This window comes from Pistacia vera, unplaced genomic scaffold (assembly GCF_008641045.1).
Source record: "Pistacia vera cultivar Batoury unplaced genomic scaffold, PisVer_v2 Contig60, whole genome shotgun sequence".
In the NCBI taxonomy this organism is placed as follows: Eukaryota; Viridiplantae; Streptophyta; class Magnoliopsida; order Sapindales; family Anacardiaceae; genus Pistacia; species Pistacia vera.
The window spans coordinates 169,956-279,785 of NW_022196446.1; the positions used below are offsets into that span (position 1 = coordinate 169,956).

The 109,830-nt window shown below is 36.4% G+C and overlaps 11 protein-coding genes and 1 long non-coding RNA gene across 18 annotated transcripts; 8 read left to right on the forward strand and 4 right to left on the reverse strand.

Annotated features, from left to right (window-relative positions):
- Positions 1-34,591: 34,591 nt before the first annotated feature.
- Positions 34,592-35,705, reverse strand: LOC116110275. The gene is made up of 3 exons (XR_004124864.1): positions 35,482-35,705; positions 35,221-35,295; positions 34,592-35,102 (listed from the first exon to the last, which is right to left on the reverse strand). It is a non-coding gene; the product is annotated as an uncharacterized LOC116110275 (long non-coding RNA).
- Positions 35,706-42,191: 6,486 nt separating this feature from the next.
- LOC116110319 (ectonucleotide pyrophosphatase/phosphodiesterase family member 1-like) lies at positions 42,192-44,087 on the forward strand. 3 transcript variants are annotated; one of them, XM_031396549.1, is made up of 2 exons: positions 42,192-43,219; positions 43,256-44,087. In XM_031396549.1, exons 1-2 carry the CDS (start codon positions 42,439-42,441, stop codon positions 43,909-43,911), a joined length of 1,437 nt encoding a protein of 478 aa, XP_031252409.1. In that variant the 5' UTR covers positions 42,192-42,438; the 3' UTR covers positions 43,912-44,087. The 3 variants fall into 3 exon arrangements, with proteins under 3 accessions (XP_031252409.1, XP_031252408.1, XP_031252411.1); XM_031396551.1 differs by having other exon boundaries at positions 42,741-42,858; positions 42,984-44,087; XM_031396548.1 differs by having other exon boundaries at positions 42,198-44,087.
- A 10,435-nt stretch (positions 44,088-54,522) lies between these two features.
- On the forward strand, positions 54,523-56,445 carry LOC116110307 (ectonucleotide pyrophosphatase/phosphodiesterase family member 1). 3 transcript variants are annotated; one of them, XM_031396527.1, is made up of 2 exons: positions 54,523-55,497; positions 55,534-56,445. In XM_031396527.1, exons 1-2 carry the CDS (start codon positions 54,717-54,719, stop codon positions 56,187-56,189), a joined length of 1,437 nt encoding a protein of 478 aa, XP_031252387.1. In that variant the 5' UTR covers positions 54,523-54,716; the 3' UTR covers positions 56,190-56,445. The 3 variants fall into 3 exon arrangements, with proteins under 3 accessions (XP_031252387.1, XP_031252386.1, XP_031252388.1); XM_031396528.1 differs by having other exon boundaries at positions 55,019-55,136; positions 55,262-56,445; XM_031396526.1 differs by having other exon boundaries at positions 54,523-56,445.
- Positions 56,446-57,822: 1,377 nt separating this feature from the next.
- On the forward strand, positions 57,823-62,073 carry LOC116110296 (thioredoxin-like 2, chloroplastic). Its single transcript, XM_031396513.1, has 4 exons — positions 57,823-58,268; positions 60,037-60,216; positions 60,938-61,102; positions 61,710-62,073. Exons 1-4 carry the CDS (start codon positions 58,068-58,070, stop codon positions 61,839-61,841), a joined length of 678 nt encoding a protein of 225 aa, XP_031252373.1. The 5' UTR covers positions 57,823-58,067; the 3' UTR covers positions 61,842-62,073.
- A 595-nt stretch (positions 62,074-62,668) lies between these two features.
- LOC116110297 (uncharacterized protein At4g29660) lies at positions 62,669-66,646 on the forward strand. The gene is made up of 2 exons (XM_031396514.1): positions 62,669-62,948; positions 66,208-66,646. The coding sequence occupies exons 1-2, from the start codon at positions 62,766-62,768 to the stop codon at positions 66,316-66,318; spliced, it is 294 nt and encodes a 97-aa protein (XP_031252374.1). The 5' UTR covers positions 62,669-62,765; the 3' UTR covers positions 66,319-66,646.
- Positions 66,647-67,424: 778 nt separating this feature from the next.
- Positions 67,425-68,024, forward strand: LOC116110278 (PRA1 family protein F2-like). The gene has a single exon (XM_031396495.1). The coding sequence runs from the start codon at positions 67,425-67,427 to the stop codon at positions 68,022-68,024; it is 600 nt and encodes a 199-aa protein (XP_031252355.1).
- Positions 68,025-69,404: 1,380 nt separating this feature from the next.
- Positions 69,405-70,471, reverse strand: LOC116110290 (cytidine deaminase 1-like). Its single transcript, XM_031396505.1, has one exon. The coding sequence runs from the start codon at positions 70,437-70,439 to the stop codon at positions 69,513-69,515; it is 927 nt and encodes a 308-aa protein (XP_031252365.1). The 5' UTR covers positions 70,440-70,471; the 3' UTR covers positions 69,405-69,512.
- A 4,347-nt stretch (positions 70,472-74,818) lies between these two features.
- Positions 74,819-78,787, forward strand: LOC116110293. Of its 2 annotated transcripts, XM_031396508.1 has the most exons (8): positions 74,819-75,107; positions 75,513-75,580; positions 75,784-75,931; positions 76,016-76,096; positions 76,622-76,708; positions 77,485-77,570; positions 77,808-77,928; positions 78,378-78,787. In XM_031396508.1, the coding sequence occupies exons 1-8, from the start codon at positions 74,841-74,843 to the stop codon at positions 78,453-78,455; spliced, it is 936 nt and encodes a 311-aa protein (XP_031252368.1). In that variant the 5' UTR covers positions 74,819-74,840; the 3' UTR covers positions 78,456-78,787. The 2 variants fall into 2 exon arrangements, with proteins under 2 accessions (XP_031252368.1, XP_031252370.1); XM_031396510.1 differs by lacking the exon at positions 75,513-75,580 and having other exon boundaries at positions 74,919-75,107.
- Positions 78,788-79,073: 286 nt separating this feature from the next.
- LOC116110294 (tetraspanin-2-like) lies at positions 79,074-81,311 on the reverse strand. Its single transcript, XM_031396511.1, has 2 exons — positions 80,681-81,311; positions 79,074-79,727 (listed from the first exon to the last, which is right to left on the reverse strand). The coding sequence occupies exons 1-2, from the start codon at positions 81,176-81,178 to the stop codon at positions 79,416-79,418; spliced, it is 810 nt and encodes a 269-aa protein (XP_031252371.1). The 5' UTR covers positions 81,179-81,311; the 3' UTR covers positions 79,074-79,415.
- Positions 81,312-83,876: 2,565 nt separating this feature from the next.
- On the forward strand, positions 83,877-85,682 carry LOC116110310. The gene is made up of 2 exons (XM_031396530.1): positions 83,877-84,188; positions 84,274-85,682. Exons 1-2 carry the CDS (start codon positions 83,896-83,898, stop codon positions 85,565-85,567), a joined length of 1,587 nt encoding a protein of 528 aa, XP_031252390.1. The 5' UTR covers positions 83,877-83,895; the 3' UTR covers positions 85,568-85,682.
- Positions 85,683-86,702: 1,020 nt separating this feature from the next.
- On the reverse strand, positions 86,703-88,044 carry LOC116110311 (1-aminocyclopropane-1-carboxylate oxidase 1-like). The gene is made up of 3 exons (XM_031396531.1): positions 87,925-88,044; positions 87,618-87,841; positions 86,703-87,510 (listed from the first exon to the last, which is right to left on the reverse strand). Exons 1-3 carry the CDS (start codon positions 88,024-88,026, stop codon positions 86,931-86,933), a joined length of 906 nt encoding a protein of 301 aa, XP_031252391.1. The 5' UTR covers positions 88,027-88,044; the 3' UTR covers positions 86,703-86,930.
- A 7,905-nt stretch (positions 88,045-95,949) lies between these two features.
- Positions 95,950-106,445, forward strand: LOC116110314 (K(+) efflux antiporter 4-like). 2 transcript variants are annotated; one of them, XM_031396541.1, is made up of 20 exons: positions 95,950-96,408; positions 96,714-96,757; positions 97,130-97,185; positions 97,331-97,409; positions 97,573-97,634; positions 97,735-97,810; positions 97,936-98,010; positions 98,201-98,272; positions 98,357-98,440; positions 98,778-98,846; positions 101,912-101,989; positions 102,107-102,195; positions 102,553-102,649; positions 102,793-102,846; positions 103,107-103,202; positions 104,548-104,736; positions 104,835-104,912; positions 105,073-105,117; positions 105,659-105,748; positions 106,052-106,445. In XM_031396541.1, exons 1-20 carry the CDS (start codon positions 96,201-96,203, stop codon positions 106,079-106,081), a joined length of 1,671 nt encoding a protein of 556 aa, XP_031252401.1. In that variant the 5' UTR covers positions 95,950-96,200; the 3' UTR covers positions 106,082-106,445. The 2 variants fall into 2 exon arrangements, with proteins under 2 accessions (XP_031252401.1, XP_031252400.1); XM_031396540.1 differs by having other exon boundaries at positions 95,952-96,408; positions 105,894-106,445.
- The last annotated feature ends 3,385 nt before the right edge of the window (positions 106,446-109,830 follow it).

The window sequence follows — 109,830 nt, forward strand, 5'->3', positions numbered from 1 at the left end:
GGTTGGCTCTTCTTAAAAGGGTATGGGTACGCCAGGAATGCATTGGAACATGGCTTCCATCTCGGTGAGCTATTTGGTTAATGTTTGCTCAATAGGGGTTGGCATCAGGTTGTATAAGTTGTTAAGGAATTGGGGCATCAGCTAGTGATTGCATGGGATATGTTTGTGGAAGGGCGAAGATAGTGTTTAGTTGTTGGAACGGGGTAGTTTGTGTGCGTGTTCAGCGGTTGAAAGGTTAATGGGTTGGGTGCTATCAGCGTGGCTAGGTTCAGCTTGGTTAAGGGGACTGTGGTGGTTGTAGTTGTGGTGTGGAAGAGGGGTTCCATGAGGGTGCCATGATCTAGGGGGGCGAATAGTTGTCGGGGGTGGATAGATAGCCGAGAAGAGGATGCATGATGTTGATTCAAAGACCAATCCAAAGGGAAGAATTGAGTTATCTTTTCTTGGAGAGCTTGATTCTCCGCGTGGATGGCAACGTTCTGAGCTTCCAAGGCTTGGTACTTATCGTTACTTTCTTGCACTAGTATGGTGAGAGTCGCAATTTGAGCCACAACGTCGGGTGTGTGTGCCTCCACTGATTCAAAAGGTGGAGCCAACTCCAATGGTGATGGTTCTTGATGACGATAACGTGAAGATCATCATCCCGTTTGATACATTGGCCTACTCCAACACTTCTTTCGTTGGAGCGTACTAGAATCCTTTCCCTACCCAAGGACGAATGCTAACTTGGGAGGATCGGCGTAGTGCAGGTGGCTGAGTGGACCACTACTCGTCTTTCTAAGTATTGGATAACTTGTTCATTTTTCATACTCACTTGTAGTTTTTATACTTAGTGTAATTTTGGTTCTTTGATCACAACTCTTTCTAAAGGTGTCCATCTGCAAAAGTTGGTAACCTCGCAAGAAAGGAGAACAAGGATCTGGAAAGGTGCAACAGAGACTTGTCGACTATAGCCCCTCTAGACGGCAAGCTATCAGCTGTGCAAAGAATGGGAGTTTGAGAAATCCTAGCCGACCTAACACTCTAACTTCATAGCCCAAGCCAAGTGGGAAGCTAAGATGGCTTCTTTGTTCAGGCTGGAGATCGTAGCCACAAAGTGGTCCTGAAAACTCATTCGAACTGAGGGAAGGGTTTAAGGAAGGAAGGCAGGAGAGGGAGATGGACGAGGAATAGCTAAGTACAAAGCCTTCCTACTGAACAGGGGGTTGGATCTGAGTCGGAAGGTTGCAGTGCCAAGCCTGTTATTTCTAAGGCTCGTTCAAAGGAGCTTGGAGATGGGTTGAAGGAACAGCGAGAGGAGCCGATCGTGCCGGAGTCTCACTACCTGGGATAGCACCACTTGAGTAGCAAACCGAATGAAGACATTCAACCTTAGTCTAACTTTATGATCCCTAAAAACAATTTATGATTTAACTTTTGTAAGTGTCGAGTGCATTGGATAGTGTATTTTATTTTCGACTTGTGATATATGTTTGGGCGCCTCCATTTCGTTTCCTTTTGTAATGTTATTTTTCTAAGTGTCTTTGTATGTTTTTTTTTTTCGATTTTGAGACTTGACCATTTGATCAGTCAATGATGTAAGAAGGGATGACCATTATAGCCCTTGGGGTGTTTATAACAAACAAATAATCCAACAATTAGACATACTGAATATCCCTCGATTTATTAATGAATAAAGAAACAAGTCTTCTACTGGGGCAGAGTTTAAGTAAAAAATTAAGGAGAGTGGATAGGCCCCCCCTAACCCCAATTTGAGAAGTTCTTAGTATTCTATGATTGGTAAAAGCGAGTAAAATCCTATCAGAAGTGATAGACTTTTAAGTGGATTGCGTTCCAACTATTGGTGATGTTTTGCGTTCTGGTGATTGCAACGATAGGCTCCTTTCCCAACAACTTTAGTGATCTTATAGGCCCCCTCCCACGTGGGGTTGAGCTTGCTGGCTCCTACTCTTTTGTGTTTTGAAACACTTGGCGTAAGACCCAATCCCAACCTTGAAGACCCTGGCTCGACATTCTTGTTGTAGTGTCGAGTCATCTTTTGCTTGTAACGGTGCTGCGGATGAGGGCTTGATCCTTAACTCGTCGGCGGTGTCAAGGTTGTGACGAAGTTGTTATCCATTGGTGTCTTCGTCTATCCATTGTAGTCGAGTCAAGGGAATCGACACTTCTGTTGGGATTACTTCTTCTGAACCATAAGCTAAAGAAAAAGTGTTTCTCCGGTGGGAGCTAGTCGTGGTGCGTAAGACCATGCACCCTTAAAGCTCATCCGCTCAAGCTTCCTTAGCTTTTGGAGCTTTCTTTTCATGTTTGGAGGAGGTCTTGTTGGACATTTGGCTTGCCCATTGCTTGGAGGTAGCATGAAGTGGATAAGCTTAGCTTGATACCCACATTTTGCAGAAGTCTTGAAAGCCAGAGCTTATGAATTGGGAGTTGTTGTTAATGAAATCTTCTTTAGTGGACCGACCAATAGATGATGTTCTTTCACACAAACTCTTACTTCTCAATCTCTAATTTTGGTGAAGGCCTCGGCCTCTATCCACTTGGTGAAGTAGTCAGTAATCGCAAGCATGTAGACTCACTATCCTGGTGCGGTTGGGAGCTTACCTACTATTAGACCTGGCAAAAGGGCCGGTGGGCTAGGTTCGGTCAGGTCTTCACGGGTACAGGTCTATAGGTCTAAATATTAGACCCGTACCCTACTATGTGGTATAGGTGGACCTGCGGGTACCCTTTTTTCTCTCTCTAGGTTTTAATTTTTTTTTTACCCCTAATAGTTTTCAATTATGACAGTTACACCCCCAAAATTCCTACAATTTTAATTTTTTACATTTACACCCCCAAAATCAACTCCTCTAAATTCATTCATAGAATATAACAAATAGGAACTAAAATAACAAAAAACACATAAACAAACACAATAATCAATAACATATATACAAAACTATAAATACCAACCAAATAAACAATACATAATCACTAATAGTACTACAAATCACCAACCCAATTAAGTCAATACATATAATACAAAACTACAAATACCCACAAAATAAACAATACATAATCACTAATACACATAAACAACACAATAAGTCAATAACGTAAAATACAAAACTACAAATACCAATTAAAATAACAAATCTTTTTTTTTTTTTTTAATGGGTACCCCACGGTTGACCCATAAACTCGTTGGATATACGGGCCGGGGCTGTTACGAGTCCAAAAATGTGTCAAATGTATTGGACCCGTAAACTATATTTTTTACCTGGGTACAGGTCGACCCGGAGGTCTGGATCTGTTTGCTAGGTCTACCTACTGTGTTCATCCCCACTTCATGAATGGCCAAAGGTGAGGATGGAGTTGAGCCGTTCCGGGGAATGTGATATCGGAGCAAAACTGTGGCAGCTATCATAATGCTTGGAGAATTTGGCCGAGTCTAAGCGCATTGTGGGCCAATAGTAGCCTGATATGAGCCCGGTTGGCAAGGCTGCATCCCTCGGCATGGTTGCCACACTCGCCTTCATGTGCTCTGCAAGTACAAACTTCGCTTCCTTCACGATGATGCACTTAAAATATGGACCTAAGAAGGATCTTCTAGTAGCAACCATCATGGATGGTGAACTAAGCTTTGGCCTTCCCCTGGTGTTCGTTCTTGTTTTTTGGGAGCTCGTCATTCTCCATGTAGTGAAGGATGGGTGTCATCCAAGACTCTTCCGATCCACTGGCAAGACCTTAATTGGTCAACCGCATTGGCTGTTACTTGAAGGTGAACCAAAGGCATCAGGCTAATGGTTTAAAGAGCTGAGCCAAGGTCTGCTTGTGTGTTCTCAGTCCTTGGGCTTGATGAGGGTGATCTCTTCAAATGCTACCTGGAGCCCTTTGGCTATTGAGGTAAGAGGTTTTCTTGGCGTCTCGAGCTTGGTAGTTCCTGGAGTTAATTCACCACCTTTAGAATTAGATTTAACTTTGAATTTTTTGACCCTATTTCCTTAGCGAGAGAGAGATCGGTGATCAATGCCTCATATTCGTTTTTTGTTGTTGTCCCTTGAAGTCACACCAAACAGACTACTGTATGGTATCCCTTTCGGGAGAAGTTAAGACAAGTCTTGTATCGCTACTTTGATGTTGCTTAACCATCTACTAAAAGGATCCACTTGGATGAGCCCTTGTCAGTCAAGCATAAGCTCCCTCTCCACCTGAATAGAAGTGCTAGGTGCAAAGCGCGATGAAGTCACTAGCACTTACAACTTGATAGCAGTGTGGGGTTGGAAGGAGATATCAAACTTGCTCAGCTCTAAGTCCACTAGATGAGTGACTCAAGAGATCTGGCTTATGGAAGACCTTCTTGAGGGGGTGAGAAGTCAAGACCAAGATTGGGTGGCACTAGAAGTACGGTCTCGTTTCCTCGCGGTGGTGATAAGAGTGGGTGCGAGCTTCTCGAATTGGCTATAGCATGTCTTGGCGTCGAGTAGAGACTTTGTTGTAGTAGACCAATAACTGTTTTCTTTCCTATTCTTGATTATTGACGGAGAAGACACATTAGACATAGCTAAGTAAGTGAAGAGTCATTTCCCTGTTTTAGGTTTAGAGAGCAAAGGAAACGATGTTAAGTACCTTTTTAGGCGAGCCAGTGCTTCTTTACATGCTGGGGTCCATTTGAACTTTTTTGATTTTCTAAGGGAGGCGAAGAAGAGATGGCACTTTTTCGCCGACTGGGAAATGAATCGGCTCAGCGCGGCTATTTTTCCAATGAGGCATTGTGTTATGTTGAAATTACAACATGCAATTTGTAGTAAGTGCACTAGTCGCAAAAAGTAATAAAGTGATAAGTAGAGTATCGTTCTCATGAGGATTGCTTTAAGCACCGATTTTCTTAGTTGTTTATCAAGTTGGAGAAACCGAAAGATATTTGGATTTGCGGGAGAAACAAGCTAAAGTTAAAACAAAATTCACTACGTACTTTAAAACTAATTATGACAGCAAAGCTAATTCAAAGAAATATCGATTAAACAAAGCGGTTAGGTTGTTTGACTTCACTAGGATTTTATGAATTAATCTACGAATTCTATTACTTTTACACACACATGCACGTATTATAAATCACACCCTCATGTGTGAAACATACCTTTTCAGGCTAGTTTTCCTACTTATTCTATTAACTCCTGCACCCAACAAATTGAAGATTAATAGTTCTAAGTTCGTTAAGCTAATGGAATCCTAAATTGATTTCATTGATTCTCAAACCTATCTCTAGCGTTCAATAAAACAATGGCAATTACCCTAAGAAGCTAATGCATGATTCACTTTCTCAGTCTCATCATGCTCAACAAGTAATTTTAATAAAACAAGAATAATCACACAATCCAGCAATAGAATGTAAAAGCACACATCAATCTATTGATTAAACATTAAAATCCCAATTACATCAAAACCTAACCCAAAGTGGGTTAGTTCATACTAAATTAACACAAATTGAAATAAAAACGGTAAACATGCATTCAACATGTTGGAATAAAGAAAAGAGAACAAAATCTTCCCTATTAGATGATCCAAGGAGTTCAATCTCCAACCTTATATTCTTTCTCCCAAAAATGTTGAACTCCTTCTAAATGAGTAAGTCTCCTTATATAGGTCGTCCAAAAAAACCTAAACCTCTCGCCTAAAAAAACGCACAGTTTTGAAAAACTGAAACTTGGCAATGAGTTGGTTTACAATTCTTTATCTTCCCGAGAGATTAGCGCCAGCGAACTTTTTTGAACAATTATGAGATTACGAAACTGCCCTCCCCTTGCTTCCTTGCTTGAATCTTCAATCTTTGGTGCTTCTAATAGGAACAAGCTTCATAGTGCTTCAAATCCGCTTCAGAACTTTCTCGAATCCTAAGATTCGCTTGCTTCTGGGTCTAGAAACTCAATTCTGCTTAGAGGTGGAACAAATGGCCAAGTTAGGCGGGTCGACCCTAACCCGGCCTGCATTAAAGAGGGTTTAACCTGGACCGCCAATAAGGCGAGCGGGGTTGAACCGACCCGCATGCAACCCTCGGGTGGGCCGGGTTGCTGTTTTGTCCTTATGAAAGGACTGCCAACCCGCCGGTGGACCCACGGTTGCAACAGCCAACCCGCTGGGTTGGCCGAAAAAAAAAAAAAACTAAATTTTTTTTTTTTTTGGAATTCCCCTTTTACCCTTGAATATAGCCGTTTTATAGCAATTCGAGTGGTCTTTTTCGTCATTTTCTTTTCCAATTTTTCTAAATTGGCCCTAAACTCTCATATTTTCTCACAACTCAAATTCTCTCATTCTCTCTAACCTCTAATCTTTATTGAAATGTCTCAATTATCTCTTAATCTCTTATTCTCTTTGTTATCAATTTGCTCTTATTTTAATTTTTATTAGTTTTTGCAATTTTCAATTCATATTTCCATTTCCATATTCCAATTCTCCTTCTTTAATTTTTTATTCTTCTACATCAATTTTTTTTCAACTACAATGGATAGATATTCTCTTCCATCAATTTCAATGAGGAAGGAAACTACTATCCTAGTCCTTTCCCCCTGAATTTACTACATGAATGCAGAGGAGATTCAAATAGTCTCGCTTTCCTAGTTTTAGAATCCGATACACCTCAAAATATGCCCTCGATTCCTCCCCATGCTGCTACACCTACAGCCCCCGGTGGTTCTAGAAGTCGTCCTCGCAATCGTTGTCCTCGTCCAACTTCATCTCAAGTTGAAGCGGGTTCATCAACTGCTGTTTGAAAGTGACGATAGCACACATCAAACGTTTGGACGCATTTTGATAAGTTTACGAGGCAGAAAATAGAGTTCTGAAGAAACAATGCAAGTATTGTGGAAATGTTTATAAAGCTGATTCAAGTAATGGTACTAGTACTTTAAAAAGGCATGCTAATAACAATTGCTCAACATGGAAATAGAGAAACCAATCAACTCAAATATAATATGGGTACTACTTGGCGTTATAATTCTGATGTATATAGGGAACAATTAGGCTTATGTATTGCTGCAACTGATCAACATATTAATGGCTGAAGATAAATATTTTGAAAGATTTATTAAAAATTCATTTTTTCTAGGATTTAAAAGTTATCTAAAACTGCAACTAAAAATGATTTAATAAAATTGTTTAGGAAAATGAAATTGGAATTAAAAAATAAATACATACTTGTCATGTTAGTGTGGCTCTAACTGTCGATATTTAGAGTGGTAGAGCTAAACAAGATTATATTTGTGTGACTAGTCATTATTTTGATAACGAATGTAAATTAATAAATCTTTATTAGGATTTAGATTAATGGATGGGATCATAGTGGTCAACTTTATAATAAAATTGTTGAAGTTTTAGAAGATTATGATATTTTTACAAGTGATAGTTTAACTTTAGATAATGCAGTGCTAATACTCATCTATATATTTTGTCAAAGTAATTATCCTTTTTATAACAATTTGAAGTTTTTCACCAACGTTGTGCATGTCACATTATTAATTTAATTGTAAAAAGTGGTATGAAAACATTAAAGAAATATTGATAGAATTAGAGATTGTTTAGCTTGGATTACTGGTATATAAAAAGAAATGCTGAATTCAAGATGCTGTATAAAATCAATTACGTCTCCTAAAACTTTTGCATTAGACATGCCTATTAGATGGAATAGTACTTATTTAATGTTTGATTCATGTTTACCTTATGCTAATTTAATTAGTTATTTTATAACAAATAATAGAGTCCTCATTATTTGATAGAAAATGATTAGCAATAGCTAAAGTATTTCATTCTTTTCTTTAAATTTTTTACCAATCCACTTTACAACTTTCTGGTGTGTATTATCCTACCAATCCATTGGTAATACATAAAATTATAAAAATTTCAGAGTTTTACAAAAAACAAACAATGAAATTTTAAAAGAACTAATAAAGGCAATGGAATTTAAAAAAAAAAATATTTTAAACCCATTCCTTTTCTTTATTGTTTAGGTGCTATATTTGATCATAGAATTAAACAAGAAGGTTTAGAAAATGGTTTAGAGACATTAACTGAAAATTTACAAAACGTAGCATTTGCCAATCAAATAGAGAGGTAAATTATCTTGCAGAGGTATATTTCCAATATGAAAATAGGTAATGACCTGCAAAGACACGAAATACACAGGGAAGTTGCATCAGAAGAAACAAATGAGATTTCTACACCTGGAGTGCATTTAATAGGCCGAAGAGGAACCGACCTGAAGCACAGGCACAACCTCCTCTTCAGAAGCACCAACGGCAACAACGAATCTACTGTCCGCCATGCAGTCAAAGAGTAACGAGCTTCACAATATTTGAAAACTCTCGAATGTTACCAACAGATCCACAAAAGAGCCAACTTTGATGTCTTGGAATATTGGAAAATCAGAAAATGTATTTTTCCTGGTATTATCAAGACTTGCCGGATGTTTTTGTTGTTCCAGTCTCAACCGTCTCATCCGAACAAACATTTAGTGCAAGTGGAAGAATTTTAAATGAAATGAGGACTAAAATTTCACCAAAAATGATTGAAGTCCTCACATGTCTTCGAGATTGAGAATGGTCGCGCCATCAAGATCAATACGAGTTGTCGACGTACTTTAATAATCATCTCATTTTTGTAATATAGATGAACGGATGAGGGAGGTCCTAGTCAACCCCAAAATTAGTTGTTTTGTAAATTAATTGTCAATTATTGCACTCTTTTTTCCTTACCAAGTTTTGTCCCATTGGGTTTTTCTTGGTGGGTTTTTAACGAGACATAATTATTGTAATTTCTTATTTTATTTTTTAATAAATGAATAAATTTAATTTTTCTTATATTACAATTTTAATGTATAAAATTGAATTAATATTGAAATGTTAACAAAAAAAAAATGAATTGAATTGAATTATTGATATTTGAAAAGAAGTTAACTAAAAACAATTACATTTATTCATTTGAAAAGTTAATTAAACAAAACAAAACAAAATAAAAAATAAAAAAGGGGGTTAACCCCGGCCACCCCAGCTTAACCCTGCGGGTTAGGGTTGGCGGCTGGGCTGGGCTACCAATCCCCCAAATTGGCAGGCCTAACCCGGCCTATCTTGTTAGCGGCGAGTCAGGACCGACCTCCAAAATGAGTAACCAACTGCGGGCCGGTCGAGCGGGTTACTTTTCCACCACTAATTCCGCTCATTATTGCTCTAACTGCACGTTTTGGCCTGAAACATAAAATATATGCAATTAAGTTGCAATTCAGACACAAACGAAATAAGAAGTATCCAAAATCCAGCAAAAAAGCCTTGATAACAGTATAATCCTAGGATTATCACATTGAACATCTTTAATGCATGTAAGGGATGGGATGCTTAGGACGCCTTGATCTGATCGGGTTAGCTTCAATCCCGCATTGGTGTACCATGTAGCCAAAACTTTCCAAATGAGACGCCGAATGAGCATTTGGCTAGGTTCAGCTTCATGTTGTATTTTTGCAACACCTCAAAAGCTTGCCTAAGGTGGCGAGGTGCTGCTCTACAATCAATGACTTCATCACACTATCATCGATGTACACTTCCATGGAGTCCCCTAGCAGTTGGCGAACATCTTGTTCATAAGCACTGTAGGCGGCACCAACATCTTTAAGTCGAATGGCATTACCTTGTAATAGTAGATAACCCTCTTAGTGATAAACACGGTCTTCTCCTGGTCATCCAGGTGCATCAATATCTAATTGTAGCCTGAAAGGTTTCCATGAAACTAAGTAGCTCATGCCCGGTGGTGGCGTCCACTAACATGTCTATGTAGGGAGAGGGAAGGAGTCCTTAAGGAAAGCCTTGTTCAGGTCTATGAAGTCGATGTAAACTCTCCACTTCCTGCTTTTCTTCCTAATACCACACGTTTGCCAACCGTTTGGATAATGAACTTCCCAACGGAGTCATTACTCAATAGCTTCTCTACCTCTTCATTAATCATTTTGTTTCCTCTTAAGATTAACCTAGGAAATCCCGTTGTCACATTAATTAAATAAATTCATTGACCATAGTAAATTGAGGGGTGCAAAGAAGTCATAGATGAGCCTGAAGTCTTAGCCGTTTTCTCTCATTGAATTCTTAATTTTAGTTTTACTGCAATTCGTTTCTAATATTTCAGATTTTAATATTTTCAGTTTTAAAGATCACCATTCTAAGTTTTGATTATCTAGATAAAGTTAAGACTAATTAATATTTCAGTACTTGTTTACGCAATCCCTTGGGTATGATAACATGTATTTTGTTATACTATATTACTTGAGACTAGTGCACTTGCTAGTAGTTGTTGCAAACGACACAACATATATGTATAATGTATCGTTTGATATATTGATTCATCATAATAAATCAATAAATCATTATAAATATTTTTAATACATAATAAATATGTTATACATGTGTAATGTATTGTTTGATATACATAATATATAATATGCTATGAAACAAAAATTATACATTATATATCCAAATATGGACTAACTAAAATGGTGAACGTATAGTAACAACTAATTCATTATCTTCATCTCCCCAATTGTCTAACTTAGTTAAAGCAACAATCTTTTCTTTCAATGAACTCAAATCTTTGCAAATGCTGGCAAGAATAGCCGGTGCAAGTGCAATTCTAGTCCCTCTAGCTAAACGTACCGCAATAGGAAATACAAATTTGACAATTAGATTATAGGGGCTAAGAACAAACCTTGAAAACCACAAGGCAAGAAAAGCTTAGTGTTCAATTTCGCTTCCATTATCCATAAATTTCTTCATCCATACACTATGTTCTGCCTTCTTTCTTGTACTCTTGTTGATTTCTGATCTTGCTTCATTCAATTTCTCTTCCAAATTCTTCAACTCATCTGTTTCTCATTCCATTTGTGTTCTTAAATGAGTTTTGGGTACTTAGATGTTGTTTTAGAAGTGTTTTGGTCTGTGTTGAGTCTAAGAGTTGAGGTTTCAAAGGAAAAGTGGTTTTTGGGAAGTTTTTGGTGGTTTTTAAAGAGAAGTGTGGTTTCTGGTTTCGATTTGAAGAAAGAAGAAGAGAGGCAAATTAGTATTTTAGGGGATTTGCTTGGTTTGGGTTAGCTAATCTGAGTGGGAGATAAGAAAATTAAGGTTTGGGTTTGTTGTAACAGTGGCGCCAAACCATGTGAGAAGTCGAGCTTTTCTTGATAACGTCGGAAGGGGTTCGGAGGCCTAGTTAAGTGAAGATGTTTGGGGGCAGCGAATATTAAAATGCACCCACCATGGTAGTGCTTCTAGAAGGTGGTGAGACGGCTCCAACTAGAGGAGCAAACGTAGCTTTCCACGTGGGGCACATGTCGAGCGGTCGTGGTGCAAAGTCGAGCGATGATGGCTCTAGCAGTGAAGGTTCGATATTGGATCTGAATAAGAGAGTACTAATGATGCAGATTGCGTAGATGGAAGTGAGGCTCCCTCGACCAGTGGTGGTCATGGAGACAAGCAGAGCTGTCTTGAAGTGGGATGCTTGTAGATAGTCTGCCATCTAGGATTGAACCGAGGTAGATGTTGAAGATTAGGTACAAGATACCTGATTCTATAGAGATCTGAGCTCCGACCAGGCATGAGCGGTTGGACTGGTCCGTGTCGAGCTGGGTTAGTGTCTATGAGCAGACCCTAAAAGAGGGAATGTGTTTTCCTATCCTGTGATTGGTGCACGACGTGCTGAATCACTATGTTATTGCTATGAGCCAACTGATGCCGAATGTTCGGCAGTTGCTCATGTCCATTGAATGTTTATGCGTGCGGCTTCGCATAGAGTTTAGAGCCATAGATATGCTCTATTCATATTATTTGGAGGAGCATGATAAAGAAAGAGGTAGGCACCTCTTTATGCTACAACACGATCGGAGGTACTTGGTGACGGGGCTGAAAACTTATGATAAGAAGTAGAAGGATGACTACTTCTTTGTGAAGGGGGAACTAGTCTTCGAGGGAGTGAAGTTGAGAATATCTCATTCTTTTGGCAGACTACGGGTGAGTGAACTTAGTTTTTGATAAGTGTTTGTGTACTGAATCTCATTGTTTTTTCTTTTACAGATTTGAATTACAATCGAGCACTGTCGGGGCTTCGTGCTGAGGAGAAGAGCTAAGTGATTCTTGTAATCCATGAGGAAGAGAGGAATTATCACCGAGTGTTGGACGAATCCAACTTAAAGGGAAGTCATTTGTGGGAGCATGTCTTTGAAGTGCAGCAAGGTACCTTGTTTCCCCTTTGGAACATGTTATTGTACTACTTATCAGATCTCCTTGTTTTTAGTAAGTCCACTCATCACCCTTTAGCACGTGAAGAGTTATACCTTGTAGAGGAGAAGATGGCTAGGGAGTTTCACGTGCCGACCACGAAGGAGATTAAGGAAAAGTGTCGAGCCAAGTCAACGAGGAAGAGGAGGAGAATAGAGTAGGGGGGACCTTCTTCAACTACCGTTGTCTGAGTCTGAGCTGTGTGCCTCCACTGATTCAAAAGGTGGAGCCAACTCCAATGGTGATGGTTCTTGATGACGATAACGTGAAGATCATCATCCCGTTTGATACATTGGCCTACTCCAACACTTCTTTCGTTGGAGGCGTACTAGAATCCTTTCCCCTACCCAAGGACGAATGCTAACTTGGGAGGATCGGCGTAGTGCAGGTGGCTGAGTGGACCACTACTCGTCTTTCTAAGTATTGGATAACTTGTTCATTTTTCATACTCACTTGTAGTTTTTATACTTAGTGTAATTTTGGTTCTTTGATCACAAGCTCTTTCTAAAGGTGTCCATCTGCAAAAGTTGGTAACCTCGCAAGAAAGGAGAAACAAGGATCTGGAAAGGTGCAACAGAGAGCTTGTCGAATAAAAGTCCCATCTAGACGGCAAGCTATCAGCTGTGCAAAAGAATGAGGAGTTTGAGAAGATCCTAGCCGACCTAACACTCTAACTTCATAAGGCCCAAGCCAAGTGGGAAGCTAAGATGGCTTCTTTGTTCAAGAGGCTGGAGATCGTAGCCACGAAAGTGGTCCTGAAAACTCATTCGAAACTGATGGAAGGGTTTAAGGAAGGAAGGCAGGGAGAGTGGGAGATGGACGAGGAGATAGCTAAGTACAAAGCCTTCCTTACTGAACAGGGGGTTGGATCTGAGTCGGAAGGTTGCAGTGCCAAGCCTGTTATTTCTAAGGCTCGTTCAAAGGAGCTTGGAGATGGGTTGAAGGAACAGCGAGAGGAGCCGATCGTGCCGGAGTCTCAGCTACCTGGGGATAGCACCAGCTGAGTAGCAAACCGAATGAAGACATTCAACCTTAGTCTAACTTTATGATCCCTAAAAACAATTTATGATTTAACTTTTGTAAGTGTCGAGTGCATTGGATAGTGTATTTTTATTTTCGACTTGTGATATATGTTTGGGCGCCTCCATTTCGTTTCCTTTTGTAATGTTGATTTTTTCTAAGTGTCTTTGTATGTTTTTTTTTCGATTTTTGAGACTTGACCATTTGATCAGTCAATGATGTAAGAAGGGATGACCATTATAGCCCTTGGGGTGTTTTATAACAAACAAATAATCCAACAATTAGACATACTGAATATACCTCGATTTATTAATGAATAAAGAGAAACAAGTCTTCTACTGGGGCAGAGTTTAAGTAAAAAATTAAGGAGAGTGGATAGGCCCACCCTAACCCCAATTTGAGAAGTTCTTAGATTCTATGATTGGTAAAAGCGAGTAAAATCCTATCAGAAGTGATAGACTTTTAAGTGGATTGCGTTCCAACTATTGGTGATGTTTTTGCGTTCTGGTGATTGCAACCGATAGGCTCCTTTCCCAACAACTTTAGTGATCTTATAGGCCCCCTCCCACGTGGGGTTGAGCTTGCTGGCTCCTAACTCTTTTGTGTTTTGAAACACTTGGCGTAAGACCCAATCGCCAACCTTGAAGACCCTGGCTCAGACATTCTTGTTGTAGTGTCGAGTCATCTTTTGCTTGTAGACGGTGCTGCGGATGAGGGCTTGATCCTTTAACTCGTCGGCGGTGTCAAGGTTGTGACGAAGTTGTTATCCATTGGTGTCTTCGTCTATCCATTGTAGTCGAGTCAAGGGAATCGACACTTCTGTTGGGATTACTTCTTCTGAACCATAAGCTAAAGAAAAAAGTGTTTCTCCGGTGGGAGCTGAGTCGTGGTGCGGTAAGACCATAGCACCCTTAGAAGCTCATCCGCTCAAGCTTCCTTAGCTTTTTGGAGCTTTCTTTTCATTGTTTGGAGGATGGTCTTGTTGGACAATTTGGCTTGCCCATTTGCTTGGAGGTAGCATGAAGTGGATAAGCTTAGCTTGATACCCCACATCTTGCAGAAGTCTTGAAAGCCAGAGCTTATGAATTGGGAGTTGTTGTTAATGATAATCTTCTTTAGTGGACCGAACCAATAGATGATGTTCTTTCACACGAAACTCTTTACTTCTCAATCTCTAATTTTGGTGAAGGCCTCGGCCTCTATCCACTTGGTGAAGTAGTCAGTAATCGCAAGCATGTAGACTCACTATCCTGGTGCGGTTGGGAGCTTACCTACTATTAGACCTGGCAAAAGGGCCGGTGGGCTAGGTTCAGGTCAGGTCTTCACGGGTACAGGTCATATACGGGTCTAAAATATTAGACCCGTACCCTATCCTATGTGGGTATAGGTGGACCTGCGGGTACCCTTTTTTCTCTCTCTAGGTTTTAATTTTTTTTTTACCCCTAATAGTTTTCAATTATGACAGTTACACCCCCAAAATTCCTACAATTTTAATTTTTTACATTTACACCCCCAAAATCAACTACTCTAAATTCAATTCAATTTAGAATATAAACAAATAGGAACTAAAATAAACAAAAAACACATAAACAAACACAATAAGTCAATAACATATAATACAAAACTATAAATACCAACCAAAATAAACAAATACATAATCACTAATAGTACTACAAATAAACAAACACAACAATTAAGTCAATAACATATAATACAAAACTACAAATACCCACAAAAATAAACAAATACATAATCACTAATACACATAAACAAACACAATAAGTCAATAACGTAAAATACAAAACTACAAATACCAATTAAAATAAACAAATCCTTTTTTTTTTTTAATGGGTACCCACGGGTTGACCCATATAACTCGTTGGATATACGGGCCGGGCTGGGTACGAGTCCAAAAAAATGTGTCAAATGTATTGGACCCGTAAACTATATTTTTTACCTGGGTACAGGTCGACCCGGAGGTCTGGATCTGTTTTGCTAGGTCTACCTACTGTGTTCATCCCCCACTTCATGAATGGCCAAAGGTGAGGATGGAGTTGAGCCGTTCCGAGGGGAAATGTGATATCGGAGCAAAACGTTGGCAGCTATCATAATGCTTGGAGAATTTGGCCGAGTCTAAGCGCATTGTGGGCCAATAGTAGCCTGATATGAGAGCCCGGTTGGCAAGGCTGCATCCCTCGGCATGGTTGCCACACTCGCCTTCATGGTGCTCTGCAAGTACAAACTTCGCTTCCTTCACGATGATGCACTTAAAATATGGACCTAAGAAGGATCTTCTGAGTAGGCAACCATCATGGATGGTGAACTAAGCTGCTTTGGCCTTCCCCTGGTGTGCTTCGTTCTTGTTTGTTGGGAGCTCGTCATTCTCCATGTAGTGAAGGATGGGTGTCATCCAAGACTCTTCCGATCCAACTGGCAAGACCTTAATTGAGTCAACCGCAATGGCTGGTACTTGAAGGTGAACCAAAGGCATCATGCTAGTAATGGAGTTTAAAGAGCTGAGCCAAGGTCTGCTTGTGTGTTCTCAGTCCTTGGGGCTTGAGTGATGGTGATCTCTTCAAATGCTACCTGGAGCCCTTTGGCTAAATTGAGGTAAGAGGTTTTCTTGGCGTCTCGAGCTTGGTAGGTTCCTTGGAGTTAATTCACCACCAGTTATGAATTAGATTTAACTTTGAATTTTTTGACCCTATTTCCTTAGCGAGAGAGAGATCGGTGATCAATGCCTCATATTCGGTTTTGTTGTTGGTCGCCTTGAAGTCACACCAAACAGACTACTGTATGGTATCCCTTTCGGGAGAAGTTAAGACAAGTCTTGAATCGCTACTATTGATGTTGCTTAAACCATCTACTAAAAGGATCAACTTGGATGAGCCCTTGTCAGTCAAGCATAAGAGCTACATCTAAACCTGAATAGAAGTGCTAGGTGCAAAATCGGCGATGAAGTCAACTAGCACTTACAACTTGATAGCAGTGTGGGGTTGGAAGGAGATATCAAACTTGCTCAGCTCTACAGTCCACTAGATGAGTTGACTCAAGAGATCTGGCTTATGGAAGACCTTCTTGAGGGGGTGAGAAGTCAAGACCAAGATTGGGTGGCACTAGAAGTACGGTCTCAGTTTCCTCGCGGTGGTGATAAGAGTGGGTGCGAGCTTCTCGAATTGGCTATAGCATGTCTTGGCGTCGAGTAGAGACTTGCTGTTGTAGTAGACCAATAACTGTTTTCTTTCCTATTCTTGAATTAGTATGACGGAGAAGACACATTTAGACATAGCTAAGTAAGTGAAGAGTCATTCCCCTGTTTTAGGTTTAGAGAGCAAAGGAAACGATGTTAAGTACCTTTTTAGGCGAGCCAGTGCTTCTTTACATGCTGGGGTCCATTTGAACTTTTTTGATTTTCTAAGGGAGGCGAAGAAGAGATGGCACTTTTTCGCCGACTGGGAAATGAATCGGCTCAGCGCGGCTATTTTTCCAATGAGGCATTGTGTTATGTTGAAATTACAACATGCAATGTGTAGTAAGTGCACTAGTCGCAAAAAGTAATAAAGTGATAAGTAGAGTATCGTTCTCATGAGGATTGCTTGTTAAGCACCGATTTTCTTAGTTGTTTATCAAGTTGGAGAAACCGAAAGATATTTGGATTTGCGGGAGAAAACAAGCTAAAGTTAAAACAAAATTCACTACGTACTTTAAAAACTAATTAATGACAGCAAAGCTAATTCAAGAGAAATATCGATTAAACAAAGCGGTTAGGGTTTTGACTTCACTAGGATTTTATGAATTAATCTACGAATTCTATTACTTTTACACACACATGCACGTATTATAAATCAGACACCCTCATGTGTGAAACATACCTTTTCAGGCTATGTTTTCCTACTTATTTCTATTAAGCTCCTGCACCCAACAAATTGAAGATTAATAGTTCTAAGTTCGTTAAGCTAAATGGAATCCTAAATTGATTTCATTGATTCTCAAACCTATCTCTAGCGTTCAATAAAACAATGGCAATTACCCTAAGAAGCTAATGCATGATTCACTTCTCAGTCTCATCATGCTCAACAAGTAATTTTAATAAAAACAAGAATAATCACACAATCCATGCAATAGAATGTAAAAGCAACATCAATCTATTGATTAAACATTAAAATCCCAATTACATCAAAACCCTAACCCAAAAGTGGGTTAGTTCATACTAAAATTAACACAAATTGAAATAAAAACGGTAAACAATGCATTCAACATGTTGGAATAAAGAAAAGAGAACAAAATCTTCCCTATTAGATGAATCCAAGGAGTTCAATCTCCAACCTTATATTCTTTCTCCCAAAAATGTTGAACTCCTTTCTAAAATGAGTAAGTCTCCTTTATATAGTCGGTCCAAAAAAACCTAAAACTCTCGCCTAAAATAAAACGCACAGTTTTGAAAAACTGAAACTTGGCAATGAGTTGGTTTACAATTCTTTATCTATCCCGAGAGATTATCGCCACAGCGAACTTTTTTGAACAATTATGAGATTACGAAACTGCCCTCCCCTTGCTTCCTTGCTTGAATCTTCAATCTTTGGTGCTTTCTAATAGGAACAAGCTTCATAGTGCTTCAAATCCGCTTCAGAACTTTCTCGAATCCTAAGATTCGCTTGCTTCTGGGTCTAGAAACTCAATTCTGCTTAGAGGTGGAACAAATGGGCCAAGTTAGGCGGGTCGACCCTAACCCGGCCTGCATTAAAGAGGGTTTAACCTGGACCGCCAATAAGGCGAGCTGGGTTGAACCTGACCCGCATGCAACCCTCGGGTGGGCCGGGTTGCTGTTTTGTCCTTTATGAGAAAGGACTGCCAACCCGCCGGGTTGACCCACGGGTTGCAACAGCCAACCCGCTGGGTTGGCCGAAAAAAAAAAAAACTAAATTTTTTTTTTTTTTGGAATTCCCCTTTTACCCTTGAAATATAGCCGTTTTATAGCAATTCGAGTGGTCTTTTTCGTCATTTTCTTTTCCCAATTTTTTCTATAAATTGGCCCTAAACTCTCATATTTTCTCACAACTCAAATTCTCTCATTCTCTCTAACCTCTAATCTTTATTGAAATGTCTCAATTATTCTCTTAATCTCTTATTCTCTTTGTTATCAATTTGCTCTTATTTTAATTTTTATTAGTTTTTGCAATTTTCAATTCATATTTCCAATTTTTCAAATTCCAAATTCCATATTCCAATTCTCTTTCTTTAATTTTTATTTCTTCTACATCAAATTTTTTTTTTTCAACTACAATGGATAGATATTTCTCTCCCATCAATTACAATGAGGAAGGAAACTACTATCCTAGTCCTTGTCCCCCTGAATTTACTAACATGAATGCAAGAGGAGATTCAAATAGTCTCGCTTTCCTAGTTTTAGAATCCGATACACCTCAAAATATGCCCTCGATTCCTCCCCATGCTGCTACACCTACAGCCCCCGGTGGTTCTAGAAGTCGTCCTCGCAATCGTTGTCCTCGTCCAACTTCATCTCAAGTTGAAGCGGGTTCATCAACTGCTGTTGAAAGTGACGATAGACACACATCAAACGTTTGGACGCATTTTGATAAGTTTTACGAGGCAGAAAATAGAGTTCAAGTGAAGAAAGCAAGATGCAAGTATTGTGGAAATGTTTATAAAGCTGATTCAAGTAATGGTACTAGTACTTTAAAAAGGCATGCTAATAAACATATTGCTCAACATGGAAATAGAGAAACCAATCAAACTCAAATAACTAATATGGGTACTACTTGGAGATATAATTCTAATGTAAATAGAGAAAAATTAGAATAATATATTAATACAACTGATCAACATATTAAAATGGCTGAAGATAAATATTTTGAAAGATTTATTAAAAATTCATTTTTTCTAGGATTTAAAAGTTATACTAAAACTGCAACTAAAAATGATTTAATAAAATTGTTTAGGAAAATGAAATTGGAATTAAAAAATAAAATACATACTTGTCATGTTAGTGTGGCTCTAACTGTCGATATTTGGAGTGGTAGAGCTAAACAAGATTATATTTGTGTGACTAGTCATTATTTTGATAACGAATGTAAATTAAATAAATCTTTATTAGGATTTAGATTAATGGATGTGGATCATAGTGGTCAACAAATTTATAATAAAATTGTTGAAGTTTTAGAAGATTATGATATTGTTACTAAAGTGATAAGTTTAACTTTAGATAATGCAAGTGCTAATACTACATCTATATATTTTGTTCAAAGTAATTATCCTTTTTATAACAATTTGAAGTTTTTTCACCAACGTTGTGCATGTCACATTATTAATTTAATTGTAAAAAGTGGTATGAAAACAATTAAAGAAAATATTGATAGAATTAGAGATTGTTTAGCTTGGATTACTGGTAGTAATAAAAGAAATGCTGAATTTCAAGATGCTTGTATAAAATCAATTACGTCTCCTAAAACTTTTGCATTAGACATGCCTATTAGATGGAATAGTACTTATTTAATGTTTGATTCATGTTTACCTTATGCTAATTTAATTAGTTATTTTATAACAAATAATAGAGGTCCTCATTATTTGATAGAAAATGATTAGCAAATAGCTAAAGTATTTCATTCTTTTCTTTAAATTTTTTACCAATCCACTTTACAACTTTCTGGTGTGTATTATCCTACCAATCCATTGGTAATACATAAAATTATAAAAATTTCAGAGTTATTTACAAAAAACAAAAACAATGAAATTTTAAAAGAACTAATAAAGGCAATGGAATTTAAAAAAAAAAAATATTTTAAACCCATTCCTTTTCTTTATTGTTTAGGTGCTATATTTGATCATAGAATTAAACAAGAAGGTTTAGAAAATGGTTTAGAGACATTAACTGAAAATTTACAAAACGTAGCATTTGCCAATCAAATAGGAGAGGTAAAAAATTATCTTGCAGAGGTATATTTCCAATATGAAAATAGGTATGAGAACCTGCAAAGACACGAAATACACAGGGAAGTTGCATCAGAAGAAACAAATGAAGATTTCTACACCTGGAGTGCATTTAATAGGCCGAAGAGGAACCGAACCTGAAGCACAGGCACAACCTCCTCTTCAGAAGCACCAACGGCAACAACGAATCTACTGTCCGCCATGCAGTCAAAGAGTAACGAGCTTCAACAATATTTGAAAACTCTCGAAATGTTACCAACAGATCCACAAGAAAGAGCCAACTTTGATGTCTTGGAATATTGGAAAATCAGAAAATGTATTTTTCCGGTATTATCAAGACTTGCCGGATGTTTTTGTTGTTCCAGTCTCAACCGTCTCATCCGAACAAACATTTAGTGCAAGTGGAAGAATTTTAAATGAAATGAGGACTAAAATTTCACCAAAAATGATTGAAGTCCTCACATGTCTTCGAGATTGAGAATGGTCGCGCCATCAAGATCAATACGAGGTTGTCGACGATACTTTAATAGAATCATCTCAATTTTGTAATATAGATGAACGGATGAGGGAGGTCCTAGTCAACCCCAAAATTAGTTGTTTTGTAAATTAATTGTCAATTATTGCACTCTTTTTTCCTTACCAAGTTTTTGTCCCATTGGGTTTTTCTTGGTGAGGTTTTTAACGAGACAATAATTATTGTAATTTCTTATTTTATTTTTTAATAAATGAATAAATTTAATTTTTCTTATATTACAATTTTAATGTATTAAAATTGAATTAATATTTGAAATGTTAACAAAAAAAAAAATTGAATTGAATTGAATTATTGATATTTGAAAAGAAGTTAACTAAAAACAATTACATTTATTCATTTGAAAAGTTAATTAAACAAAACAAAACAAAATAAAAAATAAAAAATGGGGGTTAACCCGGCCCGACCCGCAGCTTAACCCTGCGGGTTAGGGTTGGCGAGCTGGGCTGGGCTAGCCAATCCCCCAAAATTGGCAGGCCTAACCCGGCCTATCTTTGTTAGCGGGCGAGTCAGGACCGACCTGCCAAAATGAGTAACCAACTGCGGGCCGGGTCGAGCGGGTTACTTTTCCACCACTAATTCCGCTCATTATTTGCTCTAACTGCACGTTTTGGCCTGAAACATAAAATATATGCAATTAAGTTGCAATTCAGACACAAACGAAATAAGAAGTATCCAAAATCCAGCAAAAAAGCCTTGATAAAACAGTATAATCCTAGGATTATCACATTGAACATCTTTAATGCATGTAAGGGATGGGATGCTTAGGACTGCCTTGATCTGATCGGAGTTAGCTTCAATCCCGCATTGTGTTACCATGTAGCCAAGAAACTTTCCAAATGAGACGCCGAATGAGCATTTGGCTAGGTTCAGCTTCATGTTGTATTTTTGCAACACCTCAAAAGCTTGCCTAAGGTGGTCGAGGTGCTGCTCTACAATCAATGACTTCATCAACATATCATCGATGTACACTTCCATGGAGTCCCCTAGCAAGTTGGCGAACATCTTGTTCATAAGGCACTGATAGGCGGCACCAACATTCTTTAAGTCGAATGGCATTACCTTGTAATAGTAGATAACCCTCTTAGTGATGAACACGGTCTTCTCCTGGTCATCCAGGTGCATCAATATCTAATTGTAGCCTGAGAAGGTTTCCATGAAACTAAGTAGCTCATGCCCGGTGGTGGCGTCCACTAACATGTCTATGTAAGGGAGAGGGAAGGAGTCCTTAAGGAAAGCCTTGTTCAGGTCTATGAAGTCGATGTAAACTCTCCACTTCCTGCTTTTCTTCCTAATAACCACAACGTTTGCCAACCAGTTTGGATAATGAACTTCCCAAACTGAGTCATTACTCAATAGCTTCTCTACCTCTTCATTAATCATTTTGTTCCTCTTAAGAGCTTCTCTTCTGTTTCACATGGGGATGGTTTGGGTCAGCATTTAATAAGTGAACAATAGCCTCAGGACTGATTCCCGTCATATCTGCATCGGACCAGGCAAAATAGTCTTGGTTTTGCTTGAGGAAGTCAACCAGTTTCTCTCAGATGTCAGGTCGGAGTTATGCCCCTATTTGAGTCTTGCGATCTGTGTAGTTGGGGTGTAGTTGCACTTCATCTAGCTCTTTTATAACTGGTTTGTCCTGCTCGGCTCCTCCAGCCATGTGGGACTGTAATTGCTATATGGTTCCTCGCTTAGTCTTGAAGGCATTCTGATAGTAATCTCTGGAAGCCTTTGGATATCCTTTTATCTTCTTAATGCCCTACTTGGTTGGGAAGCGGATGGTTTGGTAGAAGATGGATGGGATAGACTGAATGCCATGGATCCATGGTCAGCCCAATATCAGATTGTACAAAGATGGGGCATCCACTATCATGAAGGTGGTTTGGAGATTGATCCCCTCGACGTAGACATACAGAGCTATCTCTCCTATAGTATACTTCTACTCTGAATTGAAGCCAACAAGGAGTGTGAAGCGGCAGTTGATGCTAGATTCATCCAAGCCCATGAATTTGAAAGCGTCAAAGAACAGAATGCTCACTGAGGAGCCAGGATCTATGAGGATTCTCTTCACGAGGATGTTAGCTATTTGCAGGGTGACGATGAGCACATCATAGTAGGGGTTGAGGAGCGATACAACTTCGTTGTCAACGAATTCGATTGTCAGATCTCTTGGTTTCGAGTGGATGGTTAGTGAGAATGGTATTCGGGATGAGCTGTGGCTCTTGCATGGCATTTGGCTAAGGAATAATTCACATCGCTTACCTTTTATCCTCATGAGATCACACTGCACATCCCATCAGTAGGTGGCACTTTCGGTGGGGGTAGAACTTGGCGGTTCTTATTTACTAAGGTGGCATTTCCTTTATCTGTTAGGAAGTCCTGGAGGTGACCTTTCTTTAGTAACTTTACAACCTCGAGACGTAGAGACATACAGTTGGCAGTAACATGGTCGTGGTCCCCGTGGAATTCACACCACTTAGTAGTATCTCGCTTGGCCCTAAAGTGTGGCAACTTTGCTGGCCATCTAACAACCTTCCTCATCTCTTTCATTACTGCCATTACCTTTACAGGTTCAATATTCAAGTTGTAATCAGGCATCTTGTATCTGTTAGGTTCGTTGGACACTCTATCAATGTATCGAGTCGAGGGACACTTTTGTGGGTGTCTATTATCATGTACAGGGCCTCTCCTTACCCAGCATAGCTCGATTGGTCTTGTATCATGGTGTCTATCAAATTGTTGAGGGTGGCGATCGTCGGCATTGCTAAGCTTGGCTTGGTGGACCTCATCCTCTACCCACCTTATTTTTATCCAGTCTCGAGCTAGCACATCTTCCATAGTAGTGCAATTGAACTTGGTGAGTTCTTTGCATAACTTGCCATCAAGGAGGAGTCCCTTCCTAGAGGCATCCACCGCAATCTCTGGGTTGTAGTAAGGGATACAGACTTTTTTCATGGTTGAAAAATCCCATGTATTCTTGAAGTGGCTCATTCTGGTGTTGGCGAATCTGGCAGAGATCATCGGATAGCTTTTTCAGCTTTTTGCTACTAGCGAATTGCTTCACAAAGGTGTCCGTGAGCTAGGCAAAGGATGCGATAGAGTTGTTGGGGAGGTTGGTGTACCATTGGAGTGTTGGTCCTACGAGGCTGGAGCCCAAGCTCTTACACGTGCATGCTTTGTGGAGATCCCAAGCTATGGCGGCGGCAAACATTAATTGCTTATAGGATGCTGTGTGGTCGTCCGGGCAGTGATCCCATCGTAGAGCTTCATGTTGGGGAAGGTGAATTTTCATGGCATCTCCGTGCTTGTTATGGTGTCTATGAAGGGTGAATCGACATAGCTTTGGAGTTGGCTCTTCTTAAAAGGGTGTGGGTACGCCAGGAATGTATTGGAACATGGCTTCCATCTCGGTGAGCTGCTTGGTTAATGTTTGCTCAATGGGGGTTGGCATTGGGTTGTATAAGTTGTTAAGGAATTGGGGCGCCAGCTAGTGATTGCATGGGATACGTTTGTGGAAGGGCGAATAGAGTGTTTAGTTGTTGGAACGGGGTAGTTTGTGTGCGTGTTCAGCGGTTGAAAGGTTAATAGGTTGGGTGCTATCAGCGTGGCTCGGCTCGGCTTGGTTAAGGGGACTATGGTGGTTATAGTTGTGGTGTGGAAGAGGGGTTCCATGAGGGTGCCATGATCTAGGGTGGCGAATAGTTGTCGGGGGTGGATAGATAGCCGAGAAGAGGATGCATGATGTTGATTCAAAGACCAATCCAAAGGGAAGAATTGAGTTATCTTTTCTTGGAGAGCTTGATTCTCCGCGTGGATGGCAACGTTCTGAGCTTCCAAGGCTTGGTACTTATCGTTACTTTCTTGCACTAGTATGGTGAGAGTCGCAATTTGAGCCACAACGTCGGGTGTGGGGGTTTTGGTGTTATCAATCATGATGGCTGAACGGAGATGAAGGAACGAAAAGAGCAGGTCGCTTTGAATCCAATGATTGTCAGGGTCCTACAGTGATCACCAAACTATAAACGGTAAAATCTATGGTCAATTTGAGAAGGACAAATCTTGTATGAAATGAACCGCTAACAATTGGTTGTACCTGCACAAAGAGCAAAAGGGAACATGAAGGCTACATAGACACCGGTGTGGTGTCTGTTGTATACACTCTGATGCTCAAGTCAGCAAGGTTAGGGGTATTTTAGTTGGGGCTAAGGACGGAAAGGAATACCGAAATAATACGGTGGTTCTTGGGAGCAAGAACTTTGAGAGCTTAACTATTAAGGGTAATTTCTCAATCAAAGGGGGTCTGCCCCTTGCTTATATAGTGAACCCAAGAGCTTTGAATCCTTGAGTCCTATTAGGTAAAGGTGTTGTAATTAGGAAGGAGATAAGATTTCTTTCCTTTATTGGGTTAAGCTTAACATTATGAATGAGATTCGGGATCTTGACAGAAGTTGAAACATAATAGGATTCTGTTTCCTATTCATGAACTGCTGTGGGCTAATGGGCTAATCCAACTTAGCTCAACTTTCAGGATAGCCCAACTCATAGAGAGGGCAATTCGCAAGGCAAATTTGAGCATAGGCCCAATCGGAATTGGGCTAAGGCCTTGGGTCGTAATATGTTCATTTCATTATTGGGCCTCGTCAAGCCTAATACGATTTTCTGCCCATACAATATATATGTTATATATGTATAATGTATATATATGTATTATACATTATACATTATACATTATACATTATACAAAATAATATAATATGCTATTATCCATAATTAATTAATCATATTTTAATACATAATATATATGTATAATGTATCATTTGATATTTTGATTCGTTATAATAAATCAATAAATCATTATAAATATTTTTAATACATAATAGATATGTTATATAGGTATAATGTATCATTTGATATACATAATATATAATATGCTATGAAGCAAAAATTATGCATTATATATCCAAATTTGGACTAACTGCCACGGTGAACGTATAGTAACAACTAATTCATTATCTTTATCTCCCCAATTGTCTAACTTAGTTAAGGCAACAATCTTTTTTTTGAGTGAACTCAAATCTTTGTAAATGTTGGCAAGAACAACCGGTGCAAGTGCAATTCTAGTCCCTGTAGCTAAATATACCACAATAAGAAATATAGATTTGACAATTAGATTATAAGGGCTAAGAACAAACTTTGAAAACCACAAGGCAAGAAAAGCTTCGTGTTCAATTTTGCTCCCACTATCCATAAATTTCTTCATCCATACACTATGTTCTGTGTTCTTTCTTGTACTCTTGTTGAGTTTTGATCTTGCTTGATTCAATTTTTCTTCCAAATCCTTCAACTCATCTGTTTCAACAAGGACAAAAACAAGGGAACCCAACATAGAGTACCCTGCAATCATCAAATCTTCTAGAGTGAATGTCGCTTTACTCCAAGAAAAAATGAAACTTTTAGTTTCAAGACACCATCTCTCAACAAGACAAAGAACCAAGTCATCATTTCTCTTAATATTTATAGACAAAATTCAAGATTGCTTCTCGTATACCAACTTTCTCCCATGTACATTCATGTAAAGCAACCATTTTTTCCACCTATTTTCTCCAATCTATTTGTGGAAACCTCCATGCATGATATGCCACTTTCAAATGCCACTTTTTTGGCTCAAAAGTGGACGGTAAATGATCAAGACAGTGGGAAGGAAGCTAAAAAACCACGCCTTTTGAAGATTTTATGGTAGGTTTGAGAAAATGGGCTAGCTTCTTTGTAGGAATCCCATCACTTGGTGGAACTCCACCATCAACTTTTGTCTCACTTGCAATTCCACCCCATATTTGTTTCGACAAACTCAATATTTTGTTCTCATAGGGATCGGAAAATGAAACAATCTCCGCCAGCGCGTTAGTCAAAGTCTCTCTATAATCGTTTCTCATTTGGAGCAGTTTCTTCAACAACTCATTTTGAGTAAAATCAATCATCGTTTGTGTTTGTTTTATGAATACATAGAAGTAAATCACGTAAGTTGAAGGATTCAAACCTTTTGTGGAGAATTGGATCATTGCATTTAAGATTGAGATCTCTTGCTCTTGACTCCATGATTTTTTGGTTTTGGTTGTGAGAATGTAAGTAGGTTCTATGAAGAATCTGGATTAATTTTTTAATGGGAGATAAATAGACTGATTAAAGGTTGAAAATAGATATAGTTGTACATACATGCATTAAATGAAATAACTTATGTCAAGGAGCATATAATATTAACATTTAATAATTACAAATAAATGGTTTTTTGGTATCAGTAGCCAAAACCAAAAGGACCTCTGCAATAAATATGTTGTTTGAAGTTTCAACATTATAAGACTTCTTTTAATAACATGACAGATAATTTGGGTAGCCAAATAAGATAAGGTACACAATTTTCCAAAGGGAAAAAACTCTCTCTCTTTTGGGATAGTTTTGTTGCAAACTTTTTTACAAACACGTTGGGTGCATTGGCAAAATAAAGGGTGATGCAAAGTGAGAGTGACAAAAAGATAGAAGGCGAGTGTCCCTCGGAAAGAGTTGTTGTTTCATGCTACTCTGATGGTGTGAACGGCCATGAATGGATCTTAAAAAAGGTTAGAAAATCTTTTCATGAATTTTCATAAGACAAAGCTTTGAATCCTAGGTATGAAGAATGGATGGAGGAGGTTGCGAATGAAGCTGAAATACCAATTTCCTACAAAGCTATGTTTACCGAAATGGAGGAAATGAGAAAGGTTAGTCAGAACACCAAGGATGTTTCTGAGCACTTTGAGCATGGTAGAGAAATCCTGGGGATCCACGTTGAGATGGATGAGTTGGGTCGCCCAATGATCATCATCCCTAAAGAGAAGAATCGTAGAATGAGCCAACCATGGACACATTCGCTAATTATAAAACTCATGGGTGAAAGCATTGGATACATGATGTTGAAGAAGAAAGTTGAGCAACTCTGGGCCCATTATGGAAATATTATATTGATTAACCTAGGTTATGAATTCTTCTTAGCACATTTTACTATGGTGGAGGACTATGATTATGACCTAACTGGAGGGCCATGGCTGGTGTTTGATCATTACTTAGCTCTGAGACAATGGCAACCTGATTTTGATCCTGTAGTGGCAAAGATTGACAAAATCTCAGCTTGGGTTAGACTTCTTAGCCTTTTGATAGAATATTATGATGTTGAATTCTTGCAATGTGTAGGTGACTTAATTGGTAATACCATTAAAATTGATGACATTACCACTTCCCAATGTAGAGGTAAAGTGTGGAGTTAAACTTGACAAAGCCGTTGTTAGCTTAATATGTAGTGAAAGATAAGGTCAAGAAAATAAAGTGAGTGCCCTTAATCTGTTTTGGCTATGGAAAGTATGGTCATGATGCTACCAATTGTCCATCCAATATGAAAGAAGCTCAGGAACAAGAAAAGAGAAAAACCATAGGTACTGATGAAGGAACAACCACTTAATACAAGGTTGAAGAAGTTAGAGCCCAGTTTGGGCCATGGATGGTTGCTTTAAGATTAAGGAGGGGTAGAAAGGGCAATTTGCTACAGACAGGTAAGGCTGTCTCGTAACAAGCAACTGACAAGACATAACAATTCATAGCATTGACGGTAAATAGTGGCAAATCCCGATTTGCAGTCTTGGAGGACAAAGTTTGCATGGAAAAGGAATTAGAGAAGCATCATATGGTCTTATCTTGCCTGAACCTAGCCATAACATAAGCCAATTTAGTAAAAAAGCCTCTACAGCTTCCAGAAGAGTAGGTGACAAGACTCTGCACATAAATTCCAATCCTGTGAATAAGAGCAATGGTTACTTAAAGGCCAAAAGTAAGGGGATTTTGACAGAGAAACTTCTGAGGAAGGGCCCACAAGATATAAGTTGTCCCCTAAGGATAATAACCAAGTCCAAATCAAAAGGGATTGGGCTGAGACTCATCGAGCAACAGGCAAAGAAAATGAAAACAAGGAACTTCTTTTGCCCCCAACTAAGCCCACTTCATGGGAAAACACAGAGCAAGGCAAGAGAAATGACCAAATAGAGGATTTTAGGCCAAGTTTTTCATCTTTACCTCATCAACCTATTCAAAGGAGCCCACCCAATCGTCCAAACCTCCTAATGGGGAGCAAGGCCCAACTAATTAGACTAGAAGTTATACAGGAAGATGCAGACATGCAGAATATGCAGGAAGTTGGTCTCATGCATGGGACTGAATATGACATGCTTCATGCTTAGGTGGACTCTTTTCCTTTTATTGGTTTTTTTTTTTTATTTATTTTTTTTTTTTTTATGAAGCTCTTTATTTGGAATTGTAAAAGGTCTGTTAATAAGAACTTTAGTAGATCTTTTAGAGAATATAAGTAGTTGCACAAACCTGATTTTGTTGCCCTTCTTGAAACACGGGTAGTAGATCTAAAGGTGAGAATATCATAAACAAGCTTGGCTATAAGTACTTAGCTATCGCTAAAGCTAAAGGTTTTATGGGTGGAATTTGGGTGCTATGGAATGATGCTGGCCTGAAAGTTTCAGTTATTAAGATTCATGAACAGTTTATTATGCTCCGTATTGCCCCTCAAGGTAAGTTAGAATGGATTTGTTGTTTTGTATATGTGAGCCCGAGATTAGAAGAAAGAGACGAGCCTTGGTTTAGATTAGTGGATTTTGCTCTTGTAAGGGATCCTTGGATGGTTGTTGGAGATTTTAATGACATAAGTCATCCTTCCGAAAAGAAGGGTGGTGCGCCTACTAATTTACTTCACTACCAGAATTTTTCTTCTCATTTGAATGCTTGTAATCTTATGGAGGTCAAAACTTGGGGATCACGGTTTACTTAGCGAGACCCTAAATAGCATAACTATCAGAGAGTTTTCAAAAGACTTGACAAAATTGTGTGTAATGATTTGTAAAGGTTAGAGTTTAGCGAATCCTATGTTAAGGTTCTCCCTAGATTAAACTCTGATTACCACCCCTCCTTGTGCATACAGATGGTTATCTTGCTAGAAGAACTGCTAGACCCTCTCAGTTTGAAGTTGCTTGGACTAATCATGCTGATTTCAAAACCTTCTTGCAGGAAAAATGGGAGTCAACTGATAGTCTCCCAGTTAGTTTAAAATCCATCCCTAGCTTGTTGTTGAACTGGAACCATTGGGTGTATGGAGATATCATTTAGAAAAAAAGAATTCTTGTGGTGAGAATTGATGGTATTCAAAGATTGAATCAGTATGGGGTCAATCTTTTCTTAGACAGACTAGAGAGAAGACTACGTTTTGAACTGGATAATATTTTGGAAAAAGAACTGCTGTTATGGTTTCAAAAGTTCCGTAGTAAATGGTTAGTGAAGGGTGACAAAAAACACCAAGTTTTATCATTTGTAAATCGTCACCAAGAGAAGGAGAAATAATATTGTCATGCTCAAAGATGAAGATGGTAGATGGAAAGATGAGAGGGATGAAATCACCAAGATGATTACTGACTTCTTTAAGAATCTCTTTTGTGAAGAAATCCCTAATAGACCAATGTTCAAGACGAAATACTCTTTCCCTTTTGTTCAGGAATCTAGAATGAGTCAGTTGAATTTGATACCTGACTACAATGGAATTAAGGGAGTCTTTTTTATGTAGGTGTTTTCAAAGCTTCGGGAGAGGATGACTTTCAAGCTTTCTTCTTCAAAATAATTGGGAGATTGTAGGACAATCTATTTGCAAGTTTATTTAAGATGTTTGGAGTAACCATTGCTTGATCAAGGAGGTTAACAAAACTCTTATTTGCCTTATTCAGAAAGTTGATAATCCTGAATTTGTCTCACAGTTTAGACCCATTTCTTTATGCAATGTCATTCATAAAGGAATTACTAAACTGTTAGCTAATCGTTTGAAAGCTCTTCTCAACAACATTATATGTCCTTTCTAATCTAGCTTTGTGCCTGGGAGACATATACAAGATAATATTATGGTCGCTAAAGAGATTACCCACTCTATGAGAAAGATGAGAAGGAAAAAAGGCTTCATGATTATCAAGGTGGATCTTGAAAAAGTTTATGATCGCATCAGTTGGGATTTCATTAGGTGATGTCTGGAGGAAATTGATTGCCCTATGGAATATGTGAACCTTTTGATGTCTTGCATTTCTTCTACTCAACTGGATATTTTATGGAATGGGAATAGAACTGAGAATTTCATCCCATCTAGGGGGATTAGACAAGGTGACCCCATATCCCCTTACCTTTTTGTCTTGGGCATGGATAAACTTTCCCATCTCACTGCAGAAGCAGTGGAAAGTAAAGGATGGAAACCACATAAAGTTGGAAGAAATGGTCCCATTGTCTCTCACCTTATGTTTGTGAATGATCTCATTTTATTTAGCGAAGCGTCTACGGTACAACTTTACCAAATGCAAAAGATCTTGAATGCTTTTAAAAATATGTCTTGCTTTCGTGTTAATGTGGCAAAAACTAGTATACACTTTTCTAAGAATGTTACAAAGCATGATAGGGACCTTTTAATCGAGAAGAGTAGATTCAAACTGGCTAAACATCTTGGCCGTTATTTGAGAGTTCAATTAAAAGGTAGGTGCAACAAAAAGGAACTTTTTCATGAAGTTGTTGCTAGAGTTCAATCCCGTTTAAGTTATTGGGAAAATTCAAAACCTCTCTATGGCAAGAAGAATAACCCTTGTGAAATTTGAAAGTTCAACCATTCCTTTATACCAAATGCAGTGTACTAAAGCTCCTTTATCAACTTGTCAACACATTGAAAGGTTGCAGCATAGTTTTATATGGGGTGATCAAATTGAAAAGAGAAAAGTTCACTGGGTGATATGGAGCACGTTATGCAAGCCTAAAGATCTGAGTGGTTTGGGCATTAAAAATCTCCAGCTTATGAATGAAGCCTTATTATCAAAGGTGGTGTGGGAAATCCTTAATAAACCCAATGACCTATAAGTCCACACTCTATGAGCAAATAGGGGGGGCAAGGATCTAATGGAAGGAATTATTGTTAAAGACTTGGACTCTTTTCTTTGGAAGACCCTGGGAGCTCTATGGTCGAGGGTACTTACCTATATCGGATGGAACCTTAGCAATGGTGAATCACCTAAATTTTAGACGTCATCTTGGATTCAAGGAAAGCCTCCCCTTGTCACTAAAGCTACTCGAGCTATCACTGCTTTGGAAGTTGATAGAACAATGACCTCTTTTGTCAATGAGAATGGAAGCTCGAACTTTAGGGAATTGTCCATCGCCCTCCTAACTCTCGAAGTTAGCAAAGTGTAGGTTATTCTATCCCCTATGTCTTCAGATGTGCTGATTTAAGGTGCTAAAGTCTTACAACTAATGGTAGGTTCAATATTAAATCATGTTACAACCTATTCATGAGTTGGAATACTCAAGAAAGGAATGGAACTTGGAAACAACTTTGGAAGCTCAAAGCCCCTCAGAGATAGCTCATCTTCATGTGGAGAGCTATTCTTGACCGTTTACCCACAAATGTACAAAAGAGAAAATGTGTTGATTGTGATGATAGGTGTGTTGTTTGCTTGGAGGGTAAGGAAACAATCCTTCATATTCTAAGAGGTTGATGCAATTCTCGGAGGATCTGGAAGCAACAGGTTCACAACTCGAAATGAAGACTTCTTTATGAACTTTGATGAGTGGATCAGAACTAACTTACAACAAAGCATGGGTCATGAGAGCATTTAGTTCTGGCAGATTAACTTCATCACCACTTGTTGTCACCTCTAGAAATGGTGGAATAGTTGTTTATTTGAGGAAGGCTTCCTAGATCCTCTAGACCCATGTTAGTCATCAGCAATTATACAAGATCTATTCTAAAGGCTTTATGCGAGTTGGGAAGTAATGGAAGATATCATCACAATATCACAACCTATGTTCAATGGCGAACACCACCTCTGGGGTAGGTGAAGTTAAATACGGATGGGGTCTCAAGTTCTATTAAAGATCGAGAAGGTGGAGGGGGATTGCTGAGAACAAATGAAGGACAATGGATCTATGGGTACACTAGGAATATTGGGAGGTGTTCAGCCTTAATTGTTGAAGCTTGGGCAATTTTAGATAGGTTGGAATTAGCTTGGAAGCTAGGGTTCAAAAGGATTGAGCTTGAAAGTGACTCCTTAACTCTAGTTAATTCTCTTTCTTTCCATGAATCACAAGACTCGTTGGAGAAACAGGTTATAAAGCGCATCAAAAGATGGTTACGTGAAGATTGGGAGATTCACATCCATCATGTTTACCTCGAAGGCAATAAATGTGCTGATTTTTTAGCTAACCTTAGTTTCAGTTTCGATCCTGAACTTTACGTCCTCGAGTCTGCTCCTTTTGGTATTGATAGACTCCTTAGGAATGATGCTTCAAGGATGTTTTCATCTCGTAGTCTTTGCTTAGATGTAGCTTTTATGCTATAATTGTTTTGTTTTGGGCTTCGGCCCTATCTTTCACCAAAAATAAATAATTACAAATAAATTACATTTAATTCACATACAACTATCAAATAGCAATAATATGTCATATTTATTATTTACTATTAATAATAATCTTTTAATAAGAGAAAAAATTATTTGTTTAGAACCTTGGCTGTATATATTATTATATTCTAATGGTTTTATTTCATTTTTCCCCTATGAGATCGTTTAGAATAAACTTATTTGCTTTGTTAAAAAAGTATTGAATGTCCCTCATAAGGGTTTTCTGATAATGTTATAAAGAGGTGTGTGATATTTTTAAGAGATTTTTCTTTTTCTTTTTAACAATGATAGGGCTTTTTTTAACTTTCCAAATGAAGCAGATGAGACAATATCATTCAGGAGATTATATGAATGTAAACACCTATGTTTATCTAGAATTTGATAGTGGAGTAGAATATGTTCATCAGAACCCAAGACATTTCATAAACTGGAATATGAAAGTGAATACCCATCGCTCCCCTAAAACTTTGTAGCCCATGTCAAAGTTTTCGCAAGATCCCTAACGCTGGGTATCCCATGAATCAATAAGCCTCACTGCTCTATAGACCCAAATGGTACCTTGTCAGTTTTGGGGCCGTTTATAAAGAGCCAAAGTATTCAGGCCCACCCCAAAGCTTTCGCAGTATGCCTAATGTTGGTATCCTATGAACAAATGAGCCTCATCGTTTAACTAAACCCTAAACCTCTGTAGCCCACGGCAACATCCGCAAGCCCACGTCAAAGTTTTATGAGGACACCTAGATCATAATTCTTTTATTTTTATAATTATATGAATGAACCACAAATCTGTAACTCTAAAAAGATTTCTGAATTCTACTTTAGAATTCTAATTGAACCACAAATCTACTGCAGTAGCTCCTGGAAACACTGACCAGTGTTTGTGTCCTAGTCAAGGCCATGTTGGGTTTGTTGATGAAGGCAAGACATTTTTCTCACCACAAACTTTCATAATATCAGAAGTATGACCACCAACTACACCTTCACTACGCAAAAAGATACAAAAAAGAAATATCAAAACAAACCATAAAAGCTCCAACTCCAAAAATCTGCAATTTCCCAATACTGCATAAAACAAAAACAAGTTTGGCCTTCAATTCTATCACACAAACACTACATTGAAAACACTCTTGGAATCTGCCTCCAGGGCAACAATATGCAGCTGTAGCACAAAAACAGTCAACATCACAATTCAGCTGTACCAAAATATTCTGCATTTCAACCAAATCCAGCCAATATGCAAATTTATATTTAATGAAATCAACCTCATAATATGCAAATTTATATTCAACAAGAATGGATGGATGCTTCTGATTACAACATTGTAATAAGTTTTAATTGGCCCATTAAAAATAAAAATTGCCAAAACCAAAACTACCATCAAAGACAGCTTGCATGAGCATATCTCTATCACCAAGTCCTGCTTCCAACAAACAAAAATTGCCAAAAGCTGCTGCATTTTCAACCAAGCTATATAATTTCCTCGGCAACAACACAATTTTATGATGAAAAGCCAACAATATCGTCAATGCATCGACAATTGAAGGGCTACAGTTGACTTTATAGTAGATTGAGGTTATGTATTAGTTATGTTGAGCCCAACTCTAAGCCCAATAACCCCTCTCTTCACAATCTCCACAAACACTTTGCTTTCCCTCTCACAACCCAATCTTCTTCTTCTTCTTCCTCGCCGTTGCCACCATCCCTCTCCACAATCTCCAAAAAACCCTCTCACAACCCAATCTTCTTCTTCTTATTCTTCTTTCTTCTTCCCCCTCTCTCTACAATCTGCCACCAACCATTTTGAAAATACCTTTGCTGAACAAAACAAAAATTAATAAATCAATAAGAAATCAACATAATAATGAGAAAAGCATAATAATAAGAAAACTGAGAGAGGTGAGTGCTGAGAGTGAACGAAATGACAGATACAAACCTTGTAGTTCTAATTTACTTGTAGAGAGAGCTAAGAGAGAGGTGAGAACTCTGAGAGTGAACGAAATTGCTCAAACTTGCAAAGAGAGATGAGAGAGTGGTGAGAGCTAAGCGAACGAAATGAGAGATGTAGGTTAACGGATCTTTTGATGACAGTGGAAAATAAATTTTTTATTAAGATTCGCTAACACTAACCCATAATCTTTATGCCGATTACATTTTTTAATATAAAAAACATCAAACCAAATATAATATATCATACCAGCGTTAAAGGCTCCTTCAATTTGATGATGGATTCACAAAACACTTCAAAGTAGATTGCACTCCCGGTATCCACACGCAGACAGGAGTACCGTCATTGAGAAACTTCTAGGCTAGGAAGAGCACTCAACTATAGGAACTATTTTCTACATAATTTTTCTTTAAGAGAAAAATACTTCTTCTCACAAAAGGGGTGGTGTTTTTTAGAGTGAGGTGGCTAGGGTTTCAATTTTGCAACTCAAATCACTTAATGATTTAATTTTTAGTTGCACTTAGATAGTGCAGACTAAAATCCTATTCCGACTTGGAATAGCCATCTATTCCAATTGGAATAGCCAACAACTTATTCCACAAAGAAATAGATTCCCTTTACAACCCAAACATGGCATTTCAATTCAAATTTAAAAACCAAAATTTGAATTTCATATTATCAATATTAATATTAGATAATATCCATTATATTTAAATTCAATTCAATTCAAATTTAAAAACCAAATTTGAATTTCATATTATCAATATTAATATTAAATAATATCCATTATATTTGAATTCAAATATATATATATATAATCTCACTAATTTAATTTCCATATGAAATTAAATTTAGGCAACAACTTCAGCAAATTTAATTGCACTGTGAGATTACAAAAATGCCCTTTCATCATAAATGACGAAAATACCTCTCTCACGCATTATGTTCTTAATTAGTCTTCTATGTGTACGACCCGAAGGCCTCTCATCGTATCGATAGTGAATAGTATTGTGATTGACAATTAATCAATCGTCTCACTCGACACAGACCAAGATTGACCTCTAGCCAGGCATCATAGCAACCCAATAGATTCAGATTCAGCAAAACTGCTACCTATCAACGATATGGTTACCGTGCAGTTCAATCCTTTCATCATCTATTATCTCATCAATGTCGAGGCACAAAAGTAGTGTCAACCTCAGATATCTTTGATATCTTGATATTCGGTTATTGGACCAACGACTAGAATAGATTGGATTGAGCTACAACTCAATCCCACTGTGGCCACAGATTTAATGTTGTTGCCATCTACTGAATTACTCGGTGAGATAATTTCTCCTGTACCTGGGAATGATGAATCCTCTATCGATCCACCATAGTCTCGATACACTTTTCAATGCAACCAATTTCTACTGTTCTAATAGTCTTGAGATGACTACATTGGGCTAGTGTCAAACTACACCAGTCAGTGCACAAGGCGTTCCGATGATCTCAAGTCTAAGGATCACATGCATCGCCATTCGTTGGAGGATTTGTTTCACAGATAGTGGGGTAACCATCTATGTGGAATCCTCTGGTGGATCAATCTAGTGAACTTACCTACAGCAAACACCCATGTGTTGCACTAGATTGTCACCAAACAACCTTGACAAGTGAGATATGTCACTACCTTTCGATAGGGTCGTCCAACATTGTGATAGTCTTACCGTATTATCTATGCCCTAGGTCAGGATCATACTAGGGCTACGGACGTTTCCAGGATGGCCACCATATGTACTCATAGGGTTCTCACTATTGAGATTTCAAACACTTGATACCCTCGTCACGGTCCTACCATCCTAAGGACATATACCATTTTCTTATACGAATATAATCAGATCACATGATATAGATAAATGTCTTTATTGATAATAAAACATGATTACAAAGAGTAAATTTACAAAATAGGATTGGCTCTAAGGCAACTACTCTAACAGCCACCCCCCTCCACAACTTCTTCGTCTTCTTCTTCGCCACCACCCCTCTTCACAACTTCTTCTTCTTCTTCTTTTTCTTCTTCTTCTTCCCCCCTCTCTCTACAATCTGCCATCAATCATTTCGGAAATACCTTTGCCGAACAAAACAAAATAAATAAATCAATAAGAAATCAACATAATAATAAGAAAACTGAGAGACAGTTGAGAGCTAAGAGTTAACGAAATGAGAGATACAAACCTATAGTTCTAATTTACTTGCAGAGAGAGCTAAGAGAGAGGTGAGAGTTGAGTGAACGGAGTGAGAGATGCAAACCTGTAGTTCTAATTTACTTGCAGAGAGAGCTGAGAGTGAACGAAATAGCTTAGACTTGTAGAGAAAGGTGAGAGCTGAGTGAACAAAATGAGAGATGCAAACCTAAAGTTCTAATTTTTGTTTTTTTTTTTTTTTTGGAAATGGTATTTAAAGGTTTGACCTTTGCACACTTTTTCCACCCCCTATCCCACCCTCCACCTAAAACCTAACAATGAAGATGAAAAGGCAATATTGTCAATGCATCAGAAATTGAAGGACTATAGTAATATTGAAATGATGTGACTATATAGTAGATTAGGTCTATGTATTAGTTATGTTGAGCCTAACTCTAAAACTAATAACCCGCCGCTCCATAATCTCCGCAAACACTTCGCTTCCCTCTCACAACCCAATCTTCTTCTTCCCCATCACTCATCTCCATAATCTCTACAAACCTTCTCACAACCCAATCTTCTTCTTCTTCTTTGCCGCCACCCCTCTCCACAACTTCTTCGTCTTCTTCTTCGCTGCCACCCCTCTCCACAATTGCTTCTTCTTCTTCTTTCTTTTTCCCCCTCTCTCCACAATCTGCCACCAATCATTTCAGAAATACCTTTGTCGAACAAAACAAAAATAAATAAATCAATAAGAAACCAACATAATAATAAGAAAACTGAGAGAGATGTGAGAGCTGAGAGTGAACGAAATGAGAGATGCAAACTTGTAGTTCTAATTTACTTATAGAAAGAGCTGAGAGAGAGGTGAGAGCTCCAAGTGAACGAAATAGGCCAGACTTGCAGAGAGAGCTAAGAGAGAGATGAGAGTTGAGTGAACGAAATGAGAGATGCAAACCTGCAGTTCTATTTTTTATTTTTATTTTTAGAAATGTTATTTAAGGGTTTGACCTTTGCACACTTTTCCACCACCTGTCCCACCCTCCACCCAAAACCCAACAATGAAGATGAAAAGGCAATATTGTCAATGCATCGTAAATTGAAAGGCTACAGTAATATTGAAATGATGTGACTATGTAGTAGATTGGGAATATGTATTAGTTATGTTGAGCCCAACTCTAAGCCCAATAACCCCTCTCCACAATCTCCACAAACACTTCGCTCTCCCTCTCACAACCCTATCTTCATCATCATCATCATCATCATCATCATCATCATCATCATCGTCTTCTTCTTCTTCTTCTTCTTTATCGCCACCGCCACCACTCTCCACAATCTTCACAAACCCTCTCACAACCCGATCTTCTTCTTCTTCTTTGCCGCCACCCCTCTTCACAACTTCTTCGTCTTCTTCTTCACCATCACCCCTGTCCATAACTTCTTCTTCTTCTTCTTCTTCTTCCTTTTTCCACAATCTGCCACCAATTATTTTGGAAATACCTTTTCCACAACTGGAGATTTCCTATAATTCTTAAACCTTAATCGCATTTACACTTTACATAACCTAAATTAATTTTCAATTGGATTGTAAAATATCAAAACGATCCCCATAATTTATTAAAATTTATTTTATACTCAGTTCTAGGTTCCAATTCCGATTTCAATTCCTGAAGTAAGGAACTGGAATTGGAATTGGAACTGAACAGTGTCGATTCCTCCACTCTAAGAACTAGAACCTACCCTATGAGGGCTGATTCCGATTCCTACCCTAGGTTTGATTCCGGTTTCGACCGGTTCTTTTGCACACCCTTAACTAATATATTAAATGGAGATATAAAAAAAAATGTATAAAATAAGGATTGAGAAAGTATATCATGACTCATGAGTAATAAAAATATAAAAGTTGGGGTTATTTTGTTAATGAACGAGGTTTATTTAAACATTTAGATATATTTAAAAAATTTAACATGATAAATATAGAAGTAGATTTACTAAGATAAATTATGGCCGCCAATAGCATTACTATGATTTATAAGTAAGACTTCTTATAAGATTTTTGGGCACTTTTACCCCTTATCTTTCACACTAAATTACATGAATACCCTTACTTCCATGAAAATGAAAAGAATTGTTTATTTAAGATTGAAATGTAGAATATTAGGGTTTTTTAAGTGATTTTTTGAAAGAATTTAGTGTTAAATTATATATGTTTAGTGTATGAAATGAAGCAAAAAAAAAAAAAAAAAAAAAAAAGAAGAAGAAATTGTATTAATTAAGTTGGGTTGAAAATTCACGTTTCTAGAAAACTGATAACAGAGCCAAGTAATTTGACTAAACTCGAATTTGAGTTGCTCGAATCCAATCATTTGAGGGGGTATAATGATATTAATTTGGTATGAGTGGACCTTTTTCGATATTTTATATGGGGGATATAACCCAACTAAATTAACAAAAAACCCACTAAAAAAAAGGATAATATCATTATATCTTTCGTCACTTGGTTGGCTTCCTTAATGGAATTTATAGCTATTTTAAATTAAAATTTTATTTAGAAGGTTGAATCCTTGCAAACCTCGCTTATAATAAATTTATAAAACTTAAAGAAAATCTTTTCTAAATTTTAATAAAGCTAAGTTACATTTGACCCATATTTATAGCAAAAGCATAATATCACCACCCTCCCACACCACTACCCGCAAACCCCCAACACCCACCCACAACCCCCGCCCCACCCACACCACCACCACCACCCCCACACCACACACCCCACCCCCCCCCCCCCCCCCCCCCCCCCCGCCAAAAACCCCTTTTTTTCAAAATTTAGATGTTAATTTTAAAGGAAGAAGGGAATTATCATCTTGTTAAATATCCTATATAACATATAAAAAGGAAACTAAGCATAATAAAAATGATTATTATCATTTTAGAGACACTTTTCTCCTTTTCTCTTCTTTCTTCATAGACTAAACATTTATTTATTTTTTTTTCTAATTTGTAAAATTAAATGTTTATGAAGTATGAAACTAAAAAAGTTTCCTTTATGGAATCATTCAATGGTATGCTTTCATGAAAGAGTCCTCACAACAATGTTAGCCCTAATAAAAACCTAATATTCCTCGTCTTCACTTCTCACAAATCTACAATGATAGCACCTTATCATATGTTTACCTTATCGAATAATATTATTACACATACAACATTATGTGGTAAAAGATGATTGGGTAAAAGTTTAATTTTAATTTAAAATCAGTCAATCATATTTTGTCACATAATGTTATATGAGAAATGTTGTATAAAAATGTTGTATGTATAGTATTACTCTTACCTTATTTTTGTCACTTCCTGCTCTTCCTATACCTACCTATTTTTTATTGTGGGTTTTGAGATTGATTTTTATTGAATGAGGTCAAAATGTTGTTTTGATGGTGGTTTGGAAATGAGATTAATTTTTTTCTTTTTATTTGGGTAGTTCTCGTATGGTACTAATATTGAGGTTAAATTGGTATTTTAACAGTTAAATATGGTCTAACTCTAATGTAAATTGAGAAGGAGACTCGAGTGTAATTTTGTTAACTATCTCTGGGTGATTGAGTGGTTCGATATGAACTCTTGGATATATTACTCAAGAGGTCATAAGTTCGAGTCTCTCATTGGATGCTAATAAGGGTAGCCACATGAACTCTTATCCGACTGGTAGTTTCAAGATTCCAATCCAAGTGCACGTAAGCTGGTTTGAACACCCCCAGTCGTTTAAAAAAAAGTGTAATTTTGTATTTTCTCAAATTAAGGTATGGTCAAAAGTTTTCAGGTGTTATGCCTAAAAAATCAGGGATGACATCAGCCCATGTCAGCAAGCACCAATCAATGTTCAGGGAGGCTTTGCGCCGTCCAGAAGCTGCCAGATCTCTCCATGACAAGAACAATATGACTGTCATCGACTTGGCAGATCCAAGTTTTGTTTATGAGTGAATGAAAGCCACACACTTGTCCAAGCCCTAAGTAATTTGAGGATATCTCCTAAGTTATTAACCAATGAGAGGCAAGGAAGGACTTGCACGACACTTACCCACTTGTAGATTTGTAATCATTACCTTGAATTTCTCTACTATAAATAGAGGACTCTCTCTCTCATTTTCGGGATTCTGATATTGAACCCACATTCTGATTGTAATATTTAACTTTCAGAGCAAAGAAAACCTACAAGAAAGAGACTGATTTGATAATTTATCTGAATACTCAGTTATTGTACCTCTGCTCGTTGTTCGCTATATGCGACCTCTTATAATCTCTCATATATAAAATAACAGTCGACGTAGAATTTGCTTTAAGCATACGAACCACTTTAAAAACTATCTCTCATTTATTATTTAATCTTTGCATTCGATTATCGTAATCATTCACGTGTAATTTCTAAAATCAGCTTAACACTTTGCACGTGCAAGTCGTTGATGTCAAAATCAAGCATCAACATCGAGATTCTTCTAACTATTTTTGTTTTAAACAAAAGATTTGCTTGTTAACCTTAAATGAAATGTGAAAGTTAATAAAATCATTTTACCTTAAATGAAATTTGAAAGTTAATAAAATCATTTTAACTTAAACCGAATCAATTCAACAAAATTGAAAAAAATCAGAACAAAAAAAACTTCTAAACTCCTTTGGTTCCGGTAATTAGGTTAATTTGAACCGCTTGCTTCTCTTAAGTCGTATAATAATTCTAATCACTTCAAACAAACTCTGATCGTTAGATCATTTTCCCATCACAATTCACATATCTCTTCCGAATATTCCCTGAAATGTGTCGTATTTGTTTTACCTTCATTTAGACTCCAAAAAGTCCAATATGTTATTGAAAAATCTGGTGATGAAATGAAACTCTTACAAGTGACAACAACCTTCCAACAAAACCATCTTCTTCATCCTGTGAACAAATTCAACACCCTTCAATCGTACTCAATCCTCCATTAGCAACCACCTCGACTCACGCAACAGGACTTGGAGAAGTTAAATTTCTGAGCTTTAGAAGGAAAACCCGTTTTAGAAAATGGGCCCTGATTCGTTGACTGCAACGAAGCCAATCCCACTACCAACACACGAAGACGATCGATTAAACCAATCCACATCTCTTCTCTCTTTCAACACCGACTCTTCTGAAGACTCTTCGTCGAATACTTCTCAGAAACCAACTACAACAATTGTTTTTATTGCTCTCACGCTCGCTACTTGCGTTGCTCTCTCCGCAGCTGCCGCCTTCGGTTTTCTCTTCTTTTCCGCGTCTTCGTCCTCTTCCTCATCCTCTTCTTCTCTCAAATCCACTGCTCGTCCACTCAAAAAATTGGATAAACCGGTTGTTCTGTTGATTTCCTCAGATGGGTTTCGGTTCGGGTACCAATTCAAGACCGCAACTCCCAACATCCACCGTCTGATCAACTATGGAACTGAAGCTGAGACGGGCTTGATTCCGGTATTCCCTTCTTTGACTTTCCCCAATCATTATTCTATTGTCACTGGTCTTTATCCAGCTTTTCATGGGATTATTAATAACCATTTTGTCGACCCCGATTCTGGTGCCACCTTTACTATGGGTAGCCACGAGCCCAAGTGGTGGTTAGGTGAGCCACTTTGGGAGACTGTGGTCAATCATGGGTTAAAAGCTGCTACTTATTTTTGGCCTGGATCTGAGGTAAAGAAAGGATCTTGGACTTGTCCAAAAGGTTTCTGTATGGATTATAACGGTTCTGTGCCTTTTGAGGACAGAGTCGATACTGTTTTGAGTTATTTTGATTTGCCTAGTGCTGAAATACCTGTGTTTATGACTTTATATTTTGAGGATCCTGATCATCAGGGTCACCAAGTTGGCCCTGATGATCCACAGATAACGGAAGCTGTTGCTAGGATTGATAGTATGATTGGGAGGTTGATTGATGGTTTAGAGAAGAGAGGTGTTTTTGAGGATGTTACTATCATTATGGTCGGTGATCATGGAATGGTTGGCACATGTGATAAGAAGTTGATATTCTTAGATGATTTGGCTTCTTGGATTGAAATTCCAGCAGGGTGGGTTCAATCATATAGTCCATTGCTAGCAATTCGTCCACCTGGTGGTTATAATCCATCTGACATCGTTGCAAAGATGAATGAAGGTTTGAAGTCGGGGAAAGTGGATAATGGGAAGAATTTGAGAGTTTATCTTAAGGAGGAGCTGCCTAGTCGGCTGCATTATGCCGCTAGTGATAGGATTCCGCCAATAATAGGGTTGATTGAAGAGGGGTTCAAGGTGGAGCAGAAGAAGACAAACAGAAAAGAATGTGGAGGAGCACATGGGTATGACAATGCAATTTTCTCCATGAGGACCATCTTCATTGGCCATGGTCCACAGTTTGAAAGGGGAAAGAAGGTGCCATCTTTTGAGAATGTTCAGATATATAACTTGGTTACTTCGATTCTCAAGATACAGGGTGCTGCCAACAATGGGTCTTCATCATTTCCCAAGTCTGTACTGTTGCCCACTACTTAATAAATTTAGTATTGTTCTTAGTTTCTGATTAGAGAATGATACTTCCTGTGCTTGTTTTGCATCTTAGTTGGTAAGTTGGTTTCGAGTTAGTTGTCAGTAGGGATGTCTACCGATTTTATTCCCTACGAAACTCAGTATATAAAGCTGAGGTAGTGAACATTATGTCAAGCAACGATACAGGAATTATGCTCTATTGCTAAGTAGACAGCTTGATTGCATATTTATAAAATTTTGTTTGATTTGTGTTAAAATTTAATATAGAATGTTAGTTGCAGTGCTACCTTGTGGATCAATCTTCATTATCAATTGAATCTAAAGTAACCTTGGAAATTAAATTAAGAGGGATTGAAAGTCTTGACAGAATGTGCCATCATTTTCTTTGTTGGTTGGACAACAAATGAAGAAAGTGATGTGGAAGCTCATCTCTTCTTGCCATTAAGTATGGACTGTAGAATCTAGAGTGGAGATAATATTTGGTAGTGCTTCAAGTGGGAAAAGCAACTCGTGCTAAATTCCATTCCAGACGTGGTTAGATGCTTTGGCAAAATTGAGTCCACTAGTTCTATAAATAAAAATCTCTAGTTCTGCACTTATAATTATGATTAAAACCTTGTTTGACCCGTCTGGATTAGATTTTTTCTGGGTTTTTTCACATGTAAGATTGGAGATGTGGCTAATTCTCTTATTGGTGAAATCTGAAAAGGCAAATGGGAAAACTTAGCTTTCTTTAAATTGTTAGGTGGGAAGTGGCAGCTTCTAGCCATCTCAATTCTCCGACGTCTGGCTGGCTGGTAAATGGGAACAAGCTTTCAGCGTCTTTTATGTTTTGAATCTTCATTTGAAGAATTAAGTTATTCGCAGACAAAAATGAATTAGTCTTATAACTATGTATCTACATGGAATAAAACTGCCCTTTCATCATAATGACAAAAATACCCTCTCACGCATTTGTTTCTAATTAGTCTTTTATGTGTGCGACCCGAAGGCCCCTCTTCGTATCGATAGTGAATAGTTTGTGATTGACAATTAATCAATTATCTCACTCGACACAGACCAAGATTGGCCTCTGCCAGCGCCATGCGCCACCAATAAATTGGATTCAGTAAAACTGCTACCTTCAACATATGTTTACTGTGCAGTTCAATCCTTTCATCATCTATTATCTCATCAATGTCGAGGCACAAAAGTAGTGTCAACCTCGGATATCCTTGATATCTCGATATCTGTTATTGGACCAACGACCGCAATAAATTAATTGAGCTACAACTCAGTCCCACTGTGGACACAGATTTAATGTTGTTGTCATCTACCGATTACTCGGTGAGATAATTTCTCCCGTACCTAGAGTGATGAATCCTCTATCAATCCACCATAGTCTCGATACACTTTTCAATGCGCCAATTTCTACCGTTCTAATAGTCTTGAGAGGACTACATTGGGCTAGTGTCAACTACACCATCAGTGCACAAGCGTTCCGATGATCTCAAGTCTAGATCTCAAGTCTAAGGATCACATGCACCGCCATTCGTTGGAGGACTTGTTTCACAGATAGTGGGGTAACCATCTATTGGAATCTTTGGTGGACATCTAGTGAACTTACCTACAGCAAACACCCATGTGTTATACTAGATTATCACAACAACCTTGACAATTGAGATATGTCACTACCTTTCGTAGGGTCGTCCAACCTATGATATTCTTACCGTATTATCTATGCCCTAGGTCAGGATAACACTGGGGCTATGAAATTTCTAGGATGGCCTCATATGTACTCATAGGGTTCTCACTATTGAGATTTCAAACGCTCGATACCCTCATCACGGTCCTACCATCCTAAGGATATATCCATTTTCTTATACGATATAATCAGATCACATGATATAGATAAATGTCTTTATTGTTAATAAAACATGATTACAAAGAGTAAATTTACAAAATAGGATTGGCTCTAGGGTACCTACTCTAGCAGCCACCCCTCTCCACAACTTCTTCGTCTTCTTCTTCGCCACCACCCCTCTTTACAACTTCTTCTTCTTCTTCTTCCCCTCTCTCTCTACAATCTGCCATCAATCATTTCAGAATACCTTTGCCGAACAAACAAAAATAAATAAATCACAGAAATCAACATAATAATAAGAAAACTGAGAGACAGTGAAGCTAAGTGAACGAATGAGAGATCAAACCTGTAGTTCTAATTTACTTGCAGAGAAAGCTAGAGAGAGGTGAGAGGTGAGAGTGAACGAAATTGCTCTACTTTAGAGAGAGGTGAGAGGTGAGAGTGAACGAAATTGCTCAGACTTTAGAGAGAGCTGAGAGCTTAGTGAACGGAGTGAGAGATGCAAACCTGTAGTTCTAATTTACTTACAAGAGAGCTGAGAGCTGAGAATGAACAAATGCTTAGACTCGTAGAGAGAGCTGAGAGAGGTGAGAGTTGAGTGAACAAATGGAGATGCAAACCTAAAGTTCTAATCTTTTGTTTTTTTTTGGAAATGGTATTTAAAGGTTTGACCTTTGCACACTTTTTCCACCCCCTATCCCACCCTCCACCCAAAACCTAACAATGAAGATGAAAAGGCAATATTGTCAATGCATCGAAAATTAAAGGACTATAGTAGTATTGAAATGATGTGACATATAGTAGATTGGGACTATGTATAGTTATGTTAGCCCAACTCTAAACCCAATAACCCCCGCTCCAAATCTCCACAAACACTTCGCTTCCCTCTCACAACCCAATCTTCTTCTTCTTCTTTGCAGCCACCCCTCTCCACAACTTCTTCATCTTCTTCTTCGCTGCCACCCCTCTCCACAACTGCTTCTTCTCTTTCTTTTTCCCCCTCTCTCCACAATCTGCCACCAATCATTTCAGAAATACCTTTGCCGAAAAACAAAATAAATAATCAATAAGAAACCAACATAATAATAAGAAAACTGGAGAGATGTGAGAGCTGAGAGTGAACGAAATGAGAGATGCAAACCTGTAGTTCTAATTTACTTTTAGAAAGAGCTGAGAGAGAGGTGAGAGCTCCAAGTGAACGAAATAGCCCAGACTTGCAGAGAGCTAAGAGAGGATGAGAGTTGAGTGAACGAAATGAGAGATGCAACCTGCAGTTCTATTTTTTATTTTTATTTTTAATGTTATTTAAGGGTTTGACCTTTGCACACTTTTCCACCCCCTGTCCCCCCCTCCACCCAAAGCCAACAATGAAGATGAAAAGGCAATATTGTCATGCATCGAAATTGAAAGGCTAAGTATATTAAAATGATGTGACAATGTAATAAAAGGGTAGCCACAGGAACTCTATCCGACTGGTAGTTTCAAGATTCCATCCACTGCACATAAGTTGGTTTGAACACCCCCAGTCGTTAAAAAAAAAGTGTAATTTTGTTATTTCTCAAATTAAGGTATGGTCAAAAGTTTTCAGGTGTTATGCCTAAAAAACAGGGATGACATCAGCCTATGTCAGCAAGCACCATCAATGTTCAAGGAGGTTTTGCGCCGTTCAGAAGCTGCCAGATCGCTCCATGACAAGAAGAATTGACTGTCATCGACTTGGTAGATCCAAGTTTTGTTTATGAGTGAATGAGAGCCGCACACTTGTCCAAGCCCCAGGTAATTTGAGGATATCTCCTAAGTTATTATCCAATGGGAGGCAAGAAGGACTTGCACGACACCTACTCACTGTAGATTTGTAATCATTACCTTGAATTTCTCTACTTAAATAGTGACTCCTTCGCTCATTTTCGGGATTCTGATATTGAACCCACATTCTGATTGTAATCTTTAACTTTCAGAGCAAGATAACCTACGAGAAAAAGACTGTTGATATTTATCTGAATACTCAGTTATTGTACCTCTGCTCGTTGTTCGCATATGCGACCTCTTATAATCTCATATATAAATTACAGTGGATGTAGAATTTGCTTTAAGCATACGAACCACTTTAAAAACCATCTCTCATTTATTATTTAGTATTTGCATTCGATTATCGTAATCATTCACGTGTAATTTCTAAGAACAGCTTAGCATTTGGCACGTGCGAGTCGTTGATGTCAAAATCAAGCGTTAACATCGGGATTCTTCTAACTGTTTTGTTTTAAACAAAATTTGCTTGTTAACCTTAAATGAAATGTGAAAGTTAATAAAATCATTTTAACTTAAACCGAATCAATTCAACAAAATTGAAAAAATCAGAAACAAAAAACTTCTAAACTCCTTGGTTCCGGTAATAGTGTAATTTGAACCGCTTGCTTCTCTCAAGTCGTAAAATATCTAATCACTTCAAACAAACTCTGATCGTTAGATCATTTTCCCTCTCAATTCACATATCTCTTCCGAATATTCCCTGAAATGTGTCGTATTTGTTTTACCTTCGTTTAGACTCCAAAAAGACTAATATGTTATTGAAAAATCTGGTGATGAAATGAAACTCTACAAGTGACAACAACCTTCCAACAAAACTATCTTCTTCATCCTGTGAACAAATTCAACACCCTTCCTACGACCATCGACTCGAATGGATGGATGCTTCTGATTACAACATTGTAATAAGTTTTAATTGGCCCATTAAAAATAAAAATTGCCAAAACCAAAACTACCATCAAAGACAACTTGCATGAGCATATCTCTATCACCAAGTCCTGCTGCCAGCAAACAAAAATTGCCAAAAGTTGCTGCATTTTCAACCAAGCTATATAACTTCCTCGGCAACAACACAATTTTATGATGAAAAGCCAACAATATCGTTAATGCATCAGAAATTGAAGGGCTACAATAATATTGAAATGATGTGACTATATAGTAGATTGGGACTATCTATTAGTTATGTTGGGCCCAATAACCCCTCTCTCCACAATCTCCACAAACACTTCCCTCTCCCTCTCACAACCCAATCTTCTTCATCTTCTTCGCCGCCACCCCTCTCCATAACTTCATCGTCTTCTTCTTCGCCGCCACCCCTCTCCATAATTTCTTCTTCTTCTTTCTTCTTCCCCTTCTCTCCACAATCAGCCACCAATCATTTCAGAAATACAGTTGCCGAACAAAACAAAAATAAATAAATCCATAAGAAATCAACATAATAATAAGAAAACTGAGCGTGAAGTGAGAGTTGAGAGTGAACGAAATGAGAGATACAAACCTGTAGTTCTAATTTACTTGCAAAGAAAGCTAAGAGCTAAAAGTGAACGAAATTGCTTAGACTTGTAGAGAGAGTTGAGAGAGAGGTGGGAGTTGAGTGAACGAAGTGAGAGATGCAAACCTATAGTTCTATACTTGCAGAGAAAGGTGAGAGCTAATAGTCAACGAAATTGCTCAGACTTGCGGAGAGAGTTAAGAGAGAAGAGAGAGCTAAGTGAACGAAATGCAAACCTGTAGTTCTAATTTATTTTTGAGAAATGTTATTTAAAGGTTTGACCTTTGCACACATTTCCCTCTGTCCCACCCTCCACCCAAAACCTAACAATGAAGATGAAAAGGCAATATCGTCAATGCATCGATAATTGAAGGGCTACAGTTGACTGTATAGTAGATTGAGATTATGTATTAGTTATGTTGAGCCCAACTCTAAGCCCAATAACCCTTCTCTTCACAATCTCCACAAACACTTCGCTCTCCCTCTCACAACCCAATCTTCTTCTTCTTCTTCTTCCTTGGCGTTGCCACCATCCCTCTCCACAATCTCCAAAAAACCCTCTCACAACCCAATCTTCTTCTTCTTCTTCTTCCTTGGCGTTGCCACCATCCCTCTCCACAATCTCCAAAAAACCCTCTCACAACCCAATCTTCTTCTGCTTCTTCTTCCTTGGCGTTGCCACCATCCCTCTCCACACTCTCCAAAAAACCCTCTCACAACCAAATCTTCTTCTTCTTCTTCTTTGCTTTCACCCCTCTCCACATCTTCTTCTTCTTCTTTCTTTTTCCCCCTCTCTCCACAATCTGCCACCAACCATTTCGGAAATACCTTTGCTAAACAAAACAAAAATACATAAATCAATAAGAAATCAAAATAATAATGAGAAAAGCATAATAATAAGAAAACTGAGAGAGGTGAGAGTTGAGAGTGAACGAAATTGCTCAGACTTGCAAAGAGAGATGAGAGAGTGGTGAGAGCTAAGCGAACGAAATGAGAGATGTAGGTTAACAGATCTTTTGATGGCAGTGGAAAATAAATTTTTATTAAGATCCGCTAACACTAACCCATAATCTTTACACTGATTACATTATTTAATATAAAAAACATCAAACCAAATATAATATATCATACCAGCGTTAAAGGCTCCTTCGATTTGATGATGGATTCACAAACCACTTCAAAGTAGATTGCACTCCCGGTATCCACACGAAGACAGGACTACCGTCGTTGAGAAACTTCTAGGCTAGGAAGATCACTCAACTATAGGAACTATTTTCTACAGAATTTTTCTTTGAGAGAAAAATACTTCTTCTCACAAAAAGGGTTGCGTTTTTTAGAGAGAGGTGGCTAGGGTTTCAATTTTGCAACTCAAATCACTTAATGATTTAATTTTTAGTTGCACTTAGATAGTGCACACTAAAATCCTATTCCGACTTGGAATAGCCATCTATTCCAATTGGAAAAGCAAACAACTTATTCCACAAAGGAATAGATTCCCCTTATAACCCAAACATGGCATTTCAATTCAAATTTAAAAACCAAAATTTGAATTTCATATTATCAATATTAATATTAGATAATATCCATTATATTTAAATTCAATTCAATTCAAATTTAAAAACCAAAATTTCATATTATCAATATTAATATTAGATAATATCCATTATATTTAAATTCAATTCAATTCAAATTTAAAAACCAATTTGAACTTTATATTATCAATATTAATGATAAATATTAATATTAGATAATATCCATTATATTTGAATTCAAATATATATACATATATATATAATCTCACTAATTTAATTTCCATATGAAATTAAATTTAGGCAATAACTTCAGCAAATTTAATTGCACTGTGAGATTACAAAAATGCCTTTTCATCATAAATGACAAAAATACCCCTCTCACGCATTATGTTCTTAATTAGTCTTTTATGTGTGCGACCCGAAGGCCCCTCTTCGTATCGATAGTGAATAGTATTGTGATTGACAATTAATCAATTATCTCACTCGACACAGACCAAGATTGGCCTCTAGCCAGGCATCATGGCGACCCAATAAATTTGGATTCAGTAAAACTGCTACCTATCAACGATATGTTTACTGTGCAGTTCAATCCTTTCATCATCTATTATCTCATCAATGTCGAGGCACAAAAGTAGTGTCAACCTCGGATATCCTTGATATCTCGATATTCGGTTATTGGACCAACGACCGCAATAAATTAGATTGAGCTACAACTCAGTCCCACTGTGGACACAGATTTAATGTTGTTGTCATCTACCGAATTACTCGGTGAGATAATTTCTCCCGTACCTAGGAGTGATGAATCCTCTATCAATCCACCATAGTCTCGATACACTTTTCAATGCAGCCAATTTCTACCGTTCTAATAGTCTTGAGAGGACTACATTGGGCTAGTGTCAAACTACACCAATCAGTGCACAAGGCGTTCCGATGATCTCAAGTCTAAGGATCTCAAGTCTAAGGATCACATGCACCGCCATTCGTTGGAGGACTTGTTTCACAGATAGTGGGGTAACCATCTATGTGGAATCCTTTGGTGGGACAATCTAGTGAACTTACCTACAGCAAACACCCATGTGTTATACTAGATTATCACCAAACAACCTTGACAAGTGAGATATGTCACTACCTTTCGATAGGGTCGTCCAAACACTATGATAGTCTTACCGTATTATCTATGCCCTAGGTCAGGATAACACTGGGGCTATGGACATTTCTAGGATGGCCATCATATGTACTCATAGGGTTCTCACTATTGAGATTTCAAACGCTCGATACCCTCATCACGGTCCTACCATCCTAAGGATATATACCATTTTCTTATACGAATATAATCAGATCACATGATATAGATAAATGTCTTTATTGTTAATAAAACATGATTACAAAGAGTAAATTTACAAAATAGGATTGGCTCTAGGGTACCTACTCTAGCAGCCACCCCTCTCCACAACTTCTTCGTCTTCTTCTTCGCCACCACCCCTCTTTACAACTTCTTCTTCTTCTTCTTCCCCTCTCTCTCTACAATCTGCCATCAATCATTTCAGAAATACCTTTGCCGAACAAAACAAAAATAAATAAATCAACAAGAAATCAACATAATAATAAGAAAACTGAGAGACAGGTGAGAGCTAAAAGTGAACGAAATGAGAGATACAAACCTGTAGTTCTAATTTACTTGCAGAGAAAGCTAAGAGAGAGGTGAGAGGTGAGAGTGAACGAAATTGCTCATACTTTTAGAGAGAGGTGAGAGGTGAGAGTGAACGAAATTGCTCAGACTTTTAGAGAGAGCTGAGAGCTTAGTGAACGGAGTGAGAGATGCAAACCTGTAGTTCTAATTTACTTACAGAGAGAGCTGAGAGCTGAGAATGAACGAAATAGCTTAGACTCGTAGAGAGAGCTGAGAGAGAGGTGAGAGTTGAGTGAACAAAATGAGAGATGCAAACCTAAAGTTCTAATCTTTTGTTTTTTTTTGGAAATGGTATTTAAAGGTTTGACCTTTGCACACTTTTTCCACCCCCTATCCCACCCTCCACCCAAAACCTAACAATGAAGATGAAAAGGCAATATTGTCAATGCATCGAAAATTAAAGGACTATAGTAGTATTGAAATGATGTGACTATATAGTAGATTGGGACTATGTATTAGTTATGTTGAGCCCAACTCTAAACCCAATAACCCCCCGCTCCATAATCTCCACAAACACTTCGCTTCCCTCTCACAACCCAATCTTCTTCTTCTTCTTTGCAGCCACCCCTCTCCACAACTTCTTCATCTTCTTCTTCGCTGCCACCCCTCTCCACAACTGCTTCTTCTTCTTTCTTTTTCCCCCTCTCTCCACAATCTGCCACCAATCATTTCAGAAATACCTTTGCCGAACAAAACAAAAATAAATAAATCAATAAGAAACCAACATAATAATAAGAAAACTGAGAGAGATGTGAGAGCTGAGAGTGAACGAAATGAGAGATGCAAACCTGTAGTTCTAATTTACTTTTAGAAAGAGCTGAGAGAGAGGTGAGAGCTCCAAGTGAACGAAATAGCCCAGACTTGCAGAGAGAGCTAAGAGAGAGATGAGAGTTGAGTGAACGAAATGAGAGATGCAAACCTGCAGTTCTATTTTTTATTTTTATTTTTAGAAATGTTATTTAAGGGTTTGACCTTTGCACACTTTTCCACCCCCTGTCCCACCCTCCACCCAAAAGCCAACAATGAAGATGAAAAGGCAATATTGTCAATGCATCGAAAATTGAAAGGCTACAGTAATATTGAAATGATGTGACAATGTTAATAAGGGTAGCCACAGGAACTCTTATCCGACTGGTAGTTTCAAGATTCCAATCCACATGCACATAAGTTGGTTTGAACACCCCCAGTCGTTAAAAAAAAAGTGTAATTTTGTTATTTTCTCAAATTAAGGTATGGTCAAAAGTTTTCAGGTGTTATGCCTAAAAAATCAGGGATGACATCAGCCTATGTCAGCAAGCACCAATCAATGTTCAAGGAGGTTTTGCGCCGTTCAGAAGCTGCCAGATCGCTCCATGACAAGAAGAATATGACTGTCATCGACTTGGTAGATCCAAGTTTTGTTTATGAGTGAATGAGAGCCGCACACTTGTCCAAGCCCCAGGTAATTTGAGGATATCTCCTAAGTTATTATCCAATGGGAGGCAAAGAAGGACTTGCACGACACCTACTCACTTGTAGATTTGTAATCATTACCTTGAATTTCTCTACTATAAATAGATGACTCCTTCGCTCATTTTCGGGATTCTGATATTGAACCCACATTCTGATTGTAATCTTTAACTTTCAGAGCAAAGATAACCTACGAGAAAAAGACTGACTTGATATTTTATCTGAATACTCAGTTATTGTACCTCTGCTCGTTGTTCGCTATATGCGACCTCTTATAATCTCTCATATATAAATTAACAGTGGATGTAGAATTTGCTTTAAGCATACGAACCACTTTAAAAACCATCTCTCATTTATTATTTAGTATTTGCATTCGATTATCGTAATCATTCACGTGTAATTTCTAAGAACAGCTTAGCATTTTGCACGTGCGAGTCGTTGATGTCAAAATCAAGCGTTAACATCGGGATTCTTCTAACTGTTTTTGTTTTAAACAAAAGATTTGCTTGTTAACCTTAAATGAAATGTGAAAGTTAATAAAATCATTTTAACTTAAACCGAATCAATTCAACAAAATTGAAAAAAATCAGAACAAAAAAACTTCTAAACTCCTTTGGTTCCGGTAAATAGGTTAATTTGAACCGCTTGCTTCTCTCAAGTCGTAAAATAATTCTAATCACTTCAAACAAACTCTGATCGTTAGATCATTTTCCCATCTCAATTCACATATCTCTTCCGAATATTCCCTGAAATGTGTCGTATTTGTTTTACCTTCGTTTAGACTCCAAAAAGACTAATATGTTATTGAAAAATCTGGTGATGAAATGAAACTCTTACAAGTGACAACAACCTTCCAACAAAACTATCTTCTTCATCCTGTGAACAAATTCAACACCCTTCAATCGTACTCAATCCTCCATTAGCGACCACCTCGACTCACGCAACAGGACTTGGAGAAGTTAAATTTCTGAGCTTTAGAAGGAAAACCCGTTTTAGAAAATGGGCCCTGATTCGTTGACTGCAACGAAGCCAATCCCACTACCAACACACGAAGACGATCGATTAAACCAATCCACATCTCTTCTCTCTTTCAACACCGACTCTTCTGAAGACTCTTCATCGAATACTTCTCAGAAACCAACTACAACAATTGTTTTTATTGCTCTCACGCTCGCTACTTGCGTTGCTCTCTCCGCAGCTGCCGCCTTCGGTTTTCTCTTCTTTTCCGCGTCTTCGTCCTCTTCCTCATCCTCTTCTTCTCTCAAATCCACTGCTCGTCCACTCAAAAAATTGGATAAACCGGTTGTTCTGTTGATTTCCTCAGATGGGTTTCGGTTCGGGTACCAATTCAAGACCGCAACTCCCAACATCCACCGTCTGATCAACTATGGAACTGAAGCTGAGACGGGCTTGATTCCGGTATTCCCTTCTTTGACTTTCCCCAATCATTATTCTATTGTCACTGGTCTTTATCCAGCTTTTCATGGGATTATTAATAACCATTTTGTCGACCCCGATTCTGGTGCCACCTTTACTATGGGTAGCCACGAGCCCAAGTGGTGGTTAGGTGAGCCACTTTGGGAGACTGTGGTCAATCATGGGTTAAAAGCTGCTACTTATTTTTGGCCTGGATCTGAGGTAAAGAAAGGATCTTGGACTTGTCCAAAAGGTTTCTGTATGGATTATAACGGTTCTGTGCCTTTTGAGGACAGAGTCGATACTGTTTTGAGTTATTTTGATTTGCCTAGTGCTGAAATACCTGTGTTTATGACTTTATATTTTGAGGATCCTGATCATCAGGGTCACCAAGTTGGCCCTGATGATCCACAGATAACGGAAGCTGTTGCTAGGATTGATAGTATGATTGGGAGGTTGATTGATGGTTTAGAGAAGAGAGGTGTTTTTGAGGATGTTACTATCATTATGGTCGGTGATCATGGAATGGTTGGCACATGTGATAAGAAGTTGATATTCTTAGATGATTTGGCTTCTTGGATTGAAATTCCAGCAGGGTGGGTTCAATCATATAGTCCATTGCTAGCAATTCGTCCACCTGGTGGTTATAATCCATCTGACATCGTTGCAAAGATGAATGAAGGTTTGAAGTCGGGGAAAGTGGATAATGGGAAGAATTTGAGAGTTTATCTTAAGGAGGAGCTGCCTAGTCGGCTGCATTATGCCGCTAGTGATAGGATTCCGCCAATAATAGGGTTGATTGAAGAGGGGTTCAAGGTGGAGCAGAAGAAGACAAACAGAAAAGAATGTGGAGGAGCACATGGGTATGACAATGCAATTTTCTCCATGAGGACCATCTTCATTGGCCATGGTCCACAGTTTGAAAGGGGAAAGAAGGTACCATCTTTTGAGAATGTTCAGATATATAATTTGGTTACTTCGATTCTCAAGATACAGGGTGCTGCCAACAATGGGTCTTCATCATTTCCCAAGTCTGTACTGTTGCCCACTACTTAATAAATTTAGTATTGTTCTTAGTTTCTGATTAGAGAATGATACTTCCTGTGCTTGTTTTGCATCTTAGTTGGTAAGTTGGTTTCGATTTAGTTGTCAGTAGGGATGTCTGCCGATTTTATTCCCTACGAAACTCAGTATATAAAGCTGAGGTAGTGAACATTATGTCAAGCAATGATACAGGAATTATGCTTTATTGCTAAGTGTACAGCTTGATTGCATATTTATAAAATTTTGCTTGATTTGTGTTAAAATTTAATATAGAATGTTAGTTGCAGTGCTACCTTGTGGATCAATCTTCATTATCAATTGAATCTAAAGTAACCTTGGAAATTAAATTAAGAGGGATTGAAAGTCTTGACAGAATGTGCCATCATTTTCTTTGTTGGTTGGACAACAAATGAAGAAAGTGATGTGGAAGCTCATCTCTTCTCGCCATTAAGTATGGACTGTAGAATCTAGAGTGGAGATAATATTTGGTAGTGCTTCAAGTGGGAAAAGCAACTCGTGCTAAATTCCATTCCACACGTGGTTAGATGCTTTGGCAAAATTGAGTCCACTAGTTCTATAAATAAAAATCTCTAGTTCTGCACTTATAATTATAATTAAAACCTTGTTTGACCCGTCTGGATTAGATTTTTTCTGGGTTTTTTCACATGTAAGATTGGAGATGTGGCTAATTCTCTTATTGGTGAAATCTGAAAAGGCAAATGGGAAAACTTAGCTTTCTTTAAATTGTTAGGTGGGAAGTGGCAGCTTCTAGCCATCTCAATTCTCCGACGTCTGGCTGGCTGGTAAATGGGAACAAGCTTTCAGCGTCTTTTATGTTTTGAATCTTCATTTGAAGAATTAAGTTATTCGCAGACAAAAATGAATTAGTCTTATAACTATGTATCTACATGGAAAGTGCATTTGACACTGATGTGCCTGTCAAGTACAAAACTGGCTGTTTGGCCGACATTGAATTTGCTTCAGTAAGTGTTTTTTTTTTTTTTTTTTTTTTTTTTTTTTTTTTTGTGAATTAGAGTTGTTCTAATATGTTTATTAAGAAATTAAAAAAAGGAAACTCCAGCTTCTGCCTTCTTGTTCAAGTTTCTCCATGTAAATGTATATAAGCTTTTCTATTATTTAATATTACATTATTTTCTTTTTAAGAGAAATCTAGCTAAGAAATTATATGGTTGGACCAAAATTATACCTAAAATACATAAAATTCTTCCGAGCCGTGAGTGCCATTTTCATCATTTCAAAAGGTGATAGAGAGCACTTTTCAAAATAACTTTTTTTTTTCTGAAATTTCAAAATAAGTCCTTAAAATAAGGTAAATTGGGCTAATTAAATAACTTTTTGAGGAATGTTTAATGAAATTTATAATATAAAGATATTATATAATCCGTTAAAATTATAAAAATTTATACAATTTATTAGCATTGAAAATATGATAATATAATAATAACAAAAGCATTATAAGAAAAAAAGAAAAAAAATATTGATGCAACCGAAAAAATTGGCAAAATAATGAAAGCGGAGATCCAAACAGGGCCTAAGAGAGGGTGGGTTTACCGGCCAACCGCTACAAACAGCTCAATAAATAAATAAAATAAAAAATGGGAGTATGTGGGCACTTGTTCTTCGTAGGATTTTATACAAATAATAATATCTGAATTGACAAACATAATCTCAATTCTCAAACTCAAAATTAGCAAGTTGAAACTCAAATTTTACAACTCAAAAACTCTCTGTCACTCTCCAACCCTTTTTGACCGTATGTAGTTTGAATCAATTTCTTTCTTTCTTCCTTTTCCTAGATTTTTCTTCTTTATTCTTTTTAAATATACATAATTCCAAGCCTCTGTTATTTTTTTATCAATCAATCTGTAAATGGCAGATGTTATTCGGGTATCTTCATTTCAGTCGCTTCGCTTTTCGTCTTCTTTGGTGCTGGGTTCCTTCGCCCCCACGTTGAATTCCCTCGCACCTAATAAGATTCTGGATAAGAAATTTTATCCCCTTGTTTGTTCTTCTGCTGCTGGTTTTTCTCGCATTTCTTTCACACCCAAGAAGAACTTTCTCTCTTTCAAGGTCATACCACTTGCCGTTTTAATCTAATGCTTGCTTATTATCTTTCTTTCCTTTTGGTAATTCATTAAGTCTGAAATTTTGAATACCCATTTGTTGGAATTACCTGTTTTTTTAGTGCAATATTGTTGGAATTTCTGTTTGCAGTTCAAAGCTTTATTAAATTTTTTTGGTCAAAAGGCTGTGTTTTTGTGAACTATGATTGAAATTAGGAGAACCCTTTTGTTGAAATTGTTTAACTAGTGGCTGTGTTGAAATTAGGAGTTTCATATGCTTTGGTGATTTTTATAAGATACTTTGATTGTCTCTAACACTCTTTGAATTGCGAGTTTTTAAAACTATTTCTTTTGTGCTTAGGGCTCGCATTAGGAGTTTCTGGAAAGCTTTATATAAATTTTATGATAATTGAGTGAGTTCAGGCATTCATTTATACTTGTTTTGGCCCATTTGTATGCAATTGGCAGTTTGCCAGTTATATTTACTTTTCCTTGAAACTTTAATTTTAGATGGTTCTTTTTTGTCAAATCTCCTTATGGTTGCGAAAATATGAAAGGCTTTTATATTTCCAATTTTCCTCCTTCTTGATTGGACACTGATTTGTCATTTTGTAACATAAATTTAGTTTACAGAATTATTCTCATGTTATTCTACCTTAAATCCCCTTGATATGTGTTCAATAAATATTTCCATGACAAACTTGTAGGAGTTGTGTAAAACGGTCCAGTAGTTGGTTAAGGCATGAAACCAGAAATATTTGTCCCTCACACAGTTCATAACATCTTTGTATAGTGTTCTTCCTTTTACTTTCTCCTCTTTATCAATTTTGTACGGATGCCCGTTGCTTGTTTTAAGAACTAGAATTTCTCTGAGGCTGGGTTTATTTGGAATCACTTGGAAGATTTTTTAGTTTCTTGCTATAAAGAATTAAGAGATGCACTTCAGTATGTCTAATTTCTTTCTGCCTTACTTTTTGTTTGGTCTTTGCAATTGGATTTAGAGCATGAGCCCTTTAAATTTTTTTTTTTTTTTTTGTTTTTTTTTTTGTTTTACTTGTTTCTGAAATGCTTTCATGTTTTCAGAGTTTTTCTTTTCTGTTTTTTTTCTTCTAAGTGTTTAGTGCGTGACAGATGAAGAAGAAGAAGTGTTTTGCATCTTGCTTCTGTCTGGCCTAAACTTTTGCTTTTGTAGAACAAAATTTTTGGATAATGATAATAACTGAAACAGTTAACACTGTTTTATGTTAAAATAAAAAAACCTTAGTTATTAGAGGGGAGAATTAGAGGATATTGCATTCTCAAGCATCAACTATGTATGTATTTTGGTATTGGAATCTCTTAGCTTCTACAATGTCTCAGTCAAGCTCACTTGATAGAGTTATTGTAACAATATATCTCTTTTGATGGAAAATTGTTTCATCTTTCAATAATATTTGAAGACCCACCCTACTCATCTAATGGTTATTTTCAATTGATAACAATTAAACTGTGGCTTGTCAGTTTACTGATATCAAAATGTCTCTGTATAAGGTGTTCACCTCTCTTGAGGGTTTTAGTTCTCATATTGGTTGAGTGGTTCACTTTTACTACAAACTCTATTGTTTTTTTTATCAAAAGAGTTTAGTGATATTGAAATGTAGTGTGAATCTGCTCCAATATCTTTGTACTTTGTGAAGAAATTTTGTTGTATGTATTCTGTATTGTTGGACTATGCCAATTATTTGATTTTTCTTTTTCTCATGTTTCTTTCCTAAGTTTTGGTTGCTTCACTTTAGGTCCATGCAACTGTTGCTCAGACTGACCAGCCAAAATGGTGGGAAAAGAATGCTCCAAATATGATTGACATTCATTCTACTCAAGAGTTTTTGGGTGCATTAAGTCAAGCTGGAGATAAATTAGTCATTGTTGAATTTTATGGAACCTGGTGTGCATCTTGCCGAGCATTATTTCCAAAGGTAACACCCTATTTGTTACTTGACCATCTGTTCTGGTTGTAGCACTTGTAATAACAAATTTTAGAACCATATACACTGCCAGCATTAACAAAATTATTGTCTTGAAGCCCTTTGGTTAAGATTACCGCTTTCAATTATAGTTAATAGAGTGGTTAATGGGGCACAGGTTTTATGCTATTAAGGGCATTACAATGTTAGTTTTTCATTGGACTCAAAACTGAATAGCCTATGATGACACATATTATGGATTTTTTTTTGTGAGACTGCCATCTAATACTGGAGACTAGCACCAGGGCTTAGGTCTTTTTCTTTAAGTCATCTGTTTGTTACTTTTGTGCAAGAGATGAGTGGTCTGTTGCATCTGTGACTGACTTTATTTACATTGATCTTATGAGCATAACTGTGATGTCTGTGTATATGCAGTTATTGTCTGTATTAAGATGCTATCCATTATGTAATGGACTGCTCTAGTTTTCTTGTAGACAGTAATGCTGCTAAAGATGATTTTAATGAGAAAAAAAAAAAATTTGTTAGTTTTCCATAGGTTAATCATATGATGTGACTTCACCTTAAAAGATGCCAACTAAATGAATCCTTCAAAAAGATACATGTAGTGCTTTCCAGATAGTAATTTATGAACTTAAATAATTGATATATTTACATTATCGCTTAAACTACTGTGCAATAATTGTGATTATTTTCTCTTGTAAAAAATTGTCAGCTTTGCAGGACAGCTGAGGACCACCCGGAAATCTTATTCCTGAAAGTCAATTTTGATGAGAACAAGCCAATGTGCAAAAGTTTGAATGTGAAGGTTCTTCCTTATTTTCACTTTTATCGAGGAGCCCACGGACAGCTGGAATCGTTTTCATGTTCACTTGCTAAAGTGAGCGTTTTATCATCTCCATTCTTTTCTAATATAAGCACAAGCTTCCTTTTTCACTGTTTGGTATTAAACCTAGAAAAGATTATTCAGTAGTCGATTGCCAGAAAGCTTAAATAGCAATTTTGAACGAGGAAAGAACTGTATTTAAAATTTCTCCTTCCTGTTCACTCAAGAAGAATTATATTCTACAATTGTGAGGCTGAGGGCAAGATAAGGTCGGATAGTAGCTTGCATGATTGAATGAGTTTATGATCTGAAACATTTTTTCACGACCTTATAGTGAATCACGAGCTCTGATTGGTTAATAACTTGTGATAATGTAAAAAACAAATATGAAAAGGCAAGGTGTATGAAAGTTAGTACATAGCATCTAGATGCGATTTAATGACTCTTGTCATTGTCTTTAGACTTTTACGTGATTTACTGGTAGAATGATGATCAATTTTCTTGTGCCTACTGAGAATGATATATGTAGAAGATGTCATATGAATTCTGGATCTTATCATTTTTCTTGTGCAACGGTATTTATATACATCGAAGAAGTTGTATGAATATCTGATACTTTTATGTTTGTGTCTAATATATCTGTTCTCAAACCTACCTACAGTTTCAAAAAATAAAAGATGCCATCCAACAGCACAACACGGCTCGATGCAGCATTGGTCCGGCCAAGGGAGTCGGAGATCTAAGTCTTGAAGCTATTTCCTCTCCAATAGACAAGCCAGCTGGATCAAATTAAGCAAAGGATTTAAGAATTAAGCATTAAGCATTAATTTATAAATACGTGATAGTGTTACCATGTATGTGGCTTACTGGTATTTCTGTATATTGGCATTTTTCTTTTCTCTGTAAAAGAACTGCAGAAGATTACTGTCGGCTTCGGGCTTCATTCTTTGTCATTCTTGGCCTAGTTGTGATATATATTTAAGTTAAAAATACTGGAGTGGAAATGAATTTTCGTGTTCTGAATATTTTTTCTTTTCAAGTAAATTGTTTGTTCATTGTTTGCTGGACTAAAGGGTTACTCAAAACATGAAACTCTGCAGTATAGCCCCCAGATTTGGAAGAATGTCATCAACCCATTTTTTTCCCCATCAAATCTTAACCTAATTGGTTTCTGATTGAAAATACTTTAAAAAATTAATTTTTATATTATAAAAATCTGAGGTATATCAATATTTTAAATATTTAAAACATGTTTGATATGAAAGATATTTTATTAAAAATTTGAGAAAATGATATCTTTTTATTTTACATTAATTTATAGTTGTATCTAAAATTGTTCTTAAAATATCTAGTCTCCAATGTTTTCAAAGATGAGGAACTCTATGTAAATTGTATATTAAATAAGTCCTTTAATATCTGAATTTTCTTTTCTTCGGTTAATTTTCATGAATAAAACAGTAATATTTAGTGTTTACTTATTATCAGTATAGAAACTAAAGATTACTTAAATATCAAATGTGACATTATTCAAATTCAAAAGCCCTTAAACCAAAAATCATTTACTAAATATAAATAAATAAAAAATATAAATATCACATGCTTATAAGAAAAAGCAGCAGAGCAGTTATTTTGCGTCTCTCCCTCCGCCTAAATCCGTCGGGCATAAACACTGTATCTGACGTGCCACCGCCGGTGAAGTGGGGATATAGAATTGAAAATGGCGAGCTATCTATGGAGGAAATACGCAGATTATTTGTACACAAAGTGGGAAAGAACACTTCTTTGGGACATGATAGAGCCGTACAGGAGACCAAAATCTTTTAAACCTCTTGTCACCATCTATGTTGCCGCTTTCTACACTGGTGTCATCGCCTCTGCCATTACTGAGCAACTCTACAAGGTATTTCATCTTTCAATTGCTTGAATTTATCGTTTATTATAGGGTTTTTTTTTTTTTTTTTTTTTTTTATAGCTTCCAGTTGTTAAAGTTCAGAGCTTTTTCATCAGTTTTAATAACTGTGTATGCACTTTTTCACCGGAAGCATTACACTCTCACACAAAGTACTTGACTTTCTTCAGTAATTAGCTGTGAAACTTGGACTGCCTCTCTCTCTGCCAACTTAATTTTGGAATTTCAAGCATTATCAATGTAATGGCTCAAATCCACTGCTTCCTTTATTTAGGTTTTTAGGTCATCCTATTTCACCAAGTTACTGGTGGCACAGGGATCATAATCTGTACCAACTCTATTGTAGATTATATGCCACTCCTCTTTTTACCCTTTTATGTATTCTTAACAAAAATTTCCATCATATCATTTTTTTTTGTTATTTCTATTTATTCATTATTGATATCATCACTCAAATGACAATGGTTTTTTACATTTCATCTTGATTAGTATTCACATTTTCTTTGATTAGAGATGTCAAATTATTTACCTATTATCACATGAACTTCCAAGTAGATTCTACTAAAACCACATACCCATCTTTGTTAGTCCTCCTTTATTGAGCCCTGTTAGCTCCCGTTTGAATCATCAATTTGTCAAATCATTTTTCCAACTCTCAAGAGTTCTATTACCAATGTTTTTAATTGATATTTGTGAGGATGATGCTGTATAGGTAAGTTCTTTGTTATATTTATTGATAATTTTAATTGCATGCTTGTTGGCTAGGCGCCTAGGCATATATATATTTCTTAAGTATGGTAAAATGATTAGCAAATTAAAATTTATATCTTTGTCAATATCTTAGATGCCCCATATATGTTTCTAGAAACCATTCTCATTGAAATTGTTAGGCTTGATCTTTTAGTACTATTTCAAGGACAACTTTTCAATAGGATGGCGTTTAAGTATGAACTTTTAAATGCTAGTGGTATCAGGCATTACTACTGGAAACTTATGAATTTTAGAGATCTCTGAGTAGGTTAATTTTGGAGTGTATGATAGAGAAATCTGGAGAGCACATCCTAGAAATTTAAGCCTATGTTTGTTCTTATATTTTTCAACTTTTTGATATAAGTAATTCAACTCTGAAATTTTTAGGGTGTTTAATACAGATATAGACTTTGCACTATGTAAAATCTTGTGAGGTTTGGAGGTCATTTAAAGTACTCAGGGAAGTTGTTAAGATAGATGTAAATCACAAAATTTGGTCCGACAAATCTGACATTCACACTGGGCTTAGTGTAACGAATCCCACATCGAAAGCGTATTGGGGAGGTCTTGGGCTTATAAATGGGAGGAGTCCCTCCACCTAATAGGTTAGTCTTTTGGGTGTGAAACTTCAAGCTCGTGACAAGTGGTAACAGAGCAGACAGATCTGTCTTTTGGTGTCCCGCCAAGCACCCACGCCGGGACATCCTCATGTGATTGTGGGTCCACACAAGAGTGAGATGGATGGGTAGGTAGGGGCCTCACCTGTACGAGGACGTCACAAGATTGGGTGAGGGAGAATGTAACGAATCCCATATTGAAAGCGTATCGGGGAGGTCCTGGGCATATAAATGGGAGGAGTTTCTCCACCTAATAGGTTAGCCTTTTGGGTGTGAAACTCCCAGCTCGTGACACTAGGCCGTAGATGTAATGGAACACCTTTCCTTTTTTTCCAAGGGCAGCTGATGTGTTTCAACTAACCAACTGACTTGCCTCTGCTGACATGTAGACCTAGCAAAACGGGTGGGTGGACCGGGTGCGGGTCTTTATACGGGTCGATATATACGGGTCCAATATTTTGGACCCGTGCCCTACCCTATACGGGTACGGGTGGACCCGCGGGTGGGCCCGTTTTTTCCCTACATGAAAACCATTACCTGTACTTCCCAAAAACAAAATAACAAAAAATAAAAATAAAAAACACCACCAAACGCACATACAATCCTCAAATTCACAGAAACAAAGCATGATTACATCAAAATTTCTCCAACAAATTAATCTCCTTTCTCCTCTTTCAATCGTTAAACGCCACAAAAACGGATCAAAACAATAACACAAACATTTCCCACAAAGGCATAAACTTTCAAAACAATTAAGCATNGACTTTGCACTATGTAAAATCTTGTGAGGTTTGGAGGTCATTTAAAGTACTTAGGGAAGTTGTTAAGATAGATGTAAATCACAAAATTTGGTCCGACAAATCTGACATTCACACTGGGCCTAGGCCGCAGATGTAATGGAACACCTTTCCTTTTTTTCCAAGGGCAGCTGCTGTGTTTCAACTAACCAACTGACTTGCCTCTGCTGACATTGTGGATGAGAACCCATGATTTGATCTACTAGCTTGAAAACCTGGATCATGCCAAGAAGCATTTGAATCACTTGAATTATTGTTCATATTGCGATGAACCATAATTTGGATGTAGGCCTAGCTACAGATCTGTTCCTTCATTAGGGGTGTCATTCCCTCCCATCTGCTGCCCTCCCATCTGCTGGGCAGTTGGGATATTCTTATCCAGGTTAAACCAATCAATTTGAAACTAGCTGGCCTAGGGAGAGACAGAAGCATAAGGAGTCTTTGTGCCCCTTTTCTTTAAACTCTATGCAGAAGACCTCTGAAAAAGACCAGATGGGAACTAGTTCACCCCTATTAACTGATAAATGTGATTTTAATAACATATTGAATATGAAGAGATAAATTACAAAAGTTTTATATTGAGCAGTAAACACGTGAAGCAATTACTCTGTAATATTTTGAGGCCATTTGGATTGTTAGAATATGTGGAATGATTGGATATAATTTTGTTAGTGTGTGTTGATAAGCTTGACCGTAGACTGATTAAAAATTCATGGCTATAAGAATATGATGGATGAAGTGACAAAATTTAGTCGGAAACTAGCATATTCATGAATCTTCATTTGATTTGGAAAAAGGCTGAGAATTGTACTCTCCCCAAGAGCTCCAAAAGTCATGTAATTTACCTCAATGTAAGATTCGTAAGTGAACTAGTTCATCACTAAATTTTGTGATTTTATCTATCATATTCTTATAATTACCAAGTTTAATCAGACTAAAGTGGAACATCAGTAGGATTTATTAAGAACATAGCAAGTGTCTAATACATGTAAATTGGCTAAATTGGGCCTTTATTTTGATGGTCGCTTATCTCAGGGCCGCAATTTGAGGCTCTGATCTGAGAATTTCGCTTCTTGTGTTGAGCAGGAAAAGTACTGGGAAGATCACCCTGGGGAAGCAGTGCCACTCATGAAACCGAAATTCTATGGCGGACCCTGGAAGGTGTACAAAGGGGATACTCTGCCGGAAAATCTGTGAGAACCATTACAACCAGCTTGTGACCTGTGCTAAAGTTTCTTCCTTGTATCTCGTGAGTCATGTTTTTTGTATAAAGTTGAGACTTTTGATGGAATCTAGCAAAACTAATATTCCGTCTAGTGTGAGAAATGATCAAAGTAAACCTTGAGGTGATGATGCTGCATAATTTTACATTGTTGAAAGAGCAGCCCACACCAGGAAAAAAAAAAAAAAAGAAGTCCCAATAGTATCAATGTGATGTTGGATTTGATTTGTAGTTTTATACTACAGAAACCTTGGTGTCTCGCAATATGATTAAATCTTAAATACTCCTTAACACCTCTGTTTTGCTTAATCTATAACTCAGTTTTGCCCGTTTGTTGGAACTCGGTTTCATCAATTTCACTTACTGTATATGAGATTCTTGGAATGATAGATTACGGCTATTAATTACCGGATTATGCTTCTTGCAAAATAATCTGGAATGGGATGGGCATAACCTGGTGAACATCATTAGCTCTTGCATGCCGAAGCGAAACTGTAATGACTAATCAGTAATAAATAACCATTTAAAATTAATAATTTATTATAATTTTTTTATGAATCTACAGAACTCTTAAGAAAGATTATTAGTACACTGCTAGCCGGAATTACAATGTTGGAATTGAAGACTTTCTTATAGAATCCCTGAATTTAAGTTGTATGGGGGGTCTTATTTTGTTCCAACTTCAACATGGATGATTTGACCATTAGAAACCACTATGTTACGTAATCCTGATCTTTTAATGTTTTTAAGGCAGATTCTAGTTTTTTTTGGATTAATGTCCTCAATCTACCCATTCATCAATCACCGTCTCGAACTCAGTCAACAGTTACTTGATCAATCATCAATCTGTTATCTAACTAATTGCCATGTAATAATAATATCACTCTTACTACAGAAAATAAACGTATAAATTAGAAATAAGTATGGTGCACATCAACAACTCTCTTTCTAATTCTTGAAATCCATACTTTTTACACGTTCTTCTCTCCCCTCCTCTTTAGCATTGCTTCTCTAATCCCTCTCTGTTTCTGCATCTGCCTGTATATGGTCATGCTCTTCGGGGCTTGTTCATCATCGGAAAATGACAACTTATGGAACAATCCCGACAGAATCATTGGCGTCTTCGACCCTCCCTATTTTTATACGTGCGAAACAACATATCCATTCAACCTTTAGCACCAGAAGACCATGGAAGGAGATGATACCTCCTCATTCTTTAAACACCCCCACCTCATTTGGTAACTTCCTCGATAGAGCCAGAACAAATGCAGCTATTTTTCGCATGAATTATGCCATTATCGTGCTGTTCATCCTATTTGTTAGCTTGCTTTGGCATCCCATTTCCCTGATCGCTTATATTCTTATGATCGTTGCATGGTTGTTCCTATATTTCTTACGCGATGACCCATTAACAGTTCTGGGGTACATGGTTGATGATTGTTTGGTGCTGATAGGTTTGTCGCTGGCAACATTTGCTGTTCTTTTTCTAACAAATGTAACCAATAATATTATCGGTGGACTCTCTATAGGGATGGTTGTGATTTTGGTTCATGGTATATTGAGAAATCCTGATGATCTCTTCTTTGTAGATGATGATGATCAACAAGGTAGATCCACTGCATTGTTCAATAGTGAACATATTAAATCTCATGCTGCCTCTTCATCTTTTTATTCCTCCTAGATCTTCTAGTTAACTTTTTCATGCTTGTGAATGTCATCCTGTTGACAACTTGTTTTCTATTCTGAATCATAAATCTTTTTTTTTTTTTTTTTTTTTTTTTTTAGATTTCTTTGAGCAATATAGCTAATTTCTTTGTTGGTTTTCAGATTCTATTTTGTTGCCTAATTGCTCTGTTCCTGACCTCTGTACATGGTTGGTGGAATTTTGCAGTAAAGAAAAAATAATAATGATAAGTCAATATTTGTTAATTGTGTCTTTGACATTAAAGTTAACAAGAATTTATGTTGTGGAACTTGTGTGCACCAAGCTGTTGGCATTTTTTTAAACATGTTCTAATTTACAGTAGGCTGACATGATTAAAAGGGCTAAATTCCATGTTACTTTTTAGGTAATTATAATGTGTTTTCTTGTATATTCTTTAATATTTATTATGACTACTGGCTTTAGATGTCAACATTCTAAAAATTGAAATGATCTTTGAAGGGTTTTATCGGCAAAATACTTTTAGTATGTTTCTCGTGTCTGGTTCACTGTTTCTTTGGAATAGAGAACATGTCCCTTTTTCATGTTCATTACAAGCTAGACCATTATCAGTTTATCAGAATCAATCACTGTCTGAATGAACCCTCTAGGCAGCGCTTTAAATTTATTAAATTTCTGCCGAGACACCATACGGGCACAAAGCAGTGAGCATTGTCTTTGAATTGCATTGTATTATCGGTTTCAGGCTCCCAACATGGCCAATTGGTTTACTTTTATTCTTTCTATTGTCCATTAATACAAGCTGCATCTTTTATATCCTCTTGAGAATTTATGCTTCTTGTATGTCATAGCAGAGTATAGATTCCACTTCAAACGCAAGTAGCATCGAGCTGCATCAATCTCAGCTATAAACATTCTTTCCATCAAGTCTTACTGTTAGACATCAGTACATTGCTCTGCTTTAATTACAAATGACACAGAGAGTTGTAAATATCAAGCATAAGTTTGATGAATTTCACCCTATACATGTTGCATTATTTCTTAACAAAGCCCACAAACATTGACAACGACCTTGCAGACATGATATAAACAACGTTAAAACTCTGTCTTTTCGCCTTTAATGTCTTGCCACTTTAAGTTTTACCAATGCACTTTGGGAGGTTAAAATCAAAGGCAAGTAATTGACTTTGTGTTGATGATGACAATGTCTTGAAGAAAAGTTGAACAGATTGGAACTCCGCCGCAGCATTAATGCCTATCCTAGGGGCTGCCAACTGCATGTACCAAACCAAATTTCGGAAAACAACAGGAAACCGCACCTGCTTTTCATTGTACTTTACATATCACATTAGCATTAAGCGATTGACAGTCAAATTTCAATGTGATTAACAACTGTAGTGTAGAAGAAGAGATATAATGATTTTATTCATTAATCCATCATCCAGCCATGCTTCAATTGGACATGAGTGGATTACCATAAAAATTAATTACAAATACAGGGAGTCATCAAAATGAAGCCCTTTTACAATGAAAAACTTTGAACTGACACTTAGGCGAAATCACCTGCAAAAGCAATCTGGCGGTGTGTTCTTGCCTCACAACTGCGCCCTCTTTCTCCACCAACACCGCATCCACAATCCTCTCATACCCACCACCGTTTCCACTCGCCACGTAAGCCACCAACGCCGCCTGTACAGGACCCAAGCTTGGATTATACGCGGCGGACTCCATATAAGACCCTTTATAAACCTTTCCTTCAGAATCCATAATCGCAACCCCAGATGGGCACTTACTGTAGGGCGCATGAGACTTATTCGCAGCCTCTAAAGCTGCAAACTTTAAACTCTCCGACGCCTCACCGTTACAACACTTGTCATAACCACCATCGTCATCGTTATCACTCACAAAAGACAAGCCGTTCTGGTGAGTTTCCAAGATCAAAGGAACATCCTTTTCCAACAGGTCATCAGGACCGAACCTGTCAGGCAGAAAATGCGACAACGTGTAATAATTACATCCATGATCTTCCTGTTGTTGTTTTGTGTTCTCATCGGATGACGTCACGCAGATTTTGATATCAGAAGAGTTCCGGATTTCCTGCAAGAATTGGCGGCAATGACCGCAGGGGGCGGAGGAGACGGCGAAGCATTGGAGGCGGGGCTCCGCATTGAGGATGAGGTTGGTGACGAGGAACTGCTCGGCGTGGACAGAGTGATGGAGAGGGAGACCAGGGAATTCGATGTTGCCGCCGAAGAAGATCCGACCCGAAGAGCCGAGTCCGACCGCCCCCACGTGGTAGTTAGAAATGGGCGGGCGGGCAAGAGTTTTGGCGGATTTGACTAAGGTAGGGAGAAGTTGGTGGATTGTGAGGCCCGATTTTTGAGCGAATGATTCGGCTTCGGCGGCCTCGATCACGAATCTGGGTCGATCCATTTGGACAGGAAGAAGAAGAGGAGGATGATGATAGGTTTGGAGAAGAGTGTTCCTGGAAATGAGGAGGGAGTAGAGATAGAGGAAGAACTAAGTAGTGAGTTGGAATTATTTATAGGAAAAATTTGGTTTTGGTATTGAAAGACCCTTGAAATTAGGAATACTAAAACAATTTAATTGAACAAAAATAGGAATGATTCTGTTGGGGAAGTATCAATCAGAGACAGCTTAATAATTGATTAAATAATACAAGAAGAGTTGTTATGGAGGATTAGAAAATGAAATTGAGTCAAAAGACAAAAGGATTAGTTGAGTGAAAGGATAAACTTATTATTATTAGCATGAATGAGATAGTGATTGAGAAATAGCAGGAAAGTATGGATGTGGGTTTCCTCCTATTTTTATCTTTTGCATGTCAACATTCACCATGTGAGATCCAAACAAATTAAAGTATCATAAATTCATAAACAAACATTTTCCCCTTAAGCTTTTCTCTTGTTTTATAAAATATCATATGATGATGCTATACTTCTTTTCTTTCTTACTCTTTATGGCACTGCTACACCAATTTCTTTCTCTTCATACCCTTCTAAGAAATTGGTTTTCTCTTTCAATGCTTTAAACTACTTTTTTTCTCTTTCTTTTACTTTACTTTAAAGAGAAAAGCACTTCCAAAGAGTATATTTTGACCATTCGTCTAAGCCCTCATACACTCCAGGAAAATTTACAGGCAATGATATACTTATGGAAGATACTAACTCATGGGGTTTCAATATGATGGGATAAATGAACCCTAATAAATTGACCTGGCGGCAACAAGATTTGCTCAATAACATTGTGGTTTATTTGGTTTTTTAAGTTTGTAGAGTGTTTAATGAATCTCGAAAATTAATTAAAGTGTACGCAAGTTAGCTTAGACATTCCGGTTACCAAAAAAAAAAAATGATGGGTAAATAGTATATCCAAACATATGGTTTGAAATTGCGATGCCTTGAGCTACACAAAGTGGTTTTAAAAGGGAAAATGGGACCTTGAGTAGTGCATGGGTTGTTGATGGATTGAAAACTTTTCATCACTACTTCCACAAGCAACCAAACTAAACCATATACCAAAAACAATTAATATTCTTGTGCCAACTTATCTTGATCATTCATGACATTGGATTCACAATCACAATAATTTATTTTATTTTTATACATACTGTTATGTCGATACTGCTTCTTCATCACTTATTTTGGACCATTGCTTAATTGTCCACTTCTTTACCTACCAATCTATACAATCTTTTGGTTTGGTACCAAAATTATTACATCAAACATCTTACTCTTTGTTTTATTTTGTCATCTTTACATTATTAATATCACATCCTATGCTTTGATAAAGGTTTGTTTATGCATGCCCTCATCATCATACTTGATATGTGATGTACTCTAATTGGTTCAATTCCTTGTGGATGAGGGAATAACTTAATATGTTCAATCTCTTACTGGAAAACAACATTTTATTTAAGTCTCTGTACACAGGAGGGTGGAATGAATGTTTAGATAAAAGAAATTGTCAATAGAGATGTGTTAGGTTGAAACACGTCCGTTTGGAATGATATACATAACAAAATATAATAAACACATGGTTTGAATGACAAAAGGGTTATTTGGACTCACCTTTGGATAACTTAAATGGTAGGACGAGCGTTGGGATGTGTGATTAAGATACACGGTTTTAGGTTTGAATCCTCTAACCCCCAAAATTTAAGTGATCATCTCCAGCATATGAAAAGTGTGATATAGACTAAAGTTCATTGTCCAACACTAGGTAAAGATTTGGATTTGGACCAAAAGTGGATATAAAGTTTTAGATTTGATCTTGAGTGGTTGTTACCAAAATGATCACTACTTATGTTGGCTGATGCGCGATTCAATGGATTCATCCCATTTTGGACCAAATCAATATGAATATATAGAGCCCAGAATCAGATTATGCATAAAGGATTCCTATTTCCTACCAAAAACTATCCTCCTGTAACAACACCCCTTTTACCTTAGGAGGAGTTTGGTCCGGGGTTATCCCATTAATGAGGTAATGTCATCTTATATTATTTAAATTATCACGTTTGGTTGTTAAGTAATATAAAATTTCGATAATCTTTCAAAATCAATAAAAAAATTTTTAAGTATTTTAAGATTATTTAATAATCATAATTTTGTTACAATTTAACCCTTAACTATTGAATTTTTTGATAATAATGCCCTTGTTTTGAAAACAATTTACCAAAATATTCATGGACTATTTTATTCTTATATACAAAATTTTTAAGACATAAATACCCTTAAACTTGAAAAAAAATTACCCAAAACTGATGGCTAGATTTGGCCACCACCGCCGGCCGTCGGCTATTCCAACTACTGTCGTCACAATCGGCAGTGACTTGGGTTAGATGGGGGTGATTTTGTTAAAAATTAAACTTTTATGTAATTGAGGTGTTTTAACAAAATCTAAAATATAAGGAGTTAAATGAATGATTCAAAAAATAATAATAAAAAAATATTATATTAATATTTAAAACAGGATGCAATTTATTAATCTAAATAACATACTCATCAATTTATTCCTCACAATCAAACGTATCAATATAGCATACCTATTAATTTATTTCAATCTAACCAAATACATTTTCTTAAATATTTTCAGTAATCTCCAAGATAATTTATTTTTCTATTAATCTTTTTAACATTCTTAATAATACAACGTTCCCAAAACTAAATCTACCTCTTAGAAATACTATCTTAATTTTTGTGTTTAAAACCGAAATATTATTTTTATTATATTATATGTGAAATATAATATTACTTAAGTTCTTAATTCAATAAAGCTAGGGAAACCTGCACCGAAATTTTGTACCGGCCTACGTGTAATAAGTTTCTGATTTTTTTAACAATTTTTTTCTAGTGAACGGCCGTCCATCAAATTTGGACGACCGTTCACTCACATGGACGTCCGTCCATATTATATGGACGGGCGTCCATATACAAGGGACGGGTGTCCCCATATAAAGGACGGCCGTCCCTCATTAAAATACAATAAAAAAAAATTTATAAACATTAGGACGGCCGTCCATTACATTTGGACGGGCGTCGTCCCTTATGTTTGGACGGTCGTCCATCCCTGATGGACGACCGTCCATAGTATTCCTTTTTTTTTTTTTAATTTTTTTTTTTCTAAAAACTAGCTTCTCCTAAGTGGCTCTGAAATCAGTCAGGCCGCCTTTAATCCCTACGGAGGATGAACAGAAGAAGCAAGAAGAAGGCTTCTTTGGATCCTTTGCAAAGCTTTTTGTCAACACTGAATCATCTGCTATGGAAATTTTGAGAGGAATATTTCCAGGTTTTAGGAAGAAGCCACTGAACCATCAATATCAAAGCCTATACCAGCACCCTCAACATATACCAGCACCCTCAACAGCAAAAGTACTCAACTGCTTGGCTTGTACAAGACAGCTTTGTGATCCCAGATGAGGACGAGCCACCTTCCATTGATACAAGAACTCCCACTCCACGAAAAACTTATGCTTTCATGTCCAAGGATGCAGAAAAGATCCAGCAACTGCGGCAAAGTCAGCTACTTAATGGATGGGATGGTATTAAGGCAAAGTCGAGCTAATAATAATAATATAATATAATAATAAATAATAATAATAATGTATTCTTGTCTTAATCAGTATTGAGTATGGAGATGTACAGGTCCATCATATCTACTGCATTTACTCAAAGTCTGATTATTAAAAGTCGTGGGCAGTTATTAGATGACAGAGAAGAAGAAGAAGAAGAAGAAGAGAGCGAAATGTAGAAGGTGAGCATTATTTTTTTTTTTTTTTTTTTTTTTTTTTTTTTTTTTTAAGTATGGACGCCCGTCCAAACGTTTTGGACGGCGTCCCAAATGTTTATAAAAAATTTTATTGTATTTTCATTTAGGGACTGGCCGGGTCCTTTACATGGGGACGCCCTTCCCTTATATATGGACACCCGTCCATATAATATGGACGGGCGTCCATGTGAGTGAACGGCCGTCCAAATTTGATAGACGGCCGTTCACTAGAAAAAAATTGTTAAAAAAATCAGAAACGTGTTACACGTAGGTCGATACAAAATTTCAGTGCAGATTTTTCGGTGTCCCTAATTTTATTGGTTCTTAATTACCTTGAAAATTTCAAAGAAATGATAGACGGCCACGTAAACTCAATCCACACCACTAACATAAACGAGTGGTGTAATTATTCATTACAAAACTACAGAATCATGATGGTTCATCCAACGGTAGATGACGATCCACATCCATGTTATCCAATCCCAGACTCTCACCGTATAAAAATCCAAACATATAAATTCTCTTCGTTGAATCTTATCAAACATGGCAAATCTTCCTCGTCCAACGCTGCACCACAGGCTCCCACTCTTTGGTGCTCTTTCTTCTGCTTCAGTCTCTACTTTTTCGTGTTCTACTTCTGTTTCGAGTCTTTCCAAAGCGCTGAACAAGTGTGGCATTGGAATTAGAGCGCCTCGCCGTCTGGTGTTGGGTCTGGGAGCCGCATGTTGGACTCAGTTTTTTAGTATGGCGAGTAATGTTGCCTCCAAATCTTTCATTGCTTCTGCAAGGCAAAAGGGTGCTGTTGAAGAGGTAAAGTTTTCATCTTTAATTGCTGTTAGCAACAAGAATTCTTTTGTTGGTTATTGAATTGTGATATATTATTGTATTGGTGCATTCTTGATGAAATATGATGGGATAGTCTTGGAATTCAATTAATTGAGCTTCTGATAATGTAGCAATTGAATCATCTATTCAGTGATCGTTTTGGTTCAAATTAGTTGGGTGCGTCATGTATGTTATGTGCTCTTGTGTTTGAGTGGGAAGTCGTTGGCAGTAATTGACTTGGTGGAATATGGCTCACTGCAGTTACATTCTTGTAACTAATGTGTTTGGTCTTAAATCTAATAGATATTCTTAGATTTTTGAGAATTTTGAGGCCATATGTAAGTATACGGTACCATTATTTCAATAATTCATTTCACTTTCATCTCATAGATATTGAAGAATGTTGAGTGGCCAGAGCAATTCCCTTTCAAGGAGGAGGATTTTCAGCGCTTTGATGAGTAAAGGCTCTATACTTTATTTTCTTGCTTGAATTAAACTCTATATCAGGGACAATGCAAGCTGCTCATCTAAATGGCCACCATTTTAGCTGAAACTTCATAATATCTATTTGTAGTTTCAATTGTTACGAATCCCGTCACTGCAAGCTTATATACAGTGTTTGAGTTTTCTATATCTGAAATACAATAATTGATAATTTCAGGACACCTGATTCAATTTTCTATGAAGCTCCTCGATTTGTGACACACATTGATGATCCAGCCATTGCTGCATTGACTAAATACTATTCAGAGGTTTTACCTCCTAGCAATACTCCAGGAACAAGCATTCTAGATATGTGTAGTAGTTGGGTAAGACATATTTATCTGTATGACAGTGCCATTCCATGGTGCATCTTATATTATCATAACCCTCACTCTTGGCTTCACATTTAGGTGAGCCATTATCCACCAGGGTACAAACAAGATCGTATAGTTGGAATGGGCATGAATGAAGAAGAGCTCAAACGGAATCCAGTAAGTTTTTACTTTAATTGGTTATGATGTCTTTTTGTTAATTTTTACTGTAGATATTTCATTTAACTGACCTATAATTCGACGTTCAAAAATCCAAAATTTGTTACCGCTTTGGCCGATTTTAGCAATTGCAATTTTATTAACTTAATCAAATCTTGATTAGGGTTCCTCCTTCAAAATTGTTATTGGTTGGATAGTGGTTGTCTCCTTCAGTTATTTCCCAACAAAATATTAAACAAGGAAAGGCTAGTATTTTTTGCAGGCATTATTTTGTTTCCTGTAGATCAGTACGATCAGCATAACTTCATAGGTATCATGTATCACGAGACAAATAAGGAAAAAGTATGAGCATGTAAATAATGACAAATTGACACCCCTCATTCAACTGGTTGAGTTGAAACCTTTGTCTATATGACGCTACTATACTGGACATCATAATCATGGACTAATTTGCACACATATTGGTATATGGCCATTATATTGATGAGGTAAAGACATTCAATGTTTTGAATTATGTCTCTACAGGTTTTGACTGAGTATGCTGTTCAAGACATAAATTCAAATCCTAAACTTCCGTTTGAAGATGATTCCTTTGACATCATTACTAATGTGGTATGTACATCTTTTACATCTCAAGAATATTTCATTGTTTTTTCATGTAAATATTACTAGTGTATGCTTTCCTAATACTGCTGAACAAATTCTTACCAAAATATTAGGACACATCTGAATTAATATGTTCTTTTTCCCACACATTTGTGTATTACTTGTCATTATATTTTAAGCTTCAGCTGGTTACGGCTTAGAATCGCTTGACATGTCACAAGTGAGTAGACTGATGACATCTAAACTAAACTGCGGCCCACTAGGTTGTAAGATAGGCTTCTTCTTAAGAATAAGAGATTTGCGTGTACTGACAGAAGAATTACTTATACAGATACTCTCTCATGTGAGATTACGACAATAAGGCATAAGCCACCATCCTATTTGTGAATTTGGTGGCTCAAAGTACTGAAATGACTGGTATACAATCTGAAGTTGTCAGATCTGCTAAAGATCTAGGCATCATTATAAATCTGTATGTCTTTTTTCAATATGAAATGAAATTATACAAGATAACGATGTTTTGAAGTCAGAACTAATTTGATTTACCTCCTATGTCATAACTGGTAACTTGAGTATTATCAACCTGCTATGTTTTGGAGCTGTTTTTGTTTTTATGTGTCTTATTGAACATTGTGATGGAAATCTCAGCCAGAACTATGCTGCTAACATTATACTTTCAAATATTTAATGATGGAAATTTTTTGGATAATTCATAAGCTAATGTACCAGTGAAGAAAGTCATGTTTTTAAATGCTCATATATTAGGTTTTTAAATCTCACAGGTCAGTGTTGATTATCTGACAAAGCCAATTGAAGTTTTCAAAGAAATGGGCCGGATTCTTAAGCCTGGTGGATTGGCTATAATGAGGTGGTATTTTTGTCCTTAATTGAGAATCGTTTTAAGTTTAACTTCAGACCTTTTGTAATCTATACCTGATATTGTGAAGCAATTCTCTGATTTTTATGATATACACGCACACAAGCTTTTGATGTAACTCTGAAAGTATTACTACAGCTCATTTTTATTTTTTATTTTTGTTTGAAATCTCCAATGTCTATTCTATGTCCAACAATTTTTTACTAATGTAATATGCTTATAACCCAGCTTTTCCAATCGTTGCTTTTGGACAAAAGCTATCTCAATATGGACGTCAACAGGCGATGCTGACCACGTCATGATTGTTGGGTCCTATTTCCATTATGCTGGAGGATTTGAACCTCCTCAGGTAATTGATTTCTTGAGTACTTTGACAAGTGTAGTAGCTGTTGACATAACCTGATAACTCTAAAGTTCTTCATTTTGTTATAATTGCAATTCGTCCTTCGCCGTTCTGATCAGCTAATTTCTGAAAGGTCTGGTTTTTCTGTTGGTCTTTTAGAGTTTTATTTACTCTTACTTTCCCTAAATTTAGACTTGCTTAACCTTTAATACTTGTGTTGGAAGTGGTCTGAATACCAGGGATATGAATATGTGACCAAGTGTGCCTATATCATCCTAAGATTGGGCAGTTTAACCTTTGCTGTTTGGAATCAACTGATGTACACAGCATTGATAAGCGACAGTCGTCTAAATTTAGACAAGCTATATTTATATATGAATGTATGCACATGCTTTCAAGTGCACACTACAATTAGTAAAGAGAGTCTAAATCAACTAATTTGCCTTTTTTTGCAGGCTGTGGACATTTCTCCCAATCCAGGACGCACGGACCCCATGTATATTGTTTACTCTAGAAAGGCATCTACGGCTTAATTCAACAAATTTCAGGACTGGCATTCTCATTTCTCTGTTGGCCAGGTCCTAATGTGATCAACTGGAAAGCCAAAGGTCCCAAAGGGTTTGTGGAAGAAACAGATGGATTGAGGTACACGAGATTTTTGTTTTTCATAACCACTAATCGGGCTTGGTGATCAAATACACACTTACCTCACTTTTGTACATTGTAATTAGTGTACTGTGCTATTTCACCATTGTATGCAACTTTGCAAAAGTGTATCCATGGGAGACTAAAACAGCATACCATATTTACTTTTGCGGGTTTCTGTAAGGGGAAGAGCAGAATCTATGAATTCTTTATTAGTTACTGTCTTCTGTTGTCAACAAAGTTCTTTATTATGCATATAATTAAGTAATCATATTATTTTCTTTTAAGAACATCGAAAACAGCTTGTTCCCACTCCAATGCACCACCCATAACAGTGTTGCAGTTTTTGTATTACAATCAGAAACGATCGTGGAAGGAATGAAGCATCGAAAAGCGCCTGTTTCTTCTTGATCGGTCGGTGAGGTCGGTGCCTTTTCTATTAAATACTCATTAAGAAATTTTTGTGGGGCACCATGGTCTAAAAACTACCTCCTCACTCCCCTCCACCACCCCCTCTCTTTATGTGTGTGTGCAAGCACACGCGGGTGCAAATTGTTTGCAACAAATTGCTAATCTGTAAAAAGCATTCTTCACTCCAAGAAGCCACAATGACCACTGATCTTCTACGGAAGAATCTAAAGTTGAAAAGCTGATAAGATTCTCTGCTCGTTTTAACAATATGAAAATTCAATTCCAAAAGTCTGTCCATACATTCTAGATAGAGCAGAATAAGGGAATATAAATATATTTACACTAGTGACAAAGACACTTTCTTTCTTGAGAGGATAAGAAACAAAAACTGACAAAAACCATCAAACTGACAAGTGGGTTGTGTTTGGACAAGCGTTTTAAGACCAACCCTGTTTGTATCTGCGGAAGAGGTCTTCAGTTTGGGCATTTTTGAAGGCACTGCAGGCAATCAGATAAACCCATATCAGTACAACAACTGCAACAATCAGAATGATATTGGCTTTCCTCCATTCTTTTCTCAGGTTCCCCAACAGACCGGCTTTGCAGGAATTGCAATTGTAGCAGAGTTGGGTTTGGTCATTGTTCCACAAATAGCAGTCTGGATCAGCCATTGGATTCACTGGGTTTAGCCACAATGTTGGGTTCACATAACTGAAACCACAAACCGTTGGAGGCTTACAACATCCTGACTGTTTCACAACAAAATCAAACCTTTAATCCCAGAAAAAAACAGTAAAAAGAACTGCTAAAAAAAGGGGAAAAATATTAAAAGCACCCCACCAAACTATGTCTTTATATACACGCCAAAGCTGGCAACCATAACTAGCAATTTCATCTTTTGCAATAAAGACAAAGCAATAACCTTAATTATTGACTCGTTGATTACTTTAACTCGGGCTAAATTTTATAATCTTCTTGAGTTCTGATAATAAATGAGTGGGTAGTTACTCACTCTATTGGCACAAACTTTCCTGGCCTCGTGATGGAAGGGTACAAAATTTCATCTTCTTAGATAATTGCATATACCCCACAACGAATGATATCTGATATTGTGATTTCTTCTTAAATCATGCTGAGTTAAGCTATCATCAATAAAGTTTTTACTGGGAAAAAAAAAAGGGGCAAGTGGCCTAGCTAATTAAATTACATGTACCACACAGCATGTCAGCATGTGAGGCTTGTTGTCCTCAAATTTAAAAAAAAAATGATGCCCACATAATGGTAGGCACTAATACAATTTTTTTAAGGAAGAAGTGGGTCCTGCGTTTGGACAACTATCTAGTCCTGTCTTCTCCAGTGAGTTCCCGAAATCAGTCGATGTTCGTCTGATCTGTATCAAATCACCAGGAGAAGGAATCATGTTCGTTTACCCCCTAAGTCGTGATGGCAACCAATGGAAATGCGCCACATTCATCAAGATATTAACTTCGTTTGTTAGAACAGTACATTAATTTATGGGGAAGTCAGAAGGGAATATGCACGCCATAGAAATTGGAAGTCTGTATTTTGGAAATTAATGCTAAATCATGGTTGAAAATTTCTAAAACTGAATTAGAGTAAAGAGAAAGTGATGTTGGGTTGTTGGAATTATACATAACGTAAAAAAAATGAAAGGAACAATAGATAGAGAAGTTAAACAAACCTGAAGAGGAGAGATATGAGCACTAAAGAACTGATCGGGGGTGATGTATTCTTGGTTTAGTTTAGGACAAACATCGGTTTCACTGAGACAAGCTCGAATCTTGTTCCAATTCTTGGAGTCAACAACGTGATCCCTCAACCATCTGGAGAACCCATCAAGCCTGTACTCCCTGTAGCCTCTCCCGGGGACGGCATAGCTACCGTCAGGTCTCGTTACAACGAAGGCAAAAACAAGGAGAATGAGGAGGAGGGCAATCAGTATGGCCATGCAGCAGAGATAGAAGGCCAAAAGAGTCTCCTTGTACCAGTAGGCTCCAACGAAGCCACAGAGGGAGACGAAGAGGATGAGGAAACCGAGGATGACAACCAGCCAGCGAAAGAGATGGATGCACTCATTGTCAGGCTTGGAGGCTAACCAGATGCCGGAAGCTATGATGGGGATGGAACATAAAAACGCTATGAAGTTTAGAACTGCAGTTATGTTGTTGGCTACTCCCATGGTAGTGGTGGTGGGTTTCTTTCCAGTTGGTGTGTGTTTGTGGTGTGAAAATGGTGAATTATATAGTTGAAAAGGTAGGTGAGAAACTGGATGAGGGCACTGTGCTCTAGCCTCTAGGTCTGGACACGGATTTTTCAATGACTCAAACTTGTTTTTCATAACCACAAACGGAAGTGATAATTTATAGATAAATATCTTGACTTTAACTGCTTCAATTGAGCCAAGGGCATATTAGGACACCTAGCTTTTTTTTTTTTTTTATGTTACACCTTCACTGGCATAATAATACATCATAGGATAAGATAATTATTTTATTTGGATTATACTTTTAATTTTTTTTTTTTTTACAGATCTTATTTGTTGAAACGTATTTTAATAAAATACTGTTATATTTTCTTTAATATCTTATTCAAATCCAAATTATATTACAAATATTCTTTTTTTTTTTTTCACCGGGTGACATAATTGTAAAAAAACAAAAGAATGTTCTATGAGTTTCTAAATTTTGAATCCTCTTAGACGCTAATAGATGTGGTCACTTATTGAGATTCTTACCCAATCGCTAATTCCAATGCCTTATAGAATTAATTAAGGTATGCACAAACTGGCTAAACATCTTCGGTAATAAAAAACTATATTAAAAATGTTGAAAATTGATTTTAACATACAAATCAAAGGCCTTGCAAATGTATAAACATATAACCATTTTCGCTCATAAAAAAAGAATCTTGGTAATTGCTTTAATACTTCCGATTCCGTGGAAGTATAGATTAGGCTGATATGGGAATTTTATATACTTTATTTGGCCATCAAGTTGATGATAGAGACTATATACACTACTATAAAGACATGAGAATATTAAATAAAGGGATACATAAGATAGATATACATATACAAGTCAGAAGACTTGATATGAATTCCACATGCTTTTATTAGCTAACATGTCCACTTCTTTTGCATACTAATACCATATGTCACATTTTATCATTTATGAACATATAATGTGCTATCATCCCATAATAATTGACTATTAACGGATTTTCATATCCCAATCCTGTTTAATAGTCGAACAATGTTGAATTGATTGAATCCTTGATGGTTTTCACTATCAACATGTTATCTATTTTATTTTTTATTATTATTATTTTGTATTTCTAAAAAAGAAAATATTCTCATAGATATATGTATCTTTCCTATAAAGTATAAACAATGGCTCCGTTTGGTTCACAATTTTGTGTTTTTGGGAAAAGTTTTTTGAAAAAAGTTAAAAAATTAGTTGAATTGGGCGGGTATTACGATGTAGGATTTACAAATTGATAAAATACCCCCTATGTTTGTTTTTTTACAAAACACCCCTTATAATAAAACATTAAAAATTAACAAAAACACCCCCAATCCACCCTCAAATACGGATAGCCGGCCACCACCGCCGGAGGGTGGCCGGAGTCGCCGTAACAAAAACATTAAAAATATTTAGGGGTATTTAATTGAATTAACAAATTTATGGGGTTTAAAAAATGTTGAATAAAGTTGAATAATATTATGAGTTTTTTGGTATTTTACTGTTTAACTTTTTTGGAAATACTAAAAGTAGTATTCCCAATTTTGAACCAAACGAAGCCAATGTGTTTGCATAAATATTTAGAGTGTTTTTTTAAAATAAACTGTATTTTTGCATAATACTGTTAATAATCAGCCATATAATTTTACTAATATAATGTTGTGTATTGTTATGCATGAAAAAGTAGGGCTGACGTAAAACCCAATCAACATTAAAAGTCAGAGCTTAGGTAGGTCCGCAACCAGTCAGATGCAGCCACATCACATGATGACATGAACAGCATACTCCTGTTAAGGTAGTGGGTGCGCGTCAGACCAGCCAGGAGCTAGAGTGATTTCACGTGTCTAATCCCTACACCAAATCGCGTAAATCATTCTAGAAGGTGGACAATGGGACATAAAAAAAGATTTGCACGGATAATCCCATCAACTCACAAATTTAGTAATCATAACCTTAAACCATCTCACTATAAATTGAGAGCTCCTCTCTCATTTGGGGGATTAGCTAATCTCTCTAAAGAAAAATAGCATTCTCTCTCTCTCTCTCTCTCGTGTAATCATTTGTAAGTCAGCTCACTAAATATGACCTGGTCACTATTATTAATACAAAATCAGTGGACATAGGACTTGCTTCCTTGAGCATCCGAACCACTTTAAACACTGTTCTTCATTGTTTTTACTCTCACTCTCTCATCCACGTGTGTCTTCTGGGCCAGCTCAGCATTTCGCACGTGCGTTTGGTTGGTGTCAAAATCACGCATCAACATGCATCTTAACTTTCTTTAGTGAATGTTTGGGTTAGAATTTATCAATTTACATACGGTTTTTAATTAAAACTTTAGTAAAAAAATATAAATTACAATTTCTTAACTAATAAAAGTAATATTTGTATTAAAAAAAAATATTACAGTCAAACGTTTCGAATAAAAACACCTTTTGTAAAGCCTTTAAATTTTCTCTAATGAAGTACTGCAAAACAGAAGCCATATTTGGTGACGTCGCGCATGTGTCACCGAGAAAGCCGCGGCTTCGTCGGTGCCATCGCCATGTGGCATGTGGTCTCGTCTTTCTTTTTTACCCTCCCAAAAGGCGCTAATTGCTTAAATTCCCCAACCGCTACCCCAATTATAACACTCTATTGTTTGGCTACAAGTTTTATGCTAACCTTCCCCCACCCGCACAAATTTTCCCGCGTTTTCCAGAACTTGAAAAAGCAATTCCTCACTCTCCCAGTGAGAAGGAATATGGAGTCATGGCTCCCGCTCATGGACATTTTTCTCAACAACCCAACACCAGAAGTGGAAGCATCTCTATGGCTACAACAATCTTTCAGTGCCACGTCGTCGTCGTCAACCTCAACCCCAATCACTACTAGCTCTTTTATTTCTTTGCTCACAAAACCCTGCAATGTCACTATCAACGATTCATCCTCTTCTCCCACCACGAAAACGTGAACCCAGAACGTGATTTAGTTTAATTCTTCGGTGTTTTATTTTTCTTGCTTATTTTTACTGATTGTGGTTTTTGAATTACAGGGTTATGTTTATAGAGACTTTACCGGGTTTCGTACAGTCCAGGATTTTATCGTTTCTTGCTTTTGAGAATAAGAGATTTAATGCACGTGAGTTGTGTGGGTTGGCCAGGGATGTAATGAGTGGAGGTGGGGGGAGTGATTTTTGGGTTAAGAGAACTGCACGCCATCTGTTTGACGCGGTGTCTGACTCGAACTATGAGTGGATTTCTGGCTTGAGTTTGGATTCTGAGGATCAAAAATTTGATGAAGAGTTTGAGTCTGTTCCGTCTTGGCTTAAGGGCTCTTTGAGTAGTAACGATGATTTGCTTTTCCCTTGGCTTCCTATATCGCTTAATGAATTGAATTCAAGAACCTTTTTCACTGCTTGTGAAGATGAGAATGATGAGGATTCAGTGAGTGAAGTGAGAGAGAGTTTAGAGAATGAATTGAATGAAGTTGTGGAGGAAATCCAGGATGATTGTCCTACACATGTTTGTACAGAAGGTGAGATCGGAAAAGTGGCAACAGATTTAAGCGAGCGGCTTAGGAATTTCGAATCTAGTTATAAAACTGTAGCTTTAGCCAATGAAATACAACAACTTTGTTTGGAAAAAGGAGGAGACTCTTTTAAGGTTTTGGGTTTGATTAAACCTTGGAAAGCAGATGATGAGACTGCTTCGGTTCTGATTTCTCATTTTTCAAGTGGAAGTGAAGACGAACTTGCTTGGCCAAGCCAGGTTCTTTGCTCAGTTGTCCTTCCTAAGTTATTGGTTCTTGAGGAGCCCGCTTCTCGTGTGCTTGTGAGTGCATTGATAGAGTACTGCAAGATCCATCAGAGAGCTGCTGAGTATGCATTAGTTTTTCCTCTAATATTGCGAAGAGAAGGTATCAACAACCCTATTTGCGATGTAATAACAAGAATTTTAAGGGAATGCCTGCACCCAGCTCATGTTTCAGCCTTCTGCCAGAAACTGCTTTATGGAGGAGAAGATGAGAACAGATTCATCTGTCTTCCATCCCACCAATGTCTTATCTCTGATGAACTGGTATGGACAGAATCCTTGTTTACTCTTTTCCAAAATATCTTGAATCATAATGTTCATTTTACTCAGGATTCGATTGATCATATTGTTTTCCGGGTTGTGGAATTGACTGAAAGGTTTTTCAAATCTCTTAAGTTTGGAAACTTTTTGTTATGTTTGGTCACCAAATGTGCCCCACTGTTGAAGTCTCATAAGCTTTTATTGATCGAAGTCGTTGAGCACACAAATACGATTGTTACCAAATCTATATTATCAAAATTGGCTAGCTTTTAGCAGTTGTACTTTTCAGATCATTCTTGTTGATGTGAGTTTGAATCAGTCTTTGGGAACATACAGTTTGCACAATCTGCAAGCTCTCATTAGAAAAGTTAACATTGATATAATTGTTTGGATCATTTCTTGGGTGTTGCTACGTAGGTTGTGCTCTGGAAACATTTGAAAAGTTTTAATTTTCATTGATGAGTTATTAGGGCCTTGTTGGCTATATTCTGTTTAGATTAATAGTTAACCTAATAATATTCAGAGAGTTAGTCAATGCTGCTGTCAGCCTGTCACTGGTGTGTATAACCATTTAGTCATTTTTGTCTCCCTAGTGGCTTATGATATTTCTTCTTACCAACAAAATTTAGGAAGCAAAGAATAAATATGGGTTTCTGTGATGAGCGAGTTTTCTCAATTTCTGGAAGACTGAACTCAAACGTGTCCCGAAAAGCCCAATAACTCATTCACCTCATTAATAATAATATATATATATATGGATTGTTTCCAAATGATCTTATTTTAATATTTTTATTTCTTTAGATTTTATATATATCTCAACATTTAAGACGTAAGGCAACAGATAAGATGCAATTGCTTAGGAAGAAATATGATTTGCATATGCAAGAAAATATTCACTCAAATCATGGATTTACTATGTTAGGTAAATTGAATGAGCTTATGGTGCTGTGAACTATATAAGAATAAATGGCCATGTGGTTTCCTTGGTTATCTTTTGTAAACTACAAAAGTATGCTAATATTTTATATGATTTTATCAACTTTTTTGATATATAAAGGGTAGGTTTAAGGGCACCAATTATTTTTCTAAAATCAGTGACACAAATTTTTGAGTCGTAAGGTTGAGTTTTCATGTTAACTTGCACAAATAATCCATTTAGTTTCCAACTGTTTAAAGACAAAAATTTACAGTATTTTAAAAGGAGAAATTTGGTTAAATTTTGTCTTTTAGAAATTATGTGATGCCTATGAACGTGGTCCGGATTTTAAGAAAATCAGGAACGTTTGCATTTGGGAACTTTCATAGATATATCAACTTCATCATACTCTTTTATTTATTTATTTTGTTAATTACCTTTCATTTCTTTTGTCACTTTGAAATGGGATTTCATGTTACGGAGTATTTAAACTGCTTTCGTAATTAAACTTCAATGATTTATAATACTTCAATACAGATAAATGATAGATGAAGGATAGAGAGCATCATTTGTTACATTCTCAAGAAATCCAACAGCATAACTCTCTTTCCTAGTTGGGCAAAAATAAAAACACATTCTTCTATAGAAATAAGAAAATGTAACGTCAAACTGACAAATAAACCCCTTACATAGTATCCGTAGCCTAAGTAACTGATACTTTTATATAAGACTATTGTGGTTCTTCATTGACTCGAATCTGGGGCTTTTGTCTGAAAACTTCGTGGTGGCATAGAGCTTCAGGTAATCCTGAAAACTGTAGTAATTGGGGTATAAGAGTTTGGGAGCCGGAGAAATAATGGCCTCACCAGCAGGATTGTAGAAGGTTGCAATGGAGAGTCTGCTTCCTTCCTCCCCAGCCATTACACGATGCAACGCACTTTTGTACCTTCCATTACTCAGCACTTCCACTTGGTCACCTGTGTTGACAAAGATGGTGTTGTTTTTAGATGGTGGGATTTTTATCCATTCTCCATCTTTCAAGAATTCAAGACCTGGAACTTGGTCGTCTTGGAGGAGGAGGATGATCCCTCCAGCATCAGTGTGTTCTCGAAGCCCTCTCACAAGCTCTGGACGAGGACATTGAGGATATTTTGCCACTTTTGTCCCCACAGAAGGACCTTTCTCTCCCGAGAAAGTTTTCATTATATAATCTTTCTCTAAACCAAGGTTCTCGCACATTAGTTCAGAAAGCTTCTCTGCTAGCTTAATTAGTTGAGCGATGTAATCGTCTATTGTTTTGCTGCAGGTACACATCACATATAGGTCAATAAATTTATCGATATTATTTTGAACTAGATATACAAGTTGAAAGCGTAATTCTAGCTTGACAGATTCATAGTGACTAACCGAAGATCCTCAGATAGATTTGTAATTTCATTGATGTTAGATTTTGGATGATGCCAGATAAAAAAGGTGCTTTCCCAGTCCATATCATTTAAATTATCTTTGCTGTTCAACCTTTTAGCCATCTCTGACTCATAGAAGCTTTCCTTCAAGTTATGTTCATAGTGTGAGTTCACCAGCTGCTTCACCTTTTCCATCAACTTCTTGTCTATTCCATGGTTCTCAACCTGCAGAGAGTAAGCATTTTGGTATTAGAATGAAGAGTTGATCAAATATTCAATTCAAATAAAGAAAACCCCATCTTTTTTACCTGAAAGAAGCCCCATTTCTCACAAGCTTGATGCAGAAGCGCCATTGTTTTTTCCCTCTTCTCACCTTCAAGATCACTGAAATCTATCACAGGGATCTCCATTTTTCTTTCTATCACAGTGTAAAGATGAGTACCTGAGGGTGGTATTTATAGGCTTTGAAACAGGGCTTGCTTTCTTTTTCTCTCTTCTCTTGTTTTTAACCACTTCTTAATTGTGGCAGTTAGATTTGGAGCATAAGTAATTACAGGTATAGTATAACAATGACGATAATCATGTGATTGACTTTATGTTTCTCTGATTGGCCAACCATGTCCTCGTTATTGCAACGCAAAAAATAAAAATTCTTTTATTTTTTTGTATAAGTAAATTTTTTCTTTGATGTGGACTACCCGCCCCTTGTAATGCCTATCACGTTGACTGTCTCTTTTGCCCCTTTGTATTATTGTCTGTATGCATGTCAACCAGTCAACATGGCTCTATTCTAACTCTATGAATGGGAAACTTGTTTTGGTTGTTTTGGGCATTGGAAATCCTCATTTCAAGCAAAACTAGGGGCAGTGTTTGTTACTGAATGATTTGACCTTCAAAGAGAAAGTGGGGAATAGGAATCTTTTTCTCTTTAGAGACATTCCAATGGGCGTTCTTGGTTGCAAGTAGTCAGAGTCAACATTTCTATATTGGTTGGTTTTTGTAAATATTCTCGGTACTGGCTTCAATGTAGATATTAGACTGATATATAAGTTAAATATTCTTATTGGTTGGTTTTTGTCAACATTCTCAGTATTGGTAATTGGTAAACTGATGATGTTAACATTTATCGTATATTGTAGCACTTGGTTTTATGCCATGACTGATCAGATTCAGCTGCAGGATTAGAATAACTCTAATTTTAGATTTTGTATTTATTATATAGTTTGAGAGACGTATTAGAAGAGCCTTTTCTGAGAGAGCAGTAGAGCTTAGTTTTCTACCATAATTTAGAAATCTGATGATGGTTTTTGGACTGTTTTTAATGCTATTTCTATGTGCTAATCGCTGTATAGATGACTTTTTGAAACTTTTATTGCCATGTGACAATATGATGAAGTGTAACAAGTAAAATCACTATTATTTAGTCTCTTTTGAATGAAGTAAAAGTTTGTATAAAACCTCCAAGGTATCGGAGAAAGAAATAGATTAAATAGTTTTACAAATTAAGAGGCAGATCTGAGTTGTTATTTTATTTACTTAATATTTGGGTCTGAATAGGTTCTTTAAAAATAGTGAAAAATCATTCCCAAGGATGCATCAAGTCACAGAAGAATCTAAACTTTAAGGAAAGGTACCGAAACCTAGCCAGGTACAAAGCAACTTGATGTAGTTTGCTTGATAAGTTATCGCTCCAAATTAATTAAGTTTTCGTTGTTTGATTCATACAAACGCAAACTCAACCTTCTGCTTTTATTCACACTAAATTATCGCCGGCTATTGTAACTTTGTTCTTTGTATTGAGGAATTATTGAATTGAAAATATGCTTATAGTCAATTAAAAGTTAAAACATGTCTATACTTGTTACTTGAAAATGCAACAACTAGAGATACCTAATCGACTTTGGCGGGATTGGATAAAATGTGCACATGATTACAAATAACCAGTTAGGAACAGATTAGAAAACAAATAATGAAGAGACAAAGATAGATTTTTAAAGTGGTTTGGTGAGTTAGAATCAAGTTTATGTTCATTGTCATGTTATTGCTTTGTATTTGCTTTACACTCAAATTGATTACAGAGAAAACACATAAAAACAAGGATCAACTTGTGTGACTAATTGATCCCCTAAAACAGAAGTGGTTTCTCCTTTTTATACACCATCTGATAGTGGTTGTTACAGGGTGAATTATACACATAATCTCTCGTAATTCGGATCTGAGTCAGGCACACCCATATGTAAAACGGAACACCCATGCCTAATACTGATAATCTTGTTGGTGAAGCCATCTGTTATGGGAACGACATGTGAGGTGAGCTTAATCGTTAGATCCTGATATGGTGTAAGGAGAGGTGACACAAATTTGGTTGTCGAAAAGTCCACTGCACAACAATACTAATAGATGAATTAGTGGTGTTGAGAACTTGTGCTGTGAATAGACTTTTGTATGTCCAACAACGAATGTGAACATTTTAATGATAATTAAACACTCGATGCTTACATATAAATCATTACATAATCACGAGATAAGTTTTTAATATATGCAAACGTATACATCCGCTTCAATGAAAAACAAACTCTTTGTTAAACTAATGTAGCTATTGACTTTTTGTGAAACACATGTTAATATTAATAAAGGCAAATTCTCTATATCATTGTGTTTATATTATTTAATATATTGGTATATGCTCTTAGAGGGGTAAAATCATAATGAGGGTATCAAATATTTTAAATCTTGATTGTGAGGATCCTATGATCATATATGATGACTACTCTAGAACTGTTTGCAACCTTAGTATTATTCTGAATTAGGGTCAGTGGCGGATCCAATGAATGTCGAAGTCCCCACTCCATTTTTAAAAAAATTCAGATTTTATATTTGTTTAAATTTTACCCCTACAGAATTTTGAGAGTTTGAAAACAGAACGGCCCCTACGGTAAGTTTGGATTTTGTTTTAGTAAAATCCCGTATTTAATCCTAATATATATATTTCATATTTTTTGTGATTTTTATTTTTATGCAAGGGGATTTGTTAGTTTTTAAAAGTTTTATTAGGAGTGAAAATGAAAGGAATAAGAACTGTTGGGTTTGCATGTAATTGATGGGAGAAATCTGGGCATTTTACAATAAAATTGATGTAACAGGGTCATAATGAGAATAAGAGATCAAAAAATTTGTTTTATACGTATATAAATTGGGCTGTTCACCCAAAATGAAGAAGAAGAAAGAAAAACTCATAAAGAAGGAAGGAAAAGAAAAAAGAGAAGAGAGGGAAAGAATGGGTTTGACTAGTTTTATCTATCTAATTTTTCTGCACTTGAGTTGATGGTACTTGAGAACCAGGCTGAGACTATGTTATTGACATACGTTCTTGTGATGAATTTGCTAAGTTATAAAGAATTGGTGATTTTGCTAAGAATCTAGTTCGGTTTAAAAATGACATTTGTATCTGTTGGTGTATAAGCTTGTGAAAGTTGTATTGGTTTTACCAGTTACGACTACGACCATTGAAAGAGTTTTTTCTGTAATGAATCTTGTGAAAAGTCGGTTACGCAATCAAATGGGAGATCAATGGATGAATGATTGCTTAGTCACCTATATTGAGAAAGATGTATTTGATACAATTGATGATGAGATGATTATTCAACGTTTTTAAAATATAAAAACTCGTCGAGGACAATAGTAGAAAAATTGTTTCATGTTTACAAAAATTGTGTTTTTTGAAAATATTTATTTGTATTTTGTAACTTTTTGTTGAAGCTCATCATAATGAAAAAAAAAAAGCATGGTGATGATTGGTTTTATTTTATTTTTGTTTATTTTTTGCTCTCATAAAGTGAAATTCCTAGATCCACCACTAATTAGGGCACAAATAACTCAGTAAGACTATTATAGCGTTGAATGACCTTATCGAGAGGTAGTGATAGATCTCTTGCTTGTCAAAGTTGTTCGGTGACAACTTGGTGCAACGCTTGGGTGTTTGTAGTTAGCAAGTTTACTAGACTGGTCCATCAAAGGATTTCATATAAGATGGTAACTATAGTGTCTATGGAATATATTATTTAACGGATGGTGGTGTATGTGATCCTTAGACTTGAGATCACCAAAGCATCGTGTGTAAATATTGATGTAGTTTGACAGTAATCTAACGTAATCCTATTGAGAGTTATCAGTACGGTAATAGTTGGCTACATTGAGAAATACACTATTACTATGGTGAATCGACATAGGATTCATCATTTATGGGTATATGAGAATTTATCTCATTGAGTAATTCGGTAAATGATAACGACCGCAAATCTGTACCCACAGTGGAATTCAGTTGGTGCTAAAGTCCAATTTTATTTAGACATTGGTTCAGTGACCGAATACGAACATATCAAGGTAGTTGATTTGAAGTTGACACTATTTATGTACTTCAAACCTTGATGAGATAATAGATGATGAAATAATTAGATTACACGGTAACCATACCGTTGATAGGAAGCTAAATCGTTGAATCCGAATCTATTGTGTAGCCATGATGCCTTGTTAGAGACCAATCTTGGACTGTGTTTAGTGAGACGATTAAATGAGTGTTAATCACGATAATACTCACTGTCGATATGATGAAGAGCTTACGATACACATATAAGATAATATAAGAATTAATAAGTAAAAGGGGTATTTTCGTCCTTGAAGATGAAAAAGTATTTTATTAATTTCTCAGTGCAATTAAATTTGATGATATTGTTGCCTGTATTTAATTTCATATAAAAATTAAAATTAGTGAGATTACGTATTTATTTAAATGTATATGTACATATATTTAAATGTAATATTATTATTTAATATTAATGTAAAAATACCATATATGGCTTGTTTGCTTGTGGGGTTAATTCTATTCTAATAAAGGAATGGGATCTGTGCTACTCCAATTATGGACCAGGGTTTTATTTGTTGCACTTTATAAGTGCAACTTAAAATAAAACAATTAACACTTTTTAATATTGAAAACCCTAGCCACCCTCTCTCTAAAAGACGTTCACCCTTGAGAGAGTGAATTTTTCAATTGAAAAATTTTGCCCTTTTTAATTCTAAAAGTCAATTGATTATTCTAGCAAATTAAGCAATTGATATATTGTCTTGTCTTTGTGTGGATACCGTTCATGCATTCCTATTCTTGGAGTGAAAGTGAATCCGCAAAAATCAAGTGAGGGAGCCTACAAACGCTGGTATGAAATTGAATTAATACTTTTATTAATTGTTTCATGTTTAAAACAAGGCAAACCAATATAAGGATTGCAAGGTTTTGGTTTATGAATAAAAAATTCTAAATTTTGCTGCGTTACAATTGATTCAATAAACTGACAAAACTATGTAAATGTAATTGAAGTTGCAGCAGCTGATTCGAATACAATTTTGATAGTTATGTATTGATGCATAAAACCCTATATCCAATCTTAAGTAAGGATATAATTGTAACAATAAAATTTTTTCAGTCTTCCATACTTTTTACTTTAAAGTTATATATATATATATATAATTAGAGAATATTAGATCCACAATCTAATCTCACAACTTTCTTTCACAATCCCCAACGTTATAGTTTGTCATTGGTCAACGCGCAAAATAGGTCTTACCTGTCCATTTACGAGCTATCCCATGACGAGCTGTAAAAGAAGGTTGTGAGATTGAGTTATAGTTTTGGGTAATTTTGAATGTTTTGTGCCCCATTGCCCTCTATCTTGTGCTTCTTTCCCTCTTCAAGTGTTTGGATAAATGGAGCCATTGTTAAACAGAATAGTAATTAGCAATGGGGGCTAAAGCGTAAAAGAGAAAACCAGTGGAGGCTAACAGTCAAGTCACTTCCCTAAAATAAATTGTCATTGTTATAGGAGTTAGATTTTTAGTTTAAGTAGATTGGGCCGTGGGCTCAGCCCAAAGAGAATCTGCTGACAGAAAATTAACTTAAAAAAAAAAAAAAAATCTCTCTTAATTATTTTCTCTCTAACCAAACACTTAATTTTCATCACTTAGAATTATGGTTTTAAAACCTGGCCCGGCCCGTCTGGTTCAACCGGTGATCGAGCCGGTCGGTTAGACTAAAAAACCAAAAATTTCAAATGACTCAGTTTGAATCGTGGTTGGATCGGATTTTTTATTACGAACTTTTTAGTTATTTTTTTATATGTCATGTTGATGTCATAATGATGTCATCACGCTGACATCACGGTTTGAGCCCGTGGTTGAACTGGTTTGATCGGTCAACCCAGTGACTTGGTAACCTGATTAGGCCACTCCCCGGGTCGGGTTTTAAAACCTAGCTTAAAACTCCAAGAGATTAATTTGAAGGAATAAAAAAAGTTTATGTCATCTACAAGTTGATTAGTAATAATTAATAGATTAAAATAGTCCTCTAACGTAAGATGAGGGGAGATTCAAACCAAACCAATTTATTAAACACCATATTGTCAGTCAGGAAAGTGATTTTGTCATATAAAATTAAGAAATAGATTTTTCTTTAAGATATAAGTATTCGTAAGAGATTGGTGATTCTGGTTATATAATACTTGGGTCTATTAGTATTGAAAAGTTATATTTAGTTCAATTTAGCCCAAAAAAAAAAAAAAAAAAAAAAAAAGCAAAGGATTAAAGTAAAAATATAGCTGTAATTAAGTGTAGAAGAGAGATATAAAAAGTTTAAAAAAAATTATTTTATTTTAAATTCAAATTAAAACTGCCAAGTTATACCATTTGCTTAAAACCTCAAGTACACTAGTCAATTGTGGAAGCATCTTTTGCGTGAATATAAAGAATTTGATTTAAATAAAAATAATGATAATTTCAATTAAATAAGTCATGTTTGGCCGACAGGATCTAATGAAATATTAAAAAAATTACGAAAGATCAATTTGATTTATTTTTACAAGTTAAATACCTAAATTATTTATTGTTGAAACTCTTAAAATAACATAACCATTTATTTATTTAATTTTTTTGGTAATTGAGATGTCCAAATTAATTTATACGTATTTTAACTAATTTTTAAAGTCTATTAAATATATAAATTCAAAGGACTAAATAAATAATAACGTTATTATGGTATGCAGTGGCGGATTCATAAAAATTTTTTAAGGTGGGTTAAAATAAAAATTAATTATAGATAAATATTTTTGTTCATTAATATTTTTTTTAGGGTAAGCTAAAATCTAAAAATTATATATAAAATATTTAAAAAGCCCAAAAGTGGGCTGGAACCGCGCATGATGGTATGTGACATCAATGTTAAAAACTAAAGGAATAAAAACGAACAATTTTTACCATTAATTTTGAATAATATCATTTATCATATAAATATTATATTAACTACCGATTACAAAATGTTGATAGATGCAGTAGGGCTATCAGCTATGTGTCAGTTTCACATGCAAATTAAATGTTTGGTATACTGTCATCTGATTCTCCCTAAAATAACCTTAATACAAACCCAAACACACTTTTAAATTTTAATGTTAAGATTTTGGATTATAAAATAAATTACCTTTTTTAACAATCATACCCTCCCTGTCAATCCAAGTTGCCCCTCGGCCCACCCATGAAATCTTCTGTGACACATGTCAACTTCACTAAATTTATCTTAAAGCTACGCTGTGTTGACTGTTGCTTGCTTCGCGTTCAACGGTTGTGATCTTTTGACCTTCCCACTGCCATTGCTCCACTCAGAAATTTTATTATTAAGATCGGTGTGATAATCGTAATACTACCTGGAAGAGCGTGAGGAACACGGCATATCCACTCTCTGGTGCATTGCCCCAACCCAACTTCCCCGATCGATGTGCGTGCGTGGTTCTTTTTTTCTTCCGAAAGGAAAGTACCACTTTTAAATTAATTTAGAATCAATTTAGATTTTTTTCTTATACAGGAATCAACCTACTTTGCTTGATTCTAGGGATTTACATTTTTAAAATAATTTTACTAGGATTTTGCTTCAATTAATATTCTCTTCAAATTTCAAAAAACATCAACACAAATTTAAAATCGAAATATAGATAATGTTATTGCTGTTTATTGTAAAACGACAGCAAATGAAATAAATCTTTAACTAACATATCTATTACTATTTTTAATTTAACGTTAGTTCCGTTGGTTTATATTGAATTTCCCCCCAAAAAAAAATTAAATAACATTTTAACTATGCTATATTTAGTTTTAGAAGCATTAATTTAAGTCATATTATTAATAATTGTCTAAAAGACTTGCATTTTTTAACAAAGGAGATTAATGGCCGAATTTAAGTAACCGTAGTCTGGCTGTTTCGTGCCAAGTATGTTTCAGGGTCCGATACTGACGAATTGAAAGTTGCCAACTGGAAAGTAAACTTTTCCACTGTCCCTCACGCGCATTGTCTTGCGCGTAGCGTCACCATTGTCCCTCCTCACCTGACTGAACATCACTCCCATTCCCAATCTGCAGCACCATTTGGATTTGGTGCATTTCTAAGCTAACCTAACCTAACCAAAACACCAAGGAAAGAAACACTTTCCCTTTCCTTTCTCCTTAACAATTCCAAACGACACGTCGCCGTTTCAGGTGCTTTGCAGCAATGAGGTTATCTCTCGCACTCTTCATCATTGTTTCTCTTCTCCTCTGCTTCGCCTCCACCGAATCTGTCACTGAGTCCAACTCCGAGATCAATGCCACCGCTGCTGAGTATAATAATGTGTCCAGCGCGAGATCCAAGGAGGACAGTTTCGCTGACATGCTTGATCGTGCTCTCGAAAAGGAGTTCAATGAGAGTGACCAAAACGAAGGTCTCTTCTAGATCTGAACCATTGTTTTTTTTTTTTTTTGTTATTATTTATGTCTGCATTTATTTATTAGCGGTTGTTCAACTAGGGTTTCTGTGGTTGCGGATCACTTTTATTTTAAATCAATCCCGTTTATTGAAGCAGGAGAACTCATTTTAAGTAAAGCTGAAATGTTATCATTAGGTTGTGCTGGGTGTGGCTCTTGTAATTAGAACAAAGCATTATCCTTATAAAAATTAGAAAAAAATGAACAAATGGAAAGTGTGTATCTTAGATTGTGCTTACATGTTTGTGTTTTTCTGTTGCAGCTACTGATCCTGGCAGCTTCAACAACAGTGTTGCTGGAGAACAGGTTGCTTATCATATTCTTTTTAATCCATATGATTTTCATTGACTTTTCAGTGGACGGCATTTTGTAAAAAAACTGTTGTTTTATATATTTTTCATTTGTGGTGCTGACGAGAGGACAGTATTGTGAAACCACTGTTTAGTTTGTATTACTTGTAACAACTTATGATGGATGTGCATTGTTGCCGTTACAAAATTGTGTCAAAATGGATGGAAAGTAGATAAAATAGAAATTCAATGTGAAACTTCATATTCAAATGCTGATGGCTGATTGAAGAGTTAAATAAACTGTATGTGGAGAGCCTCTATAGTTGAATCTGGCAGTTTTGCCTGATGAAGTGTATTTGTCTGAATGTTGTATCTTTGGTCTTGACAGGCTGTTTTGGAAACTGTTGCCAGAGTTAAGAAGAAAAATGAGACCAAGGAGGAGAAGTATGTCCCTGTAGCTTGAAAAATATATTATTCATTTTTTTTTTAATAAATTTTTGACATGACATTCTTATTACAACAATGGGAATGCTTATTTTGTTTATCTATGATTTGCAAATTTCTGACACGATTGTGAGCCTTATGTTAGGTCATTTCAGTTTCATGATGTTTTTAATTTGGATAATGAAAATGGACAAGAAGATACTCCAACATTGATTGATCGGAAGGTATATTTAGTATTGTGCAATTCATTACCTACTTGATTATTTGTCTTTTGCATGCTTTGGTAGTTTATCTTGTATGATGATACACTACTTCAAACAGTTACATTTTTTACTAGCCAATATTTGAAGTTGATAAAATTTGATCTTTTATAAAAATTTTCTTCAGGACAATGTGTTTATCATATCAAATGCAAAGTCGAAATATCCAGTGCTACAACTAGACTTGAGGTTTGTTACTGACTATTCTGTTATCACGCCCCTGCCCCAACCTCTCAGTAAGAGAAATTTGTTGGCCATTCCAACCTGTTCAAAATGATGTTATTTGCAGATTGATATCAGATCTGGTGGTTGTTATTGTCTCTGCAACTTGTGGTGGCATTGCCTTTGCTTGTGCTGGACAACCGGTTAGACCAATATCATTCATCTATCTTTTATTATTTCTGCAACTGCCTTTGCTTTCAAAGACTCTGTTTTTGGTTACTTTCATACAGCATCCTTAAGGAGTATCTTTCAAATTTTGATTTTGCAGGTTATTACAGGATATCTGCTGGCAGGATCTGTTATTGGGCCTGGGGGCTTCAGCTTTGTCAGTGAAATGGTTCAAGTATGTTGCTTCTTCTCACTATTGTCTTATATTTGGAAAAAAAAAAAAAAGTGATTGTGCTGGAAGGCTATATAATATTCTTTCTCTCTTGATATAGTTCCATATTAGAATAAGTTTCTCATTCTTCAGTCAATATATTTCAAATCTTATAGCTGTTTAATATCACATATCACTTCTTATATTCTTTCAGGTTGAAACAGTGGCCCAATTTGGTGTCATTTTCCTTCTTTTTGCATTGGGCCTGGAATTCTCCACATCAAAGGTTCTCTCATACTTCTCTCATCCATCCATGCTTATAATTTAATTCTTTTCAGTTGAAGTAACTATTGTCTTTTCATAATTACAGCTTCGAGTTGTTCGTGCAGTTGCCGTTTTAGGAGGTCTTCTCCAGATTTTTCTATTTATGTGCTTGTGTGGAATAATAGCTTCGGTATGACTTATATCATGAAAGTTTTGGGTACATAGTTGGTAATGGAACAACCTAGGTGCCTGCTCACCATAAAGATTACCTTTATATGAAGTGGTTTATGTTTAAACTTTAATTGTATTCATTTGATTGAGTATTCTACAGAATATTCAGCCGTTATAAAGATTTTTTAAGTTGCTGGCTTAAAGAAATATTTTATTGTTCCCAAGGCTGTTACCTTTTTTTTTTTTCTTTTCTGGATAAGAGACCTAAGATGTTACTATATAAAGTATTTTACCCTGTGCTCCCAGTTCTGTCTAGATTTGAGTTTTTGATGGATGTATCTGTATGCCTTTTGCAGTTGTGTGGTGGTAAGCCTTCAGAAGGGGTATTTGTTGGTGTCTTGCTGTCTATGTCTTCAACTGCAGTGGTAATTTTTTGGCACAGTGATGTCATTTTGTTAATATAATTTATATCCTAGTAGTAATCTGATGGTGAAAATTTTGTTTAAGTTATCATTGCTCTTTATTGCTGGCCTTTCCATGTGGCTGTATATCTCTCTATTTTATCTCTTTTCATTCTAAATATGACTAATTGTAGATCACATTTATTGCGTGACATGATTTCCTATTTCACATCATTGTATTTGTAATTAATCTCGGACAGGTGATCGCACGAAAAAATGACTTGGGAGAGAACCGAGGTGGAATCCGAAGAATCGACCCAGAAATGGATATTGAGGTAATGTTGTGGTGAATAAGCCCCCTCATCCACTCGGGGCGGATTGGACCCATATTCAAAGATCTCTAGCCGTCGATGCATGTGTGAACCCTTCTTTACATCTGCTCCCCCCAAAAAAGAGAAGACTTGCCAAAATCGCCTTGGTCCAACGAAAAAAGCATGGGACTTTTTGGGGATTGCTTGGGCCGAGTTCTAAAGACTGGCTACCTATAAAGATCCCTCACTACAACACCCCACACACAATATATATATATATATATATATATATATATATATATATATATATATATATCCAATCAACATAGCATCTCCGCTTTCTTTTCGCGGGTTTGGAACGCATAAAGAGACGTTGGTTAACATTTAGGAAGAAAACCTTTAGCGTTGTCGTATGTGACTTCCTTACTAAGCTTTTAGTAAAGTAATCCCTTGCTTCTACCGCAAGTCTTCTTCCTTCCCTCTTTTTTCTCTTTTTCCGGCTCCATGTTTTCTTGACAGAAGTGGTTTATTAACAACTGATCTATTGCTTCTCTTTTCCGGATGGGTTTGTCCTCTCGATGGATAGAGAGAGTAAGTGTTTGTTAGCTTTGTTGGTTTGTTTGTAGATAGCTCCTTCGCGGTTGATTAGCCCATCTAATCTGATCTTAGCTGATTAGCTTATTCCTTTCCTCAACATCCGTTGTTAATCAATACAGCCTATTGATGTTTGCTTTGCCTAATTTGTTCTAACATGATTAGTCTTGGTTCAAGAAGACTGTCTTCTTTAGCTCTAAAGAGTTAGGGTGTCATCCAAGTCGCCTTGCGGATGATGACCTCTTTAAGACGTACTCGACTTTCTTGGCAGGACTAAACAGGTTTGAATTCGTTCTCCTTCTACAGGAATTTGGACACACGGGTCCCCTCGAAGTGGATTTGTCTTTGAAGAAGTCCTTCAATTGTGTTCAAGGCGGAGGAGTGAACTCTGTTGGACCTTCGCGGTAGAGATCAAAAGAAATCGACTTCACATCGTCTTGGAGAGGAGGAGATCCAATGGTGCATGATTTTTGATATTAGGGAGCACTGATGGAGTACTCTCTTTACAGATCGGTGAATGAAGAAGAGCCAATTTCTGAATTGTTCGATGATATGACCGGAACCCAGAGCGATAAGAACGAAAGCCCTACCCACAGCTACAACTACTGGCGCTTCAAAAGGCTTAGATTCTAAGGGCGCTACTGAAAGCCTTTTTTTCTGTCGTGTAATAGGGAGGTGTAAGCCTCAAAAGCCTTTGGTACTTCGGTAGGGCGAACAACCCTTAAACCAAAAAAAGGGTTTGGAACCCTTCCCCTATTTCTACATTTCATTCTCTATTCGGCCCGCATCAACCAAAATGCGAAAAGGGGAGAGGCCTATTGATTCGAAGTCACTACGAAAGGGTCGGTCAATAGCATAGCTTTTTCTTTCCCGGGTCTCCTTTCGAAGGAAAGGCCTTCGCATTCCTAATCCGGTAGGGCCGGCCGGCTTTGTTTGCCCCAGCTTGGCGAATCGCATCCCTGAGCAACGACATTGTTTGTGCGCCCCTTACCGTTCTTGCTCAGTGTTTTCAACGGCTGGGGAGACAGTCGTTGAAGCGAAGCCTATTGCCACGCCGACTATCAAATACGAGATTGGGCCCCTTCTCAAAGATTTGATGGAATGGCCCAGCTCTCCAAAGATAAAGAATTCATCTAGGAAATGCTTGTTCAAATAGGAGCTGAGGTCAAATCCTGTAGAAACTATAATACTTACAGTAATTATACAAGTATTACAGAAACTAAAACACAAATCAATGCACTGTGCTGGTTAATTATAAGATATGTCTCCATTCCTCATAAAACATTTTAACTTTAGTTTTCTTTAGGACTACCTTCTCACTTCTTAACCCTCTTCATGGGAAGTTGGTAGTCTCCCTCAAGTCAATGAGGTGAATAAAAGTTAAAGTTGCTGAATAATTTAAGAAACTTGGTGCAATATAATCATGTATATTATGACTGCTCTCTACGTTGGGCCACCATTTTGACGGCTGAAGTTTGGAATATGTTACTGGTGTCTTTTATTTCATCTTGCCATCAATTGGTATTTTCTGAAATATTTATTATCTTTTTTGTGCTAGTCATATCAATGATATATACATATATTTATTTCTTTATTTTTACTTCTTGTTGGCTATTTATAAACCAGTCTGAACTGCTTGGTGCTCTCCAAACCTGCTCAGTGTGATTAATGGCAAGTGAGAGTAATGATTTGAACATTTATAAAGTTTGCAAATTGTTTGATGCACTTTAATAGTTATACAGACTGGAGAGGAGGCTACTTTCTTTTTCAAATCCTGGCATCATTTCATATGCTTGAGATTACTGAATAGATTAAAACATGTGGGGTTCATGCGCTTCTACTTCAAGGGGTTGACTGGTTATGTATTAGAATACCTTAAAACATGATGTTATGGTTGACAGAGATTGCAATCTTTGAAATTATTAATACCTGATCAGAATAATAGCATTTCCAGGTGTCTTTGATCCTGGTTGTCTCCTTGAATATGTTTCAGTGGGAAGTTTCTAACATGATGGAAATAAGAATGAAAGCTCTTCCATTGTATAAAGTGTTTTATAAAATGTATGTTGGAGGCTTAAATTGGATTTCTTTGTTACTGTTTACTCATTTATAATATCTTTCGTACATGTTATTTTAAATGCATATGCATCATATAAGTGTTTGTTACACCTTTGCTGGCCACAGGTTTTAAAGTTTTTGATGGAAAGGAATAGTATAAGTGCCTTACATGGTCAAGTCACAATTGGTATTCTTATTTTGCAGGTACATATTTTCTCAGATAATGATAATGATTAATGCTATCTTACTTGCCTGGTTTAAAATGATTGATAAAATTTAGTTATCTATTTTCCATATGATATTGTTCATGTTGTCCCACAGGATTGTGCTGTGGGTTTGCTTTTTGCTCTGCTTCCAGTTCTTGGTGGAACGTCTGGTGTTCTTCAAGGAGTAATATCCATGACTAAATCGTAAGGATATAATTTAAAGTTTATGTAATTAAATCGTTTTTATTTGATTGATCTCAGGAACTCTGCCTGCATCAACTACTGTATCATTGGGGTTTCATCTTTTCTTTGTTTCTCTGTTATGTTTTACATTCTAAATTTTTGATAGTAAACATATCTGTCGGACATCAAATTTATGATAAATGGTAAATGTTAAGAGTATTTAGATGTAATAATTTGAAACTTGTGTCCTCAGTTTTCCGGTTGATTGGACTAGAAATAATGTATATTGGCTGTTGCATACCTGGATGTCTTTCGATGCATTTGCCTACATACTAGAGTATTGATTTGTTGCTTCACATGGTAATATTGAATTTCCAGATTGGTGATGTTGATTTCATTTCTGGCCATTTTGACGATATTATCTCGTACATGTGTACCATGGTTTCTGAAGCTAATGATAAGTTTATCTTCGCAGGTAAGCATATATATATATATATATATATATTTATATACGTTTCCTTTGAAGCTATTTTTCATAGGTGTTGACAGTTATAGGCTCAAATATGGAGTTGGCAAGCAGACTAATGAATTCTGTTATCTGGACTGTTATTTTTGCAGACTAATGAGCTCTATCAACTGGCATCTGTGGCATTCTGCTTACTTGTTGCTTGGGTTTGTCTCATTTACCTATTTCTAATTGCCTTGTGATTAACACACTCTTAAACAATTTGTCTTGTCTGCACAATTGTTCGACCAAAGTGTTCTCTGTTTAATTGATTTTATTGCAATCTAATTGCTATCAGAGATTTTTATTTGTTCCATCTTAATTGGAACCTAAGGAATTAACAGCACCAACCTACACTCCATTCACTTCCAATTTATGCATGCATATCTGCATGGATGTATTAATATAGATTGTTGTGACATTTCAGTGTAGTGATAAGCTGGGTTTAAGCCTTGAACTGGGTTCCTTTGCTGCTGGAGTGATGATATCAACAACTGATCTTGCTCAACACACGCTTGAACAAGTAAGGTTTTGATTTGTGTATCTATTTCTGTAGTCGCACAATACCTGATGACTTTCATTCTGCTCTGCTTATTATAGCATTATTCTTTTTATGTTTACTGCTCATTCTTTTGAGTTTGCGGTAGAACTTGGATGATTTTCATCAGAGTTGCTGCAAATTAACATTCATAAGTGGATTCTTCTGATTTGATGGCATAATCATAACGATTCTGAGTTGTCACGATTGCCATAAAATTTTCAAAGACAAAGTGATTATCAAATGCTCAAGTGTAATTGCCTTAGGCAGAAAGTAGCAAAAATCACTGAGAAGTTTGCTTAATGGGAGCCAAATTGGGAAAAGATAATTTTGGAAATTGCCCCCAAAAAATCGTATAATGCTGCATGAAAATGAACTCTTTCTGGAAATTGAATAATTGGTAAAAGCAAAAAGGAAAAAAAAAAAAAAAAATGAAATTAAGAACCTGGTAAATTTGCTTAATTTGCATCAAGTCTGGTGAAACCATCAAAGTTAAAGGCATTTTTCTGATTTGATGTGATAACCAAAAAGGTTCTGAGTTTTCATTATTGCTATAAAGTTTTCAAGGACAAAGTGATAATCAAATGCCCAAGTGTAAGTGCCTTTGCCAGGAAGTAACAAAAATCACTGAGAAGTTTGCTGTAGGGGAAAAAAAAAAATTACTTTGGAAATTGCTCCAAAAATTGTACAATGCTGCATGAAAATGAACTTTTTCTGGAAATTGAACAATTATTAAAATCGAAAAGAAACAAAAAATAAATAGAATAGCCTGGTATTTGTATTACTTTTAACCTTGTATGCTAATCTTGCCTTTATCTTTATTCGACAATCTTGTAATTCTTGAAAGCTAAGCCGTCTTTTTTCTTTGCTTGCTGTTATATCGCAATGACTTCTCCAGAATCTATCACCATTTAAATGACAAGACTGTGAAATACTTTAAATGCTTATTAATCTTGTGAAGTTTACAGTTCTATAGTATTATGATCCCTGCCTTTATGCTCATATACTTTAGCAATCGTATAACAAGCTCTGTCTTCATCAGCAAACTGCCCCTTCAAACTTTGTCTTGCTGTTGATATGCCAAAATTTATTCATATTATAATTTAATTATTCAATTATGTTGTTGGTTTGGAAATATACTGGTTTTTTTCTCTGGAACTTTTCTCTTTTATTTCCTTTTCTAGGTTGTTGGAACCGTTACGTTTTTTCTGGATAGAGAATTTTTTTGATCTGTTTATATGGTTTTTGCCTGTATTATATGTTTAATGTTCTTAAATGGTAATTATGACACTCATGAGTTTTCTCTTATTTGGGTTTCATTGTCTTTTAGGTTGAGCCAATTCGCAACTTCTTTGCTGCACTTTTTCTTGCCAGTATTGGGATGTTGATTCATGTACATTTCCTGTGGAATCATGTTGATATTTTACTAGCAGCTGTACTATTGGTGATTGTTGTAAAAACTGTTGTGGTTGCCACTGTTGTCAAGGGCTTTAAATACAGCAACAAAACTTCAGTCCTTGTAAGACTTGACTGAACTACTAGCACACTTTTGTCTTCATTTCGCTTATTTACACCATTGGAGTGACCAGAGGGTCTTAGGTTTTTCCTAATGTGTAGGTTGGAATGTCTCTGGCGCAAATTGGAGAATTTGCTTTTGTTTTGCTTAGTCGTGCTTCTAATCTTCATCTAGTTGAGGTTTGTTCTGTCAATATTTTGCATCCATCTAAGCTAATAGCCAGTAAATTTTATGTATTTGTAAAGTTCTGTTGACTTAATGTTACGAGTTATCTAAAATTGTTAGAGCTTATAGTTTTGTCTTGTTCAACAATGCTTATGGGTTCTCTAAAATTTGCAGGGAAAATTGTATCTACTGCTCCTTGGGACAACAGCACTCAGTCTGGTATGTGCGATGTTTTAGATATGTTTCCCTAGCATCAGAAATGTGAAATGCATGTTTCTTCAAGTATTCTTTGTACTGGGTATCCCTAGTGTTTGCGTTATGGTCAGTAATTGCTGATTGATTGAAAATTAATCCTAACCCTCCTCAGTGGAAATTTTGTATCATTAAAGTCACCCTAGATCTTTTACTGAACTATCAATGAATAGAGAATGATGCGAAAATGAAGGACATACAAGTTTTTTAGTAACTGGAGGATCAATTCACATGGGAAATTTGGTGTTTGAACCAAGTGAATACCTCTGAAGCTCCTTTTCTGCTCATTATGTAAAGTTAAAGCGGAATAATGATTAAAACTTGGTGCTATTAAGTGGCATGTTTTGTTTAGATTAGTATTGTAGATCACTAGTCCATGAATCTGCTGAATCTAGCTATTGTTAGCTTATGTTTAACATTCTTCTGCCTTATTATCTGGTAATCGTTTATGATGTTCTGAATCAGTTTATATTGAGATTTCAAATATGCTCACAAAGCCATAATGCAGGTGACAACACCATTGCTTTTCAAGCTGATCCCGGCTGTTGTAAATCTTGGGGTACTGTTGCGGTGGTTCTCCCCTGATCCTTCTATCGAGGTAATAGTCTAGTCTTAGAATAGATATAATAGCTAAACCTGTCAAATTGATCACCAAGCATAGGGTGTGCATTATTTTAGAATTTTGGCTAATTCTTGCCAAAGCAAGTGTTTAAGGTAATATTGAATATGATTTCTCCTGCCAGATTGGATTTAAAGGCGATAGCCTTCGCGCAGACAGTGCTAAGCGTATTACTTTGATGGTCCAAGGCTCTCATGATTCATGATATTAAATAAAAACATGAACCAGAAATATGCAAATTTCAGCCTTATCCTGATGGGCTTCTTATGCTCTGGGGGACAGGTGTTTAAGAGTGCAAAGGAGGTTGATTGAGTGAACCATTTTTGTCTATGACAAAGCTCTTTGTATGTTGCCTGATTTCACTTAACGTATGTCTGACCTGACCGAGCACTGAACTATGATGCCAACTGTGATCAAGAAGTTGCGAATGCCGTGGTTTTGATCCACAGCCGACTATACAACACTTCTAATTTTGATTTAGATCATCTTGTTGCTGTTCCGCATGGCCAATTTTTGTAATATATTGTCCATTTTGTAATGTAATTCATTTTTTAATTGATTTTTTCCTCTTTTAAATCAAAAGTCAAAAGTAGTATGAGGCTTTCAAATGTATCAATCCTGTTTTGTTCTTGTAATGTTACAACACTATGGAAACTGGATTTTGTTTCATTTCTTAAAATGCATTGATAGTATATATAAATCATTCCATTTTATGTTCATTTTTTTTTGCACACAACCTGCTGGTCTTTGTTTCTTGAATATCTGTGGGTTCGATTTCTTCAGGAATTTCTGCTTTGATACATCTTAGTTGTTTTTGTTTCTTATAAATACTTGGGGTTGTAATATTAGCATTATGCAAAAAGTTATGTTAGGTTTACAATATTTTTCTCACAAATTTCTCTTATAACTTCAAGATGGCAGTTGAGTTGATACCATCATGTCAAAATGATTTTAATTAGACCAAAGAAATGAGTTTCTTACAAAGGAATGATCGTTCATAATTAAGAAATAGTAATTCCTAATGATCGTTTATAATAAAGAATAACTATTCATTTCATAAGGAATAACTGTTCTTTAAGGGTTCGTTTAGGAGTTTTATGGTAGCAGTTATAAGGGTAAACCACCGTAACGGTTTGGAGGGGTTTTTAGTAACGGTTTTTAAAACACCAACTTATGCTTAGGAGTTTATTTTTCAACAGTTTTGACAGCTTTTTAAAATGATAAATTTACATATGTACCCATAAAAATACCTTAACTTCAACCAGTACTTGAGAGTTTTGTTTTTTCAATTACAAGGTAAGAGTTCTTTATTTGTTTTCTACTTATTAGTATTTTATAACTTCAAATGTGATAAAATCTCTTTATCCTTCTTTGATATTCTTTACAGCATTTGTAATGATTGAAAAATCGTGGCTCCACTTCTCCAAAAAAATATATCTAGAAATGAGAATTTAATAATTTTTTTTTTTTTTGTTGATTGCTTAAAATTAGTTTATATTTAATATGGTTGGAGTTGCGCATAATATGATTAATTTCTTTTTTAAATATAATTTGAATAGTTTTGTAATGGATATGGTATTTATGGAACAAAATTTTAAAACCAATCAAAACATCTTATTTGGGGGGCTTTATAAACCCCTAAAAATACACTACACTGGTTTTAGGAGATTTTTTAGCCAATCAAAACTAATGCATAAAAAATCTGACAAGCAATGGTTTTAGAACATCTCAAAACCAGTCTAATTAAAAACCCTCCAAAATCAATAGGAAAAAAACTCCCAAGCAGACCTTAAAGAACAGCCATTCCCACCATTCCCTTGATTGCTCCTTATGGAACAACCTTTTTTTTTTTTTTTTTGTTATTTCATAAAGAACAATTATACCTTATGAAAGAACGATTATTTGTTTTTAATAGTGTTTTAGGTGTGGTATGAATTGAAATGACAGTACTAATCTATTGACACGTTAGAGTTGTAAAAGAATGTTGCGAGATTTGATTTTTCTTATGCAAAATATGTATTATTTTAGTTGGTTAATTCTAAGGTTGGGCAATGCCCAAATATTTTATGAATGTCCAAGCTGGATCTGACGAGGATTAGATTAGATGTTTGACAAAATGAGTGGATTACATTACATTCTATTTCTATTTGTGTGTCCCTAACCGGCAAATTAGAGTAAAATCTAAAGATAATATTAGAAGACAAGTGACTTCATCTTAAGAAATTGCAATGATTTTGATTAATTTAATTAATCAATAAAAATAATGTTTGAGTTGAAACTTGAAAGTGATGCGTTACTTGACAGCAGTCACATTAACCATTTCCAAGGAATATCCACAGTATAGTGGCTGGATGGATTTTTTTATTTTTATTTAATTAAAAAAATGTTTTTAAATGTATTTAAGGATTTAGGTGACTGGTAGGTTTAGCTAGGTAAGTTAAATAAGTGGGTGTTGTGCCTCACATTCCACTCAAAACTTTTTTTATTTTTATTTTATTACTGGAATCAATTTGTATGTGTTATCAATAATATGAAAGGAAAAATATAACTTTTTTTATCAACTTAAAATTTATAAATTGGTTAGATTAGAAAATCAACTTCATTTGTTATTAGTATGGTGGAAGTCAAATAGCTGAATTAATTCATAATCTTGAATCCTTTTTAATTAAGTCTATGCTATCACATTAATAATCAACAAATAATGGTTGACAAGTCAGTAGTTATTGTTTTTTAAATAATTCCAAATGGGTGACTTATTTTAATTTTGTATAATTAAATTATATGTTTAATCAAAACTCTTTCACACTTGAAACTTTCAATGATAGAGCTAGGCCTTGAATACTTATTATATCTGACATTAACTTTAGTTAACAGGAAGAAGAGTGAAGTGAAATGGGTACAGGTTGTTAGAGCTGAAAGTATTATATTTTGTGGTGGTGAATTGGTAAAATCTTGTGTTGAAGAAACTAACACGTCACTTATTTTTCAATGAAAAACTCAACAACAAGGGTGGTCCATTTTGGCACTCAATAGGTTCGCCAACTAAACACCGAATTGATTAATGCCTAAATTCACCTACAACTAACCCTTTTCAAACCTCACGCTCTCTTCTTTGTGCATATATATATATATATATATTTTGACAATTGAGATATCCAAACCAGTTTGTGTGCATTTTAATTAATCTTCAGGATCTATTGAACATCCTACAAACTCAAAAGACCAGATAAATCATAATATTATTGTAGTAAATGACTTTAAGTTTGAATCTAAGAATCAAGGAAGAGAGCAAACCTCATTGACTCTCAGACCACTCTGGGGTTTCTGCTACCTATATTGCTTTCCCAGCTTTCAACATTTTGTTCAACTAAGGAGAATAACTGTTGATTGTAAGAAATTCAAAGAGAGGTAATGGATTAATTTTTAAAAACTATGGGGACTTGCTGATATTTTCCTAAACGTCAAAGACATAAGAGAAAAAGGCCTAAATTTGGCATATGTAAAGCCTGTTAGAAACCCACTGAATAGATGACATCGACAGAACAACCTTAATAAAGGCAGCCCCACAGAGGGAGACCATTCAATAATCTTAATATCTCTCCTACCTTTTCTAACCTAAATCTACTCTTGCTTTCTTGTTTTTCAANGGGGACTTGCTGATGTTTTCCTAAACGTGAAAGACATAAGAGAAAAAGGCCAAAATTTGGCATATGTAAAACTTGTTAAAAACCCACTGAATAGATGACATTGACAGAACAACCTTAATAAAGGCAGCCCCACAGAGGGAGACCATTCAATAATCTTAATATCTCTCCTACCTTTTCTAACCTAAATCTACTCTTGCTTTCTTGTTTTTCAAATTATCAGAAAAACTCATGTCTGGAGAATCCTTAGTTTAGTTTTTAAGTTCAGAACCTTTAATTAATTTGACTGAAGATCAAATAAACAATGAAGATATATGATAACGGGATCAACAAAACAAGCTATATAAAGACAAAAATTCTGACCATTTCTACAATGTAAGTGATTATTCAATATTCATGTAAGTGAATGAAATCTTA

Coding starts and splice junctions, on each gene's coding strand:
- LOC116110319 (XM_031396548.1), top strand. CDS start 42,439: ATGGGCCCTGATTCGTTGACTGCAACGAAGCCAATCCCACTACCAACA.
- LOC116110307 (XM_031396526.1), top strand. CDS start 54,717: ATGGGCCCTGATTCGTTGACTGCAACGAAGCCAATCCCACTACCAACA.
- LOC116110296 (XM_031396513.1), top strand. CDS start 58,068: ATGGCAGATGTTATTCGGGTATCTTCATTTCAGTCGCTTCGCTTTTCG. Junction 58,269..60,036: donor AGAACTTTCTCTCTTTCAAG/GTCATACCACTT, acceptor GCTTCACTTTAG/GTCCATGCAACTGTTGCTCA. Junction 61,103..61,709: donor TTTCATGTTCACTTGCTAAA/GTGAGCGTTTTA, acceptor ACCTACCTACAG/TTTCAAAAAATAAAAGATGC.
- LOC116110297 (XM_031396514.1), top strand. CDS start 62,766: ATGGCGAGCTATCTATGGAGGAAATACGCAGATTATTTGTACACAAAG. Junction 62,949..66,207: donor TTACTGAGCAACTCTACAAG/GTATTTCATCTT, acceptor TGTGTTGAGCAG/GAAAAGTACTGGGAAGATCA.
- LOC116110278 (XM_031396495.1), top strand. CDS start 67,425: ATGACAACTTATGGAACAATCCCGACAGAATCATTGGCGTCTTCGACC.
- LOC116110290 (XM_031396505.1), bottom strand. CDS start 70,439: ATGGATCGACCCAGATTCGTGATCGAGGCCGCCGAAGCCGAATCATTC.
- LOC116110293 (XM_031396508.1), top strand. CDS start 74,841: ATGGCAAATCTTCCTCGTCCAACGCTGCACCACAGGCTCCCACTCTTT. Junction 75,108..75,512: donor AAAAGGGTGCTGTTGAAGAG/GTAAAGTTTTCA, acceptor TTCATCTCATAG/ATATTGAAGAATGTTGAGTG. Junction 75,932..76,015: donor TAGATATGTGTAGTAGTTGG/GTAAGACATATT, acceptor CTTCACATTTAG/GTGAGCCATTATCCACCAGG.
- LOC116110294 (XM_031396511.1), bottom strand. CDS start 81,178: ATGGGAGTAGCCAACAACATAACTGCAGTTCTAAACTTCATAGCGTTT. Junction 79,728..80,680: donor CTCATATCTCTCCTCTTCAG/GTTTGTTTAACT, acceptor GTTGTGAAACAG/TCAGGATGTTGTAAGCCTCC.
- LOC116110310 (XM_031396530.1), top strand. CDS start 83,896: ATGCTAACCTTCCCCCACCCGCACAAATTTTCCCGCGTTTTCCAGAAC. Junction 84,189..84,273: donor TCTTCTCCCACCACGAAAAC/GTGAACCCAGAA, acceptor TTTGAATTACAG/GGTTATGTTTATAGAGACTT.
- LOC116110311 (XM_031396531.1), bottom strand. CDS start 88,026: ATGGAGATCCCTGTGATAGATTTCAGTGATCTTGAAGGTGAGAAGAGG. Junction 87,842..87,924: donor AGAAATGGGGCTTCTTTCAG/GTAAAAAAGATG, acceptor TACTCTCTGCAG/GTTGAGAACCATGGAATAGA. Junction 87,511..87,617: donor AATCTATCTGAGGATCTTCG/GTTAGTCACTAT, acceptor GTGTACCTGCAG/CAAAACAATAGACGATTACA.
- LOC116110314 (XM_031396540.1), top strand. CDS start 96,201: ATGAGGTTATCTCTCGCACTCTTCATCATTGTTTCTCTTCTCCTCTGC. Junction 96,409..96,713: donor TGAGAGTGACCAAAACGAAG/GTCTCTTCTAGA, acceptor TTTCTGTTGCAG/CTACTGATCCTGGCAGCTTC. Junction 101,990..102,106: donor TTGGTATTCTTATTTTGCAG/GTACATATTTTC, acceptor GTTGTCCCACAG/GATTGTGCTGTGGGTTTGCT.